At 44.1% G+C, this 144,179-nt stretch overlaps 1 pseudogene; it reads right to left on the bottom strand.

The window, feature by feature from the left end:
- Nucleotides 1-112,845: 112,845 nt before the first annotated feature.
- On the bottom strand, nucleotides 112,846-112,963 carry LOC124608005 (annotated as a pseudogene).
- Between the last annotated feature and the right edge of the window lie 31,216 nt (nucleotides 112,964-144,179).

Raw genomic sequence — 144,179 nt, 5'->3', positions numbered from 1 at the left:
TGAAACTAAAAGCAAGGGTGGTAACATTAAGAGCGCTACGGGAATTTCACTGTTAAATGCAGAGAAGAGAGCGAGTAGGCGGAAAGAGTACACTGAAGTCCTCTATGAGGGGGAGGATTTGTCGGACGTGATAGAAGAAGAAACAGGAGTCGATTTAGAAGAGATGGGGGATCCAGTATTACAAGCAGAATTTAAGAAAGCTTTGGACAACTTAAAGACCAAAGAATGCAGAAACAGATTCATAACATCCCGTCAGAATTTCTAAAATCTTTGAGGGAAGTAACAACAAAACGACTATTCACGTTAGTGTGTAGAATGTTGGAGTCTGGCGACATACCATTTGACTTTCGGAAAAATATAATCCACACAATTACAAAGACTGCAAGAGCTGACAAGTGCGAGAATTATCGCACAATCATCTTAACAGCTCATGCAGCCCAGTTACTGAAAGGAATAATGCACACAAGAATGGAAAAGAAAACTGAGGATGTGTTAGATGACGATCAGTTTGGCTTTAGGAAAGGTAACGGCACCAGAGAGGCAATTCTGACCTTGCGGTTGGTAATGGACTAAAGAAGTATCACGACACTTTCATAAGATTTGTCGACCTGGAAAATAGCGTTCGACAATGTAAAATGGTGCAAGATGTTCGAAATTCTGAAAAAAAAATGGGGATGAGCTCTAGCGAGAGACTGGTGATGTACGATATGTACAAGAGCCAAGAGGCAATAATAAGAGTGGACGTCCAATGGAAATGGAAATGTCGTGTGGCTAGGGCCTCCCGTCGGGTAGACCGTTCGCCTGGTGCAGGTCTTTCGATTTGACGCCACTTCGGCGACCTGCGCGTCGATGGGGATGAATGATGATGATTAGGACCACACAACAGCCAGTCCCTGAGCGGAGAAAATCTCCGACCCAGCCGGGAATCGAACCCGGGCCCTTAGGATTGACAGCCTGCCACGCTGACCACTCAGCTACCGGGGCGGACTTGGACGACCACTAACGAAGTGCTCGGATTAAAAAGGGTGTAAGAGAGGAATGTAGCCTTTCGTCGCTACTGTTCAATCTGTACATCGAAGAAACACTGATGGAAATAAAAGTTCAGGGGCGGGATTAAAGTTCAAGGTGAAAGGATGTCAGTGGTAAGATTCTCTGATGACATTGCTATCCTGAGTGAAAGTTAAGAAGAACTGCATGATCTGCTGAATGGAATGAACAGTCTAATCAGTACAGAATATGGATTGACAGTAAATCTAAGAAAGACGAAAATAATGAGAAATAGCAGAAATGAGTGAGAAACTTAACATCATGATTGATGGTCACGAAGTAGATGAAGTTAAGGAATTATACTACATAGGCAGCAAAATAACGAATGACGGACAGAGCAAGGAGGACATCAAAAGCAGAGTAGCATTTGGCAAAATGGCCTTAATTTGAGGAAGGAATTGCTGATAATGTACGCTTGGAGCGCTGCTTGACATGATACTGAAACATGAACTGTGGGAAAAGCGGAACAGATGAGAATCTAAACATTTGAGGTGTTGAAAAGTAGGTGGACTGATAAGGTAAGAAATGGGAAGGTTCTGCGCAGAATCGGAGAGGAAAGGAACGTGTGGAAAACTCTGACAAGGGGAAGGGACAGGATGACATCAGGGAATGACTTTAATGGTGCTAGAGGGAGCTGCAGAGGGCAAAAGCTCTAGAGGAAGACAAAGATTGGAATAAATCCAGCAAATTATTGAGGGCGTAGGTTTCAAATGCTACTCTGAGATGAAGAGGTTGGCACAGGAGAGGAATTCGCCGCGGGCCGCATCAAACCAACGAGAAGACAGATGGGTTAAAAAAAGTTACATTTGTGAGCAGATGTGGTGCTAGTCCCTCCAGCAACCTAGGAAGGCCTGATTGCTTTCATGCCACGACGCGTCACCGTTATTATCTGTGCCGAAGGTGTACGTACTGTCTAATAGGCGTAAATACTGACGTGATGTTGTTCAGTACACCGTCCTCAGTCACCGATAGAAATATCTCCATTTATACCCGTTGCATCCTGTATAGACAGTGACTTTGTCTTGTTCTTAATTAAGTGTGCAGTGATAGGTTTCACATACAGAAGTCTTCATGTGTAAGTATGTGAGGAGTGCAAGGTTGATGGGTCTTTTCCTTTTCTTCCGTCGCTTTTGGCTCATGGCTACACTTGGTAACATGCACTCTTAGTGGACTCTGTGTGTTGAGTCGGTCTTTAAAGTAACCACTCTTTCTCAGAGAAACTTTTGGTTATTGGTTATATACAAAACTGTTGAGGCTTTCGCGGCCAATTGTCGACGTACGGCCTCTTGGCTTTTGTCTCACGATCGTCGGCCGACGTATGTTTACCGATTTGGCAGACGTTTCGATAGCATGAGGTATTGACATTGTAGAAGATTGATCCTCCATTGCCGCCACCAGCATCGTGTTAAGATCAAAACGGTTTGTAACACCATAGCTCTAATTCTGTACTGATTTATTTTGCTTTTGTTTCATTTAATATTACATCGTTAAGCTTCTGTAAATATTGTTTGATTGAACGATAACACAAAACTGTATATTCCTTTCTTTGTTAAAACTTTGATGTCATGATTTGATCCTATGCAATGTAGTATATCTGTCATTTAAATTCTTTGTCCCATGTGGAGGGAACAAAACTTACTGTATATAATTGTAATTTCTGTGTGAATAATTTTTTGTAGAAATGTCAGTATGTGCAAATGTTCTGTTTTATTTAAAATGTTTGTTTCCTGTTACGTAAATTGCTGATCCTCACTTAGGGTTCTTACTTATTCTGTATGTAAAAGGTAGTGTGGTTCCCCTCGGGAACGGAACTGTGTAGCGCGCGCAAATTGTGGTTGGCCTATGTAGAAAAGGTGGAACAAGAGTCAGTCGGGGACGAGCTACGAGTGGGGGACGAGCTACCAAACTGTGCACTGCCATGTAAAAGATGCATATTGTGCTGGTTCCGAGAGAGGCTTTTTCTGCTACTTTCCAATGCCTCGGATGGATGGATAAATAGCTGGAACTATTCTGAAATTTGTATCTATCATCGCCACCAAGAAATGACAGAGTCCAGCAATTCTACCTACAATTCCAGCTACCAACATGTAGTTGCCACCACATTGCGCAATCATTGCATCGGAATACTACAATGATGTACAGTGAAGGATCAGCTTAATGGATGTGTTAGAGTGCTCAAATACAAGGTAATTTATGTCTGCATTTATGTACCTACCTTGATTTTTCTCCTCATCATAACACCTCTCAGGTTCCTCTCCGTTTGAGCTAAAGTGATATCCGAGTGTCCTTACTGAAAGAACATTAAAGCCCAGTGTTTTTTTTCTAATTAATGGCTCTTGAACATAGTAAAGAGAAAGTTAAAGTTAATGTGGCAAGAGAGTGAGTTAAAGTTAATGACTGAAAATAATTTTCCTCGTAAAACTGCTTATTAATGTGTTGTTGCCAACTTCAAATTAAAAGTTCTTAAGACTGAGGTTTATAAAGTTTTGCTTAGTAAATGATCACATTACTGCCTGTTGTAAATCGCAGAAGGTGAGTCAGTATCTTACATATATGTTAATTTTGTGTCTCACTGTAGTAAAAGTGGAAAGCTGCAGTTGTGAAACGTTTTATACTCATGTTTGCTAAGTGTTTGTCTCTCTTGTGTATTAGAAGTGCATATTAATAGTATAAAAGGATCCACAGTTTGTCTATTGTGTTAATGTTCGGTAACAAGTAACGGAAAGACCACTAATTATAAAAACTATAATTTCTTTAAGCCCTGAAAGTAATAGTGTGTTTCGGTATCTCTTATAATTTTGCAAATAGTTTCTGCTGCTCTAACTGTTAGTTTCAATCTTACCGTAAACATATGTATGTGTCAGAGTTCACTGCACTCGCGTGTGACGAAGTATAGGTTGTGTTTATCCATTAAATACTAATAACTATTTTCTTGAACGAGAATGTTAATCATTCTCTTGCCTGGTTAGGCTGGCGACCGTTTTCTTTATCCGTTGAACAGTGCAGATAAGCAAAATTTTGTTTGTTACTGTTCGAATATTTACGTAATTCTGACTTTCACTTCCGATAAGCCATTTCCGTTAGGTACAACACGGTCAACCTAGCAAAATTCCTCTCAGAGGGTAACACTGTTCTGTTGCTTTATACCATTATTACTCTAACAAAATAATTCTGTTTGCAAACTGTCTCCAGTTTCGGGGTTATGGTATAGTAGTAGCAGACAGGAGTGTTATAGGTTCAAATGGCTCTGAGCACTATGGGACTTAACATCTCATGTCATCAGTCCCCTAGAACTTAGAACTACTTAAACCTAACTAACCTAAGGACATCACACACATCCGTGCCCGAGGCAGGATTCGAACCTGCGACCGTAGTGATCGCGCGGTTCCAGACTGTAGCGCCTAGAACCGCTCGGCCACCACTTGCCTTACAGACATCTACACTGACGGAAAAATAAATCACAACACCAAAACTAATGCAGAATGTTGAAATTTCGGGAACACATTTGTATAGGTACCGTATTAAAGTGATTAGCACTGCAAGATCACATGTCAATTTAAGGGGCTCCGGAAAGGCTCAAAATCATGAAAAGTTCAATTTTTACTTTTTTGCGTTTTCTGAATCTGCAGGCTATTACCTTTTAATAGATGTATAATTTATTCAATTCCGAAGACTGCAACTATTTTTAAATTTTTTTTTAATGTGTTCTACGTGGGCGTGACCCACTGTGGCGCTGTTAAACTGCTGTCAAATGGTGTTATTATTAACGTCCGTGTTCATCAGGTACATTTTAGTGATGTGAGATAAAGTATGTGTTGTGGCTAACCTGTGATGGTTCAATATATATCGCTGGTGTGATTGTCGATTGTTTCATGTTTATTTACTCTGTCGTTATCTCGAAAATATTCGTAATTAATTCTGTTTCTTGAGTCTCTGTTTTGTTGAAGTATAATAATGAGTAAAAGTAAAGTTATTAGAAATCCTCTGAAGGCTTTTAAGAAAAGGAGAAATGATGGAAAGCCAAAGGTATGTGTTATTACTGTAAACAATAAAGACGATAACCAAGTGAGTGAACCTAACCTCTCAAGTACACCTGCCCATAGCAGTCAAAGTGGGAAAGAAAATACTTCATAGAAGAAGCTTGGTTCAATGAGTGAAAACTATGAATGTTTTATGGGCGAATCGGATGTGAATGAAATATTTGATATGTCGGTTCTCAAAGGAATTTTTTCAAACTGTGTAAGATGTATTCATTGTAGTGAAGTTGGTCTGGAACTCTCCATAATAAAGCACGTAGGACTTGCTAGTGAAATACAACTGAAATGTAATAAGTGTTCATACATGACCACCTTTTGGAACAGTGTTGCAGTAACTGCAACTGAAGAAAATGGTAGCAAAATCTACGAACACAACAACGAGCGATGCTTGCTTTAGACAAGGAACGCCTTCGGGCTGCAGACAGGGTTGTAAAGAGTCTAGAAATACAAGCAAGAGTAAACAGGAGGAGGAACAAGAGGAAGCTGGAGGAGGAGTTTGCAGTGGATGAAGATAATCCATCCTATGGACCTGGAATGCACTAAAAAGTTAATCCAATCTTTGTCGCTCGATTCCCAAAACTTGTATTTTCTCATACTAATTACATGTTTTCTAAGGATCTTCCAAACATATTTGTTTCAAACTTTCAGTAAATGTTACACAGTACCTTCTGCATAATTTAACACAGCCTTTTTCCAAAAAACTGTATATTTTTGAATATATAAATAAAAAATTGCAAAAAAATGTTGTGAATTGTCATTACAATTGAAAAAAAATGATCTTTAATAACTGAACTTAAATTTTGTAAAATCCCTGTGTGAAGTTGTAGCCCATATTCCAATAAATAATCTGTAAAAAGTTCAACTTCCTACCTCAAATACTTTGTGAGGAAAGATGTAATTTATAAGCGTTATTTTAACATTGCAAGTATAGGGCGTTCCGGAGCCCCTTAAGTGCAAGATAAGCCACTACTAATGTGAAATGCTGGTACGTTAATAACCGCTGCAACTACCAGGATGTTAAATGCAAGCACGCAAGGGTGGATGCCATGTGTTGTACAGGTGCCAAATGTCAGTTTATGGGACAGAGTTCCATGCCTGTTGCAATCGGTTGATCAATAAATGGACAGTTAATGCTCTTTGTGGATGACACAGGAGCCACCGTCTGACGATGTATCATACGTGCTCGAATGGACACTGATCTGGTGATCGAGGAGGCCAAAGGTACATGTCGACATTCCGTAGAGCATTTTGGGTAACAACAGCGGTATTTGGGCGAGCATTATAACAGTAACGCTGTTAATGAATGGCGAATCACCAGACTGACGTAAAAATCTACAGTGAAGGTGGATAGAATAACCACGAGAGTGCGCCCGCTGTCATACGAAATCACATTCCAGATCGTAACTACAGTGCGTCTAGAATGCAGACACGTTGCTTGCAGGTCTTCCAACTGGTATCCTCCTAACCAACAGAAGGCTGCCACTGGCATCAGGGCAGAACCAGCTTTCATCAGAAAACACAACAGTCATCAACCGGGCCCGCCAACGAGCTCTCGCTTCACGCCACTGAAGTCGCAAATGGTGGTGGTTTGGGGTTGGTGGAATGTACGCTACAGTGCGCCTAGGTCAGAACTATCCTTGAAGTGATCGATTTGTAACAGTTCGTTATGTCACTGTCGTGCCAACTGCTGCTCAAATTGCTCTTGCAGATGCAGTACAATCCACCAGAGCCATGCGCCGAACGCGATGTTCATCCCCTCGGCAGTTACGCGTGGCCGTCTGGAGCCCGTTCTTCTTATGGCCGCACATTCCCGTGACCACCGATACCAGCAGTGGCTTGCTCCCAAATAGTTCAGCAGTATCGCAGAAGGAACATGCAGATTCTTGTGGACCAGTGAGGTGTTGATAACGGCGTCTTTGTCATCTTAGAAGCATTCTTGACTATCATGGACGCACCAAGTCTAGTGTCTCACGACCGTTACAGCGTGTATTTAAAGAAAACGTGTTTTTCATCCACATAGTGGCGCCACTAGCGCGACTGGCGCGAAACTTGAATAGAACATCATGTTTCGGATATAGAAACACGCCTGCGAACTTTCGTTTATGCCGCACAACTCCTCCTTCATGTATCGATTTTCTCCCGTCAGTGTAGTTGTTTTATGTAATAAACTAAAAGTAAGAAAGTAAAGCTGAACAGTGAAAAAAAATTTGATTATTTTATCTTAAACCTAAACCTATCACCGGGCCTCAGAGTCCCCTTCGTGATGTTTAATATCTTATCTATTGGTAACTGTATATTTTATTTTAATGAAATTTATAACTTTTCCTAATTTGTCAAGTTATTCGTAATTTTGGAAAACAATTGTGAAAAGTTACCTATGGCTTTGCGTTAAAGTGTTGGTGCATACCTCCTTCCATACGGGCCTCTCCTGCCCGTGTCGTTAGAAACAATTTTTCAACAACTAGATGTCTGTCTGCGCAGCGTCCGTTACGTCATTTGCCATTGTTGACTCGTGCTGTTATTCTTTCAGTCTTCAGCAGTCCTCCTTGTGATAAGCACATGTTTATTTTGGTGCATTATTTGATAACAGTTCTATGTTCTACAGATTGGAAATATTACGGAGGAGAGCACTATCAGATGAGGAGATGAGGGAATTGCTGGACAGTCTTCCGATTCTGAAAACCCGCCTGGTGAATGTGAATCTTCCAGTGACGATGATAACGAGATAGAGGATGCTGAAAACTCAGAACACGAATATGATTATTATGAGGAATCCCTATCTTTGAAGAACAATTTAGCGCAAATTCTTTTGAATATGACTTATAATCTTCTCGTAATGGAAATGAAATATGAGCTACAGCTCCTCAAGCTGGAATTTCCGCTAGGCGGAGCAAAAAGAATGTACTGAAAGAAGATCAGGGATCTACAAGTTAATCGATTACGAACTGTGATAAGAATAAAACCCACCATCAAAAGTATTAAAAAAATTTTAAAGTGTAAACTTTATATAAACAAAATTATTTAAAAAATATTTGTACCTCTAAAGTCGTTGACATCGTAGTATTCAAAATAGTTTCTGTATGCCCATCTTTTTAGAGATGGTTGCGGGACTCGGGTTTTCGATGCAGGATGTCAAATTAAGCACCTTTCAGCCGTCTAGTTTCCAAACTTACTTCATTTGGCTACTAGTTTCAGCGTTTTACTACGCCATCTTCAGGCCACTGACTGACGTGTAGAAAGATTCTACCTCGGTTCTGATCAAAACAAGGTCCCGCAGATGATGGTTGAAGTGATCATTATAGCAAAAATTTACTAATAGCAGTATTTCTGGCCCCTGTTTTGATCAGAACCGAGGTAGAATCTTCCTAAACGTCAGTCAGGTGTTTGAAGATGGCGTAGTAAAACGCTGAAACTAGTAGTCAAATAAAACAAGTTTGAAAACTATGTGGCTGACAGCCTATTAAAATTAGCGTCAAATAATGTCAGTCTAAACATGAGCCTGAGACTTCCGACTGGTAGGCAACGCTATACAGCTTTTCTGGTAAGCAGAATGTTGATTTACTGTGTTCCTTCAGTATTTTCAATATCGTTTCCACAGTGTTGACAGCAAACACAGTTGTGCAATTCGGCATAGCCGCGAGTGGTCCACGAACGTCGCACGTCGAGGTGGCCCTAGTGTGTCGTTCTCTCGGAGCGCCCACGGGGCACGCCTGTTGCAGGATGTGGGCGTGTGTCACGAACCGGGGAAACCCGCGCCCGCTGAGGACAGGTGGCACGGGAGCCGTGTCCGGTACCGCCTCATTGCCGCGGCGCCGTTATGCGGTAGCTCCGTGTCGCTAGTGGGCGCCGTGTTTCGTTTGTCACAGTGTTCGCAGCACACGGCTAATTACTGGCACGATATCTGCCCAACAAGGCCGCCTTCGTTTTGCTTCCTTCTGACAGGACGGGGATCTGTGGACGGACACCAATCTTCAAAAACAGTGCGCAAGAGAGAGGGAGACAGAAGAGTCAGAAAGAGAGAGAGAGAGAGTGAGTGAGAGAGAGAGAGAGAGAGAGAAGGAGGGAGGGAGACAGAGGCAGGAGGGAGAGAAGACCTTGAAAGATATAAGAGTTGTGTGCACTGTTAGGTACAAACTACACTAATGCGCCAAAGAAACAGGTATAGGCATACGTACTCGAATACAGAGATATGTAAACAGGCAGAATACTACGCTGCTGTCGGCAACGCCTATATAAGTCAACAAGTGTCTCGCGCAGTTGTTATACCGCTTACTGCTGCTACAATGGCAGGTTATCAAGATTTAAGTGAGTTTGAAAGTGGTGTTGTAGTCGGCGCACGAGCGATGGGACACAGCATCTCTGACTTGGCGATGAAGTGGAGATTTTCCCGTGCGACCATTTCACGAGTGTATCGTGAATATTAGGAACCCGGTAAAACATCGAATCTCCATCACTGCGGTCGGAGAAAGATCCTGCAAGAACGGGACCAACGACGACTGAAAAGAATCGTTCGACGTGACAGAAGTGCAATCCTTCCGCAAATTGCTGCAGATTTCAGTGCTGGGCCATCAACAAGTGTCAGCGTGCTAACCATTCAACAAAATATCATTGATATCGGCTTTCGGAGCCGAAAGCCCACTCGTGTACCCTTGATGACCGCACGACACTAAGCTTTACGCCTCGCCAGGGCCTGTCAACACCAACACTGAACTGTTGATGACTCGAAACATGTTGCCTGGTCGGACGAGTCTCGTTTCAAATTGTATCGAGAGGATGGACGTTCACGGGTATAGAGACAGCCTCATGAATACATGGACCCTGCCTGTCAACAGGGGACTGTTCAAGCTGGTGGGGGCTCTGTAATGATGTACGGCGTGTGCAGTTGGAGTGATATGGTACCCGTGATATAGATGACACGTACGAAGCATCCTTCCTGATCACCTGCATCCATCCATGGCAGTAGTGCATTCCGACGGATTTGGGCAATTGCAGCAGTACAATGCGACACCCCACACGTCGAGAATAGCTACAGAGTGGCTCCAGGAACACTCTTCTGAGTTTAAACACTTCTACTTGCCAGGAAACTTCCCAGACATTATTGAGCATATCTAAGATGCCTTGCAACGTGCTGTTCAGAAGGAATCTCCACTGTAACATATTCTAATGAATTTACGGACATACCTGCAGGATTCATTTTATCAATTCCCTCCAGCACTACTTCAGACATTAGTCGAGTCCACGCCGCGTCGTACTGTGGCAGTTCCGCGTGCTCACGGGGGCCTTCACGATATTTGGCAGGCGTACCAGTTTCCTTGACTCTTCAGTGTCATTCTACTTTTGAATGTGTCTGACATTATCAGAATAGGAGAAGGAGATCTTAAGCAGATAACCAGAGATAAACTCATAAAAAATTTAAATGCTTTCAATCAAGCTTTTTAAAATTTTCACGTATTTTCTCTTTATTGTCTGAATTGCATTTAACATTAATTTTTTTATTTAATTTTTTTTTATACAATGTGATGACCGGTTTCTGAAACTTGTCTACCGTCTTCATATCTGAGAAAAGACAAATCAAAAGAGTGCGTGAGGGTCATATATCACCCAGCGTACGTGTATCTTTACTGTTTGGGCAAGTTACCCAGTGTGACGATGTAGTATATGTATTTTACGTTTAACTTTTGGATTCAGGTACAGCTAACATGGTATCTTTCGCTACGAATATTTTGCTATTTTGAATAATCATATTACTTCCATGCTCTGTTAACTAAAAGCAAATGTTAGTTACTTGCTTCTTTTTTTGAGTAGCCACTCTCTGCCTGAAATTACTAACTGTAAGGGAAAGTAATAAATAGTCGTTTCAACGTATAAAAAACATTTACGACGTTGTACCACCACTTTGTTTCACTTGCTGTCACATATTGCGTGGCATATTCAGTGAAGTATGTCTTGTTCTTGTTTCTTTGCCTATACATAATATATTTGCGCTTACGTTCGTTTAAGACTGTACACAACTGATATAACCCGAAGATTTCAAACAACCGTGTTCCGGGCGATGCAACAGTGCTGTACATTGTTAGTTGCATATATAATACTACATGTGGTATCTTAATTCCCTGTTATTTTAATAGGAAGCCATTTGCAATTTTTACAAGACAGTGACAAGATACTGAAAGGATCAGAAGGTCTGTGCACGGACATACGCCTACAAAAACAGTGCGAAGTAATTTCAGAAAGAGAGAGGGGAGAGAGATAGAGAGCGAGAGAGAGAGAGAGAGAGAATGAATAATCTTATTAATTTTATGCTCTGTTAACTAAAAAGCAAATATTTATTACTATTTGAATAATATTATTATTTTTATGGTCGGTGAATAAAAACAAACATTTGTTACGTGTTTTGCTGTTTTTCGTACGCAAATCTCCGTTTGCAGTTACTGGCTATAACGAAAGTAATTACGTAAACGTTTCCTTGTACAAACTCTATGTTTCAGTAGCTGTCATAATAGTGTGGTACTTTCAACGTATTAGTCTTTCTTCTAAATAATTATTTTCTTATTCGTTTGTCATTGCTTAATACAGCTGCCTATGTGTTCGTTTTCAGCAGAGTATGACAGATTTTACCAGAAGATTTAAAATAAAAATGTTGTGGAGGATGCAATGGTGCTGTACACAGTTATTTGCGTTTATAATACGTTAATCCCATGTAAATTTTTGCAAGTAAGCCAATAGCAATTTTTAAATAACTTGTCACTTAACGCAATGTTTCATTTGGTTTGTCTGTTCTGAGATGCTAGTTGAGCTAACAACTGTGGTCATTGGTCATCACTATATACAGGGTGGTCCATTGATAGTGACCGGGCCAAACATCACACGAAATAAGCATAAAATGAAAAAAACTACGAAGAACGGAACTCGTCTAGCTTGAAGGGGGAAACCTATCGTTGGCCCGCTAGATGACGCTGCCATAGGTCAAACGGATATCAACTGCTTTTCTTAAAATAGGAACCCCCATTTTTATTACATACTCGTGTAGTACGTAAAGAAATATGAATGTTTTAGTTGGACCACTTTTTTCGCTTTGTGGTAGATGGCGCTGAATTAGTCACAATGGGCGTGTGCTATGTATGCTGCTCGGTATCTTGGACGACACCATCCAAGTGTCCGGACTGTTCGCAGGATAGTTACGTTATTTAAGGAAACATGAAGTGTTCAGTCACATGTGAAACGTCAACCACGACCTGCAACAAAGGATGAAGCCCAAGTAGGTGTGTTAGCTCCTGTCACGGCTAGTGACAGGACAGGAAGACAGATATTTTGCATGCGTTCTATTTAGCGACGAAGCGTCATTCACCAACAGCGTTAACGTAAACCAGCATAATATGCACTATTGGGCAACGGAAAATACACGATGGTTGCGATAAATAGAACATCAGCGACCTTGGCGGGTTAATGTATGGTGCGGCATTATGGGAGGAAGGATAATTGGTCCCCATTTTATCGATGTCAATCTAAATGGTGTAATGTATGCTGATTTCCTACGTAATGTTTTACCGATGTTACTACAGGAAGTTTCACTGCATGACAGAATGGCGATGTACTTCCAACATGATGGATGTCCGGCACATAGCTCGCGTGCAGTTGAAGCGGTATTGAACAGCATATTTCATGACAGTTGGATTGGCCGTCGAGGCACCATACCATGGTCCGCACGTTCACCGGATCTGACGTTCCCGATTCCTTTCTGTGGGCAAAGTTGAAGGACATTTGCTATTGTGATCCACCGACAACGCCTGACAATATGCGTCAACGCATTTGTCAATGCATGTGCGAACATTACGGAATGCGAACTACTCGCTGTTGAGAGGAATGTCTTTACACGTATTGCCAAATGCATTGAGGTTGACGGACAACATTTTGAGCATTTATTGCATTAACGTGGTATTTACAGGTAATTAAAAATGGTTAAAATGGCTCTCAGCACTATGGTAGTTAACAGCTGAGGTCATCAGTCTCCTAGAACTTAGAACTACTTAAAACTAACTAACCTAAGGACATCACACACATCTTTACCTTAGGCAGGATTGGAACCTGCGACCGTAGCGGTCGCGCGGTTCCAGACTGAAGCGCCTAGAACCGCTCGGCTACTCCGGCCGGCTGCAGGTAATTACGCTGTAACAGCATGCGTTCTCAGAAATGATACGTTCACAATGGTACATGTATCACCATGGAACAACCGAAATAAAATGTTCAAACGTACCTACGTTCTGTATTGTAATTCGTTCTGGTACCAACTGTTCGTCTAAAATTGTGAGCCATATGTTTGTGACTAATTCAGCGTCATCTATCACAAAGCGAAAAAAGTGGGCCTCCTAAAACATTCATATTTCTTTATGTAATACAAGAATATGTAATAAAAAATGGTGGATCCTATTTTAAAAAATGCAGTTGATATCCGTTTGACCTATGGCAGCGCCATCTAGCGGGCCAACCATAGCGCTATCTGGTTCCCCCCTTCAAGCTAGACAAGTTTCGTTCTTCGTAGTTTTTTCGTTTGACGCTCATTTCGTGAGATATTTGGCCCGGTCACGATCAATGGACCACCCTGTATATAACACGTTTGCGAAAATTTTAATGGGTTTTATAGAATGATTTTTAAATTTTTCTACTTTTTAATTTGACCATTTCTACTACATTAATATGTGCGTCGATAGTTTAGCACAGAGAGTAAAACCGTATTCGAATCCCTTTGACAGGAACATTTTCAATTTTATTTGAAGTCCATACTTCTTAACAAATAGAAATGACAATCAACGAACACTGGATCGTAATTTTTTAATAAAAATGACATCTTTTAATTTTTAATTACTGATTTCATGAAGCTAAATTAAAATTTTATACAGAAATGCGAAGCTCCCTATAGTAGTATTCAGTTTCTAGAAGCAGAAAAAAAGCGACTGATTGCATGTTATGCCCACACAGATTCCCTAGTTTTTTGATTCCATAGATGATTGAACAATAGTCATGATGAATATATTTTTTTCAATGATTTAGTGCTAATTGCTGCTATTTGTGCTTCATTGTTTTCTATCAATGCACAGTTTCGCTGTCGACGGAATATTAAATTCTATTCTTCCTTCTTTCTTCTTTTGGCAGGCATTTATGTGTTTGTCGTTTCTTTTATGGAAATCTCAGCTACATAATTATCTTCGTCTATGGTTTAGCACGTAGAGTAGGAGTTTTGCATTTGTAAAGTTGCTGATCCGAATCTCAGTATTAGAAACTGGTTTTTTAATTCCATACTTATTAAGAAAAGGAAACATCGATGAACGGGAATGTCGTGCGGTATGAAAATTTTTGCTCTTTTGAAGGACAGTTTGCTTGTCAATGATATGCAAGTATTGGGTTTCTTTTTATTTTCTGTGTACCTTTATGTTTATTTTCGATTTTCTGGATGAGGTTTTCAATAAATGGGTCGCCATTTGCTGTAGCTATTTGATGTGCAGATTTCACCGTACTTCGTTTGTTTACCCATTGATATAAAATACAGTCAGACACACACTTCAAAAAATTTCATATGACATAGATAATTATAAGTATTACAGACGCGTAGTTATTATACAGAAAGGTGACAAGTTTAAACCGTACAAGCTTACAGAAGACCAAATGAAGGCTGGCCGTCGTGGCCGAGCGGTTCTAGGCACTTCAGTCCGGAACCGCGCCTGCTGCTACGGTCTCTGGTTCGAATCCTGCCTCGGGCATGGATGTGTGTGATGTCCTTAGTTAGGTTTAAGTAGTCCTAAGTCTAGGGGACTGATGAGCTCAGATGTTTAGTGCTTACAGCCATCTGAGCCCTTTGAACCAAATGAAGGTAGAGGGAACCACATGCAGCACGTTCAGCGCCTAAGTGGATTTAAGACATAACATACATTTCTCCTGTGGTAGTATGTGTGTCACTGTTCCATCAACTCCGGTCCTCCAGTGAGACTACTGCTGCCTACACTGTGAAGTTTCTACGGTACTAGTTTTGGGAAATCATAAATGGGAACATGAAAGTTTTATTCGTCCCTGGAAAAATGCTCAGATAGCCTTTGGTTCCTAACCTAACCTGTGCTGCACATTTAGTGTAGAGGGTAGAGTCTAGCGTTAGAATACTCGAGTTCTAAAGTTCCATACCAGGTGTAACATGAATGGTTCACCTTAAGACTCCTGATAAGCCAGAGGTCACACGCAACGGAGAATAACAGCTATAAAACGCGTGTATAACCATGGCTGAAAAGTTGGCGCAGCGTTACAGGAAAAGTTGAATTTTCTGACAAATGCAGAAATATTTTATTAACTTTGTGACGCGTGACATATCCTTATATTCGAAGGATATGAAATATTCCGCACTGAACGTCGTGTTGCTGCAGCAGACAGAGTACTCACCGGGTCTTTACTTTTTATTGTCCTCATAACAGAAGAAAGTCATTCACAAGTATGTCTCCGTTTCGTTAAGAAATCTCCAGCACGTTACTGCAGATGGACAGTTTTGGAGCCGGCCGGTGTGACCGAGCGGTTCTAGGCACTTTAGTCTGGAACCGCGCTGCTGCTACGGTCGCAGGTTCGAATCTTGCCTCTGGCAAGGATGTGTGTGATGTCCTTAGATAGGATTAAGTAGTTCTAATTCTAGGGGACTGATGACCTCAGAAGTCCCATAGTGCTTGGAGCTATTTGAATCATTTGAACAGTTTTGGAAAGAGCCTACGCTAACCCCTTTCCTGTGACTGGTTTTCCCACTATATTTAATTTCACGTTTTATTCTGTACTTAAAGAATCTATGAATTTTGTTGAAATGGTGAAAACATTTAACCCTACGTAATGATATACTGCGCAATAACACACCGCAGACTAGGCCGTCGCGCTCTCTGGAAAACGTAGGAGAATTGTTGCTTGTAACTTTTATTAAAAGGGTTAAAGAGAACTTTAATGAATTAAGATTTCTACGATTTCAGCTTCTGTGAAGATACTGAACACAGTCACCGGAACATGCTATTGTTGACAGCTATCTCAAAAATTTTGTCCGATTGTTGACGAATTCTGAAAAGTATTATGACTGAGGCATTATTACCGGCTGATGTCAAATATACATTAAGTTTCAGATACGCGTCCAGTGTTTTTCTTACATTTCCCTGAAACGGCTGATCTCAGATATATGTCATTAAGTTGGAGATACTTGTCCAGCGTTTCTCTTATAGTTTTCTGAAACGCAGTTTTCATGTTTAAAGATTTACGCCCACGCTAATTGTGGGGATTAAATAGAAGCAGCACCATGGTCTTTGCTTTTTGACCAGATCATTTAGTTACGTAATTTTGTTTCGTAAGTTCAACTAATTAACAATCCGTTCATCCTCCACGCAGAGCGCCGCAGTGCCACAGACTCAGACCGCCTGCTGCTTACACAGCGGGGTGACAAAGGACACGGTATACCTCCTAGATCGTGTCGGACCTCCTTTCGCCCGGCGTAATACAGCAAGTCTTCGTGGCAAGGACTCAACAAGTCGTTAGAAGTCCCGTGCAGAAATACGGAGTCATACTGCCTGTACACCCGTCAGTGATTTCGAAGATGTTTCCAGTACAAGGTTTTGTGCACTAACGGATCTCTCGATTATGTCCCATAAACGTTCGGTGGGATCCATTGCGGGCGATCTCGAATTGTCCAGAATCTTCTTCACACTAATCGTGAACAATTGTGACCCTGTGATGTGGCGCACTGTCATCCATAAAAATTCCACAGTTGCTTGGGAACATGAGCTCCATGAATGGTTGCCAATGGTCCCCAGATTGCCGAACATAACCAGGATTCAGTCCATTATACAAGGGTGAGTCATATGAAAACCTTAAATTTGTAATAACAAATCGAAATTTCGCGCCGTTATCCTGTAAGTTGGTAAGCGTGCTACAAACAGCGTGCAGAATGGCCTGTAGGTGGCAGCATAGTGCAGATGTACACATACAGTCGCAGTATCAGTATAAAGATGGCCGCCTCACTTGCGACTTGCACCAGGGAAGAACAGCGTTCTATTATTCGGTTTTTGCGTAGTGAAGGTGTGAAATCTATTGAAATTCAGCGACGAATGAAGGATCAGTATGGTGATGCATGTTTGTCACAGTAGCAAGTCTACGAATGGAGTAGGAAGTTCGCAAATGGTGTGACTTCAGTGGAAGATGTCCATAGTGAAGGAAAACCGCCGAGTGATACTGAATGACATTGCAGCATGTTTACAGATTAGTCATGGGTCAGCACACCACATTGTGCATGATGTGTTTAAGTTTCACAAAGTGTCTGCAAGATGGATGCCACGCCAGCTGACTCCTGAAATGGGAGAACGACGTGTTGATACTTCTTCGGCGCTTTGAACGAGAAGTTGATGGCTTCCTTGCAAGAATCGTTACTGGGTACGAAACCTGTGTTCACTTCCACCAACCGGAAAGAAATAGAGCGAGCAAGGAATGGCGCCATTCCTCATCACCAAAACCAAAGAAGTTTCGAACAGAACCATCAGCAGAGAAGGTTATTTTGAGACGAAAAAGGCGTCATTTTGGAGCATTACATGCCTAGAGGGACCACTGCCACCATTGCATCATACACAGATCACCTAAAAAATCATCTGGATTGCTGTCAGCGGGTGTCCTTTTGGAGCATGACAATGCAAGACCCCACACTGCCCGTACAACAGTTGCAACAATCACAGACCTGCATTTTGAGTGTCTTTCTCATTCACCATACTCACGAGACCTTGCCTCAATTGATTTCCATATGTTTGGACCACTCAAAGACGCAGTGGGAGGATAGAAGTTCCGTTCTAATGTAGAGGTACGCCACGCGGTGCATGAGTGGTTGTGCGGGCTACCAAAAGAATTTTTTTCTAAAGGAATTTATGCACTTTGCAAGAGCTGGAGGACTTGCACTGAGAGTGTGGGAGATTATGTTGCAAAGTGATACAGTTTAGTACCACTTCTGCACAATAAATAATATTTAAAAAATATTTAAGGTTTTTATTTGACTCACCCTCGTATGTAAACACAAACCTTTATGGGGTCACCACCAGCTTGCACAGTGCCTTGTTGACAACTTGGCTCCATGGAGTCTGCACCACACTCGAACCCTACCATCAGCTCTTGCCAACTGAAATCGTGACTTATCTGACCAGGCCACTGTTTTCCAGTCGTCTAGGGTCCATCCGATAAAGTCACAAACTCAAGAGAGGTGTTGCAGGCGATCTCGTATGTTAGCAAAGGCACTCGTGTCGGTCATCTGCTGCCATAGCTCATTAACGCCAAACGGATATATTGGTCGTACGTCCCACACTGATATCTGGTTTTATTTCACGCAGTAGCACTGACAACCCTACGCAAATGTCGCTGCTCTCGGTCGTTAAGTGAAGGCCGTCGGCAACTGCATTGTACGTGGTTAGAGATAATGCCTGAAATTTGGTATTCTAGATATTCTCTTGACACTGTGGGTCTCGGAGTACTGAACTTCGTAACTATTACGAAATGGAATTTGCCATGCGTCTAGTTCCAACTACCATTCCGCATTCAGAGTCTGTTAATTCCAGTCGGCTGGGCGGGATTACCCGAGAGGCCTATGGCGCTGCCTGCAGTCATAGACTGTGCGGCTCGTCCCGGCGGAGGTTCGAGTGCTCCCTCGGGCATGGGTGGCACACACCCATGCCCGAGGGAGGACTCGAACCTTATGATTATTTAGGTTAAGTAGTGTGTCAGCTTAGGGACTAATGACCTTAGCAGTTAAGTCCCATAAGATTTCACACACATTTGAACATTTTTTTAATTCCAATCGTGCTGTTGTCGGACACCTTTTCACACGACTCCCCAGAGTATAAATGACATCTCCGTCAAAGCCCTGATCTTTCATACCTTGTGTAGGCGATGCTGCTGCCGTCTCTATATATGCATAACGGTATCCAATGACTTCCGTCACCTCAGTGCAATCATGGCGCAGAACTGAAAAGTTACCGGCGTTTCAGTCTGGAACCGCGCTGCTGCTACGGTCGGAGGTTCGAATCCTGCCTCGGGCATGGATGTCTGTGATGTCCTTGGGCTAGTTAGGTTTAAGTAGTTCTAAGTCTAGGAGACTGATGACCTCCGATATTAAGTTCCATGGTGCTGAGAGCCATTTGAACCATTTTTTGAAAAGTTAACGCTTTTGCTAATGCGCTGTGATTAGCGCATTTCAGATCTAATGCAGCTCAGCTTCGCCGAACATATGAAATCACAATCATATAAATGCGATATTGCAGTACGTCTGCTGATCAGAATTACGATGCATGCATGTCCGAAGGAACAGGCGCAGCGGCTGCTACAGCCTTCACGAAATACTTTAAATGTATTTGCAGATTCGCCCCATCAGCTATGTAATGGAATGGCCACAATGAAAATTTGTGGCAGGCCAGGACTCCAAACCGGATTTCCCGCTTAACGCGAGTAGTCGCCTTAACCGCTTTGGCGTTCCGTGTATGACTCACGGCCAGACACAAGCTTCTGTATGTCGTCGTTCATGAATCACAACCTACACTCGTACACATTATATAATTCCCGTCCGAAGGAACATTGCGTGGTACTTTTTAACAACGCAGGCGATGCAGTGGCATATTTGTCCGCCGATACAAGACATCGACTTTTAAGTAAAATGTTCTCCCACTGTTAGGGAATTACGTAATGTGTACGAACTACGACATATGGAAGTTTGGATCTGGCCGTGAATAACGCACGAACAGTCAAAGCAGTTAAGGCGACCGCTCGCGTAAAGTGGGAAATCCGGGTTCGAGTTCCGGTACCGCACAGATTTCCACTGTAGTCATTCCATTATACAGCTGATGGTTGCCCGTGCTCGCAACTGCGACTACATTTCATGGACTTGAATGGACGGAACGAGGCTCCATTCGTAACTTATTCGACTTAAATGATAAAATTTCCTTGCTCTGCTGTTCACAAGGGAGAATGAGCTTTAATTGACAAAGTTAATTTCATTAAACAGAAAGATAACACCTCCTTCGGGCCATAGTTGTAGCAACACAATAACCATTCGCCAAACGTACTTTTTTTCCCGTCGTTACTTCTTTCATTAGTCGGAAGCCGTCTCCGTAGCTGGGGTCTCTAACGCTCATCTGTAAGGTGGCGTTCGCCTCGGAAGTGAGACGGTTCGAATCCAGGTGGTGGACGAAATTTTCTCTACCAGTATTTGCCGGTAGTGGAAGGAGAGGTGGTGGCGTAAGTTTCTGATCGCCAGTCTATGCGCCAAAGTCTTGGATTAAATACCAAACCTGTCCGCAATGTCCCATAAAGTATGGGAATGTGACACTGACAATGGAGATTCGTCCGTCGGTTGGGACTTTCCTGTTTGTACTATTAAAGGAGAATGTTATGCACTGGCACGGGTTTCACACCCTGCCTTCTCTCGTCATCATCATACAACACACACATAACAGTCACATTATACACGCATCTACACACAGCAAAAAAAGTTTTGCATCACCCCGGTTCCCAGAACTCTTGAAGATAGACGCTGACTGTGGATATTGTGTCACAGACACAGTCCCTTTGACTGTTCAGAGATATCACTAAACCCGCGCAAAGATGTAAACAACCATGCACAAGCAGCGCCTATTAGACGGAAGGGATCCGACAGCCGATCAGTTCCATTCATTCCACCAGGAAGGAGGTACATGGTTCGTGTTGTCTGTAGTTCAACCATGCCTAGACGGTCAATACCGCGGTACCATTGCGTCTGCATTGTCACTTTGTGCCAGGAAGGGCTCTCAACAAGGGAAGTGTCCAAGCGTCTCAGAGTTAAACCGATTTTGTTCGGACATGGAGGAGATACAGAGAGACATGAACTGTCGATGATATGCCTCGCTCAGGCCGCCCAAGGGCTACTACTGCTGTAGATGACCGCTACCTACGGATTATGGCTCGGAGGAACCCTGACAACAACGCAACTACGTTGAATAATGCTTTTCGTGCAGCCACAGGACGTCGTGTTACGACTCAAACTGTGCGCAATAGGCTGCATGAAACTCAACTTCACTCCCGACATCCATGGTGAGGTCCGTCTATGCAACCAGGACACCACGCAGCGCGTTACAGATGGGCCCAGCAACATGCCGAATGGACCTCTCAGGATTGGTATCACGTTCTCTTCACCGATGAATGTCGCATGTGGCTTCAACCAGACAATCGTCGGAGACGTGTTTGGAGGCAATCCGGTCAGGCTGAACGCCTTAGACACACTGTCCTGTGAATGCAGCAAGATGGAGGTTTCCTGCTGTTTTCGGGTGGCATTATGTGGGCCGACGTACACCGCTGGTGGTCTTAGAAGGTGCGGTAAAGGCTGTACGATACGTGAATTCCGTTCTCCGACAGACACTGCAACCATATCGGCAGCATATTGGCGAGGCATTCGTCCTCATGGACAATTCGCGCCCCCATCGTGGACATCTTGTGAATAACTCTTCGGGACATCGCTCGACTAGAGTGGCCAGCATGTTCTCCATACATGAACCCTTTCGAACATACCTATGATGGATTGAAAAGAGCTGTTTATGGACGACGTGATCAACGAACCACTCTGAGGGATCTACGCCGAAGCGCCGTTGGACAATCTGGACTAGCAGTGCCTTGATGAAATTGTGGATAGTATGCTACGACGAACATGGGCATGCATGAATGCAAGACGACGTGCTACTTGGTATTAGAGGTACCGGTGTGTACAGCAGTCTCGACCATCACCTCTGAAGGCCTCGCTGTATGGTGGTACAACATGCAATGTGTGGTTTTCATGAGCAGTAAAAAGGGGGAAAATGATGGTTATCTTGATCTCCAGTCCAATTTTCTGTACAGGTTGCGGAACCTTCGGAACAGAGGTGATGCAAAACTTTTTTATGTGTGTATTGTACTCACCTACACTCTTCAAATACGCGTATGACACAACTCTCAGGAAAGTGGCCAATTTATGTGGAGGAAGAACACCTTTGCTGCTAGGCCGCAAAACCTACGTCGTGGAGTACTTCAGCCAATAATGGCATAAGATATTGCTCAAAAGACAAGTGTTTGCGTTTCTTGCAGTACCGAAGCATCTTCTTCGCATTCACCTGGTCTACACAAGGGATCACAACTGAAGTACTCCCAAATTTGTCTCGATTGTCAGCAGTTTATCTATTTTCGTATTATGCTCAGCCGTCAGTTTCGTGGCCATTACTGTAGGTGACACTCGTCATGAAGTCGTACTTTCATATCAGTAAATTTGAACTGGCTTTCGTTGTTGCTTTCGACTGAAATTTTCCCGCGAACTCTGTGCGCTATTGCGATAGAAGAAAAGAGTAGCTCTTAATTTTTATTCTGTTCCCAGAAATACTCATCCCTGAATGATCAGATAGAGTTATCAAAGAAGATATTCCTAAAAATTATCATAAGTTATTACAACATACCTACTCGTCGAGTATATTTTTGAGGCTTTCAGTCCAAAGACTGGTTCGCGGCAGCTCTCCACGCAAGCCTGTCCTGCACAGTCCACTTCATCTCGGTAGGATTATTGCAACCTACATCCATATGAATTTTTTCAAGCATACGTATCACTCCACAATTTTTACCGCCTCAAGATTGTTTCCATTACCATACTGAGAGTACCTTTATGTTACAGGATTTGTTATTTCAATAGAAATCTTCTTTAGTCAAGTCGAACCGTAAATTTAGATTATCCTCAATTCGATTCAATTCCGTCTCATTTGTTATTCCATGTATCCTTCGAACCCTCAGCATTCTTTTGTAGCAACACATTTAAAAAGTTTATATTGTTTCAAATGTTCATCTTTCACTGCACTCCGGACAAATACTTTCAGAAAAGTCTGTCCATCATTTCAATCGATATTCGCTGTAAACAAAATCATCTTATTCAGAAAAGCCTTTTTTGTTATTGTCAGTCTCTGTAATTCAGCAATCGACAGATACTTTCCTGTTCAAATAGCAAAAGTAATCCACTAATTTTGGTGTATCATTCCACCAGAGGAAAAATGCTCCCAAGGAGCACAAAAAAGGCTCCTGTTTAAAAGACTCTGACTCAAAAGTACGATACGCTGCCTTATTCTACCTTCCTCAGCAAGTTTAAAAATTTTTCTAAAAGTTTGGGCATGCGAAAATATTCGCGCTCTCTCTAATATGCAACTCACCTCTCGCTCCCATAAGCTCCCTTAACTGTAACTGGCTCAAACTCACTAGTCCGTCGCTGTAAGTAGCTCGTACCCATTCACTCCCTCTTGCGCATTCTCTCACTCGCTCATTCAGACCAGCTTATTCTCATTATCCGTTTGAGCCTCTCTAATGTCACTGTCTCCTGTCTCACAGCCGCAGTGGCCTTCGTCTGTCCTATTACTACTGTTTCCTCTCACTATCACACTTCCTCTCTTACTCTGTCTCACTGCTTCTATCTCATTCATTCCTTCCCACTGCTGCTGTCTCTTTTCACTATCATATATCTCTTTTCGTCGTTGTCATTCTCATACACTTTATCTCTCAGTATCACTGCCTTTCATCCACTTCCACTTTCTGCTTCTCTTTATTCTTCTTTGAAACTGTTTACTTCACTCTTCCCCTAGCACTTTTTTCGCTGTAATTTATGTTCTACTGCCACTGTGTCCCTCTCCATCTTTCACTCTGCCATTGTTTCTTCTCTCTTTTATACCACGACATCGGCCTACTACCTGCCATTATTTATTACTTATTCATCTCTTTTCCACTGCCATTGTCTCCTTCTCTCTCAGCATAAGCGCGAAAATGTACGCATGTCAAAATTTTTGGGACCATTTATAAAGGCGTTTAGAAAGGTAGAATAAGGCAGCTGGAACCTCACTTTTCAGTTGGAGTCCTTTAAATAGCAGCATATTCACCTTTTTTGTGCTCCGAAAGGAGCATTTTTCCACCGGTTCCCTTATTTTCCCTGCTCCAAAAGGGCATGTAAATCACACGAAAAGAACAAAATTTTGTACATGGCAGCACGTTCAGAGACCGTGAATAGTTACAATTGAAAGAAAATCAGCCCTCGGTCACTATTTTTAAAGAATTAACCGGGTTTCAACACTGATAGGAGTCTTGAAACCCGGTTAATTGTTTAAAAATAGTGACCGAGGGCTGTTTTCTTTTAATTGATACCAAGAAACATTCTGGATCAGTAGAAGTTAGATAGCGTAGTTGTGTGAAACTGAAATAACGCAAAAGAAATTTTAAACCTCATACCGGATTTTACACACACAGAAGTTTTGCATGTGCTTCAGTATTGCAACATGGGGTTCCCAGAACCCATAAGATGATGACGGAAGTACTTTATAGCATATTTCTTCGTGCTACGTCACTTTGTAAACTACATTTTACGTGCTTATTTTACGCGTACAAGTGGGGTAATTTGAATTTCTGTGCCTCTTGGGTGTTGTGTGATGTTCTTAGGTTAGTTAGGTTTAAGTAGTTCTAAGTTCTAGGGGACTGATGACCATAGATGTTAAGTCCCATAGTACTCAGAGCCATTTTTTTCTGTGCCTCTGGAATTGACAAATACGTTAAAAATTTGCTGTGCATAGCCATCCTGGAATCGGCGGCAGGATTTTGGGATGTTTCTCGACAACAGATAAAATTTTTAGAAAATGGGTGGATAGAACTTCTAGGTAAAAGCCTAGAGAATATACTGTTAAAATGTGTGGAATTTGCTGCGTTTAAGGATTTAGATTTCTGTTGCTGACGGCGAAAAAATGCTGAAAGATGCTTCCTTCGGGTTCCTTCAGGGACTACCCACGGACTTAACGGCGCCTCCATAAGCTCTTTAATGCGCACCGTAGACCACATCTAATTCAAAAAGAAGCCATCTATTTAGTGATTTGCCTATGCTGGAGGAAGTGTGTAATACTGTATTTATACTTCGGCCCTGTGCTGTAGGACAGTTATAGTAAGACCATCCTTTCTGCTTGGTATATAAATGGTTCCTAGCCCAGGGGCTACCCAAAACACTTGACCCGCCACCTTTTCGTCACCAATAGTACTCGAGGTATGTGCCCTGCAAAAATCCCGTTGTTATGTGCGACGTTTTGGAAACTATTGGTAGCGGATGATGTCCCATACGCACCGATAATCTAATTCCGCCATCATCGTCAATTTTAGTAGCCTACATTCCATTGCCGTTGTTTTACTTTTGTAGATGTTCATCTTATAACATCTTTTCAATACTCTATTCATTTCTTTCAATTGCACTTCCTCGTCCTTAGCCGTCTTTGACAGAATTACATTGTCATCAGCAAATCTCAAAGTTTTCTTTCTCACTGAACTTCAATTTCCTTTTCCATCAAGCAGAGACCTGGGGAAAACATAATAATAAATTAAAAATAATAGTATTTTTCTGTTTTCCTTTCCACTATGACTCTTCCAATGTGACCCTCTAGTAATTGTACCTGAAATTAATAATGTTTATGCTTTTCTTATTAAAAATAAAATTGAATATGGCACCATTTGTAGCTTCATTTCATTTTGTTCACACAGAGATTTGTATCAAGTTTGAAGATCTTCAGTATTAAGTCCAAAAACAAAACTGAGTTCAGAAATACTTTTTGATCATACATGAACTGATTTCAGACGTAATTTACGATGTAAACGAACGCATAAGTCGGGAACATGGTGAATGTTACTCTGCAATTGTACGAGTATGACTGTGCATTAAAAAATATGTCATACATGTATATGAATCCGAAAGGAGGATTCAAAAGATGCAGAATAAAATTAAGTGTGATGATGATGATGATGATGAGGCCCCATACTCCGAGAAGCGCCGTACCAGGCAAGGTCCTAGCGGAGATGGTTTGCCATTGCCTTCCTCCGACCGTAATGAGGATGAATGATGATGAAGACGACACAAAAACACCTAACTGTAAATAAATCGTAGACATTCGTCTAAGATAACGTGGTAGCTAAAGGAAGTGCTATTTTGCACAGAGCTGCAGAAGTGCTCTAAATTAAGTAGTTATAAAAATAATAATGGAGACATAATTAAGATATTTTGCCGTTTGAGGATGGGTGAAAATCTTGAACGTATCTTGACATAAATAAGTTAGAGAAGACGTGGCGTTTTCTCTCGGAGGAATTAAATCAACACCCAGGAGCCCAGTTACAAGTATGACGGATGTATTTACTTTTATTTCTATTGACTGATGGCGTTTCAGTTACTTAAGATTTGAGGAGGGGAGATACTGTGTAAGTGATCTTTTGAGGCTGGCTCTGAGCACTATAGGACGTAACTTCTGAGGTCATCAGTCCCCTAGAACTTAGAACTACTTAAACCTAACTAACCTAAGAACATCACACACATCCCTGCCCGAGGCAGGATTCGAACCTGCGACCGTAGCGGTCGCGCGGTTCCAGACTGTAGCGCCTAGAACCGCTCGGCCACCTCGGCCGGCCGATCTTTTGAGGAAATGTATTAATTCTGAGACGGAGTTGGGGATCCAACCTATCCTGAACATGTATGGAGTTTCCTCTTCTAAGATTGAAAAACGCAGTTAGCCTCTGAACACACCTATCTGGGACTCTTACCAAGTAGAACTAACATAAGAGATAGAGAAGACACAGCGAAGAGCAGTGCGTTTCATTACGGGATCGTTTAGTCAGGACGAGAGCTTTACAGAGATGCTCATCGAATTCCAGTGGCAGTCACTACAAGACAGGCGTGTTATCCACTACGGATGGTTTAACTATTGAAATTACCAGAGAGTTATTTCCGGTAAGAGTCGAACAATACATAACTTCCTCCAACATATGTCTCGCGAAAGGCGAAAACAAGAAAATTCGTGAAGTTAGACCTAATACAGAGGTTTACCGGCAGTCATTTTTCGCACGCGCCATTCGCGAGTGGAACAGGGAGGGGGGGGGGGGGGGATCAGTTACTGGCACCAGAAGTACCCCCCGCCATACGCTGTCTGGTGGCTTGCGGAGTAATGATGTAGATGCACATGTAGTTGTAAGACTGATGACTTAAAAAGAACAATAGTTCTCATGGGACAGCGACTCACTAACCTGGCTTCTGTTAGTGTCCATGCAATTGTGTGGGTGGATAAAGGAGGTTGTAGTGAGTCCATTCCTTGTGCCCTGGTGTCAGGAACAGATGTGAAGGCGTCGCGATGTTCTACATGTACAAAAAGATACTCCTCCCTTGGTGTGGTCGAACAAAACATTGACGATGCTTGTGGTTTATCTAACATTCCCATTGAATCCTACGCTCGGCCACTGTACTTTCCAAACAGCCAGCTAGTGATACAGGCACGCCCACAATAATACACTTTTCAAACTGTCAGATGCTGTGGAACATAGTGTCCGTCGAGCTCGTAGCATTTTACAGGATCTTTCAATGTTCGTTAACCACCTGACGCAGCGCATGCCCTCTATAAACCCTGTCACACGTTATTTCATGCTATGGGGTTGCCATGCTATCGCACTCTGCTTTCTGTTGGCACCCATTTACATATCGGCTGATATTACTTCTTTATGCACTGAGGTTTTTGCCATACTATCGCACGCTACTTACTGTTGGCACCGATTTACAAATCGGCTGATAGTACATGTGTATGCACTGTGGTAAGTGTAATTCCACCAAAATTGTTATTGTTTTCTTTTTATTCTTACTACTAATTTCGAGCTGTACCCATTGTCGAGCGATACAAGGGACTGTCTTAAATTTTAATTGGACACCTCGAAAAAATAAATATATGTAACTACACTACTGGCCATTTAAAACTCTGCAACGACAAAAGGCAGAGCTAAGCACTATCTGTCGGCGAATTAAGGGAGCTATAAAGTTTCATTTAGTTGTACATTTGTTCGCTTGAGGCGCTGTTGACTAGGCGTCAGCGTCAGTTGATGCTAAGATGGCGACCGCTCAACAGAAAGCTTTTTGTGTTATTGAGTACGGCAGAAGTGAATCGACGACAGTTGTTCAGCTTGCATTTCGAACGAAGTATGGTGTTAAACCTCCTGATAGGTGGTGTATTAAACGTTGGTATAAACAGTTTACAGAGAATGGGTGTTTGTTCAAAGGGAAAAGTTCTGGACGGCCGAGAACGAGTGATGAAAATGTAGCACGCATCCAGCAAGCATTTGTTCGCAGCCCAGGAAAAACGACTCGCAGAGCTAGCAGAGAGCTGCAAATTCCACAATCAACTGTATGGAGAGTCCTACGAAGAAGGTTAGTTATGAAACCTGAACGTCAACTACCCGAGGCGATGGATCGGCCGCCAGGCAGCCCGTGACAGAGCACTTCATCACTGGCCTCCAAGAAGCCCTGATCTTACCCCCTGCAATTTTTTCTTATGGGGGTATGTTAAGGATATGGTGTTTCGGCCACCTCTCCCAGCCACCATTGATGATTTGAAACGAGAAATAACAGCAGCTATCCAAACTGTTACGCCTGATATGCTACAGAGAGTGTGGAACGAGTTGGAGTATCGGGTTGATATTGCTCGTGTGTCTGGAGGGGGCCATATTGAGCATCTCTGAACTTGTTTTTGAGTGAAAAAAAATCTTTTTAAATACTCTCTGTAATGATGTATAACAGAAGGTTATATTATGTTTCTTTCATTAAATACCAATTTTTAAAGTTGTGGTATTCTTTTTGAATCACCCTGTATTATACTAGAAGTTATATGTGATTACATTTTCACGCAATTTGGATGCATAGATCCTGAGAAATCAGTACCCAGAACAACCACCTCTGGCCGTAATAACGGCCTTGATATGGCAGGGCAGTGAGTCAAAAACAGTTTGGATGGCGTGTACAGGTACAGCTGCCCATGTAGCTTCAACACGATACCACAGTTCATCAAGGGTAGTGACTGACGTATTATGACGAGCCAGTTGCTCGGCCACCATTGACCAGACGTTTTCAGTTGGTGAGAGATCTGGAGAATGTGCTGGTCAGGGCAGTAGTCGAACATTTTCTGTATCCAGAAAGGCCCGTACAGGACCTGCAACATGCGGTCGTGCATTATCCTGCTGAAGTGTAGGGTTTCGCAGGGATCGAATGAAGGGTAGAGCAACGGATCGTAACACATCTGAAATGTAACGTCCACTGTTCAAAGTGCCGTCAATGCGAACAAAAAGTGACCGAGATGTGTAACCAAAGGCACCCCATACCATCACACTGGGTGATACGCCAGTATGGCGATGTGAATACACGCTTCCAATGTGCGTTCGCCGCGATGTCGCCAAACACGGATGCGACCATCATGATGCTGTAAACAGAACCTGGATTCATTCGAAAAAAAATGACGTTTTGCCATTCGTCTACCCAGGTTCCTCGTTGAGTACACCATCGCAGGCGCTCCTGTCAGTGATGCAGCATCAAGGGTAACCGCAGCCATGGTCTCCGAGATGATAGTCCATGCTGCTGCAAACGTTGTCGAACTGTTCGTGCAGATGGTTGTTGTCTTGCAAACGCCCCATCTGTTCACTCAGGGATCGAGATGTGGCTGCACGATCCGTTACAGCCATGCGGATGAGACGGCTGTCATCTCGAGTGCTAGTGATACGAGGCGGTTGGGATCCAGCACGGCGTTCCGTATTACCCTCCTGAACGCAACGATTCCATATTCTGCTAACAGTCATTGGAACTCGTCCAACGCGAGCAGCAATGTCGCGATACGGTAAACGGCAATCGCGATAGGCTACAATCCGACGTTTATCAAAGTCGGAAACGTGATGGTACGCATTTCTGCTCCTTACACGAGGCATCACAACAACGTTTCACCAGGCAACGCCGGTCTACTGCTGTTTGTGTACGAGAAATCGGTTGGAAACTTTCCTCACGTCAGCATGTTGTAGGTGCCACCAGCGACGCCAACCTTGTGTGAATGTTCTGAAAAACTAATCGTTTGCATATCACAGCATTTTCTTCCTGTCGGTTAAATTTCGCGTCTGTAGCACGCCATCTTCATGGTGTAGCAATTTTAGTGGCCAGTAGTGTAATTTTTTGTATGTTCGCAGGTACATGTCTGTAGTCCAGGCACACACTCTAATCGTTGCACCACACTACCGTGTTGCAGCTGCTAGAGGAGCCAAAACAAAGTAGTTCAACAAATTTCCAATCTATCGGTGTGCTGTGCTCCAATTCGTTTTGACTCCTCTAGTAGCAGGTTACATCGGTGTGGCTCGTGTATTTCACCGTGTACAAGGACTGCATGCATGTACTGGATGGCTATAGCTGAACTGCAGCTACTAACGTACATCCAGTGTTGGCTGTAATTATTGTATCGCGTGAAACTTGGTAGATATGCTAATGGGTTAATGTGGAACCGATTTATGCTGGAAAAAATTGGTACTAGTTTTGAGCACCGGAAGCTAATCTGGTAGTATCAATGCAGCAAAAGATATGCTAATGCGTTAATGTGGAGCCGATTTACGCTGGAAACAATAGTTCTACTTCTGACCACCAGGAGCAAATCTGGCGCTATGAATGCAGAAAAGATGTATATAAATGTTTCCATATTAGTGGATTGGGATCGGGACATGAGCAGAAAAGGCCAAACAAATGAGAAAGACATAATGGTGATTTTATTATTAACCTTTATGGCTTGTCAAAAGACAACGTGAATGTCATGCCGTCATACTAACGGCTTCCGATATTCACCTGGTGGCAAAATTGGAACTAGTGTTTTTCCTGTGTAAATCGGTTCCGCATTAACTCATTAGGGTATCTACCAAGTTTCGGTGCAATACGCTAATACAGCCCGCACTGGCCCTCCATGAGGAGCTGCACTTAAGGTATAGCCAGCCAGTATCTGTAAACAAAAGGAAAATCACTATGTAACTTTATTATTTCCAGGTAAAACTGAGAACATTATTGCTACATCTCTTACATCGACATTACAGCATCATTTTGTGGAAGAATGCCTTACATAAAATCTGATGCCACAAGGATGAAAAGCTTTCCACAGCACTAGTCGAAACTAGTACCAAAAATTAAGGAAAAAGCATTGTAGCTTTGCTGGAATTATCAATTATTTCATGCAATAAACACACGAACTATCTAATCTTAGAACCGCATTTGATTTCCAGTGATAACAAGAACTAGGATCCCAGGTGAATTAAATTGTTTTCCGTTGTGAAACATACGAAAAAAAGCGATCCCATTCTGTGCGTTACGGAAGCGCTAACACATTTTAGACAATGTTTTCCTTCATAATGTCGATTACCTTCTTTCATATATTTTCTCTCTGCTATCTATGTGTGGAAATCCACAAATCGTTAAAATTTTTGTTTGTGTAGAGAGTTTTATCTTTAAAACAAACACGTGCTTGAAAATTGGAGTTAATTAAAAAAGTTAGCGTTATTAATGAGAACACTCGACGGGGCAGGACGTAGGACGGTAGCTATCAAACACGAAATTCTCTCCACACCTCTCTAAACTTCGTTACCCAAAAGATTAAAATCAGCAAGTTTACATATTAGTCAATGTACTGAGAGTTAAATTCTTAATTTGTTAACAGCCGTATAATGTGAACACGAACTGCACCGCAAAAGTTCAGAAGGTTGTTCTGGAATTTTTTTCAGTAGAATATATGATCAGAATTATCAGCACACCCCATTGTCTTCTTTTCCTTCAGCGTTTGTCCCGCGTGCCTGGGTGTCCGTTGACTCCACTTCGCTCCATCACGGGCTACATCTGGGTGGATGTTCACGCATTTAAGGTCTTTATGAATCGTATCAGCCCAACGTTACTTAGGTCATCCTTTGGGTTTTCTGCCGATGACTTCAAGTGTGTAACCTGCCTTGGCAACAGAGTCATCACCGGCCTATAAAACATGCCCAAACCATAGAAGACGACTCTCACGTATCTTGCCTTGGATCGTGCAACACCAAACTGTTTCCTATAGCTGTCATTGTATACGTGATCTAACTTAGTGAGGCCCGCTGTCCACCTTAGCATCTTTGTTTCCATTACACTTAGGCAGCGTTATGTCTCAACTGTTGTCGGCCAGCACTCACAACCTTACAAGCCGACTGGTCGGATGACAGTGCTACAGACTTTTTATTTTAAATTATCTTTCATCCTGCGGTCGCAAATGACTCCGGTTGCTGGTCGCCACTTCATCCCAGCTGCCTGAGTTCTGCTGTTGACCTCTTCCGTGACTCGGCTGCCAACAGTGATCGTGGCCCCTAGGTACTTAAACTTACTCACATGAGTCCGATCTTCACCATTAATCGTGAGGGTTCCCATTTCATGTCTGTCTGATGTCATGTACTCGGTTTTCTTCAAGTTAAGGCGGAAACCGTGTTGCACCAAATCGTCACTCCATTTTTGAGTTTGGCTCTTCAGATCAAGCTTGTTTCCTATTGCCAGTATCAGGTCGTCAGCATAGGGTCCATGGTAATGGCTGGTGCAGGTCAGCTGTCACAGTGTCCATTAAAGGATGAACAGAAGTGGTGATAATGCAGAATCTTGATGGACGCCGACTGTGATGGGGAAGTCCTTGGATAGTCCTGAGGTTGTACAGACATAACTTCCGGACACCCCATTGTAATGAGGAATTATCCACTAGACGTTACGAGAGGCGGGCTCGACAGTGCAAAAGGAGGTACAGAGTACTGTGCTGTCAATAGAGAAGTGGTAGCAGATGAATGGGTCAGTGGGGGAAGCTCAGTGACATCGAGCGTCGACTATTGATTGGATGTCACCTGAGTAACAAATCCTCGAGGGACATTCCAGCTGTCCACCCAACCAGGTGACGAGGTCAGCATAGTGCAAGCGCATTCGGAAAGATGTTGGTCTATATCCGCGTCTGGCCTCTCAGATTTAGACCCATTATTTCCCTATATCGATCTAGGTAAATTCCAGGATTTATTTATTTATTTAATCGTATGGTTAGGACCAGCCTCCCCTTCCACCACGAGCAGGCCGTTCGTCGGGTGCCGGTGTTTCAATTTGACGCCACTTTGGCGACCTGCAGTCGATGAGGATGATAGGATGATGATGAGGACAGAACAACACCCAGTCTCTGGGCAGAGAAAATTCCCCGTCCCAGCCAGGAATCGAACCCGGGTCTAGAGGCTTGACAATCCATCACGCTGACCATTCTGCTACCAGGGGCGGACATTCCAGGATGATTCTTTGGAAAGGGCAGTGCATATCTCTTTCCGCATCATTTGAGCTTGTGTTTCATCTGTAATGATTGCGCTGTCGATCATACAATAAACTCTAATCTTCCTTCCTTGCTTTTTTGAGCTTCCGAAATTGAGTGTTGGTGGATTTTGAAATTACAACGTGAAGGAATGACTACGGCTAAATCAAGACCTATCAGACGTCATGTACTGACTGACAGCGACCGTCGAGCACTGCTGAGTGTGGTTGCAGAAAATAACAAGAAATCAGCGGAAGGGATCACTTGTGAGTTCCAAAGTGCTGCCAGCAGTCCAACTAGCCCAGTGCCAGTGTGTAGGGAGTTAAAAAATGGGGTGCATCTGTCAAGCAGCCCCTCAGAAGCCACACATTTTTGTAAGAGACGCTTTAGGTGGTATAAATAGCGACGCGACTGGCCAGTGGATGAACGGAAAAAAAGTTATTTTTAGTGATGAATCACGATATAGCCTGTGACAATCCAATGGATTGGTTCAGGTTTGGCGAATTTGTGGAGATCGTTACCTGATATCGTGAATTGTGCCAACAATGAAGCATGTAGCAGGTAGTGTTATGGTGTGGTGGCGTCTCTCGTTAATAGTCCAACTTATCACGCTTAAGAAAAACCGAGTGAGGTGGCGCAGTGGTTAGACAGTGGACTCGCATTCGGGAGGACGACGGTTCAATCCCGTGTCCGGCCATCCTGATTTAGGTTTTCCGTCATTTCCCTCAATCACTTCAGACAAATGCCGGGGTGGTTCCTCTGAAAGGGCACGGCCGACTTCCTTCCCCATCCTTCTCTAATCTGATGAGACCGATGACCTTGCTGTCTGGTCTCCTTCCCCAATCAACCCAACAAAGCTTAAGAAAACACTACATTCAGAAGTATATGAACCATTTTACGTACAGTAGAGGAAGAGTTCAGAGACGATGATTATTTTTATCAGCATGGCAACGCACGCAGTCGTAAAGCAGAATGTGTGCGACAGTTGTTTGAGGACAGCAGCGTTCCTGAAATCGACTGGTCTGCCGAGAGCCCAGACCTGAATTCAGTGGAAATCTTTGGTGTGAGTTAGATCGTCGACTTCGTTTCGCATTCCAGCATCCAACATCACAATCTTGCTTCTGTTGAGGAAGCATGGGTTGCCATTCCTCCACAGACACTTAGACAACTCGCTGAAAATGCCTAGCAGACTTCAATCTATTATAAAGGTAGAGTGTGAACACATCCCATGTTCGATGAGGTTTCGGGATTGCAGCCAGATCATTTTGACTTCATGCCGCAATATTTCGACTGGCAATCGTCCAGCCATCTTCAGGCGAGTGTCAGCCACTGGAGACTGCAGGTTCTCGGCGTCGGCGTTACAGCAATAATTGGCGTGGAAACGTATGCGCATTGGCGGCCGTCATAGGAGCGTCCTGCATCAAAATCCTTGCCCTGTGCAAGTACTGTTATATCTGTGGCGCGCAGGTGCACGCTTAAAGGTGAAACTACATGTCCACCCTCTGTCGGAGTGCGCGCTCGCGTCGCTAGAAACCAGACGTTATATGTCGCCAGACGTGCCATTATGAATAAACTGTCGTCTTTCAGAAGAAATTAGAGAGATCACCCAGTCTCAAGCCTTGTCCAGTTGAAAGTCGCCGTCACGATGTAAAAGATTTTGTGCTAGATGTATTTCCACAGAGTCTTTAATTACTGAATCCCAAAATGTTCTCTTTGGGGCTAAGGTTTTTGTGGAAGAGTGTCCTGTGGTAATACAGTGTTCAGCTACGGCCGACTCGTACACCTCCTCCCCCTACCCCCCATCATCTCCATGGACACCACCCCTCCTCCTGACACCCAAAACCCAGCCTCCACACTCCACACCTTTGTTCTGTCAAACCAGGACCTTACGTTCCTTCATGCCCTCACCATAACCATGGAGAACCACCTGGTGCTCCTATCTCTCAGCTGATTCCCTGCAGGGACTCAGTCCTCATCAAGTCCCCCTCCTTTCACATGGACCTTCTCCATAAACTCCCGCACATTATGTTTGGCCCCCACATGTCCCTGACACTCTTCCTCTCCTCTTCGTCTCCTCATCAGCCCTAGCCTCCCTGTCGCCCCCTACCTACACTACCTACACACCAAGCTCAGTCTGACGCTCACGGAGGATGAGGTGTTGACGAAATTGGCATTGGCAGAATTGAACTACTACCCAGACCTACCCCCTGCCCACTGTATCCACAATGACTCCGGTCCCATGGACTCATGTGAGTCTTTTCGGAGTCCATTGACCACCGCCTCACCCAAGGTGACCAGATTTTCCACCGTCGCCACCCTGTTGAGTCCTCCATATCCCCTCCCCAATCCTACCACTACCAGTGCTGCCTCATGTACAACTATCACCTGGCTCCCAACTGCAAAACCCCCATCTGTCCCTATTGCAAGGCCTCCCACTTTCTTAAAAACTGCCCCAACCTCGCCACCCCTCCTTGAGCTTACTGTCCCTGTCTGTCCCATTGATCCCCCCATCGACCCCAACAATCCCCTCTGCTCACCCCCCACAATTGCAGACATCATTTGGTTGTTCCTCACCATAGTCCTCCAAAACATTCACCCTTTTCAGCACCCCCACACCCTCTAACAGATCTCCCTTGCCTCCTGCTCCATGTTTCACCTGAACACCTTTACCACTTACTCCCACAACCAAGCCCACTTCACCTTCACTCGTGTTGTCACCCTCTCTTCACACTCCCACTCTTCCCGTCATGGCGTGGTACAAGTGTCACATCCTATTCCAGAACATCCACTCCTTCCTCACCAACAAATACCTACTCATGAACAGTCTCTCACACCTCCAGGTCGACACCTTCCTCCTGAACGAAACCTTTCTCCAGCCTCCCATAATAACTGCATATCTCCCTATATCCTTCACCACACTGATGCTCCTGGTCCTCAAGCGCAGGTTGGAGTCCCACTGGTCACCTTAAGCATATCCCCGTCCAGCCACAACCCCTCCTCAATGACCCCACCAAACACTTTGTACCCAGTGTCTTCTTCCCCTCTCTCACCATTACCTGTGCCACCAACTATGTTCACTCCACTGCTCCTCTTCCTTATGACTTCATCACCCACATTGACCACACCTTTTCCACCATCAACATCCATAGCTGATCCCCTGCCACCCTTCGGCATTGGAATCAGTCTTCGCTACGATCCAAGCTGACCTTGTTCCCCTTCCCTGGTACACCCATCCTGAAACCGACATCACCCCCAATGTTGTCATTGCCTCAGCCAAACTCCTTGGGCATACCACCGTCGACATCCTTGACCCCACAGGTAGTGAGCATCTCCCTGTCCTACTCACCATAAAGTCTGCTCACCACCCTCCTCCAGCTCCCTGCGCTGCACCCCCTGCCAAGGTAGTCCATAGCTACTGTCATGCCAACTGGGATGTCTACTGGGAATCCATCTCCACCCAGATCGAAAGCCGCCCTCTTACCTATCACCATCCTGCTGACATCATCCACAACTCATCTTTCCTTCAGAAGGCCATTACTGACGCCATGTATGCCCATGTTCCTACTAAAACCATCCAACCCCACCATCCCACTCTCCCTCTGTGGGCTGTTCTCCTCCTCCACGAATCGTGCCGCCTCTATCACTCCTGCCTGCGCAGTCATGACAGGGGTACATCCCAATGCCACTGGTAAATACAGTGACAGGTATGGAAACTTCTTACAGCAAAGAAATGCTGGGACTAGTGCTGTACACCACTCAATGCCAACCTCTCTATCAACTACTCCAAGTACTGGTCTGCCTTCCATACCCTTACTGGTTCCCATTCTGCACCCCATTACCCCCTTCTCCTTAACGACTACCCCATCCCTGACAACCTCAGTACAGCCAACCACTTCGCTTCTCACCTTTCTCAGTTCTTCTCTGTCCCTGATAATCCCCAGTTTGATTATTCTCATTTCCCCACTGTCACAGAACATGCTGGTACCTCACTCACTCGACTTGCTCCTAGCCTCCAGTACTTGGGGCAGTTGCCTCCCTCTGACATCAACATTCCAATCAAAGCACAAGACATTAAACTTATCCTCCAGTCAAAACGCAACATGGCCCCTGTCATGACTGTGTCACCTACCATCACCTTCGAGAATGCCCCTCCTCCTTCCTGACTGCCCTTGCCGATTTATATGTCATCCTTTCTACTGGCTTCTACCCTGACCTGTGAAAGACTTCCTGCATCCTCTTATTCCTCAAACCCAACAAACCTCCTTCCATCGCCTCTTCCTATGGCCCCATCTGCCTCAACTCTGTCTTCAGTGAGGTCTTCGAATCCATCCTCTCCCATTGTATCTATCAGCACCTTAATCCATCTCCTACCCCTTACCCATTGTGGCTTCTGACCCTCCTTTTCTGCCAATGGCCAACTCTTTCACCTCGTCCACCTTCTCTCCCTCCAGCTTAACTCCCCTCACTCTGCATTTTTGTTTCCCTTGACCTCTAAAATGCCTACAAGTATGGCATCCTGGTCTTCTCTTTAAACTACAAGCCCATGCCCGGCCTATCAGTTTTGACCATCTGGTCGCTACCGTCCTCTCACGCCATAATTCCTATGTCACCCTCCACAACACCAACTCCCGTATCTCTTAACCCACTGCTTATGTCCTCCAGGGCTCCATCCTCTCCCCTCTTCTCTATCTCCTGTACACCACCGATATGTCCAAGCCACACCCACCTGCCTACCTCCTCCAATATGCTGATGACACCACCTTCCTGGCTCTCTATCCTACCTTTCAATGGTCCCAACGCACCCTCCAAACCCACCTTGACCGGTTCACCACTTGGTGTAGCCAGTGGTTCCTTCGTCTTAACCCCTCCAAAACCCATGCAATCATCATAGGCAGCATCAACTGCTGTTTCTGTCTCCAAGATTTCTACCTATTATTTATGGTCGTCCCATCCAGCTCACCCCCACCCTGAGATACCTTGGCGTCACCCTCGACTGTCACCTCACCTGGACCCCTCATCTCCTGACCATCCAGCAGAAAGCCCGTTCCCATCTCCAGTTCCTGAAACTTCTGTCTCGCCGGATATGGCAACCATCCTCCACACTAATCCATCACATCCTATGTTTTGCCTACATTGCCTGGATCTCTGCTCTGCCCCACTTTCATAAGGCCCTCCAAATCGTAAAACACCTTGCCTTCCACATCAGCCTTCCTTCCCCCACACATCTCCTGTATGATCTCATCCCCTTCCCCCCACCTCTTCCTTTTTCTCCAACATCTCCGCATCCTTTACACTGTCTGCAGGCTTGATCCCCCCTTCCCCTGGTTTCCTCCTTCCTCTCCATTTCCCCCCCGCCCACTGCTGTGCCTCTATCACTGTATCCCTCCTTCTCTCCACCTTCACACCCTCCATCTCCTTCATCAGGGAAATTTCAAGAGCCCCCCCCCCCCCTCCCAGATGTTGAACTACACTGTGACTATCGTTCCTTCCAATTGTAACGTGGAATTGTCACCCCCCTCCCCAGGCCTCCCTTATCCTTTCCTCTCCTCCTCCCAGAGTGGTTTCCCTCCTTCCCCCTGAGCCCCTGCACCCACTCCTTGGCTATTTTCTTCTCCCATCCCTTCCTTCCCCAGCCCTTCTTCGGCGCGCCCCGCACCTCAACCCCCTTTCTCTCCCCTTCTCCTCGCCTCCTTTTCCCCTTTTCCCTTGTACACCTCCGGCAGATCCTCCCAGGTTTCTATTCGTTATCAGTGTGCTGCGTTCATGTTGTGTTTCAGTGTCGTTATACTGTGTCATCTATTGATGTGGTTTTAACTGTGTGCACGACTTCATTATCGTCTGTTCCATGCTACGACGTCCATCACATGCCTGTTTTAATCGCTCTACGACTTTTTATACTCAGTCCATACTTTGCCTGGTGCCTTTTAATCTAGTGTGTGTAAAATACTTTTTTTAGATTTTTATGTCTGATTTATAGTCACTGCTTTGTGTGCTTTCTTTTCTTACATTCAGACTTTTTTGTTTCTATATTCCGCCTGTTTTCTTCATTATATTGTTTTAAATGTCTTCCTGTCAATTTATGTCTCTCGGCTGAAGAGCAGCGCTTATGCTGCTGCCAGCCCGCCCTTGATGGGGCTACGGACGACTTGCTGGGATGCGGAAGGAGGGGAGTGTGGCGCTCATCTTCAACTCACCTTCCGTGTACTGTGCGTATCGTCTGACCTATGTAAGCTTTGCGCATTTTGTCACAGTCCAGCTTTTACTTCCATGCAAGGGCATGCTCCAAAAATGTTATTCCTCAAACTAAGGTCAATGTTTGGTCTTAATACAATACAGCTGTCTGTTTTTTTGTTCTTCTTGCTTCGTCCGTGTTGTCTTATTTTGCTTCTGAAGTAGAAGAATTCCTTCAGTTTAACTACTCTGTGCTGTTAACTTATCACAAATCTCATTTTTGGTATCTCACTGTTACTTTGTCTTTCTTCGGTTTACTGTCAGTGCATAATGTGTGCCAGTCAGACTGTTTATTCCATTAAATAGGTCCTGGAATTTTCTCACAGTTTCACTGAGACTAGCACTGTCATCAACAAATCTCATCACTGAAATCGTTTAACCCTGAGTTTTAATCACAATTTGAAACCATCCTTACATTCTTTTTAATCCGATGACATCTCTCCTCGTCTTCCATTAATACTGGTTCCTAAAAATTCTTGTACGTGTTGTATATTACCACTCTCTCTCTCTCTCTCTCTCTCTCTCTCTCTCTCTCTCTCTCTCTCTCTCTCCATCTCTCTCCATCTTCCTCCCTTCCTCTCCCCCTCCCCCTCTCCCTCCCCCTCCCCCCTCTCTCTCTAGTTCATAATAATTCTCTCGAAGATCTCAAAAATCTTGGACTACTTTCCTCTGTCGAATTTTCTAGTTCAACAAATTCTGTGAAAGTGTCTTGTTATCTTCTTAATTCCTTTTTTTTCTTGCTATGTTACTTCAGTTACGTAGCTGAAACTCACCAGCAACGTTCCAGATATGAACTCACTCTTTGCTGTGAAGTAATCTATTACAGTGAACGTGTGCTGAAAATTAATTCAACTTTCAACTAAAGTTCTGGATGCAGAAACGAGGAAAAAGAAAATAACACGTGTTTCCGATTAGCTATTCGATTACAGAGCGATGGTAGGTACAAACGCGTAGCAGGAAGTGATGGCTGCGGCGCTACCACCAATTCCTTTTCCTCCTTTTGCCCCTAGCTAATCAATTGATATAAAAGTAGAGTGTTTTCGCAGTCGTTCGATAGTCGCCGAGTGCTCGGTACCCTGTTACGTAACGCGTCGATTTGTTTGCTTTCGCCCGTTGTCCAATTGCGGAACGCTTGCTGCCGGTGCGTTTACGTAATTCCCGGACGTTATCGGATGGAACGCGGAACGTTTTACAGTTATTACCTCTCCCGTAATGAAACACTAAAACTGTTAACGTTCTTGTACAGAGACGACACCAACTGCGAAGATAAATTTTGTCAACTAAATGGCATGGCCATAATGGAGAGCGCTTCTGTGTTGTTCCGCTCAGAGTGTGTAACGTGGAAACAGTTGTAGCCTACACAACCGCCTCTGGGGATCCTCGCTAGCCCCGTTGGACGCGTCACAGTTCATTTACCAGTCTACGTAATTGAATGATCTGTTCTATGTCTGTGTCGATATTCGCAGATTTTTTGATAGCAGGATATTATTTCAGATTGTTGGCATGAAGTGTTAGTTGCCTTAGTGGTGCATCAGACAAAACTACCACCGCGGAGAACAGTGTTTACAAATATCTGTAGCCACTGTTTAGTATTGTGAATTTCTCGCAAACAGATACCGATAGCGGCACGTGTAATATATGTCCCTAGACAACTGCGATTAATAACACTCAGCGTTCAAAACAATTGTGATCCGCTGTGGGATGGATAGAGATCGTGAACTTTTTTACGAGAATTGTGAACAGCTCGTTATGTTTTTGCAGCTTTTACGTCCCTCGCCGTAGATATAGGCGTAAATATGCACACAGTAACTGCACGATAAACCGTCTTGTTTATTATAAATTAATTTCCCTCTCTGCAAAGACAAATGATTTGTGACGCTACCACACAAAGACAATGTTGTTGTTGTGGTCTTCAGTCCAGAGACTGGTTTGATGCAGCTCTCCATGCTGCTCTATCCTGTGCAAGCTTCTTCATCCCCCAATAACCTACTGCAACCCACATCCTTCTGAATCTATCTAGTGTATTCATCTCTTGGTCTCCCTCTCGATTTTTACCCTCCACACTGCCCTCCAGTACTAAATTGGTGATCCCTTGATGTCTCAGAACATGTCCTACCAACCGATCCCTTCTTCTAGTCAAGTTGTGCCACAAACATCTCTTCTCCCCAATTCTATTCAATACCTCATCATTAGTTATGTGATCTACCCATCTAATCTTCAGCATTCTTCTGTACGGCCACATTTCGAAAGCTTCTGTTCTTATCTTGTCCAAACTATTTATCGTCCATGTTACATTTCCATACATGGCTGCTCTCCATACAAATACTTTCAGAAACGACTTCCCGACACTTAAATCTATACTCGATGTTAACAAATTTCTCTTCTTCAGAAACGCTTTCCTTGCCATTGCCAGTCTACATTTTATATCCTCTCTACTTCGACCATCATCATTTATTTTGCTCCCCAAATAGCAAAACTTCTTTACTACTTTAAGCGTCTCATTCCCTAATCTAATTCCCTCAGCATCACCCGAATTAATTCGCAATCCATTATCCTCGTTTTGCTTTTGTTGATGTTTATCTTATATCCTCCTTTCAAGACACTGTCCATTCCATTCAGCTGCTCTTCCAGGTCCTTTGCTGTCTCTGACAGAATTACAATGTCATTGGCGAACCTTAAAGTTTTATTTTTTCTCCATGGATTTTAATACCTACTACGAATTTTTATTTCGTTTCCTTTACTGCTTGCTCAATATACAGATTGAGTAACATTGGGGAGAGGCTACAACCCTGTATCACTCCCTTCCCAACCACTGCTTCCCTTTCATGCCCCTCGACTCTTATAACTGCCATCTGGTTTTTGTACAAATCGTAAATAGCCTTTCGCCCCCGTATTTTACCCCTGCCACCTACAGAATTTGAAAGACAGTATTCCAGTCAACACCGTGAAAAGCTTTCTCTAAGTCTACAAATGCTAGAAACGTAGGTTTACCTTTCCTTAATCTATTTTCTAAGTTGTATGGTCAGTATTGCCTCACGTGTTCCAGCATTTATACGGAATCCAAACTGATCTTTTTCCAGTTTTTCCATTCGTCTGTAAGAAATTCGTATTAATATTTTTCAGCCGTGGCTTATCAAACTGATAGTTCGGTAGTTTTCACATCTGTCAACACCTGCTTTTTTGGGGTGTTGTAATAAAGAGGTTATATTATGAAAAGCAAGAGATGACCCCACTGGAAAGAAGATTTGAGCGATGAACAAATGACACAGAATACTTAGTATCAGATAACCAAACTGAATTTCCTTTTCTTTCTCTGTTAGGTCATACAAAAATTACGTTAAAATTGTAAATTCACCTTTATTTTAATCTGTTGTTAAATGTGTCTCCACATGAAAAAATCTATATTTAGCGTTATTTAATTAAATGTAACCATCGCTGTGTGGCATAAAAAAAGTCATAATTAGTGTTCCGTACCTCAGTCTATAGAAACGGCACCCTCATAGGATCGGTTTGTTGTCCGTCCGTCTGTTTGCCTTGTCTGTTCGACTGTTAAAACACATTTTCTCAGGAAGAGGTAGACGGGCGAACTTCAAATTTATGTCGTTTACTAAAATCTACTGTCTTTGGTAGTATAAGAAATTGAAGCTTCTAAGTCAATGCAGTCAAACGATACGGCCATTTACGTCATATATTTTGATACTCGAAAACTCACGGATCAAAACCTATAAGGTACTTCCTGTCGACCTAAGATCATGAAACATGTCAAGAAGCAAAGTTACAAAGTAAAAGTGAGGGGAAAATCAGTTCCACAGTAAAATTAAGGGAAAAATTCGAAACCGTTAATTCCTAATTATACCATATGAAAAAATATTTCTTTGTTGCCTGTTATCTGTCTATCTCTCCGTCTGTTAAGAGCCCACTTTCCAAGAAACGTATCGACGTATCAAGTCCCTTACCGGTGTAGAAAAATTAGTCTTCTACGAGATTAATCCCAAAAGTAAGGTCTCCTATTTTTTTATAAGTACATAGATCTGTTTATTTCTACAATGGTTTACATCAGTTTACACTTGAACGTTTAGCTATTTTTTCCACATAATCACCATTTCTGTCGATGCGTTTTTGTAGACGCAGTGGCAGTTTTTGTATGACCGTGTCGTACCAGCTCGCCGCCATGCTGTTCAGAAAGTTATGAACCTCTTCTTTCACCTTGTCATCGGAGCTGAATCGCTTTCCGGCCAAATGTTCTTTTAACCTAGGGAACAGGTGATAGTCAGGAATATAGGGAGGGTGGGTGATTATGTTCCACTGAAACAGTTGGAGGAGAGCAACGGTTAGCCGAGCGATGTGTGGGCGAGCGTTGTCATGGAGAATATGTACGCCCATGCTCAACATTCCTCTTCTCCGGTTCTGAATTGCCCGTTTGAGTTTTTTCAAAGTCTCACAGTACCTGTCAGCGATAATTGTGATCCCAGTGATTCAGCTCCAACTACGAGGTGAAAGAAGAGGTTCATAACTTTCTGAACAGCATGGCGGCGAGCTGGTATGACATGGGCATACAAAAACTGCCACAGCATCTACAAAAAATGCATCGACAGAAATGGTGATTATGTAGAAAAAATAGCTCAATGTTCAAGCTGTAAACTGATGTAAACCACTGTAGAAATTAACAGGTCTATGTACTTATAAAAAAATAGGAGACTTTACTTTTGGGATTAGCCTTGTACGTCATTACAATCAAGAGATACACAAATTTTTGTTACATATTTTAATATAGTTCCCGTATCGATACCGAAAATAGGCAAAAACCGTCGAAATTCTGCTGGCCGCAGTGGCCGAGCGGTTCTAGGCGCTAAATCGCGCGACCGCTACTGTCGCAGGTTCGAATCCTGCCTCGGGCATGGATGTCTGTGATGTCCTTAGGTTAGTTAGGTTTAAGTAGTTGCAAGTTATAGGGGACTGCTGACCTGAGCAGTTAAGTCCCATAGTGCACAGAGCCATTTTTGAAACGTCGAAATTCTCGATTTCCGGGATCGATTAAGTATCTATGTACGTAACTAAATTTGTACGGGGATCTCGGTACGCGAATCTTAGTCATACTTATCTGAATTTTATTCATGTCAAATCTTTACATATCATCATTTTTGCGTATTTTGTATCTTTTGTGTTTGCGGCATTTGGCTGTCAACTGACGATGGTTCGTGAGCAAATATAATTTTGTAGGACATTCGCAAATTTTCCTTTTCAGTATATCACATGTTTCCACTATTTTGCTGTTTTGAAAATAAACTGTAATTTTATAGAGCTTTGGCTATGCTAGTGTTCCCTTATGGATGCGAAACATGCCTAATGATCAAAATATTAGCTACCTCGATCAAAATACCATTCAACATGCCAACTGTCATGGATTCCGAAAATATCGATCGTGCGAAATCCAATTCGCGTGTTTCTCACATCGTATAATAAAGTACTAGGATTAAAGCAAGCAGGTGGCTGCAGTACGTCTTACTTCTGAAAAGATCCGGCTCAGTAACACATCAGTGCATCTTGCTAAGGGAAGTACGATCACATCTGGCATCAAACAAAACTTGTGATGGGAGTGAGGAGGAAGGACGTAGCAGGTCTTCTTGGACGAAGAGTCATCGGGAGATGTGGAAAGTAGTTTCAGGCGTGCCTCGAGAATATGAGTTGGGATCTTTGTTGTTCACGTTGTATGTTGATTGCCTAGCGGACAATATTAATAGTAACATCAGATTTTTTTGCGGATTATGCTACAAATACCTGGCTATTAGAGAATGTAATGATATGAAAGGAGTGCCGGCCGGAGTGGCCGAGCGGTTCTAGGCGCTACAGTCTGGAACCGCGCGACCGCTACGGTCGCAGGTTCGAATCCTGCCTCGGGCATGGATGTGTGTGATGTCCTTAGGTTAGTTAGGTTTAAGTAGTTCTAAGTTCTAGGGGACTGATGACCTTAGCAGTTAAGTCCCATAGTGCTCAGAGCCATATGAAAGGAGTAGAAACATGACAAGGCTCATACTGTATGTAAACCAAGACGCTGGTATAGATTGCTCACAAAACTCACGCACGAAGCATCCTTTAACATTACTCATATATGTGGAATCTATACCGAACAGGACTATCAAACGATATTGAACTATACAAATAAGAACTGAACAAATGGTTAAATGCTTGACTCACGCGAGATCAACTCGGAAATGAAAGTTCTAAACAGCGTAGTGTTTGAAGATATAGGCCAAATACCAACTCTGAATTACAATACGGCTTCATATGTTTGATTACTTTGTAAATGAATTAAAGCGTTAAAAATATTGTACTTAGTTTTTGTTGTGGTAAGACTGGATTGATGCACCTCTCCAAGCTACTCTATCCTGGGCAAGTCTCTTCACCTCTGAATAGTTCTTATAATTTACATCCTTCTGAATCTGCTTATTGTATTTATCTCTTGGTCTCCTTCAACAATTTTTACCCACCACACTTCCCTCCAATACCAAATCGGTGATTCCTTTATGTCTGCCGGCTGCGGTGGCCGAGCGGTTCTAGGCGCTTTGGTCCTTAACCCGCACGACTGCTTCGGTCGCAGGTTCGAATCCTGCCTCGGGCATGGATGTGTGTGATGTCCTTAGTTAGGTTTAAGTCGTTCTCAGTTCTAGGGGACTGATGACCTCAGATGTTAAGTCCCATAGTGCTCAGTAGCTGTCGCGCGGTTCCAGACAGAAGCGCCTAGAACCGCTCGGCCACACCGGCTGGCTGGAAATAGAGTTCCTGGATATGCACCGTTACCACGGTAGATGGTACTGACGAGTGGAAAGTCCTCTGACCACGTGCCCTGTTTTCCTTGCGTGTTGCGGGCTAGGTGACTGATGCAGCGTACTGTAAGCCTCGCATTCGGGAGGTCGATGGCTCAATCCCGCGTCCGGCCATCCTGATTCAGGTTTTCCGTAATTTCCCTAAATCGCTCTAGGCAAATGCCGCGATGGTTCCTTTGAAAGGGCACGGCCGACTTCCTTCTCCGTCCTTCCATAATCTGATGAGATCGATGACTTCGCTGTTTGGTTTCTTCCCCCAAACAACCCAACCCAACCCAACCCAATCTCGTACTGTAAGCAGCGGAATGGTATGGTATTCATGTCGGTAACAAGCCGAGATAGTGTCAGTGTACGGCCAAGCAGATGGAAACGATCGAGTTTCAACAGGGCTACACCAAGTACCCATACAGTCACCAACCACATTACATTTCAAGCCCTTTTTGGGTGTCTATGTGGTCACGGGTCCTTTGAGTAAGATGAACGTGCAAGTTGGCGGCGGACTGTACAAACACCGGATGTAGAGGAGGGCATTATACAGTATATTGAGACGAATCCTAGAATCCTAGTACAAACTCCAGGCAAGTGGCCCGCCAACATGGCGTAGGCCCTCTCACGTGCAACGAGTGCAAGGATTATCAGCAACGAATTTCCCTCCAGGGGAAGGATTTGTCGATGGATTTTGCACCAGACCATTACAATTATGGGGTTTCTGTCATAAGTCCTCTTTATTGACGAAGCGACCAGAACCGGCCTCATCAATTTGCATAAACGTCAAGTTTGAGCTACAGACAATCCTCGGGAACTAGTTGAGGCATCTTATCAGCATCAGTTCAGCATCAATGTGTGGGCAGGGACTCTTGGCGACTACATACTTCGACCGATTATTAACTCACAACGCCTCGGCGGAGGAACGTATCTGGAATTCCTGCAGAATACTCTGTCTGGGGTGCTTGAGAAAGTGCCTTCCGCAATAGGACAGGTTACTGTTGTTCCCTGCTTAAGCATTAAAGTTCGCTGACTCCTCAGCAACATCTTTCCCGGACGTTGGATTGGACGTGGAGTACCTTGAGCTTGGCCTGTTAGATCACCGGATTTAAACCCTTTGGATACCTCTAGGGACAGCTGAAAAGCGTTGTGATGGACCAATCAACAGCGTGTTCACAACGCCTGTGATGCTATTCGGAAAGAGGCCAGAACGTGCGAAAGAGTGCGGCAATCCATGATGTGAACGCCTGCATTGCATTTCATGGAGGCCACATTCAACATATGTTGTGACGTAGATTCAGCTTGGTACTTTGTTCCGGGAGGATTTGTTCAAAAAATGGTTCAAATGGTTTTACGCACTATGGGACTTAACATCTGAGGCCATCAGTCCCCTAGACTTAGAACTACTTCAACCTAACTAACGTAAGGACATCACATACATCCATGCCCTAGGCAGGATTCGAAACTGCGACCGTAGCAGCAGTGCGGTTCGGGACTGAAGCGTCTATAACCGCTCGGCCACAACGGCCGGCGAGTATTTTTTGTCGTTGCACACACATCGTCCATTTCCGTACACATGTTCGTAGGACATTTTTCGTCTGTTTACGGTACCACAAGGAATATACGTAGTTTCTAGCCTTAATGCTGGACTTATTGTGTTAAACCTTTAACGTAAGATTATACCTCTCAACGAAGAAGTTATGACAGAATTTAAATTTTTTAAGCTCGATCATTATCTACGTGAAATTCTGGAAATAAAAGTTCTGTTTTAGTCTGGAAGCTATTAGGCAGACAAACTGTAACTAGAACGATTAAGTAGTCATATTCTCTGTCCTCTATAGACGAATCAAACGCGAATAGACTTTAATATGTTGTACAATGCGAAGTAGCCTGTGCCGTACGCTTCACGCTTGCAGAGTGTGGATGCAAAGGAAAGTTGAGATGCAGTTTTAGACTCAAATGTAAATTTAAGAGGAAGAAAGCCATACAAATGTGCCAGAGCTAAAATTACTTAGGTCGATCGTGGGGTATTAATCACGAGATAAGAAACAAAATCGGAGAGAACTTAATGTTTTTAGCACCAGTTTCAAGAGAACAGAATACATTAGGAAGTGGAAGGAGCATGTAAATAGAATTGGAAATACGAAAATATTGAATACAATCCACTGTTACAAGCTGATGGGTTTAAGGACGTCTGCAAGACCTACAAAGAGACGGCAGCTGTGGAAAGCAGAACAGAGCATATGGTCTAAAATGTCTTGAAGAAGTTTCCAAGCTTAAGAAAAAAAGCTCGAAAAATAAATTCGACACAGTAGATGGATTCGTTGGTTCCATAGCGCTGTTGCATAGAACCAGCATACAAAGGACAGCGGCGCAGCAGTCCACATCCGTGAGAGACTACAGGTGCTGTATCCTTAGTTGATAAGCAGAGCAAAAGTGTGGGTTCAATTCGAGGAAGTTTTCCAGGATGTGAGGATATGCAATACAAAGCAAACAATTATTAATATCGTGTATTAAGAGAAATAAACACATTACATAACTTCTGATATGTCTAGCGAAGCAAAGTACAGGATACAATGTTCATAGATAACTGGTTCTTCTCCGCTGGCTAGCTAGTATACGTCTGCTGTATGGCTCGTCGCCTTCTCAGCAGGAAGACTCGGTGCTCTTCTTCTGTTGGCTGCCGCGTGGCGGGGCGCCTTCGTGGCGGCCCGCAGCAACTTTGCTGCCAACCTGCGTTTCTTCTCGTAGCAGGCGCAGTATCGCAGCTATCGATACTGCAACAGGTTTGAGATCAGAGTGGCTGTTAGTACTCTGTGGCTGTCAGCAGATGTCAATTTGGGGCAGTGGACGAGATGAGATACATGACCACTGATATGTAACAGGAAGTACAAATTCAGACGGATGTGGTCACATAGTTAAATCAGCATGCTACTGTCTGGTGATTGCTGTGATTTACTTGAACAATGGGACCGTGACTCATGCTGTCTACCTTTTTTACAGCACCCAGAAGGTGGTTCCCTCTAGTTCTGTTCTCTGTGTTAAGTTCAAAAAAATGGTTCAAATGGCTCTGAGCACTATGGGACTTAACATCTATGGTCATCAGTCCCCTAGAACTTAGAACTACTTAAATCTAACTAACCTAAGGACAGCACACAACACCCAGCCATCACGAGGCAGAGAAAATCCCTGACCCTGCCGGGAATCGAACCCGGGAACCCGGGCGTGGGAAGCGAGAACGCTACCGCACGACCACGAGATGCGGGCCTGTTCTCTGAGCGATATATTTTCCATAGTTTTCACAGTGTAATAGCATGAACGCACTGCCACCCAGGTGATACACTATCTTTGAGAAGACGACAAGGCAGTGCCTATATGTAGTGTAGTATTTTATCTGTGGATGGTCTTTAAGATTGCCATGCCTTTTCTCGAGGAACTATCCTCGGTACTATCGTACTGGAGTTCTGAGCTTACTTCCTACGCGTGCAGAAAATAATCATGAATTAAGCATTGGTTCGCCTTTTTGCAAATACACAAATTATTCATTTGTTTTAACAACCGAAAATGGACCACCACAGGTGTGGCAGGCACAGTTGATTTTTTCTTTCATCTTCCTGAAGTACATATATATAGATTATGTTTAGGTTAGGAAATATGTTACATCGGATTTTGTTGTTGTTTAAATCATACATGCACTTTACCTTTTATTTTACCTTGTGTGTGACCTGTGGCTTCCAACTGAAACCAACCAAGGGTGTAAAGCAGTACCCCACGACATTGGAGACGTGAGGGATGCTAAGATATCGTCTGAAATGAATTTTTGTTTATAATCCAATCTTTAAAATGTATGTTCAGGTAAAAAATCATGACATATTTCCGTATTTGGCTTTACCATTGTAGTATCTGGCTAGTCTTGAGATGTGATAAGTTTGTTTTTGTATTCAAAACGTAGTTTTGTGTAGCTTGGGTGACCAGTAGACATTGGTAAAAATTTTGTGAAGCTTAGGTATGGAAAATTATTTCTTGTAGTGCGTTATTCAAGGATTATGTTTCGTATTTTGACAGCGTTTACTCGAGTGTCTTCCAGTTCGTTTGTGAGTACTGCGTCTTGCTACGTTGCTGTGGTGTGTACACACATTTGGGTGCACAAATCTAGCTTTCTGATGTGCTTCTGACAGCCATTTGTTTACTGTTTTGTTTTGGGTTGATGTGTGCGAACTTTTAATTTTGTGCGCACGATTATGTGTGTGTGTGTGTGTGTGTGTGTGTGTGTCTTGTGGGAACACCCATAAGTGTCCTACTGGCCAAAATCTTCCTTAATTACCTTGAAAACAAAATTTTTGATGGAATAATAAAACCAAAACACTACACTGTAATATATTGGAACCACTATGTTCATGAAACACATAACCGAAGACTAGAGTTGCAGAAACACATCAGTACTGCCCACCCAAAAATACACTTCATCCTTGAAACTGAAAGAGACAAAAAAATTAAATTTCTTAGAGATCACAGTAGAAAAGAAAAGTCATAAAAACGGGTTCTCAATATACAGGAAATCTACATCAACCAGTAAAATTACTCACAGGAAGTCAAACCTCCTGTCCACAAGCAGGACAGCCACAGACACTTCCTACACAGACTGAACAGAATTCCAATGAACAAAGATAGCTACACACAACAACTGAACACATTCAGATTATCCCAGGAAATGGTTACAAAATAAACACTGTTGACAAACTAAGCCGTGAGAAAAAATTACAAATGAAGCAGAACACACACAACATTAACACAACATACCAGCAACAACCATACAACGGAGACCACACAAGCTGTAGAAACCACAAACAACCAGAAAACATGGCACAACTTGACATTTTACAACACAATAACACACAGAACAGGAAACATCACGAAAAACGAGGTATACATGCGGCATATAAAACAAACAACACTCCGCAGAAAAGTTTAAAAACACCCAACACCACCACAGACAAATTCAATATATCAGGAATATGGCAGCTAACTTGCGAAGACTGTAATTCAGTATACATTGGACCGATGTGTACAAATTCCAGGATAAGATACTCAGAACATTTAAAGCACTGAAAACCTCATCAAAAGCAACCACCACCACAGTAGCATAGAAACAGATCGCCAAATAATAAAGCACAGCAATCAACAGTACCAATTTTTGACAGTGAGAGAAAATTACAACATGCAGAAAGCTATCACACAGGGCAAAAAAGCTATCAATGACGGATGAGTACTATGTAACAAAACACTATCCACTACTGTAAACGAACTATCGGACAACATAAAATAAAATACACACACACACACACATGTGAAATGGAAACAAACGGAACAGGTTCAAAGTTTGCGGGAGTCAAACCAAAATAAACAGTAAAAACACGACTGTAAATTTGTGTAGTGAAACTTAGGTCAAGCCGCAGCAACATAGCAAGACACAGTATTCATAAAGGAGCAGGAGAAAACGTGAGTAAACACTGTCAAAATACGAAACATAATCCGTGAATAACGAACTACACGAAATAGTTCGCCACACCCAAGATGCACAAAATTTTTACCGGTGTCTACAGGTCAGCCTAACTACACAAGACTATGTTTGGGGTACAAAAACAAACTTATCACAGCTCAGAACTAGTCAGATACTACAATGGTAAAGTTAAAAGTGGGAATATGCCATGACTTTTATCTGAACATACGTTTCATAGATTAGATCAAGGACAAAAAGTCAGTGCAAGCGTTGTCTTAACATCCCTCATGGTTGCAGATGCTATGGTGTAGTAATTTAGAGCTGTGGCTTATTCCGGTTGGCAGCCACAGGACACACACAGTGTAAAATAAAAAATGAAGTGCATGTATTATTTAAATAACAACAAAATCTGATGTAACATATTTCTTAAACTAAACATAATCTATATGTATGAATTTTAGGAAAATGAAAGAAAAAGGCCACTGATGATGCCAGGACTTTGAAAGAACACATTTGAGTGTTAAAACAAATCAATAATTTGTTTGCTTGCAAAAAGACGAACCTATCCTTAATTCATCAATATGTTAGATTTTAGCACACATCTCTTCCACTTTACTAAATATGTTCACGTTTCTGTGTTGTGAAGAACCATTGTCATCTGTCTGTTCAAACACACGAAGTGGTGAGATGAACGTAGCTCTTCACAACAGAGAATAATGAACATATTTAGTGCAGTGAAAGTGTTATGTGCTAAAATGTAATACATACATGTGGAAGTAGAAGAAGAAAAACGTAAAAAAACTCTGACCACTGAAGATGCTTTAGAATACAGTGAAACGCGTTTGGATTTAATACGACTTTCATTACAGTTACAGAAGATGGTATTTAACGTATACAATTCATATCCGTAACCAACATCGAGGAAGAGGGATGGGGTTGACAGGTGATTACTAAGACAAAAAAATGTTCCATTGGGTAACTGAATATGCATTATACGATGCGTTTGTAGCGAGTTACAAGTGTCGCACGGATAATGGTACCATGTATGCCAACGTATAACATACTACGGTGCTACATTTGCTGCGTGGGCAGCCTTACCACCTCATACAAAGTACGAGAGAAACATGCTTCAGTGCGTAATCAACTGTGGTGATAGACGTTAATAGCATTCGTTACGTAGGACGGGTGGCACAGTCGGGCAAGGGCTGCTCATTTCAGTTAGGATGCACCTCGGTTTTTGAACATCTTCCCCAGCTTACTGATGAGGTTCTAACATCCACCGGCTTGCTCAGTCTTCTGATTTTGATGCACTTGAGTGTCGGTTGCGGAGGCATGTAATGAGTATTGTGTACGACTTAGCTCATCTGAATTGAAGCTACCTTAAAATAATTTCAATAGAATAATCAATAATGAGAGCGATGGGCTTCACTCTTGTTGACGTCAGTGATTTGGAAATAATTCAGAAGCCAAGATCGGTTAAATACTGTTCACTGGGTAACCAGTGCCATCAGCGGGTCTGAATGTAGCTTAACATTTATAAACCATTTGGATATATCGATACATGAGCAGACTAAATTGTTTATAAATGTTAATGTACATTCAGATCCGATGATGGCACCTTTAGTGTGTTGAAACCGGTTATCCACTAAACAATATTTAAGCTATTTTGGCTTTTGAATTATTTCTACAACAGAGTGATCGCCCCAATATGCACTATGTGTTCACTGCAAGATCAATGATGTGGATTCCATCAGTACCCATAAGCATCTGCTGAACAGATATCATTGGTCGACTACGCCACGTGACGTTAAGGTTTTACGGGATGGACACTTGGAGAATTTTCACCGAATCGGAATACAATGTACCTGTAATGCTGAAGTGTGTAACTCAAAAGTGAACCTATCCGAGGGGTAAACGTCGATTTTGACCGGCTTTGAATATGTTGTGAACTAAAATAACACACACATATTTTCTTATACGTACCCATCCGGCCGTTAAGCGGGTGAAAGATCCTCTTGAAACACACTGAGGTTCGTATTACTGAATGAATACTGTTGAAACGATAACAGATATCAAACAGTTTGGAAATGTTCTGTTGTCTTTAATGTTCGTTACAATGGCGCACCGAGATTCGTTGAAAATCATTATTTTGTTTTTCATTTCGACATTTGACTAATAGCCAAAACGTAATATGGTATGACATCGTTAATACTAGATTCAGTCGTAAATGGCGAAATGGTATTAAACAGAATGACCCCTGTCGTGAAATTGCAGTTGTCTGATATGCGTGGTACGCGAAATCAAAGTGTATTTAACACCTTCTTGACCCAGACAAGCCTGAATTTCCTCATTAACGCACTTATTTACAATAATATTACAACAATAACGTACAACCAACCTCAAATGTGACATAAATAAATCTGAAAAAGTTGCTAGTTGGAAATATAAAAACAAATGTAAAATGAAAACACCAATATAACACAAGATATTTTATACTTCATAATGTTAAAAGAAAATATAGAAGATATATTTATAATTTATTTGTCAAGTAAAGTCGTTTTAAACAGCACCTCATGACAATTGACATTGAAGCAAACACATATCGGGCGTGCGTACAGCAGGATAGAGATATTTCTAGCTTATTTCGGGCAAGCACCTCACTGGAATACCACATCATCATATGTGATTTAATTTGCTATTAACGATGCTATACGTTTTTCTATCTGTGCAATGTCGAAATGAAAAGCAAAATAGTTGGGGTGAGGGGATTTTTTAAAAAGTGGCTATTTCTACAAATCTCGGCGCACCATTGCAACGTACATAAGAATCCATAGAACTTTTATTCGTCGTTTTTTGTACCTGTTGCCATTTGAATGGTATTCATTCAGAAACATTAAACTCAGTTTTTTTCGAGGAACTTTGTCACCCTCTTAGCGGCCGTAAGAGCACGTATAAAAAATACGTGTCTCTTATTTTCCTCTACACTGCAACGTATTCAGCACCGATCAAACTCGAAGTGTATCCCATGGGTACGTTTTCTTATGAGTGAGGACACATTGTGTGACACATAATCACTGAAACATACCGTATTATGCTTATTCTATGGAACATTCCCGTATATTAATCCGAAATTTTTAGTTACGACCTGTACGCGGTTGATGATTATCAACTTCAACCATCAACAAAATTTAGTTTCATATAAAATAATTGAAGTTGTTTGATCTGATGTTTATTAAAGTCAGTTACACCACTAAAAACAACATGCCTAATAAAATTGCCTTGTGTAAGGAATTAAGCTGCAGATGTTGTCCTAGGTTTAACTACACTCAAAAAATTTGTTCTCTTTTATCAGTTTTAAAGCATTAAACGGGTGATTGTTCTAAATATTGTTGAAAATATTAAATCATATGTCGGTAAAACAAATGTTGTTCAGCATGAAGCACAATTTTCGCAGTAATTTCTTGTTGTTTAATTGTTTTAGACATTTCGTAAACGTGCCTGATGATAAAGGCTCTTCGCCAAGGAGCGTACAGATGCATTCAAGAAATGTGTCCCGGGGAGTGGAGGAAACTTAACAATGTTTAGAAGCGAAGTTTAAACGTCCCGGCCCAAGAAATATTTCACAGAACATGGAGCTACGGCGTTTCGTACTCTCATGCAGCTGCTTTATACGAGGAGCATTTCTCAAGCAGAGAGCTCCGTGGTTAGAGCATTGTGACTGTTGCAACGCTACATAGCAGGAAATGGTGCCCCGGGATATGAGGGGAGCATATTCGTCGGTAATTCAGTGTGAAGTTGTGGGGAGGCGTGGTGTTCCGTTGTGCTTCCTCGCTTCTGCTTGCCGGGAAGGAGACTGGGCTACTGGGAAACAGCGGGCGGTGCCTCAGGAATTAGCGCCAGCACTGGAGCGCTGTCACAGTATTCGCTTGGCGGGGGACGTGACCAGATTCCGTAATCTGTCCAGAAGCTCGCTGCTAGACTACAGTCTTAGAGTCACACGGTCACAGTACAGCCTTTTATTAGAGGATAACATGCTACGAGGTGCGGTCAGTAAGCAATACAACACTTTTTTCTCCTGAAAGCAGGTTGGTTCTATTCAGGATTCCAATACACCATATTATTCCCCACTCTTTTGGCTGTAAAACAATATTTTACAACATACTGTGCGTTCATTGCTACAGCATTACGACATCTTTCTGGGAGGGCCTGTATACCCACAGGCTATCACTCTACTGGTCGAAGTCGGAGCCAACGTATTACTGCATCAATAACCTCCACTATATCCATGTACTGTTTCCCGCGGAGTGCATACTTCATTGAGTCATACAGACGGATGTCGAAGGTGCGAGATCCGTGCTGCAGGATGGATCAAAACTCCAATGAAGTTTGTATTTTTGTGGTGACTAACATGTTGAAATCTTTATTTCAATTTCTTGAGGGTAGCACAATACACTTCCAATTGTTGCACCTTGAGAGGAGTCAACAAACAGAACAGTCCCTTCAGAGTCCCAGAAGACCGAAGCCGTGACTTTACTGGCTGAAGGTGCAGCTTTAAACTTTTTCTTCTGAGGAGAGTTGGTGCGGTGCCACTCCATGGATTGCCATTTGTTTCCGGTTCGAAGTGATGAACCCACTTTTCATTGTTCTTTATCGTCTCCTGTTAGGCGGCGAGGAAATCAGCGGGCACACACCTCTAACACAGCTGGTGGAGGACTGTGTCAGCACTGCCAAAAAAGACGTCCAGTTGTGAAGCGAGCCGTTTAATTGCTATCTGGGGATTACCTCGAATGAGAGTGTCTGCACGTTCCCACTTTGTTCACAGCTGCGTGCGCCTTTGTTGTGATTATTACACATGCCTCGCCCAACGTCTCAACAGGGATGTTGTTCACGGCCAGGTCCCTGTAGACAGTCTGCAAACGCTTTTAAATATCTGTGATGCTCTGATTTCCCACCAAAATCAACTCAGCAACAGCTCTTTGCTTGGAAACCATCTCTGTTACAGACACCGTTTTGAAGGCTACGTACAGCATCGCCACCTATTGGAGGTTCATGAAACAATGCGGGATGCAGTGGGAATGTTCCATGACGCCTTACAACAAATTCCGTATATTTGCAGCCGAAACTGACTGGGAAAAACTGTGTTGCATTAGTTATTACTCGTATATACAGGGTGGTCCATTGATAGCGACTAGGCCAAATATCTCACGGAATAAGTATCAAATGAAAAAACTGGCCGCGCGGGATTAGCCGAGCGGTCTGGCCGCTGCAGTCATGGACTGTGCGGCTGGTCCCGGCGGAGGTTCAAGTCCTCCCTCGGGCATGGGTGTGTGTGTTTGTCCTTAGATAATTTAGGTTAAGTAGTGTGTAAGCTTAGGGACTGATGAACTTAGCAGTTAAGTCCCATAAGATTTCAAACACATTTTTTTTTAAAAACTGCAAAGAATGAAACTCGTGTAGCCTGAAGGGGGAAACCAGGTGGCTCTATGGTTGGCTCACTAGATGGCGCTGCCATAGGTCAAAAGGATATCAACTGCGTTTTTTTAAATAGGAACCCCCAATTTTATAACATATTCGTGTAGAACGTAAAGAAATATGAATGTTTTAGCTGGACTACTTTTTTCGCTTTGTGATAGATGGCGCTGTAATAGTCACAAACGTATAAGTACGAGGTATCACGTAACATTCCGCCAGTGCGGACGGTATTTGCTTCGTGATACATTACCCGTGTTATAATGGACCGTTTACCAATTGCAGAAAATGTCGATATCGTGTTGATGTATGACCATTGTGATCAAAATGCCCAACCGAAGTGTGCTATGTATGCTGCTCGGTATCCTGGTAGACATCATCCAAGTGTCCAGACCGTTCGCCGGATAGTAACGTTATTTAAGGAAACAGGAAGTGTTCAGCCACATGTGAAACGTCAACCCCGACCTGCAACAAATGATAATGCCCAAGTAGGTGTTTTAGCTGCTGTCGCGGCTAATCCGTACATCAGAAGCAGACAAATTGCGCGAGAATCGGCAATCTCAAAAACGTCGGTATGAGAATGCTACATCAACATCGATTGCACCCGTACCAAATTTCTATGCAGCAGGAATTGCATGGCGACGACTTTGAACGTCGTGTACAATTCTGCCACTGGGTACAAGAGAAATTATGGGACGATGACAGATTTTTTGCGCGCATTCTATTTAGGGACGATGCGTCATTCACCAACAGCGATAACGGTTACCGGCATAATATGCATTATTGGGCAACGGAAAATCCAAGATGGCTGCGACAAGTAGAACATCAGCGATCATGGCGGGTTAATGTATGGTGCGGCATTATGGGAGGAAGGATAATTGGTCCCCATTTTGTCGATGGCAATCTGAATGGTGTAATATATGCTGATTTCATACTTAATGTTCTACCGATGTTATTACAAGATGTTTCACTGCCTGACAGAATGGCGATGTACTTCCAACATGATGGATGTCCGGCACATGGCTCACGTGCGGTTGAAGCGGTATTGAATAGCATATTTCATGACAGGTGGATTGGTCGCCGAGGCACCGTACCATGGCCCGCACGTTCACTGGATCTGACGTCCCCGGATTTCTTTCTGTGGGGAAAGTTGAAGGATATTTGCTATCGTGATCCACCTACAACGCCTGACAACATGCTTCAGCGCATTGTTAATGCATGTGCGAACATTACGGAAGGCGAACTACTCGCGGTTGAGAGGAATGTCGCTACACGTATTGCCAAATGCATTGAGGTTGACGGACATCATTTTGAGCATTTATTGCATTAATGTGGTATTTACAGGTAATCAGGCTGTAATAGCATGTGTTCTCAGAAATGATCAGAAAGGTACATGTATCACATTGTAACAACCGAAATAAAATGTTCAAACGTACCTACGTTATGTATTTTAATTAAAAAAAACTACCTGTTACCAACTGTTCGTCTAAAATTGTGAGCGATATGTTTGTGACTATTACAGCGCCATCTGTCAGAAAGCGAAAAAAGTGTTCCAACTAAAACATTCATATTTCTTTACGTACTACACGAATATGTAATACAAAATGGGGGGTCCTATTAAAAAAACAAAAAACGCAGTTGATATCCGTTTAACCTATGGGAGGGCATTATAGCGGGCCAACAATAGCTCCATCTCGTTTCCCTCTTCAAGCCACACAAGTTTCGTTCTTTGCAGTTCTTTCATTTGACGCTTTTTTCCTGAGATATTTGGCTCGGTCACGATCAATGGAGCACCCTGTATACCAAGCATGGCCCCATGTAGGAGGGGAAGGAGAGAGGAAGGTTCATGGGAGCTATGACCTCGCAAAACATTTCACATTTATATGTTTACGTATGTTGCGTGATTATAAAAAAACATGGACGACTGGAAAGCGGTAAAAAGGAGGAAATAAAATAGAAAGTTACGGAAGAACGTGGGCTTGGTAATACAAATGAGAGAGGAGAAAGACTGAGTTCTACAATAAATTTGACTAGTATTAGCGAACAGACTGTACAAAAATTACTAGAGAAGGATATGTACTTGGAAAAGGCTTGAAGATACAGAAAGATCTTAGGTGGGTTACTTCATGGTCACATTGAGAGTCCAAGTCAGATACTGGATTGTAAAGTGTACCCAGTTGCAGATATAAACTTGAATCGGAATTTAGTAATGATGAAGAATGGGCTTCAGTTGAAGAGAATAGTCCGGTAGTATCATTGTGGACAGAAGTACTGAAATGACGAGGTGTATCTGAAGTTCTCTAAGGCTGTAGATGCTGCGTTAATGAATGCCACAGAAAATTTTTGAGCTGAAGAGGAGTGGACGTCTGTAAAAAGGCGATCACTGAAGCTGGACAGACAGATATAGGTACAAGGAAGGTTTTCCGAAAAAACCCTGGAGAACAGTATAAATAGTTAATTGATCGACGAAAGAAACAATTCAAAAATGTTCAGAGAAATTCAGAAATGCGAAAACAAGTCATTTAGGAATGAAAGGAACAGGAAGTGCAGCGAAGCCAAAACGAAACATCTACAGGAAAAACGTGAAGATAATGAATTCGGTGAATTTAAGTGCAAGGGTATCGAAGTTCAGAGTGCAGTGTGTATTAGACTGTTAAATGGAGTATAGGGAGTGGATGAGTGGAAATAGTACACTGAAGTGCTCTTCAATGGGGAGGATTTGCTAGATGACGCGACTGACCAAAAAACAGTACTCGATTGGGAAGATGTAAGGGATCCAGAGTTGAGGAGAACTTTGAAAGGCTCGCCATCAAATAGTACAGAACGGATGGGTAACATTCCTTCAGATTTTTATAAAATCACGGGGAGGGTGGAGTGTAGCCATTCGAACATTCAGGTTGGTGCGTAAAATCTATGGTCCTGGAGACGTATCATCAGACTTTGGGAAAAATGCGAATCACACACTCCCGTAGGTAGCAAATAACTGAGAGAACTATCACACCAATCAACTTAGCGAGTCATCATTGTCAGCATATGCGTTCATTGTCCCACGTTCATATGGTGACAGCTTCTCTTTTCATCTTAGCAGAAGCTGGAACCGAACTTGCACTGCTGGTTTCACTTTCCTCAGAGCTTCCTGACCCCTCTTTTCTTCACTTGTTGTTACCCTGCACAGTATACTTTCTTCATCTGGAACTTTGTTATTCATAGCATACAATGTCTCTCTGGATGATTTTGCAATCAATGGTGTGTTGTTGTCCTTTCACCTATGTCCTCTGTTTTGGGTATGGTAGCAATGTTAGCGTTCTTAAGAAAAACAGTTTATAATGATCAGAAGATGTGTTATCTACTGATAGTATCTACAGTAAAGCCACTGGAGATGCTCCATAAAAGTGAATTCCGTCTGCTGAACAGGCTTTTCAGTTTTCAGTACGTTCAACACAAAAATAATAGGGGTATTTAACAACTGATGGTGTTTAACTTGCAGTCAGTACATCTTACTATTATTAGTGACTGCGGTCTAGACATTAAACCTTTTTATAGAAATGGGAATAAAATTTACTGGCTTGTACTTTTGATATTCCAGCATTCAGTGACCATGTGTTTGAGACACAAGCTGTACTCATTTCCAAGACCGCTGAACAAACCCACTGAGCGTGGAAAACGCATTCCTGCAAATAGTATAACTGAATCCTGCCAACAATGCAGAATACGTTGGGCAACTCTGTGATCGCCAAGTTCCTTCCTAGAATGCATGGAGCTATGCTGCCAAATTCATATGATATTATCTTGTCATTTCCATTGAAAAACGTGAGTGATTTATACTTAAAGTATGACATCAGGTTATCAGTTTATCGTTTTTGGCCCAGGGATGCCGTTACACGCAGAAAGTGGAACTTGCAGTTTATCTCTCCTAGTCACCACTGAGGCAATAAGGGCGAGGTGCTGTATACATGATAACGGCTCTTTCTGTTTGTAATTTTTGATTATTATGAATACACAATTTATGAAATTGTGGCGCTGAATAACTTATTAATTGGGTACTTTTGTGCAACTAATACACCTCCCTAACTTGATTGTGCTTCAGTGTAATACAGGATAGCAAGTAAACAGAGGCCTCTTCAAAGTCCAAAGCATGTAATGCCCTACTAGTCTGTGTCGATTTAGACACGCTCCTGTTACGGATACTTTTTGTTTTATTAAAATAGGTTTTTGTCGTAATTGCTGTAGGTTGTAATTTATTTGTATTACTTCCAGTGCATATTTTAATATTGTTCTTCCATTAGTTTACTGAACAAAACAATAAACATAAAAAAGAAATTAAGCATCAACAATATATTCTTTCACATTATCAAAATCAATCGGACAACGATCAGGTAATTAACAAATTCCACGTCCATACAAAGCTACTGGTTCAAAGTTAGCCGGCCGGAGTGGCCGTGCGCTTCTAGGCGACACAGTCTGGAGCCGAGCGACCGGTACGGTCGCAGGTTCGAATCCTGCCTCGGGCATGGATGTGTGTGATGTCCTTAGGTTAGTTAGGTTTAATTAGTTCTAAGTTCTAGGCGACTGATGACCTCAGAAGCTAAGTCGCATAGTGCTCAGAGCCATTTGAACCATTTGGTTCAAAGTTAAAGATGTAGTCAAACCACAAGTGCGTTTTCGTCCTAGAAGGAACATTTAAATTGTTTCTTCGGTAAGCAGCGGGAAGTGTAAATAAATTTATGGTGCAATATCAGGCAAACAAATACGTGAGCGAAGACTTCCCACACAAATTGCAGGAAAGCTTTTTCTGTGAGATCTATAGAATACAGGCAGGCATTATCATGTATCAGCAAATCTTGATACAGTTTGTATGGTCATTTTTCTTACACTGTGACCGAAAGGCGTCTCAATTGTTGGCAGCAGTTACTAGCTGACATACATTCCTGGAAATGGAAAAAAGAACACATTGACACCGGTGTGTCAGACCCACCATACTTGCTCCGGACACTGTGAGAGGGCTGTACAAGCAATGATCACACGCACGGCACAGGGGACACACCAGGAACAGCGGTGTTGGCCGTCGAATGGCGCTAGCTGCGCAGCATTTGTGCACCGCCGCCGTCAGTGTCAGCCAGTTTGCCGTGGCATACGGAGCTCCATCGCAGTCTTTAACACTGGTAGCATGCCGCGACACCGTGGACGTGAACCGTATGTGCAGTTGACGGACTTTGAGCGAGGGAGTATAGTGGGCATGCGGGAGGCCAGGTGGACGTACCGCCGAATTGCTCAACACGTGGGGCGTGAGGTCTCCACAGTACATCGATGTTGTCACCAGTGGTCGGCGGAAGGTGCACGTGCCCGTCGACCTGGGACCGGACCGCAGCGACGCACGGATGCACGCCAAGACCGTAGGATCCTACGCAGTGCCGTAGGGGACCGCACCGCCACTTCCCAGCAAATTAGGGACACTGTTGCTCCTGGGGTATCGGCGAGGACCATTCGCAACCGTCTCCATGAAGCTGGGCTACGGTCCCGCACACCGTTAGGCCGTCTTCCGCTCACGCCCCAACATCGTGCAGCCCGCCTCCAGTGGTGTCGCGACAGGCGTGAATGGAGGGACGAATGGAGACGTGTCGTCTTCAGCGATGAGAGTCGCTTCTGCCTTGGTGCCAATGATGGTCGTATGCGTGTTTGGCGCCGTGCAGGTGAGCGCCACAATCAGGACTGCATACGACCGAGGCACACAGGGCCAACACCCGGCATCATGGTGTGGGGAGCGATCTCCTACACTGGCCGTACACCACTGGCGATCGTCGAGGGGACACTGAATAGTGCACGGTACATCCAAACCGTCATCGAACCCATCGTTCTACCATTCCTAGACCGGCAAGGGAACTTGCTGTTCCAACAGGACAATGCACGTCCGCATGTATCCCGTGCCACCCAACGTGCTGTAGAAGGTGTAAGTCAACTACCCTGGCCAGCAAGATCTCCGGATCTGTCCCCCATTGAGCATGTTTGGGACTGGATGAAGCGTCGTCTCACGCGGTCTGCACGTCCAGCACGAACGCTGGTCCAACTGAGGCGCCAGGTGGAAATGGCATGGCAAGCCGTTCCACAGGACTACATCCAGCATCTCTACGATCGTCTCCATGGGAGAATAGCAGCCTGCATTGCTGCGAAAGGTGGATATACACTGTACTAGTGCCGACATTGTGCATGCTCTGTTGCCTGTGTCTATGTGCTTGTGGTTCTGTCAGTGTGATCATGTGATGTATCTGACCCCAGGAATGTGTCAATAAAGTTTCCCCTTCCTGGGACAATGAATTCACGGTGTTCTTATTTCAATTTCCAGGAGTGTAGATTCACCGGTGGGGTGAATAGTGCACAACAGCAGTTTTGTGCCACCAGATGCAAAATATTATCTGTTCTCACTCCTCTTTACTCGAGAAGACATCTTTTATTATGACTCAGCAATAATTAATTTTTTCTTAGGAAGTTACCGTAAAAGGCGTCATAACTCGTCACCGGTCACAATACTGCACATAAATGCTCAGTGAGTGAAGTGAGACGTTCAAGGTAATATGAGGCAGTAGTCACCATTTTATTTTTGAATTAAGGCATGGTGTACTTCTAAACTGTACTTCCGACTCTTTCATATTGAACGCAAAAGTTGCACGAAGGCTAAATAGTCGAATTTAATCAGATATGTCAGTTGTCGGTACACTACGAATGTGAAAAAACATTGATGCCAGAATGATCTTTCTTGAAATCATAAAATTCTTTTAGTTCTTGACTTGTCTGAGAGCACTGGTCCCATACTAGAGACAAACGCTTCGAACTGCCTCTGCTGCCTACATCCCTCTACGAAACCCTAATGGAACAGTATACCTCAAATGTTAGAAATTGTGACTCTATTTTATGACACTTGAAGAAGATTCATAACATTCAAGTACGCAAGTTCTAATGCGTAACTGCAAGAAAAATACTAGTAATTCAAATAAAGCCGGCCGCGGTGGTCTCGCGGTTCTAGGCTCGCAGTCCGGAACCGTGCGACTGCTACGGTCGCAGGTTCGAATCCTGCCTCGGGCATGGATGTGTGTGATGTCCTTAGGTTAGTTAGGTTTAAGTAGTTCTAAGTTCTAGGGGACTGATGACCACAGCTGTTAAGTCCCATAGTGCTCAGAGCCATTTGAACCATTTTTTGAATTCAAATAAAAAAAAAGATCTGATCCGTACTCTCATAGCAACGTACGCACACTGTATCAGTGCACAATGTTCACTGGCAGCCAGTGCCAGTGGCCATAGCTGGGCGAGGAAACTGTTGAGCATAGAGTGTTCTGATTTCATACAACCACGAGATCTTTCGTCGAAATTTTTATGGAAAGTTTTGGTAATAGTACACTCATGCTCATAAATTAAGGATAATGCTCATACATGGTGAAACGACGCTCTGGTGGGCCATTTGCGGGCTTAAATCACCTCGGAGTATGACCATGCGGTCCATTTGACCTGCGGTCGTCGCACGGTGGCGCTGGCAGCAGTACACATTCGCAGAAGTGTGTTGCTGCATGTCAGAGTGCGGTGCAGCGAGTAAGTTTGCAGACGTTTCCAGACGATCTAATGGTGACTGTATGTTGAAAATGGCTCAAAGAACACTTACTCATGACGTTATGAGGGGTAGAATACTAGGGTGACTGGAGGCTGGTCGAACACAGCAGGTCGTAGCACGGGCCCTCCGTGTGGCACGAAGTGTCATCTCAAGATTATGGCAACGATTCCAGCATACAGGAAACACGTCCAGGCGCTACAGTACAGGACGTACACAGTGTACAACACCACAATATGACCGATATTTCACCATCACTGCCCGCTGACGGCCTCAGAGTACTGCAGGTAGCCGTGCTCGGGACCTTACCGCAGCCACTGGAAGAGTTGTCTCCAGACACACAGTCTACAGACGACTGAACAGACATGGTTTATTCGCTCGGAGATCTGCAGGGTGCATTCCACTGACCCCTGGTCGCAGGAGAGCCCGTAAAGCCTGGTGTCAAGTACATGGTTATTGGAACAGTCGTCCCACGGACAAGTCCAGATGTAGTCTGGACGGTGATTATCGCTGGATTTTCATCTGGCGTGAACCAGGAACCAGATACCAACCCCTTAATGTCCTTCAAAGGGACCTGCATGGAGGTCGTGGTTCGATGGTGTGGGATGGGATTATGATTGGTGCACGTACACCCCTGCATGTCTTTGACAGAGGAACTGTAAGAGGACAGGTGTATCAGGACGTCATTTTTCACCAGTATGTCCGCCTTTTCAGGGGTACAGGGGGTCCCACCTTCCTCCTGATGGATGACATCGCACGGTCCCACCGAGCAGCCATCGTGGAGGAGTACCTTGAAACAGAAGATATGAGGCGAATGGAATGGCCTGCCGGTTCTCCAGAGCTAAACCCCATCGAGCAAGTCTGGGATGCTCTCGGTCGACGTATCGCTGCACGTCTTCACGCCTAGGACACTTCAGAAGCTCCGACAGGCACTGATGCAATAATGGGAGGCTATACCGCTGCAACTGCTCGACCACCTGATCCAGAGTATGCCAACCCGTTGTGCGGCCTGTGTACGTGTGCATGGTGATCATATCCCATGTTGATGTCGGGGTACATGCGCTGGGAACAGGGGCGTTTTGTAGCACATGTGTTTCAGGACGATTTTCTCAAATTATCACCAATACTGTGGGCTTAGAGATCTGTGTCGTGTGTGTTCCCTATGTGCCTGTGCTATTAGCGCAGGTTTTGTGAAGTGCCACGTTGTGTGGCTCCACATACTGCAATTATCCTTAATTTTTGAGCATGAGTGCAGTTGCTTGGAAAGTGAAGGAAATTATCTTTGAGGTTCGATCAGACCGGTACTTTCAGCAGATAGACGAAATACCGTTTGAGAAAGAAAGGAAGGAGTCTTTTCGAACTGCCAGCCGGTGTGGCCGAGCGGTTCTAGGCGCTACAGTCTGGAACCGGACGACAGCTACGGTCGCAGGTTCGAATCCTGCCTCGGGCATGCATGTGTGTGATGTCCTTAGGTTAGTTAGGTTTAAGTAGTTCTAAGTTCTAGGGGACTGATGACCTCAGATGTGCTCAGAGCCATTTGAACCATTTTTTCTTCTCGAACTCCCGAATTGGCACCTACATCGCGCGACGTTTACGACTAGGCCACGAGCAGATATAGCACTATTACAGCTCGAACGGAAGACACTTCCTCCAGAAGCGTTAGGATGTTACAGTGTTGCCAGAGCGTGCAGGCTTAGAATTATAGGAAATTCCAATTTGAATTTTGGCTGAAAATGCTGAAGGATTAATTCTTTTTCTAAAACTTATTTGTGAAGAATCTCTTGCGCTAGGAAAAATCCAACCTGCTTTCAAAATGGAGAAGAGCATATATGTTTATGAAACGGCCAAAGAACAGAATATTAAGTCTGCACGATCTGGCAGCACTGTATGAAGTTTGTGTAGGGAGTAGTGTCTTCCACCCAAGCTGTTATGGTGCTGCATCTCCTTGTGGTCTAGTCATAACATTGTCTGTTGTCAGTTTCCGTAGCATGAACATTATAATGTTCCTCGTGGCTTTCAATTTTTAAGAGATCTTTAAGGCGTTCTACAGTCTATGAATAAATCGAATATTTTCACAATATTACCTGAATGAGTGGAATAATGTTTGGCGAATATTATTTAGCGAATAGAATCCGTTACGTTAAACTGACCGCCGATAGTTCAACAGGAGCGGGAATAACATAGCATTGCTCCGAGTAACTGCAGCAGTACCACTGACGTCCTCAAAATATTAAAACTGTTTATAAGGTAAGCTCAGTAACACTGCCCGATCGATGGCGATGCTGTAGCTTGAATGAACATATGGGCTCTTTATACAAAATAAATGCACTTAGCTCCCCCCGTCGGACGTTCGAGTCCTCCCTCGGGCATGGGTGTGTGTGTGTCGTCCTTAGCGTAAGTTACTTTAAGTTAGATCAAGTAGTGCGTAAGCTTAGGGACCCGCAGTTTGGTCCCATAAGACCTTACCACAAATTTCCAAAATTTCCAAATGCTATGTAATGACAAGAAAAGAAAACTGTTGTATACTACTACAATGTTAGTGATAAATTTCGAGAGCCTGTCTGATCGATCAAATGCTGTACAATATGAAATGAGACTGACAGGTAAAATCGGTAGTAGGCGAAGAGGAGATTTAAATTTTATGGGAAGTTCTGGGGAAGTGCGGCGCATATGTAACGGAACTAGCTTACAAGGCGCTGGTGAGACCAATTCTAGAATATTGTTCCAGTGTCTGCAGTCCTTATCAGGTAGACATGGCGACAGACATTAAACGAATTCAAAGGCGCACCACTAATATAACCGGTCGGCTTAGCCCAGATGAAAGAGGGATGCTCGGGGAACTTGGTCATTTTTGGGAGATCAATGATATAGTGCTCGCGAAACGCTGTTACCTAAAACTTAGAAAATCGATATTAGAGAATGTACTACAAGGGTACTGTCATCATTCTATATGTTGCATAAGATACACTAGAATAGTATAAGAGAGTTTAGTGAGCACATCAAGGCATATTGACAGCTTGTGGTTTCAAAACTCAATACGGGATCGGTACAGCCCAGTATGAGATTGATTCTGATATATGTGCCATCAGCCATATACTGTACAGTAGGCCGTAGGTTTTATACACTACTGGCCATTAAAATTGCTACACCAAGAGGAAATGCAGATGATAAACGGGTATTCATTGGACAAATATATTATACTAAAACTGACTTGTGATTACATTTTCACGCAATTTGGATGCATAGATCCTGAGAAATCAGTACCCAGAACAACCACCTCTGGCCGTAATAACGGCCATGATACGCTTGGGCATTGAGTCAAACAGAGCTTGGCTGGCGTGTACAGGTACAGCTGCCCATGCAGCTTCAACACGATACCACAGTTCATCAAGAGTAGTGACTGTCGTATTGTGACTAGCCAGCTGCTCGGCCGCCATTGACCATTCGTTTTCAGTTGGTGAGAGATCTGGAGAATGAGTTGGCCAGGACAGCAGTCGAACATTTTCTGTATCCAGAGAGGTCCGTACGGGACTTGCAACATGCGGTCGTGCATTATCCTGCTGAATTGTAGGGTTTCGCAGGGATCGAATGAAGGGAAGAGCCACGGGTCGTAACACATCTGAAATGTAACGTCCACTGATCAAAGTGCCGTCAATGCGATGCGACCATCATGATGCTGTAAACAGAAGCTGGATTCATCCGAAAAAATGACGTTTTGCCATTCGTGCATCCAGGTTCGTCGTTGAGTACACCATCGCAGTCGCTGCTGTCTGTGATGCAGCGTCAAGGGTAACCGCAGCCATGGTCTCCTAGCTGATAGTCCGTGCTACTGCAAACGTCGTCGAACTGCTCGTGCAGATCGTTGTTGTCTTGCAAACGTCGCCAATTCTGTTTACTCAGGGGTCGAAACGTGGCTGCACGATCCGTTACAGACATGCGGATAAGATGCCTGTCATCTCGACTGCTAGCGATACGAGGCCGTTGGGATCCAGCACGGCGTTCCGTATTACCCTCCTGAACGCACCGATTCCATATTCTGCTAACAGTCATTGGATCTCGACCGACGCGAGCAGCAATGTCGCCATACGATAAACCGCAATCGCGATAGGCTACAATCCGACCTTTATCAAAGTCGAAAACGTGATGGTACGCATTTCTCCTCCTTACACGAGGCATCACAACAACGTTTCACCAGGCAACGCCGGTCAACTGCTGTTTGTGTATGAGAAATCGGTTGGAAACTTTCCTCATGTCAGCACATCGTAGGTGTCGCCACCGGTGCCAAGCTTGTGTGAATGCTCTGAAAAGCCAATCATTTGCATATCACAGCATCTTCTTCCTGTCGGTTAAATTTCGCATCTGTAGCACGTCATCTTCGTGGTGTAGCAATTTTAATGGCCAGTAGTGTATGCAGATACATATATCAATGTCAATATACATTTTTTACAGTGCCGACCAAAAAAGAAAAAAAAGGAACATGAGGGAGGAGGAAAGTAAATGAACCATGTCAGGTTGAGAGGATACGTGGTGTTATTTCAGTGAGTCAGATTTACAACGAACATTGTAATATGAACCCTGTTATCAGTATAACTTTGCACCCTCTCTGGCCTGGATGCAAGCAATGAATCAGTTCGGATGAGTGTCATAAGGTCATTGCATCCTCTGCTGAGGCAGTCTAACCCATAAGCATCGTAACTGCTCCATGATATCCTGGATACAGGCGTCAGGCAGGGTTGACGTCTGAGCTGGCCACTCACATATTCTATCTGCATCAGGTTTGGGGATCTTGCTGGCCATGGCGATGGCTCACATGATGCGGGCGAGTACACTTACAAGCTCCCTTGTCTCAACTTTCTGTCCACTGTATTCAAACTGATGACTGCATCGTGGTGTAATGTCTGGTTGCAAACTGTTCGCAATAGCGAGCTGTAAGGAAGGGACCTATAGTAAAAGTTGATTTTGTACAACTACTGTATTAGAGGCCGAAGGGAAGTGGCTTTCGAATGGGAACCGCAAACGTTTGATGACAAGGCGACAAGTAAAACGAATCCTCCACCAGTAAACGGGTCTGTTGTGTCATACACGGCATTAGTGACAGTCTGTGTGTCATATGCTAGGAATCTCGTGTCGGCGCACCTAATTTGTACGCCTGGTGAGTGAGTGAGATATGCTTCCTTACCCGATTTAGGTGCTAGCATGGATGTGAATTTGATCATTCCCAAGGAAATGATAGAAATACAATAGTTTGTCACATAAGCTGCAACAAATGGACGTAACAATTTCACAATTACACATTTTCTCTGTGCTCTGCCAAACCACATGTTTTTAATGTTTTTAATTTTTTTTTTTTTTTTTTTTTTTTTTTTTCTTTGAAGTTGCCTTGCGTTTTGGATGTTTTGACTGTTGAATTCCTTTGTTGTAATATACACTACTGGCCATTACAATTGCTATACCGAGAAGAAATGCAGATGATAAATGGGTATTCATTGGACAAATATATTATACTAGAACTGACATGTGATTACATTTTCACGCAATTTGGGTGCATAGATCCTGAGAAATCAGTACCCAGAATAACCTCCTCTGGCCGTTATAACGGCCTTGATACGCCTGGGCATTGAGTCAAACAGAGCTTGGATGGCGTGTACAGGTACAGCTGCCCATGCAGCTTCACCACGATACCACAGTTCATCAAGAGTAGTGACTGGCGTATTGTGACGAACCAGTTTCTCGGCCACCATTGACGAGACGTTTTCAGTTGGTGAGAGATCTGGAGAATGTGCTGGCCAGGGCAGTTTAGCAGTCGAATATTTTCTGTATCCAGAAAGACCCGTACAGGACCTGCAACATGCGGTCGTGCATTATCCTGCTGAAATGTAGAGTTTCGCAGGGATCGAATGAAGGGTAGAACCACGGCTCGTAACACATCTGAAGTGTAAGATACCTGTCATCTCGACTGCTAGTGATACGAGGCCGTTGCGATCCAGCATCGCGTTCCGTATTATCCTCCTGAAGCCACCGATTCCATATTCTCCTCACAGTCATTGGATCTCGACCAACGCGAGCAGCAATGTCGCGATACGATAAACCGCAATCGCGATATGCTACAATCTGACCTTTATCAAAGTCGGAAATGTGATGGTACGCATTTCTCCTCCTTACACGAGGCATCACAACAAAGTTTCACCAGGCAACGCCCGTCAACTACTGTTGGTGTATGAGAAATGAGTTGGAAACTTTCCTCATGTCAGCACGTTGTAGGTGTCGCCACTGGCGCCAATGTTGTGTGAATGCTCTGAAAAGCTAATTATTTGCACATCACAGCATCTTCTTCCTTTCGGTTAAATTTCACGTCTGTAGCACGTGATCTTCCCGTTTATTTGTTGTTTTGACTTCTGTGAGATATCTACGGGGCATCTGGCCCGCTCTCACTGCTTATCATATTTACTTGCAACTGTAATGTATTCTTACGACTTGACTCGTACTGTATAACCAATGTATAGTACGACAACTAGCAGGACTACAGAAAGGAAACAAACATTTCAGTGACCGAACGGACAGTTCGTAATGTTGTGAAGAAATAAATAAATGACACGAGGGAGTTTAGAACACGGCTGATCCGCTTTGTAGTTCATCATGGCGACCACGACGCTGTAGTTCTTGTAGTTTGTTCGATGTCGCACTTGTTGAGGTTGGACCGTTCATTGTTTCTATTTTGCTTTCTTCTCACACTTCAAAACACTTTTTTTCTGTTTTCATGCTTGATCTGTGATCAGTGTCTGACGGGCTATCCACTAGGGCCATCTTACCAATAAATCTCAGAGGGGTGCGATGTGGTGTCTCCCTTGTTAGTGAGGCTCTGTTAATTTCTCGTTGTCAGAGGCTAAGAATAAATTTATAGCCGCAAGCAGTAATTACGGCCTCGCTCCAAATATTGTAAAAGTGTTGTCGAGCCGCAGTGGCTGTAGGCACGGCGGTAGAGAGCACGCCACCGACAGCGAGAAGCGCGTGGGAAGGCGCAGGTGGGGTTTTCTCTGAGCGCCGAGGCGACATCCGCGGCGGAGGTTCGGCACTTTCCAGCTACCTTTCCCCGGCGCTGTCGCAGCGAAAGAGAAAGGCCGTGAGAGCGGACGCGTCTCCGCAGCCTCTGCTCTGCCCTGCCGCACTGTGGTCGCGTGGTCTCCCCGAAGGCCTGACCCGTTGGGGTGATGGCTACAGGACGTGAACCTCGTGGTTCAAAATTATCTCATCTTGCTACCATTCAGAGAATGTTGCTACGTTCTTGTAGGGAAGCTGAAAACGAAAACTTAAAAGCAACACGTATAACGTAAGAGTGACAAATGCCATGAGGTTGAGGCGGGAGAAAACATGAGTGCATTAGGTAATGTCTTGAAGAGAGATTATACCAAGTACACCAAGAAAAGTAAGATGAGAGTAATGGAATGTATGTTGTTGTTGTTGTTCTGGTCTTCAGTCCTGAGACTGGTTTGATGCAGCTCTCCATGCTACTCTATCCTGTGCAAGCTTCTTAATCTCCCAGTACCTACTGCAGCCTACATCCTTCTGAATCTACTTAGTGTATTCATCTCTTGGTCTCCCTCTACGATTTTTACCCTCCACGCTGCCCTCCAGTTCAAAATTGTTGATCCCATGATGCCTCAGAACATGTCCTACCAACCGATCCCTTCTTCTGGTCAAGCTGTGCCACAAACTCCTCTTCTCCCCAATTCTGTTCAATACCTCCTCATTAGTTTTGTGATCTACCCACCTAATCTTCAGAATTCTTCTGTAGCACCACATTTCGAAAGCTTCTGTTCTCTTCTTGTCCAAACTTTTTACATGGCTACACTCCATACAAATTATTTTAGAAACGACTTACTGACACTTAAATCTATACTCGATGTTAACAAATGTCTCTTCTTCAGAAACGCTTTCGTTGACATCGCCAGTCTACATTTTATATCCTCTCTACTTCGACCACCATCAGTTATTTTGCTCCCCAAATAGCAAAACTCCTTTACTACTTTAAGTGTCTCATTTCCTAATCTAACTCCCTCAGCATCACCCGACTTAATTCGACCACATTCCATTATCCTTGTTTGCTTTTGTTGATGTTCATCTTATACCCTCCTTTCAGGACACTGTCCATTCCATTCAACTGCTCTTCCAAGTCTTTTGCTGTCTCTGACAGAATTACAATGTCATCGGCGAACCTCAGAGTTATTACTTCATCTCCATTGATTTTAATACCTACTTCGAACTTTTCTTTTGTTTCCTATACTGCTTGCTCAATATACAGATTGATTAGCATCGGGGAGAGGCTACAACCCTGTCTCACTCCCTTCCCAATCACTGCTTCCCTTTCATGACCCTGGACTCTTGTAACTGCCGTCTGCTTTCTGTACAAATTGTAAATAGCCTTTCGCTCCCTGTATTTTACCCCTGACACCATCAGAATTTGAAAGAGAGTACTTCAGTCAACATTGTCAAAAGCTTTCTCTAAGTCTACAAATGCTAGAAACGTAGGTTTGCCTCTCCTTAATCTATTTTCTAAGATAAGTCGTAGGGTCCGTATTGCCTCACGTGTTCCGACATTTCTACGGAATCCAAACTGATCTTCCCCGATGTCGGCTTCTACCAGTTTTTCCATTCGTCTGTAAAGAATTCACGTTAGTATTTTGCAGCTGTGACTTATTAAACTGGTAGTTCGATAATTTTCACATTTGTCAACACCTGCTTTCTTTGGGATTGGAATTATTATATTCTTCTTGAAGTGCGAGGGAATTTCGCCTGTCTCATACATCTTGCTCACCAGGTGGTAGAGTTTTGTCAAGACTGGCTCTCCCAATGCTGTCAGTAGTTCTAATGGTATGTTGTCTACTCCCGGGGCCTTGTTTCGACTTTCAGTGCTCTGTCAAACTTTTCACGCAGTATCATATCTCCCATTTCATCTTCATCTACCTCCTCTTTCATTTCCATAATATTGTCCTCAAGAACATCGCCCCTGTATAGACCCTCTACATACGCCTTCCACCTTTCTGCTTTCCCTTCTTTGCTTAGAACTGGGTTTCCATCAAAGCTCTTGATATTCATACAAGTGGTTCTCTTTTCTCCAAAGGTCTCTTTAATTTTCCTGTAGGCAGTATCTATCTTACCCCTAGTGAGATAACCCTCTACATCCTTACATTTGTCCTCTAGCCATCCCTGCTTAGCCATTTTGCACTTCCCGTCGATCTCGTTTTCGAGACGTTTGTATTCCTTTTTGCCTGCTTCACTTACTGCATTTTTGTATTTTCTCCTTTCATCAATTAAATGCAGTATCTCTTCTGTTACTCAAGGATTTCTACTAGCCCTTGTCTTTTTACCTACTTGATCCTCTGCTGCCTTCACCATTTCATTCCTCAAAGCCACTCATTTTTATTCTACTGTATTTCTTTCCCCGATTCCTGTCAATCGTTCCCTTAAGCTCTCCCTGAAACTCTGTACAATCTCTGGTTCTTTCAGTTTATCCAGGTCCCATCTCCATAAATTCCCACCTTTTTGCAGTTTCTTCAGTTTTAATCTACAGTTCATAACCAATAGATTGTGGTCTGAGTGCTCATGTGCCCCTGGAAATGTCTTACAATTTAAAATCTGGCTCCTAAATCTCTGTCTTAGCATTATATAATCTATCTGAAACCTTCTAGTATCTCCAGGGTTCTTCCATGTGTACAACCCTCTTTCATGATTCTTGAACCAAGTGTTAGCTATGATTAAGTTGTGCTCTGTGCAAAATTCTACCAGGCGGCTTCCTCTTGCATTTCTTAGCCCCAATCCATATTCACCCACTACGTTTCCTTCTCTTCCTTTTCCTACCCTCGAATTCCGTTCACCCATGACTATTAAATTTTCGTCTCCCTTCACTACCTGAATAATTTCTTTTTTATCTCATCATAATTTTTTTAAATTTCTTCATCATCTGCAGAGCTAGTTGGCATATAAACTTGTACTACTGTAGTAGGCGTGGGCTACGTGTATATCTTGGCCACAATAATGCGTTCACTATGCTGCTTGTAGTAGCTTACCCGCAATCCTATTTTCCTATTCATTATTAAAGCTACTCCTGCATTACCCCTATTTGATTTTGTATTTATAACCCTGTATTCACTTGACCAAAAGTCTTGTTCCTCCTGCCGCCGAATTTCACTAATTCCCACTATATCTAACTTTAACCTATCCATTTCCCTTTTTAAATTTTCTAACCTACCTGCCCGATTAAGGGATCTGACATTCCACGCCCCGATCCGTAGAACGCCAGTTTTCTTTCTCCTGATAATGACGTCCTCTTGAGTAGTCAGTGTAGTGCAACTAAATCAGATGATGCAGAGAAAATTAGGTTAGGAAATGAGACACTAATGGCTGCGTGCATCAACGTCGATTAAAAGTTAACCGCAGTAAAGTCGGCATTGAATCCTTTTCAGCTCAAAATTCTGGTGCACAGACCTCGATCAAAATTAAGAAAGGGAGTTGACTGTGCTTAAATTTGACTGTTGCTCACGCTCGGTTTTCTCCAGATGATCAGGGTTTTATAAGCGTACGGTATTAAGACCATGGAGCGTATCGATGTGCTGAGGCAGACTCAAGTCATCGTATGCAGTACCCTGCACTTAATATGAACCTAGAAATTCATTAATTTATAAATAAAATTTACCAGAGCAGAATTAGTGCCTGTTAGTTCTAACAGGGAGAGCACACGACAAATGTATTTTTGTAATTACTTGTTATTTATGGTACGTGAAGTTCAGAACTCTAATAAACCTCTACCAAAGCAGTTCGATGCAACTTTCCAAAATTTTCTAGGAAATAGACTTCTACGTTTTCCGACCATGCTGAATATGCTGAAAGATGGTAGATTATTTTCGACAAGCAGTGTGCCTCCGCTGTAAAGTGCTTGCTCGGTGCGTGAGAAAATCAAGGAAGGTTTCACGAATGAGTCTTTTCAAACTACGCCAACACAGCGGCCGTTCTCATCCAGCTGTCTTAATATATCCGTCTAAATTTTTCAGTGCAGACAGTTACAATCATACTGATTTTCCTGCCCTGGCTGGCCCTTGCGGAATGCGACAGGCTTGACTTCTAGAAGCGAAACAATTTATCCAATACCCGCTGTGTACTAGAACAAATGGAGATATTTTTGCAGCAACAAAATCATTATCATTTGTGGAACAAGCAGAAGGCAAATTTGGAGATGTTAACTCGTTGGTAAAAATGTGCTGTGGATGGCTATTGATGAAAACCTCCTCTGCTGCCTGATCTCATAGTCTCCAAAATGTGAATGGGTGGGTGACTAACCAGCAACTATTGCTCCTATAAAACTTTAAATATGGTACAAGGAGTTATCTCTCGCAGATAACTTCTATTACAGACAGAGAGGAACTACGGTCTCATCTCAAACAGCGAGATGTACATTTTGTCCAATGTATAGAAGAAGATTATCAGGATAACCTAATAGATACAGTGGTTCTCATCATAGGTTTTCAATGAAATGTCCTCCCAGAATTATGATGTACACGTGTGATGTGAAATCTTAGTCTCCTTTATCATGATGTGCTTCCAATGCTTATGCCTTGATCATGTGTCATGCCATTACACGGCAGATTGAAAATGCGGAAACTGCCGTCGATCATTCCTCGAAGATGGTTTTCGCGAACAAAAGCCTTTGTGTGTCGGTCTAACTTTTGAATGTTATCCAAAGATCCTGTCTACACAGGATCTAGAACGGTATTCGACTAGATGGCGTCGTCCATTCACAATGGCAAGACACTATTATAGTCATAGTCATTAAGTCTAGAAAAATCCCAAAGTCCATGGACAGCTACCAACCGATTAGCTTCACCGCTATATTTCGCAAACTGCTTGAAAGGATGGTAGCCCACCAGTTATGTTGGGTTCGGAAATCATGGGGCTCTTTGTGTCTGTATCAATATCCTTACCGTGAGGAGCACACAACTGCGCATCTGATTAGGCTGGAAACACTCACAGGCTTTTTCTTATCGCCAACGCCTCATTACAGTCTTTTTTGACCTGCATCAGGCATTTTGCTTACCGTCTATGGCAGTGGCTCTTAAGGCTTCATACTGACTTCTATTCATCGGTTTTTACTCATCTGGTTGTTTCGGTTTAGAGTTGGTTTCTCACTCAGATCCTCATCGATCCAATACAATAGGGCTCTGTACTGGGTGTTACACACCTCAACATTACCGTCAATTGGCTAGCTGCCTCCAAAGGGCAATTGGTTAGTTGATCGCCCCCCGTTTCGAATGTCGACTACTTATGAATTTGGTACAGCCTCCACTCTGTAACATTAGATGGACACCAGCTCCAAGGAGTCATCCGAAGGGCATCCGCTAGGATCTTTTCCCATGGCTTCCAGTTCTCTTCTGCGAAAACCCGAGTCATGCATTTATGTCATCTTGACACATTCTATCTTGTGCCAGAGCTCTAATTGGGTACCCAACATTTGGTCGTTGTTGTGAAACCCTATTTTTTGGTCTCCTCGTTGGTAGAAAGCTGACATGACGATCCCATATTAGTCGTAAGCTTAACACTCTCTGCTCCTTCGTCCACGCTTGACGGAGTGCAGATCACGCTACTATGTTACACATTTATCAGACCCTGGTCTCCACACAACTGGAACATGGTTGTCAGGTTAAAGGCTCAGTGGCATCTTTGGCTTTAAAATTATTATAGCACATCATCGCAGGGTATGGCTACTGGTGCCTTCTGGACCCACTAGCACTTCAGGTGGACCCACTAGCACTTCAGGTCCATCGGTGCCAACTCTTACTTACGCAATCACCATACGACAATTTCGTAATCGGCCGATTTATCGATTCCTTTTCTTATGTGGATGCGGGGAGGAGGGGGGCGGTCCACGAGGGAGACGCATTACGACGTCGACTACAGTATCAGGTTAGCCCATATTGCGGAACACACCTTCCAGGAAGTCGTGGTCGACGCGATCGATCACCTGGCTGAAGTCAAGAGCTGCCAAAAGTCCAGGCATACGACGTGCGTGAGCAAGAGCGATTATGTCCCAATAGCGGCAGAGGGCACTGCGGATGTTATTGGTACCTCCCAAAGAAGTTTTATCAGGGGAAACGAAGTACCGAGCCGTCCGTTTAAGCCACGCAGCCAACAGCCGGATGAAGTTCTTTGTATCGCTGTTGAGTAACGTCAAGGGGCGGTAATCGCATATCCGAAGCCCGAGGCTTGTGGATGGGAATGAGGAAACCATCGATGAAACCGTCTGGAATCGGCACGAAAGGTGACATAAGGTCCTGACAAATTTCCGTCCACACTGGCGACAGAAGGGGACGAAATGTCCGATAAAACTCCAGTGGGAGGCCACCAGGGCCAGGCAACCTCTTCGTAGAACCCGCCTGGATAGCGTCATAGACTTCGTCCTCCGTGGCGTTAGCAATCACATCCATCGTCGCATCCGCGGGAACCGAGCAAAACGATAGTCTGAAGACTGCCGCAATGTTTTCAGGGCGGTTATGTTGTTCAGAGAACAGCGTAACATAATGTGCATGGAGGGCAGACCCCATATCCCGTTGGGTATCAAAACACTGCCCAACATCTGTCCTAAGAACATTAAACAAATTCTCCAGACGGTGGCGTCGTTCCGCTATGATAAGATACGTAGATGGACGCTCTTGCTCTAACACATCGTGTGTGAGCGCCCTGACCATACCTCCTTCAAGGTGGCGGCTAGAGACGTGAGCTGTGCCTTGGCATCATAGTACATTCCCGGAGAATGACGAAATAGAATTCCTGAGTCCGTCGCCGCCACGCCACAACCTCTCTCCCGCAACCAATCAAGGCCTTGCGGAGAGCAGGCTTTGCACAGAGCACCCACCATGACAGGGCAGACTGATAGGCATCACGGCGTCGGCGACAAGCTGCCCTCGTGGCCTCGATGAGCTGTGGGCAGTCGGATGAAATAAGGTGGATCGTGTTCAGTTTCCATGGTCCACGGCCGCGCCACACTAATTGCGGGAGAGATTCGTGGCGCAGATATATGCTTCAAGGTCAGAGAACGCGGTGGGCAGACTTCAGCAGCCTGAACCCCACTGGCAATATCGCTGGAGATGTAAAGACAATCGAGTCGGCTGGGAGAATGGCTAGTGAAATGTGGAAACCCCGGACGATTGCCAAGAACATGCTCCCAAGAATCCACTAGCCTGAGGTGCTGGACAATTGTCGCTAGCACCACGCGCAGACAGTGCCGTGGTAGTTGGTCTTTGGGTGCCTGGTTGCAGTTGAAATCGCATACCATGATCAATACATCCTGCCTACTTAGGAAGAAAAGCGTAACTAAGAAGAAGGTAGAACGTTCACGGCGGCGACCCGAACCAGATGGCGCATTGGTATTGACGATTCCGACGCCACTAAACGTCAGATCAAGGAAATAGGCAGCTGCGTCGGCGAGGATACTAAGAGGATTGCCACACCACTACCAGTAGGGGAAGCATGCGAGACATGTGCTATAGAACCATGGGGAGCACAAAAAGTTGCAACATGCACCTCCTGAAGGAGAGCTGCGGCAACGTCGTAGCGTGTCATGTAGTAAATCCAGTTCGTGGCGAACGTGAATAATGTTGAAATTTACCATGGGTATGCGATAAGTTGGGAAATCTGCCATCGCTAGGAGAACAGGCGATTCAAATACGCTGGAAGCACATGGAACTCCCTGTTAGGCCCCCACGGAGTGGCACATCACTCTAACGGGGTGAATCGTTCTGTACACCCCCATAATGTCCATCCTCAGCATTGAAGTCGTCCGCCCGGGAGACAGTCTTGTCACCGGGCCGGTTCAATGGAACATTATCAGAGGTGCGCCTACAGGTAGCGTCATACACAGAAAGGGACGCAACTGCATCAGACGCAGGGGGGTGGGGGGATCGGTGTCCGGAGTTGGACACTGACTTGAGATGGAAGCAGAGAAGGACGTCGCGTCGTCAAGTGTCAGGGCATCAGAGGACAGCGCACCATCAGTAGCAGGGTCGGCATTCTGTGCAGACTTCCGATGGACGCGGTCATCAGAATGGGTACGCCGTAGCTTCTTCTGTTGCTTCCTAACATGCTGTTCCGTGTCTGATGGAAAGCGGCTGTCATCCAACAGGTGGACATTTGGCAGAAAGGCAAAAGTAGGTACAGCTGCATGATCAACAACCATGGGCTCGGGACAGACAGCTTGTGCCTGCTGACGTTCAATGATCATTTGTACTTCATCCGGTAGTGGCGTGGGAGGGACAGGCGAAACGTCCATCGCGTCATCGAGAAGACCCGACACGAATACCGACTGATTCAGTGGGGGCATAGCAGGCAGCACCGCCGCAGACGCGTAAGACAGAGGCAAACATTTGACGCCGCAGGAGGAGCGATGTCTGCGATCGGCGTCTGAACCAGTCTACGTCGGAGGCGTTCAGAACGGACATGGCCTTCCTGGCCACAACCTGAACAGGTGCGCGGCTTACCATCGTATATGACGACAGCCCTACAGCTGGCAATAACCAAGACTCAATTTCTCAATTTCCGTAGCTCAATTTTTACCTCACGGACACCACTGAGGACACGGTACGTTTCGAACGTCTTCCACGTTCCAGCCACGTGACTGACGACGTTGCCGTAAGTTTTAAAAGAGGCCACCACAGCGTCCGACGGCACTTGAACTGGGAGTTCGAAAACCCGCAACGTTCGGAGGCCAATACCAGTGTGATCAACCACTACAGTCCCTATATGTCCGTCAGAGTATCGAAACTTGAGATCGTTAGCTCGCGCCGCACAACGTCGGCACACAGCTCGTCTTTCGCGAGCTTTATGTACACAGTGGTACTGAGGACTGAAAAATGTATTCCGATAACGTCTTGTGGCGGCAGACGTATTTCGTCCCGTACAAAACAATTTCACATACCTTCGGTCGTTCGTGATCTAACGGAAAAGTTCATTTACACTACTGGCCATTAAAATTGCTACACCATGAAGAAACTCAGATGATAAACGGGTATTCATTGGACAAATATTGTACTAGAACTGACATGTGATTACATTTTCACGCAATTTGGGTGCATAGATCCTGAGAAATCAGTACCCAGAACAACCAACTCTAGCCCTAATAACGGCCTTGATACGCCTCGGCATTGAGTCAAACAGAGCTTGGATGGCGTGTACAGGTACAGCTGCCCATGCAACTTCAACACGATACCACAGTTCATCAAGAGTAGTGACTGGCGTATTGTGACGAGCCAGTTGCTCGGCCACCATTGACCAGACGTTTTCAATTGGTGAGAGATCTGGAGAATGTGCTGGCCAGGGCCGCAGTCGAAGATTTTCTGTATCCAGAAAGGCCCGTACAGGACCTGCAACATGCGGTCGTGCATTATGCTGCTGAAATGTAGGGTTTCGCAGGGATCGAATGAAGGGTAGAGCCACGGGTCGTAATATATCTCAAATGTAACGTCCACTGTTCAACGTGCCGTCAGTGCGAACAAGAGGTGACCGAGACGTGTAACGAATGGCACCCCATACCATCACGCCGGGTGATACGCCAGTATGGCGATGACGAATACTCGCTTCCAATGTGCGTTCACCGCGATGTCGCCAAACACGGATGCGACCATCACGATGCTGTAAACAGAACCTGGGTTTATCAGAAAAAATGACGTTTTGCCATTCGTGCACCCAGGTTCGTCATTGAGTACACCATCGCAGGCGCTCTTGTCTCTGATGCAGCGTCATGGGTAACAGCAGCCATGGTCTCCGAGCTGATAGTCCATGCTGCTGCAATCGTCGTCGAACTGTTCGTGCAGATGGTTGTTGTCTTGCAAACGTCCCCATCTGTTGACTCCGAAATCGAGACGTGGCTGCACGATCCGCTACAGCCATGCGGATAAGATGCCTGTCATCTCGAGTGCTAGTGATACGAGGCCGTTGAGAGCCAGCACGGCGTTCCGTATTACCCTCCTGAAGCCACCGATTCCATATTCTGCTAGCAGTCATTGGATCTGGACCAACGCGAGCAGCAATGTCGCCATACGATAAACCGCAATCTCGATAGGCTACAATCCGACCTTCATCAAAGTCGGAAACGTGATGGTACACGTTTCTCCTCCTTACACGAGGCATCACAACAACGTTTCACCAGGCAACGCCGGTCAACTGCTGTTTGTGTATGAGAAATCGGTTGGAAACTTTCCTCAGGTCAGCACGTTGTAGGTGTCACCACCGGCGCCAACCTTTTGTGAACGCTCTGAAAAGCTAATCATTTGCATATCGTAGCATCTTCTTCCTGTCGGTTAAATTTCGTATCTGTAGCACGTCATCTTGTGGTGTAACAGTATTAATGGGCAGTAGTGTAATTGTGGCGTGGCAGTAAGAAAACGTCATAATGGTCAGTGAAGTCCGACTCTGAGATAAGCCCCTACGCGTAAGTAAACAAACGCGCCCTCCCTCGCGAGCAACACGACAGGTGAGAAGCGAACAAGGGGTGTGCGCCTCACCACAGCCAAAGGCCGACTTAACTCCGGCTGTTCGTGCGCGAATCACGGCCGAACCCAAACTTCCATACGTCGTCATCAATGCGTCACAACCTGTACTCTTACGTTACATATAATACCGTCCAAGAAGGAAGTATTTATTGACAGTATAGGATCTGGTATCGCCGAATAAAGACGAAATAGCAGTCCCTGTACTACTAACAAGGGAACCTCCCCATCGCACCCCCCTCAGATTTATTTATAAGTTGGCACAGTGGATAGGCCTTGAAAAACTGAACACAGATCAATCGAGAAAACAGGAAGAAGTTGTGTGGAACTGTGAAAAAAATAAGCAAAATATTCAAACTGAGTAGTCCAGAAGCAAGATAGGCAACATCATGCACAATGTAAGCTCAGGAGCGCCGTGGTCCCGTGGTAGCGTGAGCAGCTGCAGAACGAGGGGTCATTGGTTCAAGTCTTCCCTGGAGTGAAAATTTTACTTTATTTATTTTTGCGTAGTTATTATCTGTCCGTTCGTTCATTGACGTCTCTGTTCACTGTAATAAGTTTAGTGTCTGTGTTTTGCGACCGCATCGCAAAACCGTGCGATTAGTAGACGAAAGGACGTGCTTCTCCAATGGGAACCGAAAACATTTGATCGCAAGGTCATAGGTCAACCGATTCCTCCACAGGAAAACACATCTGATATATTCTATACGACACTGGTGACGGCATGTGCACTACATGACAGGAATATGTTGTCGACCCACCTAACTTGTACACTTGGCGATTCTTCTACCTTGCCCGATTTAGGTTTTCTTGTGGATGTGATAATCACTCCCAAAAAAGTGATGAAAACATACGAGTTTGTCACGTAAACTGAAAGTAAGAAATAAAAACTTTCACTCAATGGAAGATTTGAACCAAGGACCTTTCGTTCCGCAGCTGCTCACGTTACCACGAGACCACGGCGCTGTTGCGGTCCCATCGTCCTTAATGTTGCCTATCTTGCCATGAACTACTCAGTTTGTATATTTTGCTTATTTTTTCACAGTTCCACACAACTTCTTCCTGTTTTCTCGATTGACCTGTGTTCAGTTTTTCAAGGCCTATCCACTGTGCCAACTTATAACTACATCTGAGGGGGGTGCGATGGGGAGGTTCCCTTGTAAGAAGTAAGATGCAATGCGCATGCATGCATGTCCGAAGGAACACGGTATCGTAATAAAGAAGGCACTGCTATTTTGTAAACGTGAAGAAACTTGTGGATGCTCTTCCTTGCCAAATGGACGGAAATATCATGGCTAGGGGCGATGATACATGGCATCAACGTGATCTATATGTATATACGTTCTCAGCAAGTTACCATACGGTGCATGGTGGAGGTTATCTTGTACCATTACTAATCGTTTCCCCTGCTGTTCTACTCACAAGAGAATTTCCCTTCCGTTGTCTTCGTGGCTTTACACATATTTTACGTTAGCGGCAGTAGAATCGTTCTGTAGTCATCTTCAAATGTCGGTTCTCTCAATTTTCTCAGTAGTGTCTCGCGGAAAGGACGTCACCTTTACTCCAAGGATCCCAATTTGAGTTCCCGTAACACTCCCGTGTACTGTTTACAAATATAGCGGCATGTCTTTGAATTGCTTCGATGCCTCCCTTCAATGTGACCTAGCCGAAGAATTCGGACAATACTCAAGAATCTCTGGTGGTCCTTTATGGCCAGGGGACATCGGCTGGTACGTACTTTTCAATTAAATGAACTCTACCAACAGCCATACACTTTAAGACACTTTATTTCGTTTCGAAAACGACCAGTTGCTGTCACGCTTTCGTATGAATCAGCTGCACAACGATTGGGATTCACGATATCCAGTTTTATGGCGCTATACGATAAGCTCGTTGATTCGAAAAAAGCGTATGGGGTCTGAAGATGGCAAAACGAATTGCCGAAACTAGTTGCGCTCGAAATGAAATATCTTAAAGTGTATTGAATTGAAAAGTACTCAAGGATGGCTCACACTAGTGTTCCATACATGATCTCAGTTGTTGGGGAGCTACACTTTCCTAGATTCCTCCCAATAATCTGAACTCGACTATTCGCCTTCCCTAATACCAACCTTTGCAACGTTACACCTAGATGTTTAATCGACGGTAACTGTGTGAAACATCACACAATTAATGCTGTATTCTAAAATCACTGAATTGTTTCTCCTACTCATTTGCATTAGTTTACAGCTTTTTTTCCATTGAGAGCAGGATAGGCCGCGGCGTGCAAAACCTCGCGCGCGCACCATGCACTGCACGCGTGTTGTCCAAGGCTCAGCTTGCCTAAGCAGGTCTCGGCTTTGCTCGGCCTTTCTCGGAAGTACTCGGTACAGCGCTATATTTCACATAGCAGTGCGTTGAGACAATGTTTCTTTCGGCATATGGGGAGGCATTTTCTTCAGTTCCGCAGAATCGTGATGTCAGAGCTATTTGTCTCTCAAATGGCTCTGAGCACTATGGGACTTAACCACTGTGGTCATCAGTCCCCTAGAACTTAGAACTACTTAAACCTAACTAACCTAAGGACATCACACACATCCATGCCCTAGGCAGGATTCGAACCTGCGACCGTAGCAGTCGCGCGGTTCCGGACTGCGCGCCTAGAACCGCGAGACCACCGCGGTCGGCCTATTTGTCTCTCGCTATTTACTTGTGGCATTAGGGAAGTTCTTACGTCCACTGGTTGATTGCACAGAAAGAGGCCGCGTAATCGACAGATAACGCAAATTTGGTATGACATGGCGTTACAAAGTCATGCAGCAAGAATTTAAAGCTTTAGTTGACGACGAAAGCGCGAATAATTACGACTGACAGACGATTTGTACGGGATTCATTCTATTGTACCTCAACAAACACTTTGTGATAAATTAAGAGTTATGGAGCAAGTGATAAAACTGGTGGTACGAATAATAAATGTTTTTAAAGTCGCACGCATTATTACAACGTTAGTTGCAATAGTTTTTGATGTAATTTAACGAATAATATTGGGACGTAATACACTAAAATAATGTTGGATAAGTCAAGGTGGATGCGTGGAATAATTGTTCGATTTAAGTATCGCTGTTGCTAAGTTTCTGAAGGAAAAAGGACAGAAGGAGCGAACATTGGAACTTCCAGAATACATTGGACACCTCTCACTGTAGGTTGGCTTCACTGCGCACTATCCACAGTAAGACGTTACAAGGTGGGAAACAACGTATTTCTCACCTGGTGTGAATGCATTTAAAAATAAAATCGCGTTGTGGAGGGGGCAAGTTCTGACAAAAGAACTGTCCATTCCCCTGATCTCACTTGCGTTGAAGAAAATGCGAATTATGAAGAATTCAGTGCGGCGTTGAAAGAAATACGGGAGTAGTTTCCTAAACGCTTTAAGCACACTACTAATCTTACATCTGTTTTTGAGCTGTTATCGAGACAACCATTTTTCAGTTGAAAGTGCCTTTGTATATGCGCAAATGGAACTATCGACCTTCAGTGCAGTTCCCGTTTAAAAAACAAATTATGTATCGATAGAACTATCCGTGTGTTCTGCGTTATTTTCGTCAGCTTGAGTTTCAATGTCTCCGTAATGAGGTTGCAAACGAGCTACAACGATTCGTTCAACATATGGTTCAAATGGCTCTGAGCACTATGGGACTTAACTTCTAAGGTCAGCAGTCCCCTAGAACTACTTAAACCTAACTAACCTAAGGACATCACACACATCCATGCCCGAGGCAGGGTTCGAACCTGCGACCGTAGCGGTCGCGTGGTTCCAGACTGCAGCGCCTAGAACCGCTCGACCACCACGGCCGGTCGTTCAACATATGTGCATTGACGACTGTGATTGAATCACGATTATACCCTAGTGACAAAAATCTGTGAAACTGTCTGCATCAGTCCGTATGCCAACATTTTGTGACAGATATAGTTTTTATTATGTCTTCAGTACACTAACCATAATTAAATAATACTAATTTTTCTTTGCTTGTGATCCATGTTGGGAAGTACGGAACCGAACCGAATGCAAGACAGTCAGTGTTCCTTGTGCGATTGCGTTGCCATCTAAATGAGGCATATTCACAGTTTCCCCCTCTTCCTCACTTCCAGGCAGTGTGGCATGATACTGGGGGAAGTGTGCAAGCGGGCAACAGTACACCGCAAGCGAGAGAGACCACGCGTGTAGAATTCTTGCCCTCCCATGTTTGGATCAAACTGCCATACATCATATCAAATTGAAAACCTGTCCAAGTCATCCTGTATCATCCTTGTAACACTTCTTCATAAACTACAGTGTTATCAACAAACAGTCTCAGGTTGTTGCGCAACCTGTCTGTCAGGTCATACAGGGTGGTCCATTGATCGTGACCGGGCCAAATATCTCACGAAATAAGCGACAAACGAAAAAACTAGAAAGAACGAAACTTGCCTAGCTTGAAGGGGGAAACCAGATGACGCTATGGTTGGCCCACTGGCTGGCGCTGCCATAGGTTCAAATGGCTCTGAGCACTATGGGACTCAACTGCTGTGGTTATCAGTCCCCTAGAACTTAGAACTACTTAAACCTAACTAACCTAAGGACATCACACACATCCATGCCCGAGGCAGGATTCGAACCGGCGACCGTAGCAGTCGCACGGTTCCGGACTGCGCGCCTAGAACCGCGAGACCACCGCGGCCGGCGCTGCCATAGGTCAAGCGGGCATCAACTGCGTTTTTCTAAATAGGAACCACCATTTTTATTACATATTTGAGTAGTACGTAACGAAATGTGAATGTTTTAGTTGGACCACTTTTTTCGCTTTGTGTTAGATGGCGCTGTAATAGTCACAAACATATGTCCCACAATTTTAGACGAACAGTTGGTAACAGGTAGGTTTTTTTAAATTAAAATACAGAACGTAGGTACGTTTGAACATTTTATTTCGCTTGTTCCCACGTGATACATGTACCTTTGTGAAATTATCATTTCTGTGAACGCATGCTGTTACAACGTGATTACCTGTAAATACCACATTAATGCAATAAATGCTCCAAATGATGACCGTCAACCTCAAAGCATTTTTCAATACGTGTAACGACATTCCTCTCAACAGCGAGAAGTTCGCATGTTGTCAGGCGTTGTTGGTGGATCATGATAGCAAATATGCCTCAACTTTCCCCACAGAAAGAAATCCGGGGACATCAGATCCGGTGAACGTGCGGGCCATGGTATGGTGCTTCGACGACCAATCCACCTGTCATGAAATATGCTATTCAGTACCGCTTCAACCGCACGCGAGCTATGTGCCGGACATCCATCATGTTGGAAGTACATCGCCATTCTGTGACGCAGTGAAACATCCTGTAGTAACATCGGTAAAACATTACGTAGGAAATCAGCATACATTACAGCATTTAGATTGCCATCGATAAAATGGGGGCCAATTAGCCTTCCTCCTATAATGCCACTTCATACATTAACCCGCCAAGGTCGCTGATGTTCCACTTGTCGCAGCCATCATGGATTTTCCGTTGCCCAATAGTGCATATTATGCCGGTTTATGTTACCGCTGTTGGTGAATGACGCTTCGTCGCTAAATAGAACGCGTGCAAAAAATCTGTCATCGTCCCGTAATTCCTCTTGTGCCCAGTGGAAGAACTTTACACGACGTTCAAAGTTGTCGCTATGCAATTCCTGGTGCATAGAAATATGGCCCGAGGCAATCGATGTTGATGTAGCATTCTCAGCACCGACGATTTTGAGATTCCCGATTCTCGCGCAGTTTGTCTGCTACTGATGTGCGGATTAGCCGCAGCAGCAGCTGAAACACCTACTTGGGCATCATTTGTTGTAGGTCGTGGTTGACGTTTCACATGTGGCTGAACGCTTCCTGTTTCCTTAAATAACGTAACTATCCGGCGAACGGTCCGGACACTTGGATGATGTCGTCCAGGATACCGAGCAGCATACATAGCACACGCCCGTTGGGCATTTTGATCACAATAGCCATACATGAACACGATATCGACCTTTTCCGCAATTGGTAAACGGTCCATTTTAACACGAGTAATGTATCGCCAAGCAAATACCGCCTGCACTGAGGGAATGTTAGGTGATACCACGTACTTATACGTTTGTAACTATTACAGCGCCATCTATCACATAGCGAAAAAAGTGGTCCAACCAAACCATTCATATTTCTTTACGTACTATACGAATATGTAATAAAAATGGTGATTCCTATTTAGAAGAACGCAGTTGATATCCGTTTGACCTATGGCAGCGCCATCTATCGGGCCAACCATAGCGCCATCTGGTTTCCCCCTTCAAGCTATGCGAGTTTCGTTCAGTGTAGTTTCTTCGTTTGATGCTTATTTCGTGATATATTTGGTCCGGTCACTATCAATGGACCACCCTGTATATGCATTTTAGAACAATATCGGTCCTTTCACATTTCTGTGGGGCACTCCTGACGACGCCGTTTCTGATGTACACTCGCCGTACTGCCGTCCTGGAGAGTTTACTGGATTCTATTACTTCCGAAATCTTTGACCCACTCACATATCCGGGAAAATATTCCATACGCTCAGACATTCGTTAAAAGTCTGCAGTGGGGAATTGTGTCTAACACTTTCCGGAAGTGCAGCATCATGGAAGCTGCCTGTTGCCCTTCATCCATGATTAGCAGGATATCATGCGAGAAAATGTATGCCCAGTTTCACACGAGTAATCCATTTTAAATGTGAGCTGATTCGTGGATAGGAGCTCACAAGGACATGTTTTATTACATTCGAACTTAGAATATGCTCAGGTATTCTGTAGCTAACCGATTACTCCGAGGAGGTGCTTTCACTAATTGGGCGCAACTGCCTGGAGCTCCAAGCAAAAAATTTCCCAAGGGAGTACTTGAGCAGCAAGTGGTCAGGTGTAGTGATTTGCTCGGCCTGAGGCCGGCACCTGCAGCTGCGGCGTGCAGACAGGGGGGAGCGTGGAGCGGCCTGGCCTTCCCGTTAGGCGCCAGGGTAAGACGGCAGCAGGCGCCATGCCACGCCGCAGCACGCAGACCGATGCCGCCAGATAACGAGATGTGCCCGGCGCGGCCCAGCCCGGGCTAACTGCGCATTGTGCCGCCTGGCGGCTGCTTGCGCAACTAGCCCAGCGTCACGACCCAGCAGCTGGTGCAGTGAATAAGGCCAATGTCTTCGCCTCCGCTCTCTCATTGGAACTGGCTGCCTAAGGTGGATGACTGCAACTGCCCTGCAGACCAAAGATACGACTGTCGGAAAGAAGGTGCAATATAATGTCGTATGGTAGCAACGGGCAGTTAAATAGTCCAATTTTTTCACGTCATAGTCTAGCGTGAGGAAGGTTTCCAACCGATTTCTCATACACAAACAGCAGTTGACCGGCGTTGCCTGGTGAAACGTTGTTGTGATGCCTCGTGTAAGGAGGAGAAATGTGTACTATCACGTATCCGACTTTGATAAAGTTCGGATTGTAGCCTATTGCGATTGCGGTTTATCGTATCGCGACATTCCTGCTCTCGTTGGTCGAGACTATTAACAGATTACGGAATCGGTCGGTTCAGGAGGGTAATACGGAACGCCGTGCTGGATCCCAACGGCCTCGTATCACTAGCAGTCGAGATGACAGGCATCCGCATGGCTGTAACGGATGGTGCAGCCATGTCTCGATCCCTGAGTCAACAGATGGGGACGTTTGCAAGACAACAACCATCTGCACGAACAGTTCGACGACGTTAGCAGCAGCATAGACTATCAGCTCGGAGACCATGACTGCGGTTACCCTTGACACTGCATCACAGACAGGAGCGCCTGCGATGGTGTACTCAACGACGAACCTGGGTGCACGAATGGCAAAACGTCATTTCTTCGGATGAATCCAGGTTCTGTTTACAGCATCATGATGGTCCCATCCGTGTTTGGCGACATCGCGGTGAACGCACATTGGAAGCGTGTATTCGTCATCGCCATACTGGCGTATCACCCGCCGTAATGATATGGGGTGCCATTGGTTACACGTCTCCGTCACCTCTTGATCGCACTGACGGCACTTTTAACAGTGGACGTTACATTTCAGATGTGTTACGACCCGTGGCTCTGCCCTTCATTCGATCCCTCAAAACCCTGCACGTCAGCAGGATAATGTGCGACCGCATGTTGCAGGTCTTGTATGGGTCTTTCTGGATACAGAAAATGTTCGACTGCTGCCCTGGCCGGCACATTCTCCAGATCTCTCACCAACTGGAAACGTCTGGTCAATGGTGGCCGAGCAACTGGCTCGTCACAATACGCCAGTCACTACTCTTGATGAACTGTGGTGTCGTGTTGAAGCTGCATGGGCAGCTGTACCTGTACACGCCATCCAAGCTCTGTTTGACCCAATGCCCAGGCGTATCAAGGCCGTTATTACGGCCAGAGGTGGTTGTTCTGGGTACTGATTTCTCAGGATCTATGCCCCCAAATTGCGTGAAAATGTAATCACATGTCAGTTCTGGTATAATATATTTGTCCAATGACTACCCGTTTATCATCGGCATTTCTTCTCGGTGTAGCAATTTTAATGGCCACTACTGTACTTCAGGAAATACATCAGCCAGTAGTTTGTACAAAGCTTTATTCATGCCAATTGACGTAATGAGTTGGCAGAAATCATGGGATAACGATATGTACATGTGCAGATGGCGGTAGTCTTGCATACGCGAAATATAAATGGCCAGTGCATTGCAGAAGCTGTCGTTTGTACTTAATTGATTCATGTGAAAAGGTATCCGACCTTATTATGGCCACACGATGGCAGTTAACAGACTTAGAACGTGGATTGGTAGTTGGAGCTAGAGGCGTGGGACATTCAAGTTCGGAAATCATTAGATAATTCAGTATTCCGCGACCAACAGTCTCACGAGTTTGCCGAGACTACCAAATTTAAGACATTATCTCTCACCACAGTAGTGGAACACGGCCTTCACTTAACGACCGACTGCAGCGACGTATACTTAGAGCTGTCAGTGCTAGCAGACAAGCAATGCTGCGCGAAATAACCGCAGAAATCAATGTAGGACGTACGACGAACGTATCCATTAGATCAGAGCGGCGAAATTTGGCGTTAATGGATTGTGGCAGCAGACGACTGAAGCGAGTGTCTTTGGTAAAAGCACGACATTGGAAAACCACGACCTGGACAGATAAGTCCAGATTTCATTTGTTAAGAGCTGTTGGTAGGATTCGAGTGTGGTGCAGATCCCACGAAGCCACGGACACAAGTTGTCAACAAGGCACTGTGCAAAAATTATGTGGGCTGTGTTTACGTGGAATGGACGGGGTCCTCTGGTCCAACTGAACCAGTCATATACTGGAAATGGTTATGCTCGTCTACTTGGAAACCATTTGTAGGCGTTCAACGATTGAATTTTTATGGATGACAATGCGCCATGTCACCAGGCCACAATTGTTCGCGATTGGTTTGAAGAAAATTCTGGAGAAGTCCAGCGAATAATTTGGCCACCCAGATCGCCCGACATGAAACCTATATAACATTATGGAACATAATCATGAAGTCAATTCATGCATTAAATCTCGCAGTGGCAACGTTTTAGCTATTATGGGCAGCTATACAGGCAACACGCCCGAATATTTCTGAAGGGACTTCCGACTTGTTGAGTCCATGCCACGTTGAGCTGCTGTACTACTCTGGGGAACAGGAGGTCCGACGCGTTGTTACGAGGAATCCCAAGGCTTTTATCACCTTAATGTATGTTCATGAAAGCTACAGTTTTGTCCACTGCACTATGACTGCAGCAGCTGGCTTCTATTCTGTAAATTTAAATATTTTTTTCTTTGTTTTTGAATTTGTGTCCGTAATGTACGCACATTTTGTTTCGATGGTGCAGTGCAACATTTGCTATATGCTCATTGGCCAAATTGTATTGATAAAGATATAACATCCGTGATATTCCGACGTTTCTTCCCAAATATAAAACTGTACAAAAATGGGCTGGTTGCTGTTTTCCTTCAAGCAACCACGGAAGCTGACAGGATTTACATAAACACGTACTGATACAATTTCTATAGGTATCCTACATTCGCCGGCCGGAATGGTCGAGCGGATCTAGGCGCTACAGCCTGGAACCGCGCGACCGCTACGGTGGCAGGTTCGAATCCTGCCACAGGCATGGAAGTGTGTGATGTCCTTAGGTTAGTTAGGTTTAAGTAGTTCTACGTTCTATGGGACTGATGACCTGAGATGTTAAGTCCCATAGTGCTCAGAGCCATTTGAACCATTTTGTCCCGGCACACCTCAAGGCTGATCAATACTTCCGCCGAGCGCCGCCTAACTGCAAACCCTGAGCATTTTCTCCAAGCTCGCTACTCTGAGATCCTGCAAGAGGTCAGACGTACTTGTGCATCCGCACTGAAAAAGGTGGATCCATTGCCCATCTAGGACATGTCCAAAAGAACAGGCACCACTCATTCATATGGCAGACTGACCATCAGAACTTGCTGTGTAAAATTTAGAAATAGTTCAGGAGACAATTTAACGGTATTACAACATACAAAGACACATATAGCCGTTGAATAAAATTTTCTGTGAATTACGACGATCTGTCGGAATCGCAACTTGTAGCGATAAAGAAGATTTTCCATACGAGCTGATAATGGAGCAAACTGATTTTCGATGAGTATTGGCAAGCCGTGTGGTATCAGCTACTGAAAATCATTATAATAAATAAATCATGAAACGTTGTTTTACGCCATATTTCAAAGCTGACTGCAGTCAGTTCAAGAAGAAATAGAAAATACTGTGTTTAGAAGACGAGAGAGCAAAATCAAATTGCTGAAGTGTGGTTAGAGTCATCATTTAACATTTCCGGGTTGAGATGCCGTGGTCCATACATAAGACAGAGAGGCCATTGAGACTGCCAGACACTGCAATAATTTTAATAGAAAAAATGAAGGCATTAAGCTGGATAAGATATAGATGTCAATATTGCAGCAACAGCGTGACAATCGATTAGTTTCAAATGAGAAAGTTGGCAATATCAGAGATCATAGCACAGTCGACGTCACGTGATTGACAGCGGCGACCTCTGGGTGGCTTGTATATACGACGCTCACTAGTTGCAGTTCGCCGATTGTCCTCGGAGGATGCCTTCCGCAGTCGAAGGCGAAACGTCAGGGGAGAGTCTTATGTATGGACCACGGCATCTCAGCCCGGAAATGTTAAGTGACAACACCTGCCGTGAAAGCCTTCATTCTATGCAGCTAGAGTTGTTAAAAAGGGGAGTCGTTGCCGTAATTCGAGAGAGCCGTTCAGTTACGGCACTCAGCTGCCGCTACAGTCGACTTAGACCTAATCGAAGGATGCGAACGGATGAGAAGAGCGGTTACTCAAGTGCCATTAGAATTTTCATTCCTGCTTGTCAAGGCTGGTAGGAAGCAGTGCCTCGGCGTGATGAGGTAGCAGATTCATAAGAGCTGGCAGCTACTTGTCTTGTTGAGGACGAGCTGCAGACGTAGCCACAGGGCTCTTTCTAGCATAAATAACATCTTACAACTCTTTTAAACGAGTCTGTCATTACAAGTACTGCCCTTTTTCACTACAGAGAGAGTAAATTACTTCCTGTTTCGCTATGCTCGGAGATAGTCGATTCGAATCCAGCTGTTGGATGAAATTTTCACCGTTAGTATTTGGTCGTGCAAAGAGGGGATATGAAACTTCCTGGCAGATTAAAACTGTGTGCCCGACCGAGACTCGAACTCGGGACCTTTGCCTTCCGCGGGCAAGTGCTCTACCACCTGAGCTACCGAAGCACGACTCACGCCCGGTACTCACAGCTTTACTTCTGCCAGTACCTCGTCTCCTACCTTCCAAACTTTACAGAAGCTCTTCTGCGAAAGAGGGGATAGGTCGTGGCGTAAAGTTACTGATCACCAGGTGTTTTGCCAATATCCTGGAATAACCTAGTGTAGTCCGCCTGCTTAGCTGGTTGGTAACGTGCTCGCCTCCCATGCAAGCGGGCAGGGTTCGATCCCGGCAGGGTGGGAGGTTTTCTCCGCTCTGGGACTGGGTGTTGTGTTGTCCTCATCATCATTTCATCCTCATCACCGGCGCGCAAGTCGCCCAATGTGGCGTCGACTGAAATAAGACTTGCGCTTGGCGGCCGAACTTCCCCGCAAAGGGGCCTCGCAGCCAACGATGCCATACGCTCATTTACCTTCCCGTATTAGGGTGAAGGCATGTGATAGACGTGGTGGCGGTCCTTCCCTTAGATAGAAATGTTAAATTTGGCGGACCCCTTCAGCTACTTCTACGTCTACATACACTCCTGGAAATGGAAAAAAGAACACAATGACAACGGTGTGTCAGACCCACCATACTTGCTCCGGACACTGCGAGAGGGCTGTACAAGCAATGATCACACGCACGGCACAACGGACACACCAGGAACCGCGCTGTTGGCCGTCGAATGGCGCTAGCTGCGCAGCATTTGTGCACCGCCGCCGTCAGTGTCAGCCAGTTTGCCGTGGCATCATACGGAGCTCCATCGCAGTCTTTAACACTGGTAGGATGCCGCGACAGCGTGGACGTGAACCGTATGTGCAGTTGACGGACTTTGAGCGAGGGCGTATAGTGGGCATGCGGGAGGCCGGGTGGACGTACCGCCGAATTGCTCAACACGTGGGGCGTGAGGTCTCCACAGTACATCGATGTTGTCGCCAGTGGTCGGCGGGAGGTGCACGTGCCCGTCGACCTGGGACCGGACCGCAGCGACGCACGGATGCTCGCCAAGACCGTAGGATCCTACGCAGTGCCGTAGGGGACCGCACCGCCACTTCCCAGCAAATTAGGGACACTGTTGCTCCTGGGGTATCGGCGAGGACCATTCGCAACCATCTCCATGAAGCTGGGCTACGGTCCCGCACACCGTTAGGCCGTCTTCCGCTCACGCCCCAACATCGTGCAGCCCGCCCCCAGTGGTGTCGCGACAGGCGTGAATGGAGGGACGAATGGAGACGTGTCGTCTTCAGCGATGAGAGTCGCTTCTGCCTTGGTGCCAATGATGGTCGTATGCGTGTTTGGCGCCGTGCAGGTGAGCGCCACAATCAGGACTGCATACGACCGAGGCACACAGGGCCAACACCCGGCATCATGGTGTGGGGAGCGATCTCCTACACTGGCCGTACACCACTGGTGATCGTCGAGGGGACACTGAATAGTGCACGGTACATCCAAACCGTCATCGAACCCATCGCTCTACCATTCCTAGACCGGCAAGGGAACTTGCTGTTCCAACAGGACAATGCACGTCCGCATGTATCCCGTGCCACCCAACGTGCTCTAGAAGGTGTAAGTCAACTACCCTGGCCAGCAAGATCTCCGGATCTGTCCCCCATTGAGCATGTTTGGGACTGGATGAAGCGTCGTCTCACGCGGTCTGCACGTCCAGCACGAACGCTGGTCCAACTGAGGCGCCAGGTGGAAATGGCATGGCAAGCCGTTCCACAGGACTACATCCAGCATCTCTACGATCGTCTCCATGGGAGAATAGCAGCCTGCATTGCTGCGAAAGGTGGATATACACTGTACTAGTGCCGACATTGTGCATGCTCTGTTGCCTGTGTCTATGTGCCTGTGGTTCTGTCAGTGTGATCATGTGATGTATCTGACCCCAGGAATGTGTCAATAAAGTTTCCCCTTCCTGGGACAGTGAATTCACGGTGTTCTTATTTCAATTTCCAGGAGTGTAGATACTCCACAAGCCACCGTACGGTGCGTGGTGGAGGGTACTCTGTACCACTACTAGTAATTTCCTTTCCTGTTCCACTCGCAAGTAGAGCGAGAAAAAACGACTGTTTATATACCTCCGTATGAGAACTAATTTCTCTAGTCATACATATCTGCGATATTCTTACGCTCGATGTATGTTGGCGGCAGTAGAATCGTTCGGCAGTGAGCTTCAAATGTCGGTTCTCTAAATTGTCTCGATAGTGTTCCTCGATAAGAACGTCGCCTTCGCTTCAGGGATTCCCATTTGAGTTTCCGAAGCATCTCCGTAACACCTACGTGTTGTTAGAACTTGGCGATAACGAATATATCAGAACGCCTCTGAATTGCTTCTTTGTCTTCCTTTAATCCGATCTGGTACGGCTCCCAAACACTCGAGCAATACTCAAGAATAGGTCGCAGCAGCGCCCTATACTCGGCTGCATTACAGGTGAACCACTCTTTCCTAAAATTCTCCCAATAAACTGAAGTAAACCATTCACCTTCCCTACCACAGTTCTCAAATGTTCGTTCCACGTCATATCGCTTTGCAACGTTACTTCCAGATATTTAAACGACTTGACGGTATCAAACAGCTCACTAGTAATACTGTAACCGAACAATGCGGGTTTGTTCTTCCTACTCGTCGGCATTAGCTTACTTTTTTGCACATTTAGAGCTAGCTGCCATTCATAACACCAACTACAAATTTTCTCTAAGTCGTCTTGTATCTTCCCACACTCAACTTCGACGCCTTACCGTACACCACAGCATCATCACAAACAATCGCAGATCTTCGTTTTATCATCACACAAACACATACATTACACTTCAGTATACATATATACACATGTACAATACATTCACTTGACAGAAACGCTTAACACATAGCTCTCATAGAAAGCGGCCGTTGAAAGCGGAGGAAGAACTCATGTTTCGATTTGACGGCTGAAACCACCCCTCAGGGTCTACCAACTAACAAAGACCGCGACTCTTTATCTTAAATATTGCTGTTCCAATGTCCTGCCAACACCAGTCCCAAAATTGTCGGAAAGCATGTCATATTTGCCATGGGTGAATGGAACAATGGATGTTGCTCTCGCTACAGCAGCTGAGAGAGCATTCGCTTGGAGTAATTTGAGTAAACTGCAAAAAACCTAAATTACAATAATCTTGCCTGAATTAGGATGCCGTTGCAAGTATTAGTCGTTCATTACCTGTTGCATCATGTGTCTTCATTAATACTATAGCCCCTGTAGATAGCTCAGAGGCGACAACAGAAAAAAAGTATGTAAAGCCTTTTACAGTTGGAATACATCGTTCTGAAGATAAAGTGCTGATTTTATGTCTATATTCCATGCAAAAGTTAATCGTGATTTACAAGGATTCTCGGACTCGCCATCGCTGGTCGCAACACAGCCAAACCAAGCAAATCAAGCCTACACTTTCATTGATGTTGTGCGCTTGAGACATCGTATTTCAGCATTCAAGATAACATAATCTTCTCTAACATATGTTTTGTAAAGTGAGTTTCCTGTTCACTATATCGTTAGTTGTGTAAATTAGTATCTCTAGTTAGAGCAGCTCGGAGTTTCAGTACTGAAAATATATTAATAATAAAATAAAAAAACGACGTCTAAATTGCCCTGTGGCAATAATTGTAGTATGCTCATGAGTTTTATCATTATAGTGTGGCTTGCTATTCGTCATATCACTGATCGCAAGAGCGGAAAGTGGTCGAATTATGACTAGTTCCATACAGCAATAAATATACCAGGTCGCATTGACCTGTTAAAAAAAGGAATCTGGAATACTTTCTTCTTTTTTTATATTACCTAAATTCCTTCCTTCATCTGACTAAAATTATAATTACAATAGAGAACATAACAAAGATTCTTATACACGTAAAACAATATATAGGTACAAAATTTTCCCAATTTACTGTACCTTCTCATTAAAAGAACAAAACTTAATATTGGTTTTCCTTCCTATTGTGAAACAAACTCGGGTATATAATTCCATATTTATTAATAATTACTAAGATAAGACAATGTGTAACTGTTAATTATATAAAATAGAAAAGAGTGTCAGTTACTTAAATCTCTGACATCTGAAATGAAACATAATTACTTCAGGCTTACAGAATCTTCAACTTTTGAGCATTACCAATTCTCTTTAATCAGTATTCTGCTTTGTCTTCGTGTTGCCAGACAGGAAATGGAAGAGAAGTTATTAAAATTTCGGTTCACATTATTACGTACAATAGCTCCACATCATTGAGATATGCTCATCTCGCCTGTTGTGACTTGGCAAGACAGCCAAGCCACTATGAGATAGCCGAAAGGCACGCGTTTAAGCTCACGCAGGCTGGCGTGAGGTCTGGAACAGGACAAGGTAATTAATATAGCCAATAACGTACGTAGCTGCTGGAATACTTAACTTTAATCCACAATTGGTGAACATCGGTCTGACGGTACATGCATCACAAGATAAATAGCAAATGATAATGGCGCCTTGCTAGGTCGTAGAAAATGACGTAGCTGAAGGCTATGCTAACTATCGTCTCGGCAAATGAGAGCGTAATTTGTCAGTGAACCATCGCTAGCAAAGTCGGCTGTACAACTGGGGCGAGTGCTAGGAAGTCTCTCTACACCTGCCCTGTGGCGGCGCTCGGTCTGCAATCACTGACAGTGGCGACACGCGGGTCCGACGTATGCTAACGGACCGCGGCCGATTTAAAGGCTAGCACCTAGCAAGTGTGGTGTCTGGCGGTGACACCACATCGCCGACTGTTTGTTACTGTCGGTTACACGTAGGTAAACGTCCTTAATTGCATTTATACACTCAAGAGCCAAAGAAACTGGTACACCTACCTAATATTGTGTAGGGCCCCCGCGAGCACGCAGAAGTGCCGCAACACGACGTGACATGGACTCGAGTAATGTCTGACGTGGTGCTGGAGGGAAGTGACACCACGAATCCTCCAGAGCTGTCCACAAATGCGAAATAGTAGGAGAGTGTGGAGATCTCTTCTGAAGAGATATCTGGGGAGTTTGATGGCCAACGGAAATGTATAACACACGAGAGTGTTCCTGCAGCCACTCTGTAGCAATTATGGACATGTGAGGTGTCACACTGTACGGCTAGAATTGCCCACGTCCGTCGGAATGCACAATAGACATGAATGGATCCAGGTGATCAGAGAGGATGCTTAGGTGCATGTCACATGTCATAGTCGTATCTAGATGTATCAGCGGTCCCATATCACTCCAACTGCACACGCTCTACACCATTACAGAGCCTCCACCTTCTTGAACAGACGCTGCTGACATGCAGGCCTCATGGCCTCATGAGATTGTCTCTATACCTGTACACGTTCATCCGCTTGATACGAGACTCGTCCCATCAGGCAACACGTTTCCAGCCATCAACAGTCCAATGTCTGTGTTGATGGGCCCAGGTGAGGCCTCAAGCTTTGTGTCATGCAGTCTCGGAAACTGTAAGCCATCTAACAGTTTCAGAAAGAATGTTAATTGCGGCGAACGCCCAAATGTTTTTCACACTTCACGAGAAATTACTCTCGGCATGCTTGCTACTATTCAGTAGCCACTACGTGTTAAAAATATTTATTTCAAATCAACTGACAAGTCTGCATGGCGGGACAGGTTGCTTGTTCGGTATGTGAAGTTTTTTTTGTGTTAAATTGAGGGTGTGTCACCCTTGCTTCTATAGTTGTGTCAAATTCGTGCGTCATTATACAATATCTTGCGTGTCGGGAGTAATATTTTTCTTATGGAGGAACAAAGGTAGACTGAAAACGAAGTGATAAGATTCGCTGTCATATCGCCACTCCTTTTTTCCAAGCGCGGACGAATTCCAGTCAACAAATATTGCGAAGTTTTGACAGCTTTCTTAAACTGTGTGTTGTGCAGTAATAATTTTTAGTTGAAGTATGTTCCAGTTTGCAGTTATTTGTAACGTTATGCTTTGTCCGTGAATATCTTTACGCCATTCGAAAGTTGCTCCATACCTTTCATTGTTACGTTTCGCAGGTGAGTGTAGTAATGTAAGAAATGGAGAGACTGAAACGGGTGTTGGCCCGACGCCGGCTGTTATGTAAAATCACCAGGCGCCCTGAGCTGGTCAGACAAATGGGCTAATATTGTCTCTGCCCTACGCTCATATTTCTTGAGTATAGATAATAAAATTTGTTGCATAACTGGATTCTGGATCATAATCGATTAATGTTTACTCCACACCGTCATCTTCATTCCAGGTTGTGGTAAATTCTAACTTTCCCCACTAGTACTAAATAATTATGTCGCCACGCAAGGTCCAAAGTTTAAGACATTTGTATTTGATTCATACGAGCATCATTAACAAATGTAGTTGCAGTCGGGACGCAACAACGGATTCATTTAGTTTCATGTACTATGTATACAGGGTGGTCCACTGAAAGTGACCGGGTCAAATATCTCACGAAATAAGCATCAAAAGAAGAAACTACAAAGAACGTAAAAACGTCTAGCTTGAAGGGGGAAACCAGATGGCGCTATAGTTGGGCTGCTAGATGGCTCTGCCATAGGTCATACGGATATCTAGCAGGCCATCCATAGCGCCATCTGGTTTCCTCCTTTATGCTAGACAAGTTTCGTCCTTTGTAGTTTTTTCGTTTGAGGCTTATTTCGTGAGATATTTGGCCCAGTCACGATCAATGGACCACCCTGTATACGCTGTAGTTAATCGAACAATAGAGCTTGTGCTGTACAATCTGTTCCATATACGAGTCCTACCAACCAGTCTCACTGATTACCTTCTCTTTGAAGGTACTGGAAAAAAATTATGTAAAGAAGACCATAATACAGTTATCTCAAGACAAAATCTTTAGTCAATGTCTAGTTACATTTCAGAGGAGTCCTTACAGAAACAACCATATTTCACAAAAAGGTACTAACTGGTACCTTTTCTGATTTTCGAAAGCCTTTGATTGTGCAGTTTACAGTATTCTCCTACAGAAACTACTAAATTGTGGGATTTGAAACTTTACTGGTAGCTGGTTTTCATCGTGCCTAAAAGAATTGAGTGTCACATTACGAAACTCGGGGAGTGTTCACAGTGAGGAATAATCACTAAGCCACAGGACAATGGTACGTCTGGTTTTGGTTTTTTTAATATGTAAACTAACTGCAACCGTAAATCAGTAAATCAGAATCTTTTCTCATTGCTTACAATATAAAAATTATAATCAATCGTAATTGAGAAAATTCATAACCTGAGAAGGCGTATAAAGTTTTCTGGATTTTTGCAAATAGACTGTCACTGAATTAGGATGGAACGCAACACACACAGTTCCTAACAGCACAAGGCTTGACAACAGAGAAAAATGTATGAAAGAGAATTAGTTCAAAATGACTCTGAGCACTATGGGACTTAACATCTAGGTCATCAGTCCCCTAGGACTTAGAACTACTTAAACATAACTAACCTAAGGACATCACACACATCGATGCCCGAGGCAGCATTCGAACCTGCGACCGTAGCGGTCGCGCGGTTTCAGACGGAAGCGCCTAGAACCGCTCGGCCACGCCGCCCGGCAGAGAATTAGTAATTGATGCACAATAGTCTAAATTTTTACAATATTTTAAATTTTTAGTTAACCGCATGTCAGAGATCTTCTTAAACATCGAATCTCAGCGATTTTTACATTTCGTATAACATCAGATATTGAAAATGCCAATGTCAAATAGATAACCTATTTTTACTAGTTTCATTCATTAATTACTAATGGCACCATATTCTGGAGCAACCAATTTTTGAGTATGAAAGTATTTATTGGACACAAGTGTAGAAAAAGGATAATGTGGCGCCACATTTGATCTCTTATGTTGATGACATGTCGGGGAAGCTGGGTGGAATGTCTCTGGATCACTGGAGTCCTTCCCTAGCGTTAGTACATCACCTGTTCTTTGCTTTCCTGATGTATTGGTTGTTTATATGTAGACGCACCACAGCCTGGGGACTCACGTTCAGCTGTGTATTCCAAAATCCTTTATTAGTCCAAATCATTTTTCGAGGACAGTGGACACGGTGTAATCTCTTTATTGTTATGCTTAATTTCTTTGATAGTTACCTTGACCACCACTTCGAACTTTGGGTGTATACTTGTTCGCTTATGGTTCTTTACTATGCTTCAGCTACTGCAGGACTAGCAAAAACAATGATTTCTTGTAGGCGCTGCAGAATCTGGAGTTCAAGACTACAAATTTTGGAAATACAGTCATCTTATTTTATTTGTTAGTGCCTTTTTGTGGTTGTCAAAAACTGCCGTAAGACCTGGACACTACTGACGCCAGCCTATCCCTGAATTTTCCCCTGAAGAATCTCTTTATACACAGGATCCTGATGAGCAAATCTCCTTTCTTTATGCACATGGCTGCAGATTCAAGTTCAGGAGAATGATGGGAAACCTCAAAATGTAGGTGAACTTGAAAAGCAAGCACTGAACCGACACCTTATATGACGACCAACGGATGGATTAAAAGAAAAAAAATCGTCTCACTTTACACCACGCCGTGATAGATCACTGAGCTACATTATGTCTATTATCAATTGGGTGGCGCGCAAAGAAAGAAAAATATAAAGTGACAGTTCCTTATGTCATGCATTTAAGTTCCAAGGCCTGTGGCTCTGATACGATATTATCTTATTACTTATCTAGATGTTTCATTGCCAACCGCTCGAATCACGGAAGCAGGATTCCAGGATTATTTACTAAAACAACGTTGAGTACTGAAACAACACAAGAATGCAAAGTGTGTCGACATATATAAGCGTTTTTTGCGCGTAGCTGTCATGTATGAATGTGAATGGTGTAGTGTTTATACAAAGTAGGAGGACTTCAGCAGACGAAGAGATGGGAATTGTTTATTTTACTCTCTTTTGATTATTTTAACAAATTTATTTCTTTCTATTGCTTGAGAATGTGTATTGATTTAGTAAATAATTTAGTTCCATATGTGGTAGGTCAATGCAGGAAGTTGTCATCCGATGGTGTCCCATATTGCTCAATTGGAGACAGATCTGCTGATCGACACTCTGTAGAGCATGTTGGATTGGAACAGTGGTATGTGGGCGAGTGTTATCCTGTTGGAAAATACCAGATATAGTGCTCTTCATGAATGATAGCGCAACATAACGGATCACCATGTTGACGAAGAAATTTGTAGTCAGGGTGCGTGGGATAACCACAAGAGTGCTCCTGCTGACATACGAAATCGCACACCAGACTGTACTCCAGGTGTAGCTACAGTGTGTCTTGCATGCATTCGTCCATTATGTCTATTACGCAGACAGGTTGGGTACAGGCCCAGAATTAGCCTCCTTCTAAACAACACACAGCCATCACTGGCACCGAAGCAGAACCGGTTCTCATCAGAAAAAACAACAGGCCTGCAACCTGTCCTCCAAAGAGCTCCCCTTTCACACCACTGAAGCCACAAATGGCGGTGGTTTCGGCTCAGTGGAATGCACGCTACAGGGAGTCTGTTGTAATATTTCTGGCTTAGTCAACCATCATATTAGGCTGTTCCCAGAGCAGTGGAGATGCAAGAAGTATATACATGACGAAATGTGGTGTGAGATACCTGTGACAGATGTTAGATTCGGTATCATTCCCGTGAGAAAGACCGCCTGCATAATGCTACTGCTCTGTGATTGGCTGCTGTGTTTGGAGCAAGGGCGCCAAAACGTTAAAGTATACTTATTATTATTAGTTAAACTATTCATTGGAATGACTTCACTTTTTAATATAAATATCTCTCTACAGCTGACTATCAATCAGTCATTTTGGAACTATTAAAAACAATTTAAATCAAAACAAAAGACTGACGAAATTGCAGACGAAGCACATCGGAAGCGTTCGGTTCTCGCCTTTCTGGTATGGCGCGCGAAGTGTTTCGGGCTGTTCGTCACTCTGGATTAATCAGTCGAGAAGAAAAGACATGTTGTCTGTCGTAGGATGTGTTCCAATTTTTATTTAAGTTCCTGTTCGTCACTCTTGGTTAGGCAGTCGAGATGTACAGTCGTGTTGTCTGTGGCAGGATGTGTTTGCCAATATTCAGTATTAAAAGATTCACTCCGGTAGTCATGAGGCACAGACACGTGCCACAAATAGTGTAAAGATACATTTTCGTAAACATTGTGTTTGCTCATGTATTTTGCTGTATCAGAAAGAGTTGTATTAAGATCATGTAGTCTTCTCGTGTGGCTATATTAAAATACGCGAGTGACATCCCAAAGAAGTGATACATTATTTCAGAACAGAACCTCGCAAAAAGTCAGTTTCAGCCTCAAGATACATAACCTACGACCTGCGTGCTGTTTTCTGCGCTGGGGACGTCAACTTGAAGACAGCAGGTTACTGAACTATAACAGAACCTTCGTATTCTACACAATGCAGTGGAAACAACTAGGCGCCTCATGCACAGAACAAATGTGCTCAGTGACACGTCATCTGTAGTAATGCAGAGGAGGTAAAGGAGGATGGTCCTTATTAACACCAACAATCAATTCATTCTTCCTTTCTTGCCGTACTGTCTCGAATCTGTCCTTGAAGTAACCGATTAGTAACAGTTCCTTTTGTAACTGTGGTGCCAGCTGCTGCTCAGATTGGTGCTGTAGATGCAGTACGGTGGTCCAGAGCCATACGCCAACCACGATGGTCTTCCGAGTCGGTAGTGCCAAGTGTGCATCTGGAGCCCAGTTCCCTTCCGACAGTATATTCTCGTGACCAGCGTTGCCAGCGATCTTGTACAATGACTAGATTCGTGCCAAGTCTTTCTGCAGTATCACGGGAGGAACTTCCAGTTTGTCGTAGCCGTATTACACGACCTCATTCAAACTCAGTGAGATGTTGATAATAGCGTCTACGTGTGAGGAATGTGTCCTGCAATATGTACCGTACATTGTTGTTACACCCTGCATTATTAAGTTTGCATGGAACCTTCAGTGTACGAGTCGTATGGTGTTTGTCCTGCAAACAACTACCTGTCAATCACTTTGTTAATTTGTAATGGTACAGAGGCGAAATCAATAGCAAGCGCCTGCAGACAGCCCAACCAGTGAAAGGGAGCTGGCGGCCTTGAGAGGTACCCTTCCTTCGTCCTCGCAGCAGCTGGTGGTCTACCCCACACAACCCGACAGAGGAATGCAATGCCAGCGTTAGTCACGCTCGCCCTCGCCGCGGCAGTAAGAAGAGGAAATAAACTCGGCGGCGGTGCCGCGTTGCAGCGCGGAAGAAGACGCTTGCCTGTGGTCGCGGAGAGAGCGGTCTGCAGTGTACAGGCCGGGCCCTTGGCGGCGCTAGCGGTGGGCGTGGCGGCGCGGCCAGCCTTGGCCCGCGCGAACGGCTGCCTGCCTCTGGCTCCAGCCTTGATCATCTCGGCCGTGGGAACTGCACGCCTCTCGACCGCTCTCCAAGTGCGCTACAGACACGACTAGGGTACATCTCTCATAGCGCTAATTGTACACCAAGTACACTGACGGTAAAAAAAAATTGCAAAACCAAGAAGCAGTCGTTCCGTATAAACGAAAGTTGGTAGGCGTGTTTCTACACTGAAGCGCCAAATAAACTAGTATAGGCAGGAGTATTCAAATAGAGAGATGTGTCAACAGGGAGAATAAGGCACTGCGGTCGGCAACGCCTGTAGTCGGGGCACGAGTGATGGGATGCAGCGTCTCCTAGGTAGCGATGAAGTGGGGATTTTCCCGTAAGACCATTTCACTAGTGTACCCTGAATATCAGTAATGGTTCAAATGGCTCTGAGCACTATGGGACTTAACATCCTAGGTCATCAGTCCCGTAGAACTACTTAAATCTAACTAACCTAAGGACATCACACACATCCACGCCCAAGGCAGGATTCGAACCTACGACCGTAGCAGCAGCGTGGTTCCAGACTGAAGCGCCTAGAACCGCTCGGCCATATGAATATCAGGAATCCCGTAAAATATCAAATCTCCGACATCGCTACGGCTGGAAGAAGATCCTGCAAGAACGGGACCAACAACGTCTGAAGAGAATCGTTCAACGTGACGGAAGTGTAACCTTTCTGCAAATTGCTGCAGGTTTCAATGCTGGGCCATCTATAGCTGTCATCGTGCGAACCATTCAACGAAACATCATCGATATGGGCTTTCGGAGCCGAAGGCACACTCGTGTATCGTCGATGCCTGCACGACACACAGCTTTACGCCTCACCTGGACCCGTCAACAAAAAAATGTTCAAATGTGTGTCAAATCTTATGAGACTTAACAGCTTAGGTTATCACTCCCTAAGCTTACACACTGCTTAACCTAAATTATCCTATGGACGAACACACACACACCCACGCCCGAGGGAGGACTCGAACCTCCGCCGGGACCAGTCGCACAGTCCATGATTGCAGCGCCTCAGACCGCTCGGCTAATCCCGCGCGGCGACGCGTCAACACCGATATTCGACTGTTGACTGGAAACATATTGGCTAACCGGATCGGATGAACGTGTACGGTTATGGACGCAACCCCAGGAATCCATGGACCATGCATGTCATCAGGGGACTGTTCAAACTGGTAGAGGTTCTGTAATGGTGTGGGCCGTGTGCACTTGGAGTGATATGGTATGTCTAGATACGACTCTAACAGGTGACACGTACGTAAGCATTCTTTCTCGTCACGTGCATCCATTCACGTGCATAGTGCTTTCCGACAGAGTTGGGCAATTCCAGCAGGACAATGCCACACCCCATATGTCCAATATTGCTACAGAGTGGCTTCATGAACACTCTTCAGAGTTTAAAAACTTCCTCTGGTAACCATACTCTCCAGCCATGAACATTATTTAGCATATTTGGGATGCCTTGCAACGTGCCGTTCAGAAGAGATCTCCAGCCGCTCGTACTCTTACGGATTTATGGACAGCCCTTCAGGATCCATGTCGTCAATTCCCTCCAGCACTACTTCAGACATTGGAAGAGTCCATGCCACGTCGTTTTATGACACATCTTCGTGCCCGAGGGAGCCCTACACGATATTAGGCACGTTTCTTTGGCCCTTCAGTGTACATCTAAAAGATGATGTCTGTCCAAATTCCGCGCGAGTCGCATAAGAGTGGCGCTAGCAGTGCCACTGCGAGGATGCAAATCAGGTTTGTTTTAAATACACACTGTAACGAGCGTGAGCGTCAGCTACCTTTGAGATTGGACGTGGTGAGCTGACGTTAGTCAAGAATGCCTTTACCAACTTAATTATACGTAGATGTAACAAGAATATACGGCGCAAAGTGCAGGACGCTTTACTCACACGTAGACAAAGAAATTACGTGATATCAACATTGGCCTGGAAATACGGTGTTTCCATGCTTCAATTCATGCTCTTCACTCATTACTCAAGGGAAACACACATGAACAGAGCGCTAGAATCATGGGGAACGTGCGTTCTTTGTGGCGTCTGGTTACGTTGTGCACCGCCAGTGTTTTGTTTTCATGTCCCTGTTGGCATGCGATTAACGTCGTTGTTTGTTTACGGGTAACATTAACTGTCCCAGCTGACAGTGCGACCGTTGCAAGCACACGGTTTACTACGTACGGCGTTGAGCAGCGATTAAGTGACAAATGTTAAAGTGCGATGACCTCGTTTCACAGGCATAGTGGGGGGGGGGGTTTGCAACCCCCTCCCCATGGCACCCCCTCCTTATTTGCAGAGAATAAATCGGTCATAGCTAAATCAGATACTTGCTCAATCATGGCAAATCATGCTGTTGCATGACCTTGTGATAAGCGGAGCTGGTAAGGTGTGGTTACGTAATAGCTCCGCACTGAGGCAAGCTAAACACAACATAGTTTTGAAATAGCTTTTTATTTATGATAATACAAAGTAAGACCACCATTAACAGTAACTCTTGCAGAACATCCAGCTCCTTCACACCAAAGAAATATACTTTCAGCATCATTAATTCTCGTTTTGTTACGTGCTCTCAAAACAGAAGGCATACTAAATTGATAATATGATTTGTCCATGTACATGTTATACACTTCACCAACATGAAAGGTAATAATGATATCAGAACTCAGGGCAATGGTTGGTTTAGTGTTGCGTTGAATCGCGCCGTAGATATTAAGTTAATTGCAGGTCTGGAGCCGGCCGCGGTGGTCTAGCGGTTCAGGCGCTCAGTCCGGAACCGCGCGACCGCTACGGTCGCAGGTTCGAATCCTGCCTCGGGCATGGATGTGTGTGATGTCCTTAGGTTAGTTAGATTTAAGTAGTTCTAAGTTCTAGGGGACTGATGACCACAGATGTTAAGTCCCATAGTGCCCAGAGCCAGAGCAGGTCTGGAGAGTGCAAACACTAGAAATATTATTGCTTATCGTACCTTCGATGTTGGTGAGGTGTATAACAAGGACATGGGCAAATCATATTATAAATTTAGTATACCTACTGTTTTGAGAACACGTAACAAAAGAAAACTTAATGATGACGAAACTGTATTTCTTTGGTGTAAAGGCTCGTGCAGTGGCAGTGTACATAAATGCAGATACAGCTGATGCCTGTATGATGTATGGATTAGCTGAGGGCAATGGCCCTCGTGCTTAACGTTTACACAAGGAGGAATATGTGGCATTCAACCCTGATACTCGCGAGCGGGTGCCTAGAAGAACGAGGACACCGTAACGGGAGGCGGCAATTTTTCATGCAGATGACGACGACACTAGTGCCAGTACAAGGCACGTGGCTGCTACACTACACGTTAATCATATGACTGGCGAGTGTTACACGAGCACCAGAGCAAAGTGAACAGCTCCTATGGGAAAGAGCTGTATGTGGTATGCTGGCGCATTATGTTCGTGTATGTTTGCCAGGATTAATGAGTTGGAGAAAATGAGTTGTAACATGGAAGCAAAGCGTTTGCAGACCCATGCGATATGACATAATTTATTCATCTATGTGTGAGGAATGTCCCCTGCAGTTTTGCCATATATTTGTGTTGCACCTTGTATATATAAAGGATGTTCCGAAATTTCCGTTATATACTTCAGGACCTGTAGAGGGGAGTGACTACATAATACACTCCTGGAAATTGAAAGAAGAACACCGTGAATTCATTGTCCCAGGAAGGGGAAACTTTATTGACACATTCCTGGGGTCAGATACATCACATGATCACACTGACAGAACCACAGGCACATAGACACAGGCAACAGAGCATGCACAATGTCGGCACTAGTACAGTGTATATCCACCTTTCGCAGCAATGCAGGCTGCTATTCTCCCATGGAGACGATCGTAGAGATGCTGGATGTAGTCCTGTGGAACGGCTTGCCATGCCATTTCCACCTGGCGCCTCAGTTGGACCAGCGTTCGTGCTGGACGTGCAGACCGCGTGAGACGACGCTTCATCCAGTCCCAAACATGCTCAATGGGGGACAGATCCGGAGATCTTGCTGGCCAGGGTAGTTGACTTACACCTTCTAGAGCACGTTGGGTGGCACGGGATACATGCGGACGTGCACTGTCCTGTTGGAACAGCAAGTTCCCTTGCCGGTCTAGGAATGGTAGAACGATGGGTTCGATGACGGTTTGGATGTACCGTGCACTATTCAGTGTCCCGTCGACGATCACCAGTGGTGTACGGCCAGTGTAGGAGATCGCTCCCCACACCATGATGCCGGGTGTTGGCCCTGTGTGCCTCGGTCGTATGCAGTCCTGATTGTGGCGCTCACCTGCACGGCGCCAAACACGCATACGACCATCATTGGCACCAAGGCAGAAGCGACTCTCATCGCTGAAGACGACACGTCTCCATTCGTCCCTCCATTCACGCCTGTCGCGACACCACTGGGGGCGGGCTGCACGATGTTGGGGCGTGAGCGGAAGACGGCCTAACGGTGTGCGGGACCGTAGCCCAGCTTCATGGAGACGGTTGCGAATGGTCCTCGCCGATACCCCAGGAGCAACAGTGTGCCTAATTTACTGGGAAGTGGCGGTGCGGTCCCCTACGGCACTGCGTAGGATCCTACGGTCTTGGCGTGCATCCGTGCGTCGCTGCGATCCGGTCCCAGGTCGACGGGCACGTGCACCTTCCGCCGACCACTGGCGACAACATCGATGTACTGTGGAGACCGCACGCCCCACGTGTTGAGCAATTCGGCGGTACGTCCACCTGGCCTCCCGCATGCCCACTATACGCCCTCGCTCAAAGTCCGTCAACTGCACATACGGTTCACGTCCACGCTGTCGCGGCATGCTACCAGTGTTAAAGACTGCGATGGAGCTCCGTATGCCACGGCAAACTGGCTGACACTGACGGCGGCGGTGCTCAAATGCTGCACAGCTAGCGCCATTCGACGGCCAACACCGCGGTTCCTGGTGTGTCCGCTGTGCCGTGCGTGTGATCATTGCTTGTAAAGCCCTCTCGCAGTGTCCGGAGCAAGTATGGTGGGTCTGACACACCGGTGTCAATGTGTTCTTTTTTCCATTTCCAGGAGTGTATTTAGAATACGAGCACATCTCCGTAAACATCATCCAGCGACGCTATAGAGCGTTAAAGTAATGGGTGCCGGCGCCTGTAAATCTATGTATATGCAGGGTTATTTCGTGATGATGATACACACCTGCAAGCTTGATCGAGAAAGATAAATGTGTCAGTGTGCCTGGTTCGGAAACGAACGAGTCGAAAGGTACAAGCGAATGTCATTCTGATACATCTGACAGTGCAATACATGTACCGGTACTGTTGTTACTAAGAATGTATTGTAGACAATTTTCAGGGTTGGTAGTATGGACCAAAATATTAAAAAATGTCAAATAAACATTCGCTGCACTTGAGGAGCGATGAGCTCTTTTTCATCTTCGCTAGTGTGAAACACATCTCCTATACTGAACAACTGTTAATAGGTTTTAAGGTATGAATTTTTAGAGTACATGTTTATCAGACATTCTTTCTTGTTTTGGTCCATACTACCACCTCTGAAATTTGCTCGCCCTAGATTCTCAGCAACAACAGTACCGGTACATGTATTTCACTGTCACAGTATCTGAACTGTTTTTGCTTACAACTTTTAACTCGTTTGTTTCGGGTACAGAGACCCTTACCTCAGATTGATACATTTATCTTTTTCCATCATAATCGCGAAATCCCCCTGCATATACAGACATTTACAGGCTCTGGTGTCCATAACTTTCACGCTCTGCAGTGTCTTTGGATGACGTTCCCGGACATGGCTTCCTGTTCAAAATATCGTGTACTCACTACCCTCTACAAGTCTAAGGCAATGTCCGAACACCCTGTATACAGTTCATCCAGCCTGGGAATCGAGAATATAAATCGAAATCAATTACTGGCAAGGTATAGGTTCCAGGAATCCCAAGACCGTATCAAAATATCTACAGAAGTTCCTCAGAGTAGACAAGACATACAAAAAGAAGCGACTATAGGATTTCGTTTCACATGTCTAGTGAGAGAGGGTTTCATAGAACACATTTTATTTACTACAGCATACATTTTATGTTTACATTCAGTAATGTTCGTTTATTATGATTTTGACTTGTGATGATAAACGCAATGTATGTTCACATAGCACAAAGAAATTTTTATATGACATAATTGTAATTTAACAAGCTTCAGACTTTTTTTGCTTTATTTGTTCAATAAAACATTGCTTCTTTCAAAATTTCACCATTCTAAGTCAACGGGAAGTGCTCAATAGGTTTTTAATGCGTGAGTTTGCGAGCATCAAAATATTTGACATAAATGAACAAATGTTTTGATTGCACTGACTTAGAAGCTAAAGTTTTTTACAGCTCGAAGGAGCAATAGGCTTTCGTATGTGACGTTAATCTTAACGCGAACCCGACCTGTTCCAGAAGAAAAGGTACACATGGATAAAAATGACAAAAAATATTTTTTCGTGTCATATAAATAAAATTTTACAACTATCGAATTTTTTCTTTACTTGTACTGTGAAACCTTGCTTCTTGCCAAATGTCATGATTCTAGACCAACGAGAGTACCTAAATGTTTTTGGTGACTGAATTTGCGAGTGTCAAAAATGTGGCATAAACGGCCTTATCTTTTGACTGCACTGACCTACAAGCTTAACATTTTTATACTGCCAAGGGACGATAGACCCTAAACGCGACATAAATTTAAACATTATACACGTACCCATCATTGAGAAAGAGGGTTTTGAGCAGTCGGACGGGCACAAATACAGACGGACAAAAGTATAAAACGACCTTTGTTGCGCGTCTGTACGAATAACTGGCTAAAATTACCCAATTTTGGATACAAGTTGCCTATATAAAGACGGTTTCCAGAAAAAAGCTATATTTTACAAAATGATATACCAAATTTAAGCTTTTAAAATGCTATCATAATCCGCTCATTCTAAACTAAACTAACTAATCTCTCTCCGAACAGGCCTTTGACGGCCCAACGGTACGGACTGACCGCCGTGTCATCCTCAGCCCGCAGGCACCACTAGATGCGGATATGGAGGGTCATTTAGTCAGCACACCGCACTCCCGGCCGTGTGTCAGTTTACGAGACCGGAGCCGCTACTTCTCGATCAAGTAGCTCCTCAGTTTGCCTCACAAGGGCTGAGTGCACCCCGCTTGCCAACAGCGCTCGGCAGCCCGTGTGGTCATCCATTCAAGTGCTAGCCCAGCCCGACAGCGCTTACCTTCGGTGATCTGACGGGAACCGGTGTTACCACTGCGGCAAGGCAGTTAGCATATAATCGACTCAGTAAAAGGGGTAATCCTATGTTAAAAACAAAAGCTGTCCTCTGATGGGTCTCAGCAACGTACGTGGACGAGGAGCTGGTGACGTCACAGAGCGGAATTCAACGTCCCACTACACTGCTGAGCGTGGAACAAATAATCTGGCATGTCAGATTCTTGCCTTGTGGAGAGGAACGTGGCCAACGAGAAGCGATATCGTTTTACGTTACAACCAGAATATAAGAGCCAGCATATTGACTGAGGCTGAAAGTCGTGTTTGGTGGGTTTTCTTTCTCCCAGACTACGTGGTATTAAGATAAGCTGTTTCAAAGCATAAGCAAATTGCAGACATCCAGAAAACGCGTCGTTCTAGCTCCAATTCGTTATAATAAAATGACAGGAAGCCACTATCGATAGGGAAAACCTTCCGGTAGTTGACGTTTTCAGTGTTATAACTTGTGTGCTAAGAGAGTTTCAATATCACGCCACAATGATGAACTGTCAAAAGCCCGTCTTTTTATTACAATCTGCGTATTAAATACTAGCATAGCTCCCGCTGCTTCGCTCGAGTAGACTGTATGGTCTGCAGAGATTTTATTGTTTTTATTTAATTGAATTTTTATGTAGTTCACAAACTGCAACACCTTCTAAGATTTTCACGCTAACGGAGGCAATATGGACAAGGTCTTTTCCGAATGTACTTCTGACCAAAAGCGATTCTGGTAGAAGGAATCCAAAGTTTTTGTTAATCATGCCTTTTGCATGCTTGTGAAGATATTTCCATAGGAACTATCATCCCCTAATAGATATTGCTTTATATCGACCGAGAAATGGAATACCAATTTTCATAAATATAACTTTAAATTTTTTTGATGTAACGAAATAATTAAAAAATATTTCATCCCCTATTGCACTCCCTTATGTGTTGAATTTCCAAAAACATTGAAAACCGTATTTTTTTTTAAATTTCTAACCGAGAAGTCAAACACCATTTGTCACAGATGTAGCCTTAAAATCACTTAACAGTTCCTTAGTAATTATTTATTTGAAAAAAAAAAATAGTCACGGGGGGATGAAACTTGGGTATCGTACGACACCCCTGAAACAAAACGGCAATCAATGGAATGGAGGCACGCTTTATCCCCAACGAAGTTTAAGCCTAAGCAAATCTTGACATTTCGAAAAGTTATGTGCAACGTTTTCTGGGACAGAAAAGGCATTTTGCTGATTGATTTCTTACCATGAGGCCAAACAATCAATGCACATGGTTACTGCGAGACCATTAAGAAATTGCGCCGCGCAATGCAGAACAAGCGCCGAGGATTACTGTAAAAAGGTGGTTTTTTTTTCACGATAATGCCCGACTTCACACGCCGAATGTGACCAAACTATGTAGAAATGTAGTTTAACAGTTGTAGATTTTTTGTACAATAAATATTTTTTCTGTATCTGTACACGTTTGCTTTATAAAGCAAACGGAACTTTCTTTGTGGACATACCTCGTAGCATTGTTTGGTGCATGTATATCGCCTCATGGTACATACTACTATTCCTCCTCGTACTTATTACTTGTGCTTACGTCATTAGCTTGGAAAGGGCCTCAATTGCGCATTCTCTACTTCAGTGCTAAAAAGCCTAACAAAATCAGTATATATTTTGTCTGATACGACCGTAAGAAGCAGGGCTCCTGGCAAACCAAGTGGTGTGGCCTTTTAGACGGTAGGCGTGTATGTGCAGTATAAAGACTTGTCCCCACCGGGTCTCTACTATAGTTTCTCGCTGTCGTACTGAGACGTCAGCTATATTGCATAATGGTACACCTGTAGCTCGTGGAAGTGCGGTAGCAGTGAAGTACAATGCTCCATTTGCTTTAAAGACCAAAAACAGGGCGAGGCACAAGAAGCTTGCAATATCATACAGGGTGATAATTATTGACCAATATGAAAAAGAAACGTAAATTAGTTACAAAATACGGGGTGCACACACTTTGTTTAACATGTAAACGTCGCTACAGATATTCAGATTTAGGTTATGGTATTTTCGATATGCCTGCCATCATTGGCGGTGAGGTGACACAGACGAATAGCGAAATTCTGCATGATCCGCTGAAGTGTCGCAAAATCGGTGCTGTCAGTGACTTGAATGGCTGTTTTCATCTCAGCAATGATTTTGGGGTTATTGCTGTACATCTTGTCTTTAATACAGTCCACAAAAAGGACTCGCATGGGCTGAGATCCGGAGAATATGGTGGCCAGTCGAGGCCCATGCCAGTGGCCTCTGGGTGCCCCAGAGTCAGAATACGGTCTCCAAGACATCAAATACTCTGCTAATTCGATAGGGTCGAGCTCCGTCTTGCATGATCAACATCTTGTCGAAATCAGTATCACTTTGGATAATGGGAATGAAAACATCTTCCAAAACCTTCACAAACCATTCGGTAATCACCGTGCCATCAAGGAATATCACATCGGTTATTCCGTGACTGGAGATGTAGGCCACACAGTCACCTGTTGAAGGAGAAGAGACTTCTCGATGGCGAAATGCGGATTCTCAGTTCCCCAAAAGCGCCAGTTTGGCTTATTGGGGAATTCATCCACATGAAAGTGGCCATGTCGCTAACTAAACCATACAGCACATACTAATTCCCATCATGCCCCGCGGCCAACCGTGCAGTTTGAACGTCCTAACGCAAACCGTTCGGAAGTTACGACGATTTTATTTCATATAGCTCAATAACTGTCACCCTAACGTAAGTCATTGTCAAGTAGTAAGAATGACTGCTGTGTCGCTTTTTTTTTCCTTTATTGATTTTCAATTCCCCCCGAAGGGGGTGGGCTGGCAGCAACTTAGTACGCTGCTCTACAGCCTACATATTTTTATTTTAAAAAAAGGAGGAAGAAAAGAAACAAGAAAAACAGGCGATAAAACGGTGACAGAAAGTGTAAAATGGCGGAGAAATGCGGAAAGTTAAAACAGAAAGCAAAAGGGGTTGGCAATGTTAATAAGAGACACAGGAATCAGACAAGTAACATAGTACACACACAATTAAAAAGCACAGCGACAGTCTGGTTTCTGTTCGCAAGAGATGAAAAGCACGCCCAGCGACAGTACGATGGCTGTTTGCAACACTTCCCAAAAAAACACAACACGGAACACTCACTGTAAAACACTCACTGTAAAACACTGCACGAAAAGGGCGGCACAAAGATGACACTCTCGAGCCAAAGGCAGATGGGGGGGGGGGGTGACCTGGAGGAGGGGGAAGAACAAGGAGGGAGGAAGGAAAAAATACAAAAAGGGGGGGGAACCAAGGAGGGAGAGGACTAATAAAGGGGGGAGGGGCGGGGCAGATGCGAGAGGGAATGAGAGGAGGCAGAGGAGGGAAATGCAAAAGGACTCGGGGGAGAGAAGGGGGCAGAGAGAGGGGAGGTGGGGAAAAAAGAGGATGGAAGGGGGGGAGAGGGAGCCCGGGAAAAGGACAGAGGAAAGGAGGGGGAGTGAGGATCAGAGTTGATAGGAGGGATAAATGGAGGGAGAGAGGGCATCATCCGGGAGGGGGAGTTGATGGAAGCCACCTTGGGAAAGGAGATGAAGGGTGTAGAGATGGAGGGTAGGGGGGACACAACAGGGAAGACGTGGCAGGGGGCAGGGATGGGAGAGGAGTGGAGCAACCAGGGGGTGAGGGGGATCAAGGCGGCGGGAGGTGTAGAGGATGCGGATATGTTCGAGGAAGAGGAGCAGATGGGGGAAAGGAATGAGGTCGTAGAGGATTCGTATGGGGGACGGGAGGCATATACGGAAGGCGAGGCGGAGTGCATGACGCTCAAGGATCTGGAGGGACTTACAGAATTTGGGGGGGGGGGGGGGGGCAGATATCCAGGCAGGACTGGCATAACAGAGGATTGGACGGATTAAGGATTTGTAGGTGTGGAGGATGGTAGAGGGGTGCAACCCCCATGTCCGGCCAGAGAGGAGTTTGAGGAGTTGGAGGCAGTTGTGGGCTTTGGATTGGATGGATCGGAGATGAGGGATCCAGGTGAGGTGACGGTCAATGGTGAGGCCAAGGTAGGTGAGGGTGGGGGTGAGGCGGACAGGACGGGCGCAGACAGTAAGGGAGAAATCCAGGAGCCGGAAGGAGCGAGTGGTACGACCTATGATGATTGCCTGGGTCTTGGAAGGATTGATTTTCAGGACCCACTGGTTACACCATGCAGCAAAAAGGTCAAGGTGATTCTGGAGAAGGCGTTGGGGCCGTTGGAGGGTAGGAGCGAGGGCGAGGAATGCGGTGTCATCAGCATATTGCAAGAGGTGTACTGGAGGGAGGGGGTTGGGGCATATCTGCCATGTACAGGAGGTAGCGGAGAGGGGAGAGGAGCCCTGGGGCACACCTGCAGAGGGATAGAAGATGTGGGAATTGGCATTATGGATGGACTGTGTCGCCGTGGCCGCGACGTTATATAGCCGCACTGCTGGCTGTGACGTCACTAGTGCTCTCTTCCTCGCCATATGTGGTAATGTTCTCATCCCGCGTCCGTCGCGCCCGTTTTAACCTCGCGATGGCTGGGTCCCAGGCTGTGCTGAGCTGCAAACCGCCGTCCTTGATGATGGTGTTTTCAAGGTCTTTATTTCAATAGCTTCTTTTATGACGCTATCCCAAAATCCCTTCGTCCTCTTAACGACAGATGTTTCGTCGAATAGCCGTGTTCTGGCACGGCTGATTTTTCTGGAAAGCGTAGGCGTAAGCACCTCTCGTGTTCCGTCCGGCGTTGCTCCACAGTGCGTACTGTTTGGCCGACGTAGTAACAGCCACACTGACATGGTATCTTGTACATCCCAGGCGTTCTAAGCCTTAGATCGTCCTTCACAGGCCTCGTGAGCTGTCGAAATTTTGCTGGAGGCCTGAACACCGACGAAATGTTATGCCTCTTCAGGAGCCGGCTAATCTTTCCCGACACTGTACCACAGAAAGGCAAAAACACAAGTTTCTTGCTTTCTTCTTCGGTGGTGTTCTCTCCTCTGTTGGTGTGTTTCTTGCGTGTCACACCAGATACAGCCTGTGGGACCTGTCAGTGACTGTACCCGTTTCCCCGGAAGACTTTTCGGAGGTGGTTCAGTTCTAGTGGCAGACTTTCAGCGTCTGAGACGACATAAGCACGATGGACGAGGGTTTTCAGAATGCCACGTTTTTGTGCCGGATGGTGGTGGCTGAGAGCGTGGAGATACCGATCTGTGTGTGTCGGTTTCCTGTAGACGCTGTGGATGAGATGCCCATTGGTTTTCCGTCGAACAAGGACTTTGAAAGCAAGGGCAATACACCATCTGTCTCGACTTCCATCGTAAACTTGATGTGGCCGTGAATGCTTTTCAGGTGTTCTAAGTATTCGCCCAGTTTTTAACGGACATGGGGCCAGACGATAAAAGTGTCATCGACGTAACGATAAAAGCAACTTGGCTTAGCTGGAGCCGTGTCCAAGGCCATTTCTTCAAATTTTTCCATATAAAGGTTGACTACGGATGGAGCTAATGGGTTTCCCATAGCCACGCGTACCAACTGGTCGAAATACTGGCCGCCATGTAGGAAATACGACGATGTCAACGTGTGCTTAAACAGTCCCGCAATTGTGCTATCAAATAACTGGGAGAGGAGATCTACACAGTCTTCGGTCAGAACACGTGTAAACAGGGAGACCACATCAACGCAGTTGTTTAGTTCTGTTTTATTAATTCATATCGCCGCGAAACCATGCATTCATTTTTTTTTTTTTTTTGGTCATCAGTCTACTGACTGGTTTGATGCGGCCCGCCACGAATTCCTTTCCTGTGCTAACCTCTTCACTTCAGAGTAGCACTTGCAACCTACGTCCTCAATTATTTGCTTGACGTATTCCAATCTTTGCCTTCCTCTACAGTTTTTGCCCTCTACATCTCCCTCTAGTACTATCGAAGTCATTCCCTCATGTCTTAGCAGATGTCCTATCATCCTGTTCCTTCTCCTTATCAGTGTTTTCCACATATTCCTTTCCTCTCCGATTCTGCGTAGAACCTCCTCATTCCTTACCTTGTCAGTCCACCTAATTTTCAACATTTGTCTATGGTACCACATCCCAAATGCTTCGATTCTCTTCTGTCCCGGTTTTCCCACAGTCCATGTTTCACTACCATACAATGCTGTACTCCAGACGTACATCCTCAGAAATTTCTTCCTCAACTTAAGGCCGGTATTTGATATTAGTAGACTTCTCTTGGCCAGAAATGCCTTTTTTGCCATAGCGAGTCTGCTTTTGATGTTCTTCTTGCTCCGTCCGTCATTGGTTATTTTACTGCCTAGGTAGCAGAATTCCTTAACTTCATTGACTTCGTGACCATCAATACTGATGTGAAGTTTCTCGCTGTTCTCATTTCTACTACTTCTCATTACCTTCGTCTTTCTCCGATTTACTCTCAAACCATACTGTGTACTCATTAGACTGTTCATTCCGTTCAGCAGATCATTTAATTCTTCTTCACTGTCACTCAGGATAGCAATGTCATCAGCGAATCGTATCATTGATATCCTTTCACCTTGTATTTTAATTCCACTCCTGAACCTTTCTTTTATTTCCATCATTGCTTCCTCGATGTACAGATTGAAGAGTAGGGGCGAAAGGCTACAGCCTTGTCTGACACCCTTCTTAATACGAGCACTTCGTTCTTGATCGTCCACTCTTATTATTCCCTCTTGGTTGTTGTACATATTGTATATGACCCGTCTCTTCCTATAGCTTACCCCTACTTTTTTCAGAATCTCTAACAGCTTGCACCATTTTATATTGTCGAACGCTTTTTCCAGGTCGACAAATCCTATGAAAGTGTCTTGATTTTTCTTTAGCCTTGCTTCCATTATTAGCCATAACGTCAGAATTGCCTCTCTCGTCCCTTTACTTTTCCTAAAGCCAAACTGATCGTCACCTAGCGCATTCTCAATTTTCTTTTCCATTCTTCTGTATATTATTCTTGTAAGCAGCTTCGATGCATGAGCAGTTAAGCTGATTGTGCGATAATTCTCGCACTTGTCAGCTCTAGCCGTCTTCGGAATTGTGTGGATGATGCTTTTCCGAAAGTCAGATGGTATATCGCCAGACTCATATATTCTACACACCAACGTGAATAGTCGTTCTGTTGCCACATCCCCCAATGATTTTAGAAATTCTGATGGAATGTTATCTATCTCTTCTGCCTTATTTGACCGTAAGTCCTCCAAAGCTCTTTTAAATTCCGATTCTAATACTGGATTCCCTATCTCTTCTAAATCGACTCCTGTTTCTTCTTCTATCACATCAGACAAATCTTCACCCTCATAGAGGCTTTCAATGTATTCTTTCCACCTAATTGCTCCCTCCTCTGCATTTAACAGTGGAATTCCCGTTGCACTCTTAATGTTACCACCGTTGCTTTTAATGTCACCAAAGGTTGTTTTGACTTTCCTGTATGCTGAGTCTGTCCTTCCGACATTCATATCTTTTTCGATGTCTTCACATTTTTCCTGCAGCCATTTAGTCTTAGCCTCCCTGCACTTCCTATTTATTTCATTCCTCAGCGACTTGTATTTCTGTATTCCTGATTTTCCCGGAACATGTTTGTACTTCCTCCTTTCATCAATCAACTGAAGTATTTCTTCTGTTACCCATGGTTTCTTCGCAGCTACCTTCTTTGTACCTATGTTTTCCTTCCCAACTTCTGTGATGGCCCTTTTTAGAGATGTCCATTCCTCTTCAACTGTACTGCCTACTGCGCTATTCCTTATTGCTGTATCTATAGTGTTAGAGAACTTCAAACCTATCTCGTCATTCCTTAGTACTTCCGTATCCCACTTCTTTGCGTATTGATTCTTCCTGACTAATGTCTTGAACTTCAGCCTACTCTTCATCGCTACTATATTGTGATCCGAGTCTATATCTGCTCCTGGTTACGCCTTACAATCCAGTATCTGATTTCGGAATCTCCGTCTGACCATGATGTAATCTAATTGAAATCTTCCCTTATCTCCCGGCCTTTTCCAGGTATATCTCCTCCTCTTGTGATTCTTGAACAGGGTATTCGCTATTACTAGCTGAAACTTGTTACAGAACTCAATTAGTCTTTCTCCTCTTTCATTCCTTGTCCCAAGCCCATATTCTCCTGTAACCTTTTCTTCTACTCCTTCCCCTACAACTGCATTCCAGTCGCCCATGACTATTAGATTTTCGTCCCCCTTTACATACTGCATTACCCTTTCAATATCCTCATACACTTTCTCTATCTGTTCATCTTCAGCTTGCGACGTCGGCATGTATACCTGAACTATCGTTGTCGGTGTTGGTCAGCTGTCGATTTTGATTAGAACAACCCGGTCACTGAACTGTTCACAGTAACACACCCTCTGTCCTACCTTCCTATTCATAACGGATCCTACACCTGTTATACCATTTTCTGCTGCTGTGGATATTACCCGATACTCATCTGACCAGAAATCCTTGTCTTCCTTCCACTTCACTTCACTGACCCCTACTATATCTAGATTGAGCCTTAGCATTTCCATTTTCAGATTTTCTAGTTTCCCTACCACGTTCAAGCTTCTGACATTCCACGCCCCGACTCGTAGAACGTTATCCTTTCGTTGATTATTCAATCTTTTTCTCATGGTAACCTCCCCCTAGGCAGTCCCCTCCCGGAGATCCGAATGGGGGACTATTCCGGAATCTTTTGCCAATGGAGAGATCATCATGACACTTCTCCAATTACAGGCCACATGTCCTGTGGATACACGTTACGTGTCTTTAATGCAGTGGTTTCCATTGCCTTCTGCATCCTCATGTCGTTGATTATTGCTGATTCTTCCGCCTTTAGGGTAAATTTGATTGCAGTAGCACTCCGTCTTCAGGCCACAAGTGGCTCATCGGGACCATCCAACCGCCGTGTCATCCCCAATTGTGGATGCGGATAGGAGGGGCGTGTGGTAAGCACACCGCTCTCCCGGTCGTTATGATGGTTTTCTCGGACCAGAGCTGCTACTATTCTGTCGAATAGCTCCTCAGTGAGCATCACGAGGCTGAGTGCACCCCGAAAAATGGCAACAGCTCATGTCGGCCCAGATGGTCACCAATCCAAGTGCCGACCACCCCCGACAGCGCTTAACTTCGGTGATCTGACGGGAACCGATGTATCCACTGCGGCAAGGCCGTGGCCCAAATTTGATTGATATAGCTATAATTTTGTTGGCGTGCTATGAACTGCCGGCTGGAGTGGCCGAGTGGTTCTAGGCGCTACAGTCTGGAACCGCGCGACCCGTACGGTCGCAGGTTCGAATCCTGCCTCGGGCATGGATGTGTGTGATGTCCTTAGGTTAGTTAGGTTCAAGTAGTTCTAAGTTCTAGGGGCTGATGACCTCAGAAGTTAAGTCCCATAGTGCTCAGAGCCATTTGAACCATTTCTGCTATGAACTCAGATAATAAATGAAGCGTTAATTCTAAGGTTGCTTCAGGGTGAAAAATTGATACCATCGAAAAGTGACGATGCAGGAAAGTCATCAACTTGGGAGCTTTCGGTCCCGCAGACGGCGGGCCCGTATCCTTCACGTTCGCAAACTCTGCAGGAGACACTGAGACCGATTTCTGCCGCAGCCTCAACCTTATACAGATAGTGATCTACTTCTTCATCTTCATTAGAATTTGTCAATCTTTGTTCGAAGTCCACGTTTGTTACTGAAAGTAATGACAATAAAGAATCGGCAACCTGTTGTATCAGAAACTGGTTGTTCCGAGCGGTTTTAACAGCTGAATTCAACTGGAGACAAAAGAATCGATGTAACCGAAAACCGGTTGTTTCATCAATAATGGCCGGCCATATCGCGGTGCACTGAGCCAGAGAAAGGTGTACCCGATACTAAATACGTGAAGACGAGAGGCGATTCACACCAGGAGAGCACAGTTGACAAGAGCGTTGACCTTGAAAGGCAACGATCTGCGTTCGAGCACAATGTGGCACACAGTTCTTCATCTGCCATAATGTTTTATCTACAGTGAAAATCCAGTGACTAATTGCTTAGAGAATGGTAGTCTCCACTCCCAGGAGAAAGGAACCTTGCCGGCAGCCTTAATATAAGACACATAAAACTGACACAGAACTGAAGCCTTAGCGAACCGTGAAGCTTACTGCTCGATGGGAGATGCAGAAGCTCCTTGGCCTCTCACGACCTTCGGAGGGAGGAAAATGAAGTGAGCGCTCCAAGTTGGACGTCGAAATTAAAGTTGTAGATCATGAAAAGCGGTATGCCGTCATTAAAGGCGGAGGAACAAGGACACAGCAGAAGCAGGGAAGAGCGGCATCAGTAGTAGTAGCCGGCGGAGTGGCAGGAAGAGGGGGCAAGGTGAGCTGAGGAGCGGTGCTCGGCTGTGTAGAACTCCGCCAGTCACTGCGCCAGAGAGGGGCGCGCCCTGCTCAAGGCCCCGGAGCTCACGTGCACGCGCCTTGCATGCCTTCAGTCCTTGCTCTCTGCCTGCTCTCAAAATAATGAGGCGTCCGGTAAACACCTGCTGCTGTGAGCGCTGTCTAGCGGTCTCATCATGAACTGAGTTACCGTTCTGATTATCCCGTCACGCACCACTAATCAGTCGTCCAAAGCCGTTTCGTGAGACCCTTTTTCATCTGTGCTCGTGTGATACAAGTAAATATTCAGGTGGGATACTTCGTTTGCCTTCACTGTTATGAATATATCCCGATGACAGTAAAGGCACAAAAATGCGAGGAATTTCGTAAATGAGCTTCACAACACATACGAGGGAGTGCTGAAAAGTTGTTGTTGTGATGTTCAGTCCAAAGTCTGGTTTGATGGAGCTCTCCACGCTACTCTATCCTGCGCAAGCCTCTTCATCTCCGAATGACTTCTGTAAACTACAGCCTTTTGAATCTGCTTACTGTATTCATAATCTGCTTACCATAAAGCACCAGGATCAGAATGCATTACTGCAGAATTAGTTAAAAATGGGGGACAGAAATTGGTGGAAGTGGTTCACAAAGTGATAACTAAAGTATGGAACTCAGAGATGATATCTGGAGAGTGGCAGGAGTCGATTCTGATCCCAATTTTTAAGAAGGGCGACAAAATGGATTGTAGTAATTATAGAGGGATATCGCTATTACCAGTATGTTCCAAAATTTTCTCGAATATTCTGCTAAGCAGGCTTACACCATATGCAGATGAAGCTGTGGGGGATTACCAAGCTGGCTTTCGGAGGAACAGATCAACTATAGACCAAATATTCACCCTGCGTCAAATTTTGGAAAAGAAATGGGAATACAATAAACCAGTTCATAATATTTTCATAGATTTTACAAAAGCATATGATTCAGTATTGCAATCAAAGTTGTACAGAATTATTTTTGAACTTGGAACACCAAAGAAGTATGTTAGACTTATAGAAGCGAGTTTGAAAAACACCAAAGGTAAAGTACGCGTGGGGAAACTGGAGCCAGAAGAATTTGTAATAAAGAACGGACTTAAGCAGGGAGATGCCCTGTCTCTGCTACTTTTTAATTTAGTCCTAGAATATATTGTACGAGTGGCAGCAGATAATTCAGAGGGTGTGGAGTTAAATGGAAGTATTAAGATATTAGGGTATGTAGATGATCTAAAGATCATTAGCGATAGGAAAGAATCTGTAACAGCAAATGCGAATGCGTTAATCAAGGCTAGTGAAGATGTAGGTCTATGGATAAGTGAAGACAAAACTAAATACCTGGTTACTACTAGAATGACAACAGCAGTAGATCAGGAAATGTTAAGAGTTGGAGACATGCAGTTTGAAAAAGTGATCACATTTAAGTATCTAGGCGTAGACATCACTTCGAGAAATGAGATTCAATCCGAACTGAGCAAGAGATTACAGGCGAGAAATGCGTGCTACTTCTCACTCAATAGATTACTTTCATCAGGAATATTGTCTAGGAATTTAAAGATTACAATATACAAAACTATTATTCTACCAGTTATGCTGTATGGGTGTGAGACTTGGTCTCTCACGGTGCAAAATGAAAAGCCATTTCGAGTATTTGAAAACAAAATTTTGAGGAAAATTTTCGGAGCAAAAAGGGATGATATTAGCGGAGATTGGCGAAAACTGCATAACGAAGAGGTTCACGAACTCTATTCAAGCCCTGGCATAATCAGTATTATTAAATCACGTAGGCTGCTATGGGCGGGTCACGTAGGTTGAATGGATGAGGGCAGGGCAGCGCGCAGAGTACTGGTAGGGCACCTAGAGGGAAAACGTCCTGTGGGGAGACCGAGGCGTAGACGGGAGGACAATGTGAAGGCTGATTTGAGGAGCCTAGGTATTGAAGGTGAACGGAAGGAAATTTACCATATTCGTCTCTCGGTCTCCCTCTAAGATTTTAACCCCCCCCCCCCCTCCCTCACACCTCCACACACACATACACTTCCTTCCAATACTAAGTTGGTGAGCCCTTGATGTCTCAGAATGTGTTGTATCAAATGATTCCTTCCTATAGTCAGATCATGCCACAAATTTATTGTCTCCCAAATTCTATTTAGTACCACCTTATTAGTTACTGATCTAGCCATCTAATCTTCAGCATTCGTCTGTAGCATCACATGTCAAAAGCTTCTTTCGTTTCCTTTTCTAAACTTTTTATTGGCCATGTTTCACTTCCATAGTCCATCAATAACTTCAGAAAAGAATTTCTAACACTTTATCTTTGATGTCAACAAATTTTTCTTCTTGAGAAACGCTTTTATTGCCATTGCTGGCCCACATTTTATGTCTTCTCTACTTCGTCCATTATCAGTTATTTTGCTGCCCAGATAGCAAAACTCATCTACTTCAATAAGTGCCTCGTTTCTTAATCTAACTGCCTCAGCATCACTTGGTTTCGACTACATCCCATTACCCTTTTTTTTTCTTTTGTTGAAGTTCATCTTATATCCTCCTTTCAAGCCCTGTCCATTCCGTTCAGCTCCCCTTCCAAGTCTTTTGATGTCTCTGACAGAATTACAGTGCCATTGGCAAACCTTAAAGCTTTTATATCTCCTCCCTGGACTTCAATTCTTATTCCAAATTTTTCTTTTGGTTCCTTTACTGCTTGCTCAATATACAAACTGAGTAACATCGGCGATAGGCCACAACTCTGTCTCTCTTCTCAACCCCTGCTTGCCTTTCAAGCCCCTCAACTCTTAAAACTGCTGTCTGGTTTCTGTTCAAATAGTAAATAGCCTTTCGCTCCTTGTATTTTACCCCTGCCATTTTTAGAATTTGAAACAGAGTATTCCAATCAGCATTGTCTAAAGCTTTCTCTAAGTCTACAAATGCGCAGTATGTTTGCCTTTCCTTAACCTACCTTCTAAGATATGCCGTAGGGTCAGTATTGCTTTGAGAATTCCTACATTTTTCCGGAATCCATTGTAATCTTCGCGGAAGTCGGCTTCTACCAGTTTTTCCTTTCTTCCGTAAGGAGTTCATGTTAGCATTTTGCAACCGCCGTTTATTAAACTAATAGTTCGGTGATACTCATACCTGTCAGCACCTGTTTTCTTTACAATTGGAATTATTACATTCTTCCTGAAGTCCGAGCGTATTTTGCCTGTCTCATAAGTACATCTTGCACACCAGATGGAAGAGCTTGTCATGGCTGGCTCTCCCAAGGCTATCAAAAATTCTGACAGCATGTCGTCTTCTCCCGGGGCCTTGTTTCAACTGAAGTCTTTCAGTGGTCTGTAAAATTCTTATCGCATTATCATATTGAATATGTAATAGTCATCTACGTCCTACTCCATTTCTATGATGTTGCCTTCAAGTTCATTCTCCTTCCATATTTCAGCTTTCCCTTTTTTGCTTAGGACTGATTTTCATCTGAGGTCTTGTAAAGTAAAGCCTCCGAATTTTTTATGTGAGAACACTTAACGCTGTTTGCATAAAACAAATTTTATTAAGATTGCACAGCTTTATTATTCATTTCTACGTATTTGCAGCCCTCTGCGGCTAGAGGGCTCCGAATGGTGGCGTGTAACTTGGCCGTGTGTAACGTAACCATGTCTGTGTGTTCCTTCAGAATAACAATATGAGACCACATACGAACGCTGCAACATCTGCGACGCCTTGAATTCACTGTCCCGACGTGGTCCTATCCGATTTTCAGCTGTTCCCAAAACTTTAAGAACACCTCTGATAGTGACGAATCGGTGCAAGCATATTTGAGGTTGCCTGTCGGTTAACAAAATCAAACACCGTATGATGACGATTCAACAAAAGTGTTCATTGCCAGGGTGACTGTATTGAGTAATAAATGTGTAAACATGAAGAATAAGGTTGTTGAATGTTAATAAATTTTCTTCATTTAGAAAGGTTTAAGAGATTTCCACAAAAAAATTCGGATGCATTGCTTTTCAGTGCACCCTGTTCAATGAAGTTGCGGACCGGATACATGTTGTCCCAGGAGGAATGGTCATTATGCGAGGACTACAAAAAAAATCTAGTAAACATGTGCTCTAAAATGCAGACCTTAAGAGACCTATGAGCATTTGTTCAGAAGAGATGCCTTTCACACCAGCGGAGGTGAACAGGTGCTCATAGCTCTTAAGGTAAGCAACCTAGAGCCCATATTTACTGGACATTTTTTCTTGTTTGGGTCCACACTACCACCTCTTAAAATTCGGAGAGCAAAGAGCTAGTAGTGGAATAGATTTGTTTCACAGAGTCGAAGATGAGGAAGTGGTCATAGCTCGTAAGGTATGCGCTTTGGAGTCCCTGTTTACTAGACATTTTTTATTCGAATGATCATTCATGTCATATCCCAGACTACTGAGATTTCCTCTTGCCACATCCTATATACATGTGAACCAGAACCCCATTGTTTTCTGAGTATTTTGGTACAAGGGACACGTGGTCTCCGGTGACTCGTTACAGAGTTACTGGACTTTGTGTGATTTCTTAGCCCTATTTATCTTTACCTGCACAACGGCACAAATATCGGTGGTATTCTCTGTGTGTCTTGTTAGAAAACATACATGTTCCGTTAATTCACGGCACTTGCTGATAGCAACACTTACGCTCACGTTACTCTTCGTCCTCTAACATGCAGCACTGATCCGTCCACTCTCGAGTTTGTTTTTCCAGCAGTGTTTGTTCTACGTAAACTATGGTACACAGCAGGGTGCACACGTTTGCTTGTGAAGGGTTGGCTAGTATGCGTCTCATCTGCGGATTCACTGAATGCAGCGAAAGAGCGGCGTGACGAAGGGATACGATAAACCGACCGGTTGAAACCGATATCAGTATTTTAGTTCTGAATAACCTGTATCTTTCACAGTTATATTAGGGTTTTTTTCATTTTTTACTAATAACTAGACAAAATAGCGACATATCAATTCGCCATAGCAGCAGGCTAAGTTTTTTGATTAAAAAACCGTGCAATGTTTATCTATAATCGTACAATTCCCATTGCTTTGAAGTATTGGATCATTGTAGAAACTGAATAAAGCGATCACCAATATTTTAATAATAACGCCTGCGTTTAGAAACTAGCAACAAGCACATGATGTAATAATCAGTGCAGCATTGCAGAGACGATAATGTACCTACTGCCATGTGGCATAGCCTAGTAAGACGGTGAGCGCGAATCTGCTGTGTGCACTGCAGTCTCTCGCTGTCGTATCCGGACGCCAGTTACACTGCGGAATTGTACCATCCCTAGTTTGGAAGTATTTTATAAAATGCGGTACCAGTGAAGTGCAATGCTCCATTTGATTCGAAAGATTAAAAACGGGAGGGAGCACAACACAATCGTGATATCATATAAGGAGGAAAAAAAATGGCTCAAATGGCTCTGAGCACTATGGCACTTAACATCTGAGGTCATCAGTCCCCTAGACTTAGAACTACTTGAACCTAACTAACCTAAGGACATCACACACATCCATGCACGAGGCAGGATTCGAATCTGCGACCGTAGCAGCAGCGCGGTTCGGGACTGAAGCGCCTAGAACCGCTCGGTCACAAACGGCCGGCCACATAAGGAGAAAATATCCACAATGTTTCTTGGATAAGAAGATCAACTTGACTGCTTTACCTATAATTTTATTGACGTGCTGTAAGCTTGGGATAATAACTGAACGCTTAAGTCTGTGGTTGGTTCAAGGTGAACGGACTGACACCATCCAAAAGTGACGATGTAGAGAAATCATCAGCTCCTGACCTCGCTGTCGCCGCGCAACTCTTTCACCTTCATTAGAAGTTTTCAGTCATTATTTGGAGTCTGCGTTAGTTAATGGAAGTAACAGCAACAAAAAACCGAAATTCGGATGTTTCAGATTTGAACGATTTTAACAGTCATCTTAAACTATAGACGAAAACAACCTATGTAACCGAAAACCGATTGTTCCAGGGATAACCACTATTCCTAATCGATGCTATGCTGAGCTGTTCTCGTAGCGACGGCAACCACAGCACAGAACTAAGGGTTGTTGCTTTAGTCTGGGTTTTGTGTTGTGCGTCTTGGTGATACGTACTGGACTGCTGTGAAGGTATTTTCACAGAAACGAACACAGTTGCGGTAACAAACCGGAAAAAATCTTAATTACATGTTTCCTCTGTAACGAGCCGCCGGAGAACTTGGGTTCCACACACCAAGATACTGGACTTCTAGTTCATTAGTATATAAAAACGAAGAAAATGAGTATCCGTTATATGAAGACTAGTTTACCTTTAGAAGAAGTAAAGACGAGAAGATTCATTTATGATATTGATAGTCGAAATGAAAAGCAACGAAATGGGAGACACATTTATAGGATTTAATGACCGACAAAAAGCATTCGACAGTTAAGAAAAGATATAATATACAGTACGTACAAGAAACTAGGGGGAACAATAAGAATGGAGCCCTAAGAGTGAAATAAGGGCTCGGATTAAATAGGATGCAAGGCTGGGTGCAAGGCAAGGGTCTGCTGTACTGTTCATTATCAAAGAAGTGACAATTGGAATAAAAAATAGTTGCAAAATTGGGATGAAATTTCAGAGTAAAAGGATATCAATGATGAGATTCGCTGATGAAATAATTAAGGTCAGTGAAACCAGTAACAACTACAGTATGTGTTGAATGGAATTAGCAATGCCATAGGCATATAGACTGGAAGTAAAATATAGAAAATTGAACGTACTGAGAAGCAGCGGAAAAGAGAGTATCGACAAACTTAACATCAAAACTGCGAAAGTAGTTGACGAAGTGGAGAAGACTAACGCATGGCATATGAGGCAATTTGGAAGTACGAAACACGCTAGCACAGGCAAAGGGAGTATTCTTTGCCAAAATACACCCAAGACAAGAGAGAGAGAGAGAGAGAGAGACGCACCACAAATGAATTATTCGACTGAGACGGATATAGGTAGATGCTTGGCTCTGAGCACTATGGGACTCAACTGCTGTGGTCATCAGTCCCCTAGAACTTAGAACTAATTAAACCTAACTAACCTAAGGACATCACACACATCCATGTCCGAGGCAGGATTCGAACCTGCGACCGTAGCAGCAGCGCGGCTCCGGACTGGAGCGCCTAGAACCGCGCGACCACCGCGGCCGGCTATAGGTAGATGTGATGAGCATTTACAGACTAACAAATATTTGTTGTGGAGAAGGAGCTTCCAAATAATAACGCGTTGCTCTACCTCCGGCTCTTATGCAAGCAGATATTCAGCTTCCCATTCATTGATAGAGTTGGTTGATGTCCTCCTGAGGGATCTCGTGCCACATTGTGTCCAATTGGTGTGTTAGAGCGTCAAAATCCCGATCTGGTAGGAGGGCCCTGCCTATAATACTCCAGACGTTCTCAATTCGGGTGAGATATGGTGACCTAGCTGGATAACCAAGGTTGTAGGGAATGTCTACCGGGTATGTGAGCCAGGGATGGCTTGCTATGAAGGGCAATGAAATGTGTCGGAGAATATCGTGGACGTACTGCTGTGGTGTAAGCGTCCCGGCGACGTTAACCAAAGGGATCCTGCTACGAAATGCAATGACACTCCATACGATCACTTTCGGCTGTGGAGCCGTACGGCGGCCGACATTCAAGTTAGTATCGCACCGCTATATGGAGCGTATCCAGAAAAATCTTCGATACTTATCGGGGCTCTATTCGATGCGCGAGTTATCACTGAAGACAATTCCAAACCAAAGACGTGTCTGGAGACGCCCTGGTCAGCGGTTGGATATCAACCTGAATGTCGCCCGCCACACGGCCGGACAACTAGGACTGTTGGTCTGAGTCGCCACTTCTTTTCATAGCAGGTTCCCCTCGGTTGTCATCCGTGACACCCTAACAGCACAATGGTACGTCTACGAAGTTCACGCCCCGTTTTGTTGCCGTTCATAGTAAGCCATTCTGTGCTTACATTTCAGCAAGATAACGCCTGCCCGCAAATGGCGAGAGTTTCTCCAACTTGTTTTCTTGGTTTCCAAACCCTACCTTGGTCACAACGTCACCGGATTCCCTAATTGAGAATATTTGGAGTATTATTGGCAGGGCGCTCCGACCAGCTCGTGATTGTGAACATCTAACATGCCAAATGGACAGACGCTTGCACGATATCCCTCAAGAGGACATTCAGCAACTCTGTCAATCAATGCCTAGCCGAATAATTACTTGCATATGGGCCAGAGGTCGACCAACTTGCTCAAACTGTGAAGCTGTTTCTCTTCAATAAATTGTCCAGTTTTTCTGAAATTGTAAACGTTGAAGCTAAATTGCGAAAAAAAAAATACTGGCATGTACGTCTGGAGCATGCATTGCATGGGAACAAATTATGGGCTGTCATGAGAGAAGGAAGGAAGAATATAGTTTAACGCCCCTTGGACGGTGAGGGTCATTAGAGATGGGGCACAAACTCTGAATGTTTCGAGACTGGGGAAGGAAGTTAACTACGGCCTTTCAAAGGAACCATGCCAGCATTTACTTGGATCGATTTAGGGAAATCACGGAAAACCTAAATTGCTTGGCCGGACTCGAATCTGATCCGCCGTCCTCCTGAATGCGAGTACAGTGTGCTAACACTGAGCCAACTCGCTTAGTCCATGGGCTGTAAGAAAACTGGAAATAAGAGACGCAGTGGTATTGAATGATGCTGAAAATGAATGACGATAATAAGATAGGAAGCGGGGTGATTTTCCGCAGAATAGGCTAGAAAAAGAATAAGTGGAAAGCACTAATACGAAGAGATAAAATGCTACGAAATGCTATGAGAGATCATGGAACGAGCTTTTTGGCTTTACAGGGAGCCTTAGTGGGTAGAAATTTTGGAAGGGGCAGTGGTCTGGTGCAAGTGGAAGTGCTACTCTTGAGATGAAGAGCTGGGACTGGAGAGAAAATCCTGGTGGGACGCATCAGACCAGTCATAAGACAACTGACCTAAACAAAATATGAATTTTTTCGTCGTGGGGACGAATGCGATATTTATCCGTGTAGTGTACTGTTCTTTTTGTTTAGTCATGGATAACCACCATGGATGTGTGTGATGTCCTTAGGTTAGTTAGGTTTAACTAGTTCTAAGTTCTAGGTGACTGATGACTTTAGAAGTTAAGTCCCATAGTGCTCAGAGCCTTTTGAACCATTTTGTAACCACCAGAAGAGAAGGAACGAAGACAGTAAAATCTGGCAACTGTTCGCAGCCTAGCACTTTAGAATAGCATCAAGAGGGCACCGAGTTTAATATTCTATCCGTCGTAAGGAACAGCACTAACCAATGAGAGTTGCTTTTCTCTCATATGACACACTAGAAATGTTGGTTACCCGACCTCTGACGGCGACAAGCAATATGCTAACAGCTTTCTTTCTCTACATGTCAAATATAACCATGACTATAAGTGACTGTCTCTGAGTCGGACAACATCAGCAAGGTTTCGTTTATGAGATGATCTGTAGTAGATGGAGACATTTATCAACAGACTTTCAGAAATATTTATTTACGTGATTCATTGACTTAATAACAAGAGTTGCTTTAAAACGTTGATGTAAAGGAATTTAAGAAAGTAGAGAATTTAGATTTCTACCATCGATACTTAGGTTAACAAAGGTGGAGATGTCTTTCGTAGGTTATCTAAGATATCGTCCAGACATCCGCTTGAGTAATTTATGTTAATCACGAAAAACAAACGCGGATGACTGGAAGACGATGTGTCGCCGCCTCTTTTGGAATTCGATGCCAACTTCTTAAACGTTGCGCTACCTCTCTGAACTGATGTACATACAAGCTGGTCAAGAACGCTTTACGGTCTTAAGAACGCTTTATGATCTTATGAACAGTGTTCTGCAGCTATCTTCGCTAGTCATTCATGTGCTTCTCCCTTCATTCCTGCGCAACTACTCGAACGTACGTGCACTTGAACCTCATCGCAGTACTCTTGGCAGCGAATCTATCTACTTATTATCTCTTGTTGGACTCCTCCTCTTAACGGAGGGCCAGTCGTTTGTGGTGCTGTTATCTTGTTACTAGTCGATCCAGTCTCACACATACGTCATTGAAGCCAATTTCGAAGGCTCTTTCCATTACTACAGAAATCTTATACGTGTTGTTGTTGTGGTCTTCAGTCCTGAGACTGGTTTGATGCAGCTCTCCATGCTACTCTATCCTGTGCAAGTTTCTTCATCTCCCAGTAACTACTGCAACATACATCCTTCTGAATCTGCTTAGTGTATTCATCTCTTGGTCTCCCTCTACGATTTTTAGCCTCCACGCTGCCCTACAATACTAAATTGGTGATCCCTTGATGCCTCAGAACATGTCCTGCCAACCGATCCCTTCTTCCAGGCCGCACGGGATTAGCCGTGCGGTCTATGGCGCTGCAAAATGGCTCTGAGCACTATGGGACTTAACTTCTGAGGTCATCAGTCCTCTAGAACTTAGAACTACTTAAACCTAACTAACATAAGGACATCACACACATCCATGCCCGAGGCAGGATTCGAACCTGCGACCGTAGTGGACGCGAAGTTCCAGACTGTAGCGCCTAGAACCGCTCGGCCACCACGGCCAGCTATGGCGCTGCAGTCATGGACTGTGCGGTTGGTCCCGGCGGAGGTTCGAGTCCTAACTCGGGCATGAGTGTGTGTGTTTGTCCTTTAGGATAATTTAGGATAAGTAGTGTGTAAGCTTAGGGACTGATGACCTTAGCAGGTAAGTCCCATAAGAATTCACACACATTTGAACATTTTGAACCTTCTTCTAGTCAAGTTGTGCCACAAACTTCTCTTCTCCCCAATCCTATTCAATACCTCCTCATTAGTTATGTGATCTACCCATCTAATCTTCAGCATTCTTCTGGAGCACCACATTTCAAAAGCTTCTATTCTCTTCTTGTCCAAACTATTTATCGTCCATGTTTCACTTCCATACATGGCTACACTCCATATAAATACTTTCAGAAACGACTTCCTGACACTTAAATCTATACTCGATGTTAACAAATTTCTGTTCTTCAAAAAAGCTTTCCTTGCCATTGCCAGTCTACATTTTGTATCCCCTCTACTTCGAGCATCATCAGTTATTTTGCTCCCCTAATAGCAAAACTCCTTTACTACTTTAAGTGTCTCATTTCCTAATCTAATTCTCTCAGCATCACCGTACTTAATTCGACTACATTCCATTATTCTCATTTTGCTTTTGTTGATGTTCATTTTATATCCTCCTTTCAAGACACTATCCATTCCGCTCTACTGCTCTTCCAGGTCCTTTGCTGTCTCTGACAGAATTACAGTGTCATCGGTGAACCTCAGAGTTTTTATTTCTTTTCCATGGATTTTAATACCTACTCCAAATTTTTCTTTTCTTTCCTTTACTGCTTGCTCAATATACAGATTGTATAACATCGGGGAGAGGCTACAACCCTGTCTCACTCCCTTCCCAACCACTGCTTCCCTTTCATCCCCCTCGACTCTTGTAACTGCCATCTGGTTTCTGTAGAAATTGTAAATAGCCTTTCGCTCCCTGTATTTTACCCTTGCTACCTGCAGAATTTGAAAGAGAGTATTCCAGTCAACATTGTCAAAAGCTTTCTCTAAGTCTACAAATGCTAGAAATGTAGGTTTGCCTTTCCTTAATCTAGCTTCTAAGATAAGTCGTAGGATCAGTATTGCCCCACGCGTTCCAATATTTCTACGGAATCCAAACTCATCTTCCCCGAGGTTGGTTTCTACTAGTATTTCCATTCGTCTGTAAAGAATTCGCGTTAGTATTTTGCAGCCGTGACTTATTAAACTGATAGTTCGGTAATTTTCGCATATTATACACGGTGTTTGAAAACACGACGGCGAAAGTTTAGAAAGGGATCCCCCATATAACAAGAAGAAAAAAGGCTGTGTCAACATGGCTTCGGAGAAGCATCATTGATAATTTATTAGCCCTTAGTTTCTATTTACTGCACTATTCGTCTGTAACAACAGCTGATACACTTTGGTATCGCATCACAGGAAATGTTCAAAGTAACCTCTTCCTGCCTGAATACGAGCCTCCGTTCGCCAACTCATTGAATTCCGCACACGATCAACAATTCCTAGTGTATTCAGAACTGTCTGACAGGGTGCCACAAGGCGTGCATTGAGAGAAGGTTCATCCACACAGCAATCGAATACACGAGGGACTTTACGTGCCCGCGGAGATGAATGTCCAGGGGGTTTAAGTCGCGTGAACGGGGTGGTAAAACAATCGATCCACCTCTACAAATCCAGCTCTCAGAAAAACGTGCATTCACTAGCCTCCGTGAAGGCAGACAGAAATGCGTGGGAGCACCATCGCGTATGAAGCACATTTGTCGACGGGATGCAAGTGGCATGTCTTCTAAGTACTCGGCCTACGCAGTACGCAATGAACCTGAATAACTCCGTCCAGTAACTCTGCCTGAATGGACGTGGGATAACAACGAGCAATTGCCAACAATTGCTGTCCAGATGCTGATGGAGAACGTCTGTTGGTGAGGCGATAGCATAACCGCATAGGATTTGTCTCCGCCCGCACGTGGTAGTTATGCAAATTCTGGATTCCGTCCCTTGTGAATGTCACTACATCTGTGGATAAAACAACAGCTGCAAAATTTTGCGTAACAACAGAACCACCGGCAAAACGTTACTATTGGAGGGTAATCCACAGGACACGAGGCTTTTACATGCTGCGGATGGTATGGATACAGAACGTTTTCACGTAAACATCTCCAGATCTTCACGTGCTGCACATTTCTCTGCAAATCTAACCATCTTGTGCTGATTGCAGGGCTTTTTGTGCACATATTTGAGTAAACGTTCTTCATCCCGTGCTGTTGTACGTCTTGGCCGATCTCATTGCCTGGTGGATGTGTAAAACTTCCATATTCACACAGACAGCGATGAATTCTCTCAAATGTCTTTCGGTCTGGTAATCTGCGCAGTGGGTAGCGTTCCTGGTGCAACAGACGCTCCTCCTATGCATTGCCATCCTCCAAACCGTACATGTGATGCATTGTCGCGAGCTCTTGATTGGTGCACATTACAGACTGAAAACCACGGACACAAACAATTACAGACCACCCTCCTCGCACTTTTACTAATGGCTACAGAGACATTTATCATCCCTAGTATCTACGTATCACTTCAGGGGCAGACTGCACACCACATTTGAGTTACCAGGAATACGAATTTTATCCATAGTGGATGCTGTCGAACTCCGTGACTGTTCCTTTATGGGGTGTAGAAAAATATCCGCTACCAGTCACAATAAAAGGTTTTTTTTTTTTTTTTTTTTTTTTTTTTTTTTTTTTTTTTTTTTTTTTTTTTTTTTTCCGCACGACCGGTTTCGGGCTTGCGCCCATCTTCAGGTGTTTATACATTCATGTACATGTTTGTACTTTTGGAGATCACTGTATAAATACAATTATTTTTTTGGTATTTATACAGTGATTTCCAAAAGTACAACCATGTACATGAATCTATAAACACCTGAAGATGGGCGCAAGCCCGAAACCGGTCGTGTGACAAATAAATAACCTTTTATTGTGACTGGTAGCGGACATTTTTCTATACCACGGATATGCTGACAGCTAAGTATTTAACTGGCAATCACTGTAGTTCATCTCTACATGTTGAAGGATATTCGGACCTGTATCACATCTGAATAAATAAATAACTGCAACAGTTGCCATATGACATTGGTTCACAATTTGATGACCGGTACTTGTGTAGCACTTTAACCCGTGTCCTATATTATCCTGCGGGAAACACTAAAATGCTCGAATAACGCAGTAACTATGCATTTCCGGATACTAGTTGAGACAGCCTTTTTTTCTTCTTGCTAAACGCATTTCTGAGATTTTGCCGACGAGTTTTGAAGCATCCTGTATAGTTCCATTAAAGAAACGATGTCGAAATCGTAATTCCGAAGCTATAAACATTAAGAATTGTTTTTGTACTTCAGGAAATCGAAGAGGTCCGCCTTAATCAGTCTTAGCCCTCAGTTTGGTAAGGATTAATTGATGTTATCTGTTGTGCTTTCCAATCCACCATATGCTGATAACTAGCAGCTGAAGAGGCACTGCCAGAAAGCACTACCTACTGTAATGGTGTGCAAAACTTAGGCACGAAAGAAGCTTTGACGCATCACTGCCAAGTAACGTACCTCGATTCAACATGGGCCATATAAAGAGAGAACTGCTACAGTGTAGTACAGAAGGTAACTGGAGGAAATATACAGTGAGACGAACAGAAAAGGCATTTCTATTCAAGGACAATAATTACCCTGAAGTCACTGATATTCATGATGGTCCCCTGGACATTACAAAATCCGGCCCAAGGTTCTGAGTAGAGCGTATGATCACCAAGACGGTAACGCTTGCTCTGTAGCGTGCTCTCATCCTCGTCGCAAGGTTGGTAAAGAGTGGTAGAACGTTTGCTTCATTTACCAGCTCGGTTGACAACTGCTTGATGGTTGTTGGTGCATGTAGATGTCCTGCCAAGCGTCCTCCTAAAGTATCACACACGTGCTCGATGGGATGTAAACTTAGGGGACGAGCAGGCCAGTCCATTCCTCTTGTTGCAAGAACTACTCCTCTTGAATTTACAGTACGAGACAAAGGTCTGAGATATTACTATAATGAAAACTATTACCAGTATCTCACGGAAATTAAAAATGCTGATAATTATGCAATTCTGTGTTGGACGAGAGAAATGACCAAAGATGCCAGATCTGACGAAAAAACATAGATAAATGACATTAATGACGTAAATCACTCATTGAAGTAATTATGAGTTTATCGTCTATTAATATTGTGAGGCATGATACATCAATCCATTGAAGCGACTGCCGAAGTCATTGTTCGAAAGTAAACGATCAATCAACCTAAAATAATTCTTACATGAAAAATATACGATAGGAATGAAAAGAAATGATCGGCAACTCTGTCTCAAGGTGGTTCTGCTTAGCGATATTGAATAGGTAACGAAATAGCTCGTAATGTGTTCGGTCGTTCTTCCGTCGAACAATTCGTCGGCAACCTTATCTATACGGCCGCTGTTAAGAAAGATGCAAATACACTGAAGCGCCAAAGAAACTGGTATAGGTATGCGTATTCAAATACAGAGATATGTAAACAGGCAGAATACGGCGTTGATGTCGGCAACACCTATATAAACAATATGTGTCTGGCGCAGTTGTTACATCGGTTACTGCTGCTACAATAGCATGTTATCAAGATTTAAATGACTTTGAACGTGGTGTTATAGTCGGCGCACGGGCGATGGGACACAGCATCTCCGACTTAGCGATGAAGTGGGGATTTTCCCGCACGACCATTTCACGACTGTATCGTGAATATCAGGAATCCGGTAAAACATCAAATCCCCGACATCGCAGCGGCCGGAAAAAGATCCTGCAAGAAAGGGACCAACGACGGCTGAAGAGAATCGTTCAACGTGATAGAAGTGCAGCCCTTCTGCACATTACCGCAGATTTCAATGCTGGACCAGCGACAAGTGTCAGCGTGCGAACCATTCAACAAAATATCATCGATATGAGCTTTCGGACATGAAGGTCTACTCGTGTACCCTTGATCACGACATGACACAAAGCTTTACGCCTCGACTGGGTCCGTCAACACCGACATTGGACTGTTGTTGACCGATCTCTGGTCGGACGAGTGTCGTTTCAAATTGTATCGAGCGAATGGACGTGTATGGGTATGGAGACAATCTCATGAATTCATTGACCCTTCTTGTCAGCAGGGGACTGTTAAAGGTGGTGGAAGCTCTGTAACGGTGTGGGGCGTGTGCAGTTGGAATGATACGGGACATCTGACACGTCTAGATAGAACTCTGACAGGTGACACGTACCTAAGCATCCTGTCTGATCACCTGCATTCATTCATGTCCACTGTGCATTTCGACGGATTTGGGCAATTACAGCAGGACAATGTGGCAGCCCACACGTCCAGAATTGCTACAGAGTGGCTCCAGGTACACACTACCGCTGACCACCAAACTCCCCAGACATGAATATTATTGAGCATATCTGGGATGCCTTGCAACGTGCTGTTCAGAAGAGATCTTCACCTCCTCGTAGTCTTACGGATGTATGGACAGCCCTGCAGGACTGTCAGCTCCCTCCAGCACTACTTAGACATTAGTCGAGTCCATGCCACCTCTTGTTGAAGTATTTCTGGGTGCTCGTGGGAACCTACACGATATTAGAAGATGTACCTATCTGTTTCTTTGGCTCTTCAGTGAATTAATACAATGTTATCGTCATTATGACGGGATTTTATCAGATTTGATGCTATCATTAAATTCCGCTTACACATTTACAAAAGTATCTTATATTTTTTTAAAGGCAAGGTACATGGAGACGTGTGTTACTCTGGAACAGCCAGACAGGACAAAAGGCCACATAATGGTGAGAAGAAATGAAATGCCATATCATTCGTTCTACAGTAAAAGAGATGCACATTACGTTTTCATTTGGTCTATGATCAAATGATTTTACTATGATTTTAAAGCAGAAAAGCAAAAATAGAAACATGTTTCTATTGGCATGTTTCACCTCAGACTTTGACGGTAATGAAGTCACATGTGGGCAATGTGTATATATATTGTTGGCTAGCACATATAACGTTATATAGCCCCCTTAAAAACATAGAGTGATGTAAGGAACAGAACACACTTCATGCAGACGGCCAATTAGAAACTAATATTGACGTCCATTTCAAATAATATCTCAGAGAATTTTACTTTTTGATGACTGAATCAATTACGAATATCCAACAACAAATTACTTTCAGAAATACTTTCATTTTCGTTAGTCGACCACATAAATTTTCAGTAGTTTCGTTATTGAGCCCCTATCGATAAGTTATCTGCCATTGTTGCAAAGTTTATTTTTACATAGCACAGAATGAGAATTTAACATAGTTACGTTTGATTTTATGAGGCACATGCGAACAGTTGTGTTTACGTAGTATTACTCTTCATTTGATAACATCCGTCCCCATTTTGGCGCAGCTGACGGGAAAAAAGCAGCAAAAGAACAGCAGCTAGGGATAAAATTCTAATATTTTTAACTAACACAAAGACAATGATTCAAAAATACAATAGTACGCAAGGTTACTGTTAGATGAAACAGAAAAGATTTCATATTTGGTAGTGTTGCTTTATATCATCGAAGAGAATGTGTTAATCGTACTAAAAATCTGACTTATTTTGCTTCAGCAGTTTACAGAGTATGAAAAAGTTATTTTTTATAATATTCGTCCCTAAAATCTCACATGATCAGAAACTTCATATTTATGTGACAATTACCATTACGACAGACGTCAGTTCCATGTAGAATACCACGTTTATCACATTGTAAAGAGTGTGCCAGAGCTCTCCATTACATAAAACAATATGTCCAACGCTATTCTTTGCATTGTGTAAGCACTCAGATATGGATAGTAAGAATCTGAGGGCAAAACATGGGAGCGCGATTCTAAGCATTGTTGTGAGACGAGGTCTGTCTGCGAGAGTGGAAGTAGCAGAGTCGGTTGAGAGATCGGAGACAGAAGACGAGTCGCGCTGCCCTCAAGTCGGTGATGGCAGATCATACCACATTCAAGGCGTGATCTCATTTATGTAGCCAGGAGAGATTTAGATGGCGTAACTACGCTTCAAAGCGGAATTCAAAGTAAAATTCGCAAGCATAGCGCAAAAGCAATTGCAGGATTAGGCTCGAGATTGCTAGTCCGAGTTTGCAATAATCCCAGGTTTTGCTTGACAGTTAAACAAGCCTCCTTTTCCTCCAAATAATAATGATAGTTATTCTCCACATCTAATTAATATATTGCTGCTGTGGTAATTAGATGTTAATGTAACTTTGAAACAGAAATAATCTGTTAATCTGGCACTCAGCCATTGTTGATACTTTTGTAATTCTCATTGTATGTTATTGGTCATTGGAATTTCTGAAGTTTTAAATAGACTTAATTTATGAAATCCCTTCTTACAAGTTATTTAGTAATTAACAAGGCCCCAGCAAACTCCTTTTTATTAAATTTATTCTTCGTAACAATAAGCTTTAACCGCTGCTGCATGCTGCTGCGAATTGCTGTAAACCACATGGAAAAAGGCAGTCATATGAAGAGGTGAGAGCAGAGCATATGGTCAAAACAGAGACACTGACACACCACAGCATGTCATGTACTCTAATCCAGCAAATTCCCTTGCACAAGTCACATTCTGCATCACTTGAAAATTCTTGTTCAAAAACGCAGTCAGACAGCTTATCCAAATGTTAGTTTTAAGTTTTTCATGTAACGTCGCGTTGAGGGCTTAAATGACAGTGACACTGAGACTCATACAACACGCACATAGTGTTATTTCAGGTCATATTCCATTTACTGATAGCTTAGGTTGATTATCGAGTCCAGGTTCACAGACGAATATAGGCAATATTAGCTGTAGCTACGTTACGTATTTGTTACATATACGTTACAACATGTGTTTATTCGTGGTTTTGTGCAACACCACGCTCGAAGACACACAGGGTTATAAGCATTCTACTCTATTAAAACTCTGTGGCAGAGAACAAAGCTAAACGGCGTGTTCGTGTTGAATAGGAGGACGGACTAGGCGGTGGGACGATTTTGGAGCATGCAAGAATCTCATTATAGAGTTTGTGATGGAAAATACACAACAATATCGAAATTTTACGAGAACGACAGCGATGGAGATGGAAGAAATTCTCTTTTACATAGGACCCAAAGTTGCCAATTTACATCCTCACAAGCATCTTATGATGAAACTGCGTGCCTATGGAATACCGCTTCTGTTGTGCGACTAAATTCGTGAGCTCTTGTCAGAAAGGTAACAGTTCGTAGTAACTGACGGAAGTCATCGAGTAAAACATAAGTAATATCTGGTGTTCCACAAGGAAGTGTTTTTGGGCCTCTGCTGTTCATAGTCTACATAAACGACGTAGGAGACAATTTGAGCAGCCCTCTTAGATTGTTTGCAGCTGATGTTGTCATTCACCGTCTTGTGAAGTCATCAGATGATCAAAAACAATTAAAAATGATTTATACAACATATCTAAATGGTGCGAAAAGTGTCGATTGACTCTATTTAATGTAAAGTGTGAAATCAGCCACATGAGTACTAAAAGAAATCCTCTAAATTTCGTTACACGAGAATTCACCCACATCTAAACGCTGTAAATTCAACTAAGGGATTTCAATTAAGAATAACTTAATTTGGATTAAAGTGAACCAAAGACTGCGGTTTATTGACAGAACACTTAGAAAGTGCAACACGTCTACTAAAGAGACTGTTACACAACGCTTGCCCGCCGTCTTCTGGAGTATTGCTGTGCGGTGTGAGATCCGCACCAGATGGAATTGACGGAGGACATCGTAAAAGTTCAGACAATCGAGGCTTGTTTTGCTCGTTTTTCCTGCGCACCATTCGGGTGTGAAACAGCAGATGGTTCGATGAACAGCCTTCCAGGCACTTAATTGTGAATTGCGGAGTAATTATGTACACTATGTGATGAAAAGTATCCGAACACTCTCAAAAACATACGCTTTTCATATTTGGTGCATTCTGCTGCCACCTACTGCCAGGTACTCCATATCAGCGACCTCAGTAGTCATTAGACATCGTGAGAGAAGAGCATCGCCAGCCGGAGTGACCGTGCGGTTCTAGGCGCCACAGTCTGTAACCGCGCGACCGCAACGGTCGCAGGTTCGAATCCTGCCTCGGGCATGGATGTGTGTTATGTCCTCAGGTTAGTTAGGTTTAAGTAGTTCTAAGTTCTAGGGGACTGAAAACCTCAGAAGTTAAGTCCCATAGTGCTCAGAGCCATTTTATCTATTTGAACAGGGTTTGGGTATGGTGAATGCCTCGTGAACGTCATCTGTCAGCGTGTGTAGTGCCAACAGTAAAATTGGGAGGCGGTGGCGTTATATTGTGGTCGTGTTTTTCATGAAGGGGGCTTGCACCACTTGTCGTTTTGCGTGGCACTGCCACAGCGCAGGAGTACATTAATGTTTTAAACACGTTCTTGCTTCCCACTGCTGAAGAGCAGTTCGGGGATGGCGATTGCATCTTTCAACACGATCGAGCACCTATTCATAATGTTCGGCCTGTGGTGTGGAGTGGTTACGTGACAATAATATCCCTGTAATGGGTTGGCCTCCACAGAGTCAAATGGTTCAAATGGCTCTGAGCACTATGCGACTTAACTTCTGAGGTCATCAGTCGCCTAGAACTTAGATCTAATTAAACCTAACTAACCTAAGGACATCACACACATCCACGCCCGAGGCAGGATTCGAACCTGCGACCGTAGCGGTCGCTCGGTTCCGGACTGCAGCGCCTAGAACCGCACGGCCACTCTGGCCGGCACACAGAGTCCTGACCTTAATCCTGTAGAACACCTTTGGGATGTTTTACAACGCCGACTTCGTGCCAGGACTCCCCGACAGACATCGTTACCTCTCCTCAGTGCAGCACTCCGTGAAGAGAGGGCTGCCATTCCCCAAGAAACCTTCCAGCACTTGATTGAACGTATGCCTGCGAGAGTTGGTCATCAAGGGTAAGGGTGAGCCAACACGATATTGAATTATTGCATTACCGATGGAAGGCGCCAAGAAACTTGTAAGTCATTTTCACCCAGATGTCCGGATATTTTTGATCACATAGTGTAGATGTAGATGTAGAAAGCC

This window comes from Schistocerca americana, chromosome 3 (assembly GCF_021461395.2).
Source record: "Schistocerca americana isolate TAMUIC-IGC-003095 chromosome 3, iqSchAmer2.1, whole genome shotgun sequence".
Taxonomy (NCBI): Eukaryota; Metazoa; Arthropoda; class Insecta; order Orthoptera; family Acrididae; genus Schistocerca; species Schistocerca americana.
Note: the sequence above shows the minus strand (reverse complement) of the source record. Positions and strands in the feature narration are given on the sequence as shown.